Source organism: Aythya marila, assembly GCF_965140915.1.
Source record: "Aythya marila genome assembly, chromosome: Z".
Classification (NCBI taxonomy): Eukaryota; Metazoa; Chordata; class Aves; order Anseriformes; family Anatidae; genus Aythya; species Aythya marila.
This window is the reverse complement of record NC_139080.1, coordinates 10,609,447-10,730,540: the sequence shown is the minus strand read 5'-3', so window position 1 is coordinate 10,730,540 and position 121,094 is coordinate 10,609,447. Positions and strand designations below refer to the sequence as shown.

The following is a 121,094-nucleotide window of genomic DNA, read 5'->3' as shown; positions in this document are numbered from 1 at the left end:
CCCCTGCCTGCAGGCAGGACCCCGCAGCAGTTTCCCTGCATGGAGGCAGGATGAGCCATGGTGCAGCGAGCTCCCTGTGGCCGGAGAAGTGCTTTAGTGTGCTCTGTGTGTCCTTCAGAGAGCCCCCCTAACCTGCCTCCCTCATTTTGCAGGAGGGTTTTGTCTCCCATTATTTCCCCCAGTGCTTTACATCTGGATGGTCTTGGCTGCAAACATTTCGGCTCATCAGCCCTAGGCTAACATCTGTCTTGGCCTGGCCAAACTGGGGCTCTGGCATCTCTTTGAGGCTTTTGGCCAGCAACTTACCAACAGGATATAGCTGAAACAGATGCTTTTCTCTCCTTCCATTCTCAGCCCTTCTTGCTCCCTCTTTCCCAGCTCTGCCCTCTCCTCACCTCTCACTGGTCTGGCCGCTGACTTTGAGGTAGCTCTGAGGTTTAGGAACGTGAACCTCTGACTCAAGAACCAGTACAGCTCGTAATCTGTTTTCACAAAACTGGCAGCCTTGGTGGTGTTTGCTTTCTTCCTGGGAAATGTTATGGTGTATGTTGACATGTGTCCTTTCTCAGATGTGTTTTAAAGACCCATTTGGCCCTCGGCCCAGAAAAGGCTCTCCACGGTGCCCTTAGTCTCATGCTAGGTTATGTCAAGTGCCTGTGGAGTGTTGTAACAGCACTGCTGAGATATGTATGGTCTTCCCCACCTTCTAGTCAATGCTGCTGTGCAGACCAGGTGCTTGTGAGGTGTGCCATTGCTTGGCAGCAACATTTAGGTCAGGCTAATTGGCCAGAGCATTGCTTCTCATGCATCACAAGGGCACAGAAACCACTGTCTGGGGCACAGGGGTCAAACCTGACATCGATCTGGGCTGCAGCAGTGGCCACTGGGGTATGCCTGGAGCAGACTGAAGGGCAGTGGAGCCTATAAAGCAATGCTTCCTCTGGTATGCAGTATCCACATTAGTCATACTCTGAAAAAAGTACCCTTATCTCTACTCTTACCTCTTACCTCTCCTCTAGGGACCCCCAAGTCCTTTTCTGCAGGGCTGCTCTCCAGCCTCTCACCCCTCAGTCTTTACATACAGCCAGGGTTGTCCTGTCCCAGGTGCAGAATCCAGCACTTGCTTTGTTAAACCTCATATTGCTGGGGACTGCCCAGCTCTCTCATTTGGCAAGATCTCTCTGCAAGACCTCTCTACTCTTGATGGAGTCAACAACACCTCCTAATTTAGTGCCATCCCTAAGTTCCTCATATTTATGACTTACAGTGGAGAAGTACTTAGATCTGTTTGGTTTTTAGCAGTCTGTATCGTTATTTAATCATTATGGCCTGGTTTCTGTGCTATATAACATCACAAATGTTTTCAAAACACCTCCCTCACTGCACATGATCTTACATACATCTGTTTCTCTCCTCTGGTTGTCTTCTCTGTCTGTACAGCCCCTGGTCAGGCAGCACTGGTAATTTTCCTCTGTGTTAAGCACTGACCATTTCCCACTTGCTATCTTCTGCCTGTTACTAACCATGAGAACGAACATGCTGTGGAGAGGCCGGATTAAAGACATCTGGTGGGTGACCTTGCTGAAAGTGTTTTGGGCATCCAGGTACAGTGCATCCATCTGCCCAGCCACAGCCTTGAACAGGATCCCTTACTCCCCCAAGGAGTGAAAAGACTTCTTCCCCAGGGCAGGATTGTTTCTTCCCCCTTCGTCCCACTTCTCCGCATGCCAAGGAGTGCTGTTCCTAATTCCCAGCGCAGAATTCAGAGTTAAAAACACAAATCCCTAGACCTACCTGAAGCTCTTAATAAAATAAATAAATAAATAAAAGCCCAACCCTGGCATCTTGTTTGCCTGCTGTCACTCCTCTGGTTTCAGGCTGAGTTAAGCAATAGGTTGCATGACCCAGAGCAGCTGAGAGATGTGTTTGGGTTCCTCCAGAGCTCTTGGATAAACGCCATCTATGTCACTTGCTGATTGTGTTATTAATTTGTTTTGAAACATATCTGCCAACGCTTTTGCTTGAAGCAAGTTGTCACATTCATCCCCACGAGAAGAGGTCTCAGTTTGGGAATTTCCCTCAGCCCTCTGATAGCGTGGATAACTCGCAGTGTTTCCGCTGTGCCTCTGTCTTCTCTGAATGACTCTTTCATGTCTCTGTTATCTGTTGACTTATTGGCAAGCTTCCAGTGTGATTTTTTTTTGTGTGCTCTTTTGAAGTGTGCTTTTTTAAATTATTATTTTTTTTTCAGCTTTAGTAAGTTATCACTCTAACGGACTGTTGTGGATTTCCATTTAATTTGTTGTGGTTAGTCTCCTTCAGAGAATTGCAGGAGGTTTTGAGATATGACAAAGGGCACATCATCTTCTGAAGTATATCTCATTTACTCTTCTGCGTAGTACTAGCTTGGTTCTTTAGTACTAACCTGGAGCTTGCTGAAAACCCATGAGGAAATCACGTCCTGTTTGCCACCCTCCAGTCTCTTGCAGACAGATTTACGTGGCAGGTTACACAACACCTAACATTTCACCTTGAAATTCAGTTTCACCTTGAGCTCCTTTAGAGGTGCTTTGGAGGAGGCTGGGACATGAAGCATCCAAAGAAGGTGCAGGATTAATGTTTGCAACATGGCCCAGAACCCAGCAACAAGATTATGGCCAGTCCTCAGCCCCTTCTGGGGTGCTTTCACACCTGATTTAGGCTCTGGGCATTTACTGACCTTGCTGTCATTGCATTTTGGGGTGCTGTGACTACAGACCAGCAGCAGGGACCCTGGAGGAAGCATCGTGTTTCTGAGGCTCACAGCTGCTCTGGGCCAGGGCAGGCTGGGCTGGAGGGTTTTCAGCTTGGGTTTTGGTCTGTTCATTGAGCTTGCAGTGTCCAGGACAAGCTCTGAGCATCACAGATCCTGGCAGTGAACAGCCTGGGGAACCCCAGGTGAGCATGGATTTCATCCCCAAAGCCACTTAGCTTCCTGTGAAGCAAAAAACATTTGGAAAATCAGGATTCTGGCAAATCAGAAAGAAAGACCACTTCACAGTGTCAGAAGACTTGAGGGAGTGTTTCCAAGGGTTTCTCCTGCAGCTTTTGTGCCTCAGAGGTGTCTGCCAGCAACAGAGCCCTGGCCTTTGTGGTGGGCATCAGCACAGCTGCCAAACCTCTACCAAAGGCATCGTCTCACCCAAATATTGTCCGGCTGGAATGAGAGCAACCACACAGCAAGGCCTGGCCGGGCTGAGGGTGGGCCAGCCTCACCCAGCAGCGTGACTGTGCTAAAAGGAGGAGGATGAGAGCAGGGGAGATAAACTCCCTAATGCTGAAGTTGCACAGGGCAGGTGTGAGTGTGGGCGCTGACCCAGCTCCGAGCCGGCTCTGCCTCACTGCTCCCATCAGCTGGGAGCAAGGGGCAGCACGTGGCCTCCGTGCAGAGGGCATCTTGGTGCACAATCCCCCTGCTGATGGGGATTTGAGATGGAATTGCACGGAATTGCTTCAGCTTGCAGGTTTGCTCAAGTAGGTTCTTAGCTTACTTAACTTGCTCAAGTAGGCTCTTGTGAAAAAAAAAAAAGCAGCTGGGCTTCTTCTGTCCTGGAAACTATAAAGATGTTTATGTGTCTTGGGTGTGGGTAGAGTCACCTCTGCATCTTTGCATCCGCCACACGCTTAATCTACAAGCCATCCTCACACAAGACAGAGCTGAAGGTTTGGAGGGGGCTTTGCAATTGAGACTGTTCTTCAAAATGCGACCCCACATAGTGGCCAACAACATTCGCTAACATGCGCCTTTAGCTTTCAATTGCATTTCTGTCCAAATTAAGGTGCTTCCGTTCTGGTTCCCAGTAATGAAGCACAGCACTTCAAGCTCAAGGCCCACTTCTCCATAACCAAATTTTCCATTCCTCTGTAACCTATTTTAGAGGAAGAAAAGAGGAAGCCTCTCCGGGAGCACCAAGGCTGGTGCAGTCAGCCCATCTCACACACACATCCTCCAGCTCTGCAGCTCCTGGGACGTGCTGCGAGCGCCGGCCGTCCCTCCGCTGCTTGGGCAGAGGAAATTTGGCCGCCTCTCAGCCAGATGGCTAGCGGCTGGGACGGCAGCACTCACACTGCATCAAAGGCTTAGTGAATTCCAAAATCATGTGCTCCACGTGACAGTGCTAATGCCCCCCTTCGGCAGCTCACTTGGGATTCTGTTAAAAGCACGGATGTCTGACGAGTTCCCAGAGCTCGCTACTGCTCTTTTGATCCTGTTGTTCCCTCGTGGTTCTGCTCTAGCAAAGAGAGAGGCTCTGTGTGGGGCTCAGCGGGACCCCGGCTCTCCCCTGCCATCAGCAGGACAAGGATGCAGTGCCACCAGGGATGCCCCACCAACAGGCAGCTCCTGTGGGACCCAGCAGTCCTGGCTTTGTTGTTTTTGTTTTTCCTCTTTTTTTTTTTTTTTTTTTTTTTTGGCTGATGTTTTTTAACTTCAGGTTTTCTCTGACAGATTTCTATCCTCTCTGGAGGACACAGTTTGGGAAAGAAGCTGTTCTGCAGTTTAATAATGAATGGCCCAGGTTTCTCTGCAGCCCTGCTGAAAAGCAGCAATTAAGGGGCTCTGCAGCTATGCAGGTTTGGCACACAGCACCTGCTGCATTCTGCCCACATTGGCCAGACTCGGCGTGATAAGTTTTGCAGATCTTTCCTATTTGCTCTTCCCGTGTATTTATACGTGTACGTAAAATAATGACGTTGTTCTTTGTTCTTGCTGAGTTTCAAAGATGAACATCTTCGTTCCGTTTTATCTCCTCACTGTGCTCACGCAGGTTGGTATTACTCTGTGCTAGAGCAATTCCCACCTGGATGAGTCCCTCCCCTGCCTCTCCCCAGTACAAACCAGTTGAGCCGCTCTTCCTTTGCTCCCTACATTTGAAACATACCATTTTCTGTAGGAAACTGCTGCCCAAAGTGATGGATGATCTAGTTGGATGTGAGTAGGAGAGGAGCATGTGCTGTGAGCAGAAGGCTTTTCATAGCTATTTGGGGTCTGCCTTTATATTTTGGCTTGCAGCATCCTTCCCCGGAGCCTATCTCTGCCTGCCTGATAGGAGCTGAAAGGTCTGGAGCTCCTTGCAAGGAACAGGGTCAGGTTGGATCAAATACGAAGGGTGTCCATTTCTCTCGAGTGCATACAATGTCCAGCAAGGGTGGCGGCTGCATATAGCACCGAGGAGCTCTTCTGCAGGAAGCACTGGATAAATGAGGTTCTCTGATTGCCTGACTTAATGACACATAATTTGTTATTGCAAAGAAAAGGAGATGTAAGAAAATGGGATCTGATGTGTCAGGCAAATAAAATGCTGGAAAACTGATTGTGGGAGGAGGGAATTACCGTCACCTCGTGTGAGCAAATCCATGTTCTCCGCATTCCTGCCATAATTACACCTAATAGAGAAGAGTCTCTGTGTAACAAGAAGCTCTGAATTGCCAGCAGGAAAGGAGTTATCAGTCCACGGTGTTATCAGCCAGCCCTCAGAAGGCACAGGGGAAGGCTTACATGCAGCCCTCACAACATTGAGCACAGTTTCCTCTGGGGCTGGACTGGGTCTTTGTGGCCAGGCCATGCTTGTTGGCTCTGCTGCTGTCTGGTGGCTTGTGGCATCTCAATCTTCTGGCCTCTCAGATTTGAGGCCACGGGCAGAGCCCTCTGGGGTAGGTAGATGCTGAAGACCTGCTGCTGCCAAGGCTTTGGAGGCTGGTTTGCTTTCAGCATTTAAAATTGTCATTGTAACACAAGTTCTGCAGGGGTTTAACACCAAAGCACCCCGAGGTCAAGGTGTTCAGCTGTAGGGCTGGTGGTCCTGTGCTCCTGCTGCCGATCTCCGTGCAGCACCACCCAGCTCTTTGCCTGGGCTGTTTTGGTGGTGCTGCAGCCCTTTCTCAGGGCCAGCCTCCTGCCTCAGTGTCTCCAGGCTGTCCTGGCATCATTAGAGTGGCAGTAGGACCTCGTTTCTCCTATGAGCACTCTGCAGAGCATCTGCCCTACTTCTGCTGCCCTGGGCAGCCGTGTGCCTACCACCCACATGCGAGCACGTTGCTACAACGCCTGCAGAGATTTTCCAGTCTCGCTCTTTGCGGCTTTTCCACTTGCCTGGCAGGTCAGGGCAGGTGGACGCTGGTGTCTTGTAGAGCTGTGTGCTTCCTCTTGCTGCCCCCGATTGATGCTGCAGTGTGCTCCCAGCCCCGATGCACACCTCGTCCACGTGAGCTGCTCTTGTCCTTGCCCACGTGGGGATGCAGTGACAAAGCATCCCAGAGGAGGCTGGTGCCTGCTGTTGGCTTTCAAAGCAAGGGATGCCTGGTCTGGAGCACGTCTGCAGATAAACTGATGCTAAAAAAAAGTCATCAGAGGTTATGAAAGGTTTTAGGTAAGAAAGTTCTGGGAAAACACTGCACTGAGAGCTGCACTGGGTCACGTCCCCTGGTACTACATCAGCATCCTGAGAGCTCTCCTAGTGCATTCTGCATCAGCTTCCTTGGGCATCACATGTGCTGGGAGTCAACGTGACTGATCCGGGTAGGACTGGGTCAGAGACCTGCAAGGGCCAGCTTGCTTCACTGAGGATTTGGGGAGCTAATAGGGTTGTAGGAGGGTTTTTTAGGGAGTCTCTGATCCTGCAGGAGGGAGAAATACTGCCAGGTCTCTAACACCATAGCGGGGTACAGGTAGGTGTCCCAAGGCTTTGCTCTGTGGCCCTGTGCCTCCAGCTGAGTCCCAGTTGAGCTCTGCAGCCCTGGGGCACCCCGAGGCCTTGCTCTCAGGGGCTGCTTCATGCAGCTCAGGGTCAGCGCTGCCAAAAAACATCCCTTCTGCCTTGCGCTGCTGCTGGCCAAAAGGCATGGATTAGGGTAGCAAAGGAACCCAGTGCATGTGATACCAGAGCCCTGCCAAGACACCTGGGAAACAAAATGATTTTTTCAGAGCTCCTTGGCTGGGCAGCGCTTGTATGCCAGCACTAATTGCAGATCTTAAGCCCAGGAAAAAGCAGGAGGAAGGCAGGAAGGGGCAGAATCAACTCGGGGAAAACAGCACCTTGCAAACAGGTGCTTGGGTGAATTGAGACATCCTTGCTGCCTCGGGAGGAACTCCTCTCCCTCCCAGGAGTCATCAGAGCCATCAGTGTTGCTCGGCTGTGAGTAGGAGGGAGACAAGGAGCAACTGGATCCGAGGCTGCCCTGCACCCCGTGTCCTGCTCCTGTTATCACCCAGGTCCCGTGCCAGCCCCTCCACCCCTTGCTTTCAGGAAGATGCTCTGCAGAAGTTGTGCAAGGGCCTCTCCAGGAACTGCAGCCCTTACTGCTGTCTTTGCTACCAGCAGCACGCTTCCGTAAGGCTTTCCTCCCCCAGCTCCTCACTGTCTCAGCTCACGCTGTGCCTCTGATCACGTCCACCCCAACACCACGCTGGCATGGCTATCTGTGCGTTTTATCGCCCAACAATGCGTGCAATGTTATTGTGCTAAAAAGAAAACAAAGCCTAATCCATTTTAAATTAAAACAGCGCCCCAGTGTCCTGCAACGGATGCAAACACAGTCTGGCCGCTGGCTCCTGCGTGCGACCCGAGGGGCTCACCCCAGAGGGGCCCCCTCTGCTCCCTGCAGACAGCAGGCACAGCCTGCAGACAACAGGGGGCTGGTTGGTGCAGGGCCCCCTGCTCCAAGGCCTCTGGGCTCTCCGAAAGAGCTGCATCGCTTGGGGTGAGGGGTGAAGCATTGCCATGTGCCAGAAATTAGCAGCGGATAGAAAACAGAGAGGATAGAAATGCCTGGGATCCTTCTGTTGTGGCATAAGCCTTGGCCAACCCTTTATAAAGACTCTAATGGTCCGAAGAGGAGGGGAGCAAGGGGACGGCATTTGCAAAGCAGGGTGCTTTTGGCCTAAGAGACCATTTTTTGGTTGTCATGCTTGCGTTGTAAGAAATTTGAGCGATGACGACCGCTCCCAGCGGCATTTGTCCTCCCTGCCAGCCTTTCCCCAGGGCATTTTGGTTCCAGTTGATCTGTGCGTGGGCGTTGGCCACAGGCGTTGTGTGGAGCAGGCCCGTGGTGCCCTCGCTGGGGATGGGTAACGCTTCCTGGCTGTGATAAGCAGCCTCACATCCTCTTCTCTTCTGAAAGCAGCAAAATGAGAAAAACTTAATCCTATTGTGGAGGGGACCGTGCCCTGTCCCAGCCACCTCCCTGTGCTGGGCAGCTGCTTGAGCTGCAATTCTTTTCTCTTTGTGCTATTGTGCAGCCGTCATGGGTCCGGGCTTCACCCAGCAACAGCCGTGTTGCAGCAAGCCTTGCCGGGGGAGCTTTGCCTGCAAATCCCTCCTGACATCCCTGCCCGCCCGCTCTCGCTGCTTGCCACTGCGTGCAGGAGGGCCTGGCCCCCTTGATCTGCAGATCAAGGCCATCACACGCTGATGGGACTTGAGACCTGCTAGTTTGTTATGTTTTTATAAGCAGCTAAGCCAGGTGGCAATGAGTGAAGGCTCTTAAGTTTGAGCACTGCATCCCTGTGCAGCTGGTCCCATCGCTGCGGGGTGGGTGCAGGGTGGGCAGCTGGAGCCGTGCACCCCGGGGGGTGAGCGTGGTGCTGTGCCTGCTCAGCACACAGCACGGCCTCATGACCTCTGTCTCTCCCATGTCAGAGCCCGACACGCGTCATTCATGAATTTGACTTCCTTTTCCCCAGCCCCTTTTGCCAGCTCATCTCCAAAGATGATGATTAAGAACAAAGACGAGGCAGCACCGAATCTCCCCTGACCCTGCTGCAACACTGCCTGGCTACGTGCTAGAGAAGCCTCCTGTTTTCTCTCTGCTGGCTTCCACACAGGCAGCGGCTGAGCCCGGCTCGACCTGTGCTGACTTTTGGTGATGGGAAGGCTGAACATTTACCTCCCCTTGTGAAACCTGCTGGCGGTCAGGAGCTGCTGCTGGCTGTTCTGCGGAGACCGGTTCTGGCTGGGGGCAATCTCCATTTCGGAGGTTAGTAAACGAGGCCTCTGGTGAACCCCCAGCTGTGCTCGAAAGCTGGCTAAGTGATGATTAACTACGAGGCCTGGGTGACCTGGATGTCTTTGAAAGCATGGCCGGTGAAAGCCAAGCGTGAGGGCATGGGGCAGGCTTAGGGAATGAGGGAGTTTTTCCTGGAAATCCATGTGTTGGAAAATAATTTGGGGTTCTGAAAGCAGAATAGCATCAATTACTACCAGGATGTGCCAGGAGCTGATGCTTTTCCAGACAAGGATCCTGCACCAGTAAGTAGGAACAGGGCAGAGATTCTGCCTTGGTGTGCAGTTTTGGTGAGGCTGAGGCTGATGTAAAGGTTCTCTTCTGCTGTCCACATTTGTGAAGTAACTTTAGTGGAAAATTGGAGAGACCACAGGAAAAAAAAAAAATATACAAACTGCTCTACAGCCAGGAAAGTGCCCTCTAGAGAAAAATTTAAAGGGCTTCAGGCAATGAGTTTATTAAGGTGGCTACTGAGAGTTTCCCTGGTTATACGTGAAAATACACCAGGGCTGTTCAGGATCCTGAGCTAACACCAAGGCAGAACAAGAACCAACATCTCGGTGTTACAATTGGATTAACAGACCTACAGCACGTCATTTCAACACCGAGGGAGGCTGCGCATTGGAGGAGATTTCTAAGGAATTCCTAAGCGAGCACCTCCCTGAGATCTTGGAGCTCTGTCATCTGAAGGTTTCCGATGAAACTAGCTACTTCCCACAGGCCATGTCTTAGTCACACACCAAGCTGCTGGGCTCCGTACCAGGGGTGACTGCGTGCGGTGATGCACAGCCAGGCAGAATACTCCAGCGAGTCTCCTTGCAGCTGCAAGCCCAGAGCCGTAAACTCCCCTGCTTGTTCTGCCACAGGAGAACATCCTACCCCTCATCCCAGGTGCTTTGTGCTGTGTTTAAACTGACAGAGGTCAATACGACTCTTTCAGAGGAAATCAAATTTGGTATTTTTAACTTGCTGCCCCACGAATTCCCCTTCATTTTAGATGTCTGGCTTGTGGCCGCATGGTCCGAGGGGAGGTTTTGTTAGTTCATCTCCCTTTTTGGAGAAGCATTTTAGGAAGAACAGTTCATCATGCAGGACAATGCCAACGATCTGAGTAGGTCTAACCATCACCAATCATCCCCCAAGTAGTGAATCATGTTTGGTTTTAGGGTACTTTGCAGATCTGGGGAAATGTTTACCAGGAAGCATTTCGCAACTTTCTGTGAATTACAGGCAAGATCCTGAACTCTGCTCATTTCTTATACACTGAGACATCGTTTCTCTTTCCCCAGTGCCAGTTGCTGGGGCAGCAGAAGTGGGAGAAACATGGTAGCTTCCTGTGACACTCCTCTAAGGCACTGAAGGGTTTGCTAGTGGCTTCAAACAACAACAACAACAAATAATAATAAAATAAAAAAGCTGCTTGCACCAGGCATTGCTCACTCAGTTTAAACATCCAAGACACCAGCCAGAGTCAGTGGTCATTGTTTCTTAGCTGGGTTGTAATGGGAAGTTATTGTATAAAAGGTGCCGACCGAAAATAACCTTACACTGAGTGAAGATGTGCATGGAGAACCTGGGAACCATTCCCAGTTAAGACCCTGCAGAGAAGACTCTAATACACCACAGAAAGGTCTTTGGCAGTATTTGAAGGGGACCGGGGCAAAACAGAGCAGAGATGGATACTGCATAAAAATTAAATGTCAGGTGTGACCCCAAAACAGAAGGAAGTGTTTGCCTCCATGTTGCTAGACAAAGGAATAGAAGCAGAGGACCCATCAAAAATCAAGTATAAGAACAGACCAACCCACCCAGAATAAAGCTCAGATGGGTCAAATGGGCGTTCAAATGGGTCAGAGTTCACAGCCTGGGAGCTGAAAGAACCAGCAATCAATCAGCTTGCAAGTCTGGTGTCCAGCTGGAAGCTGTGCCACGGGAGGAGAGAATAATCTCACTTTCAGCGGGGAAAAGGGATCTGATCTGAGGTGTCCAGGTGAAGGGAAGTTATAGAATAAGCAGGAAGAAAGATAAAATGCAATACAGATTTGCTAAAATGATTTTGTACCAAACTAGCATTATTTTTATTTTTATTTTTTCTGGCTGAGGAAAGCTTTCTGCGTTACTTTACCAGAATTTCAACAAGTTATTTGATATAATTTCAGGTGTGAGCATTAATGAAAGTGAAGAGGATAATCTTTACTGCAAGCATTAAATAAAACAGGAAAATCATGGGTTATTTCAAGAAAAGAGGCATCGATCAGTAAAAAACATTTTACTGAAGTTCCTTTTGGACCCACTTTTATAAATAACATCATTAAGGACCTTCACAAAGTGCAAGAATAAAGCTGGGAAATGCTGCCACTGCCGCTGAAAATCAAACTATTGCAGCAGGGTTGTGAAGGCTGCAAGAGCATGAAACCTCATACTTCTGAGAGCTGATAAGCTGCTAATGAGGACTCCTGGTATAAACTAGTGTAAGAAAATGAGAAAGAGGAGCAGGCAAACCACTTGTTCACGTGCTTATTACGAGCAGTTCCACATTTGGCAGGATAAGCATTATCCATATAAAGTACATGTGCAATTTGGGATGTGTGTGTGTGTGTGTGTGTGTGCGTGTGTGTGTGTGTGTGTGTGTGTTCAGAGAAGGTCAATTAAAACCTGAAGAGGTGCAAAGGGTTAATGTGATTGGGAGAAGAAGAGGCATCTGTTTTCTGATAAGCTAAGCTTGTTTGGACTTCAGTTTAACCTTTCAAAACGGGGTTTGAGGAGGGATAGAATTGCTGTCTATAAATACATCAGAGAATAAATGTTACCAAAAGGGCAGCCCTACACAGGAACAAATAAGTACAGTTTAATGGAAAAATCAAAGAAACACAAACACTGAGGCTATACAATAAACTCAGAGAAGTACAGGCAGGAGGCGGACCACGTACGCCGTGGGGGAGGCTACAGAGCTGCTTTTTCACAAAGAGAGATAGGACGCAGCACCCGGGCAAGTGCTGTCTGTCCTGATTTGCACACAGCTATAGGTAAAATCTTGCTCTGATTGCTGTAATTAAAGAGATTGGCTTCGTCATTGCTTGAGAGAGATCGTGGTGCAGCTCATTCATTGCTGTTGGAAGCATTTTCCAGCTGGACTCCACATTTTGATCCTGCTGCGGTCGGTGTTTGCCAGCTGCTCCTGGGGTTGCTGGCCAGCCCGGAACAGACGGACACGGGGGGGCTGAGGTTCCTGCGTGCACCTTGCCTGAAGCCAGGCTTTCTAGTTGCTAAAAGTTTTGCTATTTTGAAGTTCAGATTTGGGAGAATATCTCTTAAAATCAAAGCCAAATTGAGTTTCTTATCACTCCAGATTTTTTAGGTTTTACTGGTAGGTAACAACGGAGATATAAATATTATAATTGTATTTAGAAACAAAAGTGTATATTTTTAACCAATCCCTAGTAGAGCCACAGGAATTCACAGCTCCAAAACAGCTGCCACACCAGAGGGGTGGCCCTGGCCCAGGAAATCCCAGGGCAAGCAGTTCCTCTGGCTACCTGCTTCCTACAGTCCGGTGGCAGTGACCAGCAGAGCACTCCAGGGACTGCCTCCAGACTGGGTCCAGCATAATCTGGAGTCTCCCCATGTAGACCAGCTGCTGTCAGTCCTCATTTCAACAACATACACAACGAGAGGGGTCACCAGGCTTTTCCTGTTAGGAAGGTGGGTCTGCGTGTTCCCGTTTTCATTTTTTTTTGAGCTCAGTTTCCCAAAAGGGATTTTTGCATAAAAGCGAGCAGCTTGTAAAGTCTGAGCAGTCTTTTGGGCCTGCTTGTCTTTCGGATGCCAACAAAAGGCAAGGTATAGAGATGGAAGTGAAACTATTGGAAGGAAACGTTTTGTGCAACTTTTGCAATTGCAAAGCAGAGTTTAATATCACATTGAATGAAAGGTTATTTTTTCAACTATTTTAACCAAAAGTCAGTAACAGAATGCAGACTGCAGGTGCCAGTGTCCAGGACTCACCCCAGTGAGTGGCATAGATCAGCTGGTTTTCATTTGGAAGTCATCCAGTGAACCCCTAAATCGTGAAGAGGCACAACAGCACTGACGAACCGGTGCCTGCTGCTGTTTCATTAAAAGGAACAATCAGCCTGCACAACAGCTCAGGAATTCATTTATATGTCCCGTGGGAAAGGATTACTGCTACAAATTTGAATCAGGCACAGAGTCACAAAGCTCTCCTAGGGATCCAAGTCTTTCCTTAGCATGAGTTAATTTTCCTAGGAGTGACGTCTTTTTCCTAAGAATTAATCCTTTTACAAGCATTTAGAGGTTATCCCTCCCTATGGCACTGTGGCTAAAACAAGACCAGGCAGCATTTCCAAAAGCACATCCAGTCTAGCACAGCCCCATCCATCTTATGCAGCTGAGGATCGGGGAAGCTCCCATATCAGTGCTTTGTGCCTCAGACTAGATCCACACTGAGCAGAGGACTGATGCTGTGCATTTCAGGAGGCCTCACGGCAAGGAAGGGCACAGAGCTGGGGCCTGGATCCAGCTGACCGGGTTGCCTCTGAGAGGAGTCTGACGGAGTCTGACAGTCCTTTTGGTGAGGACCTTGTGAAGGAGGACAAAGACGATGCTCTTCTGCAAGGCTGGTGGGGTGGGGCCGTGATCTTCAGCCCCCAGTGCTCCCTGTAGACACATCCAGACACAGTGCCCTGATCACGGAGTCACCTTTCACGCTAACGGCGTCTCCTGCTGCCGAGTATCATTGTCTCAACAACAAGCTGACAAAGTACGAGAGATCATAGGTGGAAAGGAGACACATGCAATTACGGCTTCTGTGATATGATACACGCGGCCTTGAAGAGTAACAAAGAAGGAAAACGGTGAAACTAAAGACAGGGCAGCAGAGGTGATGGATCCATGGCTTTGCCACCTGCACAGAGTGTGAGCAGGGAATGCAGGGAGAGCTGTCTGGGGGAGCGAACTGAAGGGCTGTGCCCGGGTGTGAGGTGGGAACTGCATGGGGCTTGGCCTGAAAAGGGGTAGCCTGATCCTCTCCTTGCCTAACCAGACTCCTTCCTCCTCATTCAGGCTAACACACATTACAAGGACCATTAATAAGACAGACTACAGGAATGTGAGAAGGAAAGGGTGTTGGAACTGCATTTTATGGTTTGTTTCCCCCCCGCAGCCCTGTTTACTTGAGCTTTGACAAATGAATGTCTTCCTATCTGATGGTTCAGCTTATCTGGTGCTGGGAGGAACAAGGTGGATCAGGATAAAATCTGCAGGTTGGGAGTGCATTCATCCCACCTGCAGGTCATCGCCGGTGGCAGGGCTCACCAGAGCCCCCAGGTGCAAGGTGAGGAGGCACCTGGCAAAGTGGAGAGCAGGAGCCCACGGTGACAGTTTGCAAGGGATCGGCACAGCAGCTTGCTTTCCTAGCTGTCAGCTTTTTGGGAGAGCTTTCTCCTGCTCAGCACAAAACCCAGGCCCTGCAGGAGCTCCTCTACCCCATGGCAGGTCTCGTGCCCCGTCACAGTGACAGCAATGTCTGCGCTCAGCAGATGCCGAGCATGTTCACGTAGAAAGGTGACGGGATGACCGAGGATTTGGGCTGGGAAACAGCTGGGCAAACTGGTTTAGCAGAGGCGTGGGGCCCATGGGGACATGGCACAGAGCTGGGACGCTGGCAACACGGAGCAGAAATGAACCCATTAACTTGTATCTTCTTGCATGGGCACAATGCTCCCCATACATTTGAGGAAAGGAGTTCCCCCATTCCCTTCTGCGGTACATGTAAACCAGATATTTTTCTGGTTGGCCTCAAACTTCCTGCTATTTGATTTGGGTTGATTGTGCCGTAAATCCGCTACCCCAGGAGTAAATACAGGTTCCCCGCTCCCTGTTCCTGTACAAGCTGGGAGGACAAAGCCACAGACTTCACCTCTCCAGGCTGGGGAGCTGTGCTTGCTTTGCTCCTTCCTTGTGCGGAAGCCACTCCTGCCCCCAAACAGCCCTGGGGCCCTGTGCGTGCTGTTTCTACTTCTGTCCCCTTTGTGATGGGAGAAACAAAACCGTGGGTAATAACCGAGAGAAGGTTTCACCAAAGATTTATACAACAGCAATATGTGTTTTTCTGCTGTTTTGTTCTTTGTTTCCTTCTTAATAATCCCTGATGTTTACTTCACTTTGTCTTGGCAAGCAGTCAGCTGTCATCTCCATGACTCTCTGATCTCTTTCAGGCAACATCTGATTTAAATCCACCCTCGTGCAGTGTGCCCTTGCTTACACCGCCGGGGTGTTCCTTGGCGGCTACCATGGCAGACTGCAACCTGCTGCAGCACCTGGCACTGCCGTGGCCTCCTTGAACGCTTTGGTCTTTTCCTGCCCTAAATTAGCATCGCAGCTAATTCCGTCCTGTCACTGCCCGGGTGCTTTTTTGGAAAGTTGATGAAAACACGGAAAGCATGGGTTGTAGTGCAGTGGCCAGGGAGCCATCACTGGCACCTCTCTGAGAGCTGGCTTGCCCTCCTGCTCCTCACCCATGGGGAGATGGAGACCAGCGTGGGGCTGGTCGAGGATATTCGGTGTAGGACCTTGGTCAGAGGGCTGGGGCGTGGGGCACACTGCAGGCATGGCCTCGGTCAGAGCCGAAAGCTTCCCACCTGCACCAAACATCAGCAGTGGGGCATGGCTTCCTCCAGGAGCAGGGCTGAGAGCTTCCCTGGGCATGACACAGAGAAATACCCTCCTTAATTCTGCCCATCTCCACAGGCTTACAGACCTGCAGCCCCCTATAGCCCCTGCTGAAGGGGGACACCTTGAGCTCAAGAATTCCCTCACCCCATTGCTGAGGGGTCTCTCACCCCATAGATTAAGACGTCCCTCTCTGACAATGGGGGATGAGGGCGTCCCTCAGCCCAGCTCTGGGGGAAGACACCCAGCATTGAGGATGTCCCTCACCCCATTGCTGAGGGGGTCCCTCACCCCACAGATTAAGACGTCCCTCGCCGAGCACATCCCTCATCACTTTATTGAGGGAATCCCTGATATGGAAGCTCAAAAACATCCCCCAGGGCCTCTCACCCTGTCAGCGAGGATGTCCCTCACCCCGTTATTGAGGGCGTCCCTCACCCCCTTACTGAGGGAGGGGACAGATGTACTGAGTGTGCCCCTCACCCCATTAGCGAGGGAACCTCTCACCAAGAAGCTAAAAAGCCCCTCACTGAATACACCCCTCGCTGAGGACACCCCCCACCCCCATTTTTGAGGAAATCCCCCTCTTTACAACCAAAAACCCTCCCCCAGCCCCTCACCCCCCCCTCCCCCGCCCCCCAGGGCGGGGGAACACACGGAGCTTCCCCTCCCCACACACACACACACCGCGCAGGGCCCCCCCCCGCAGCTACCGGGGGCGCTGCCCCGGACCCCCCCCGACCCCGCCGCCGGCCTCCCGGGGGTGCCGCGGGTTCGAGTCCCGGTGCGGGGGGCGGCGGCGGCGGCTCACCTGTCGGTGCCGGGCGGCGGCAGACTTTGCCTCCAGCCTCTATAAAAGGTAACGGCGGCGTGAGGCAGGGCCGCCTCTTCCCCCGCCCGCTCTCACGTACGCGCTGCCGCCCGGGCAGACCGCGGAGCCGCCGTCCCCGTCCCCGTCCCCGTCCCCGTCCCGTCCCGTCCCGTCCCGCAGCGCCCCGCACCGCGATCCGACGCCGGAGATGAGGTTGCGGGTCCCGGTCCTGGTCCCGGTCCCGGTGTCGGTCCCGCTGCTGGTCCTGGTCCTGATCCTGGCCGTCGCGGGCCGTGCTGCCGCCGGGCACGGGCACGACGACGACGAGGAGTCCCCGCACGGCAAGGAGAGAGGTGAGACGGGGGTGCGGGGGGACGGGGTGGGGGGTCCCGGCTGCACCGGGCACCCCCCATGAAAGGGTTTAGGGTCCTCGATGCATCAGGGCACCCCTGTGATGAGTTTAGGGTCCCCGATGCACAGGGTCCTCAGGGCATGGAGCACCCCTCTGATGGATTTGGGATCCCCGAATGATGGGCACCCCTTATACGTTATGCTGCATTTAGGGTGCCACGTGCACGGGCACCCCAATACACAGAGCACCCCTCTGCTGGGTTTGGGGTCCTCAGTGCACAGGCACCCCAATACACAGAGCACCCCTTTGCTGGATTTGGGATCCCTGACCCACAGGCACACCAATGCACGGAGCACCCCTATGCCAGATTTAGGGTCCCCAATGCACAGAGCACCCCTCAGCTGGGTTTAGGGTCCCCGACGCACGTGTGCCCCGATGCACAGAGCGTTTCTATGCTGGGTTTAGGGTCCCCAGTGTTCGGAGCGGGTGTCCCCCTTGCTGGCTTGAGGGGCTGCCGTGCCGCCCCCGTTAGGGGCCCCCAGTGGAGCCGTGCCCCTCCGGCATCACGCAGCCCCACAGCCGCACGTCCCTGCCTTTGTCCCCGCTCCCGCCAACTCTGGTGCAGCCACGACCCCTGGCAGGAACAGCCCTGTTCCCCACCAGATCCTGTTCCTACTTTCCTGAGGGGCTCAGGGCTCCCAGCACGGGGTTTCAGCCTCCCGGAGGGGCTGGAGCTATGGGGCAGGTGTGGGGCTGCCCCACAGCTGTGGATGGAGCAGGGGGCTGGGGGCTGTGGGGTGCCTCCCCCCACCCTGTCCCGGGTGGCAGAGGGGGCTTCCAAGTTTTGGGATCCTTCTTTTAGCAAGGGGAATGCTCAATCCCTTTGGTCTCAGTCCCTTTTCTGACCCAGAGGCTGTGGCGCTGCCAGCGTTCAGCAGGGATTTTGGGGCAGTGCCATGCCTCCGCTCGCCTGGGGCTGAGCACAGCGCGGGGACGTTCCCGTCCCAGCCTGGCCCGTGGGGTTGTGTTTCCCAGGCTCAGCCTGGTAGCGTGTCCTTGTTTCTTTGCCTCTGGTAAGAGTTGCCCTGACCTGTACGGGGACGGCTGCCATGCGGCACGGATCGGCGATTGTTCGGTGCCGGGAGCTGCTTTTGTTGCTGCGATGAATCACGTTCCTCGCCGGGCTGCGCGTGGGGACGGGGACGCGGATGCTCCTCGCCGCAGAGATGAAGTAACTCCGGCCGCAGGGCAGGAGGGTGCCAGGCTCCAGCTGCCTGGGGATGGGACTGGGAAAAGGGGATGGGGGGCGAACGGGCACCCCGACCACCCTGGGGGTCTGGCTGGAGCCCCGCGGGGGTGTGGGGTTTGGTTGGGACCCAGGAATGCCCCCATGCAGCCACATGTCACGGTGAGGCTGGCTCCTTTCCTCCTCCCAACGCGGGCACCAGGTATGGCCAGCGGCTGCTGGGCACCTGGTACAAGCTGCGGGTTGTCCTCGAGGCTGCCCAGCTCTGCGCCCCCTTCTTCTTCACCCCCTGATGCCTTCTTCCTCTGGTGGAGCCCATTTTTTAGCTTAATCCACTTTCACTTACCTCGTTCCCCAGCCTTAAGGGATTCCCCATTTTTCTCCCTCCTGCTGGCACGGCCCTTTTTGCCCAAGGCCCTCCAGCTGTTTCCTCTTTCCCCAACACTCACCGAGGCCACTTGGGTTCACGGGGAGCAGGAACAAGCCGCGGTGATTCCTGCCCTGTGCCTCCCCCTCCCTGCGGGATGCTGGCTGCATCTCGGGGCCCCACAGCCCCCCAGGAGCACAAAGAACAATCCCTGAGGCAACCTGAGCTGCCGGTGGCAGATTAAAGGCTGATCCCCAAGGCTCGCGGTTGGTCAGGGTTTAGAAACACACAAAAAAAGGAATTGAATGCAGCCGGGCTTGTGTGGGATCAGTGCATGCAGTGGTTGGAAGGGCATGGGTGCTGTGTGGGGCTGCTTGGGGAGTAAAAACAGGGCTGTGCTTGTGGGGCAGGGCTGGGGGCTTGCTGCTGTCCCATCCTGTGGGGTGCAGAGGTTTCCTGTGGGACTTGGCAGGAGGATGCTGCCCAGACACCGTGCCAGCCCCAGACCTCGTGCCAGCTCCTTGCTGGCTGCAGATATGCTCGGGGAGCTGGCTGTGGGCAGCGTGAGCGCGGCGGCACGGCCCGTGTACCTTGATCAGGTTATTGCTTGTGAGGAAAAGGTGCCTGGACCTGTCTGCTAGGCTGGGATCGGTCTGCAGGGGCTGGTCGCTGCTTTGAGGTTTCCCCCCTGTGCATCTCTGCACGTCCTGGTGTCCCCCTGGCTCCCCGAGCATCATCCCACAGCCTTTGTCCAGGGCTGGTTCGGGGCTGGGTGTGAGCAGAGGCTGTGGCAGGATCCCAGGGCAGCCTGTGGCTGAGCACAGGGCATCGTGTGCCCGCCCGATAAGCAAGCAGGATGTCTGGAGCCATAAACTCCTGTCGGAGCCCACGGCGAGGAGGCACCAGGCAGCCCTGCTGCCATCAGATGGCATCGGCACGTGGCTGCCACCCCACGTTTGGGCATCCTCAGGTGCCCTGCGGGCTGTGCATCCCCTAAACTGCAAGCAGATGAGGGCAGAAGGGGCATCCCCCTGTTTTCACCCTATTCCCTGGCTCTGCTGAGGGTGCCTCTTGCTCCATGCAACCAACTGTGGGTCTGTGCCCGCATCCCTGCAGCAATTCCTCGAGCAGCCTGCTGCTTTGGTGCCTGCTAGCAGCAGCCCCTGGCCCTGCTGGCTCCTCACCATGCCCAAAACTGCTCCTGCCCTCACCCCCAGGCTGCAGGACATGCAGAGCAGCACGCCGCTAATGGCAGCGCCTGCCCGGACCCGGCAGGAAAGTGTTTTTGGATGGTGTTGGATATCAAGGAGCGAGCGCCAGGATCCCGAAGTGGGAGGGAGCGAGCAAAGTGCCTGTGTGTGTGGGGAGGGGGGGGAAAGCACCAGAATGGGGAAACTTGGCTGATGTTGTTCCCCCCAGCTCAGGGAAGGGGGTGGGTTTGGTGCTGGGTGGGAGCGGAGGGGCTCCACGTGGCTGAGCACAAAGGCTTTTAGTGCCTGCAGCCGCAGCCAGCTCCTGGTAGAGCCCCGAAATATTTCCCTGCTGGGACCCCACCGAGGAGTCCTCTCCTCGCTCACCCTCTCCCAGTGCGCTCATCAAAGCGCTGGGCACCAGCTGTGCTTCTGCTCCCCCCATCCAACATTTTTGGGAGTGCTTTGCAGCCCCTGTACGTGCTCGGGGTAGGGCAGGGCGTGCAGAGAGCTGCAGCACCTCTGTTGTGGTGTGTGGCAGCGGTTCAGCGGCGAGGGGAGCCGGCCCCGTGCGCTGCTCGGAAGGAGAAGACGTGCTCCGGCGGGGAGCGTGGGAGGGAGGCTGAAATTATGCAAATCAGCGTTTGCGCAGGGCGGTGGGGTAATGCTGGTGACGAAGGGTCTGGTGCCTTGCAGGGCTGCGCCAGGGTGGGTGCCAAAGGCTTGATCCCGTTGCCGGGCTGGGCTGGCATTGGTGCTCCCCTGCATCGCTCAGGGCAGGCACGGAGGGACCCGGTGCTGTGCCCAGCTCCGTGGGTGGGGAAATGCACTCAGGTGGCCTCGGTGCGTGGGTAGGTGCAGGTGGGTGCTCGGGTACCGTGGGACCCCCGGGGGAATCTTGTACCCTGGGTGCAGCTGCAGCCTTCAGGCTGTTGGATCCCCGTTTCCCTATAAAGGACCAAGAAATCTGGGGCTGCGAGCCCCTGTGGAGCCCCACCAGCCGCAGGAGCAAGCACTGGGACCTGGGAAGCCAGGGTGGGTGGCACGGTGCTGACGCAGCAGGGCAGGTGCCAGCACCGAGCTGTTGCTCAAGCTTCAGGTGGAAGGATGAGAAGCCTTCTGTCAAGGCAGAGTTCCTGGAGGTGAGCAGAAAAGCAGGGTGCCGGGGCAGGCTGTGCCGGTTCGGGCATGTGCAGCGCACCCAGGCACCGCGTGCCAGCCCCGTAGCTGCTCCAGACTCGCCACCCTCATGCTGCAAGAGGGGAATCCTACCTGGGAAAGCTGCTGAAGCACCTCTTGGGGGTCCTGTCTGTGCCCACTGCATCCTTGGCACAACTGCATGCTCATTCCTGCCCTGTGCAGGCAGCTGCATCGTGCCCAGCCCTCTGCTGGGCTCTACACCTCCAGGAGCACCCCACACCTTGGGCGAGTGACTCCCGAGCCTCTGAGGTGCTGCAGAGTGATCACCACCACGCTGTTCCCATATCCACGGCCCCGCTGTCCCCAGGCATCTGCGGCCACCAGGGCTGGCTCCTGGCTGGGAGGAGGGCAGGATCCCGCTGGGCTCGGGGCCCCGCATCAGCTGCCTGGGCCTGGGAAAGCGTGCCTCTTCCTTTCTCACCCGTGAGCTGGAATCCACTCCTATTAATAGCAAGCGGCTGTCGGTGGCCGTTGTCAGTGGCAGGGCACTTGTTAGCCCCTGCTGCACCCCGTCCAGGCTAATTGGCACATGCACTAATAAGGGATGGAGATGTCTGGGGACTGGGCTGCGCCCTGGGGAGCTGAGGGAGCGGGGTGGGTGCTGGCCCCAAGCCTCTCCCACCCTTTTTGGGTTGGGATGTGCCAGCTGGGGGTATCAGCGCCGTGCCATTACGAGCACCCCGCTGAGAGCGAGCCCGAGGAGGTGAATTCGCTCTGTCCTGGTGCAGCTGGAAGAGCATGGGCACAGCTGCTCCGCGATGAAAGCCCGTATCTGCGACTTATTTTCCCCCCTTATAACGGTGATAACAAAGTGTTGAGCCCTGGAGTTTCCCCTCGGGGTGATGCACGCAGACCTCCCTGCTGGGAGAAGGCAGCACCCCCTGGCTGTGGGGCAGGAGGAGGAGGAGTGGGGAAGCGAAGGCTGGGAGGGGGCTGGGGGTGCAGTGTGAGCCCCGGGACCTGCTGCTGGGGCTGTGAGCACTGCCTGTTTGCTGCCAACCTTTCCCTTCCATTCATGCTCTTGTGTGTGTGTTTTTTGTTTTTTTTTTTTCTTTTTCCCCCTTTCCTTCTCAAGGTGCTGGTGACAACCACTGGAGCTATGAAGGTAAATACCCTGCAGTTAATCCTGCTTTCCCCCACCACCCAGCGCACGCTGGGCTCGAGCCAGCCGTGGTTAATGATTACAGGGCTCCTGTGCGCACTCAGCGGCTCGCCCTTCCCTCATGCCTGACCCTGCTGGTTCAGTGGTGCCCGAACCCGGGCACGGGTGGGCTGGAGAGCCCGGGGTGCTCCCATTTGGGGACAGCAGCAGCAGCTCTGCAGGGGGATCCCCAAAACCCTCACGTTGGGGTGCCCTTGGGGCCGGGCTTCCCCCCCAGACAGGAGCTGGCCGCATCCTATGCCAGGCTGGGCTCCCCAAGGCTGGACTTGCAGCCTGTGCTGGGACTTTGACCTGCCCAGGGATTAGCTTGTGTCCTCACCCTTGCCCTCTGTCCCCTGTCCCTCTTGTCCCCTAGGCTGGGGCTGGCCTGAAAAGCGCTGGAAGCAGCCCTCTGTGGTGCGAGGGGAGGTTTTGGGGACATCACCCGTCCCTTTGTGGGGCCGGCACCTCGCCACCTGTGGCCATGGGCACGCGTGGCCCTGGTGGCACCGTGCTGGAGGGGCTCACGTGGCAGCAGGAGAGGCAACGAGCAGCCAGCGTGTGACGAGCTACAGGCTCCTCCGCCTGCCAAGTCCACTTGTAAATGATCTTCTCGCGCTCTTCCCAAACACCCCAAAAATAGACTTTTCTGGCAGCTCACCGCGCTCGGAGCCCTTTCGTGGCACAGCTGCGCGCCGTCACGTGGCAGCAGGGAGCTGCTCCCGAGCTAGCTTGGTGGAAACCAAGCCTGTGAGCAAGGTGCACTGCCCAAACTACACCTGCCCCTTCCCTCCCACCCACCCCAGTTCCCCCTGGGGGTCTCCTCGCTTGGCTGGCCTCACCGCTGCTGCCTCCCCGTTGCAGAACCAGAGCGCTGGGGCGAGCACTACCCGGCCTGCTCGGGCAACAAGCAGTCCCCCATCAACATCGAGACGGAGAAGACCATCTTCAGCCCCGAGCTGCAGCCCATCCAGCTCTCCGGGTACAGCCTGCCCGCCAGCAAGAAGTTCAACCTGAAGAACAACGGGCACACAGGTGGGTGCGAAAGGCACCGGCTGCTCCTGGCAGGACCAGGCTTCCCTGAAACCCTCCCCGTGGCTCTGGGAGGGCTTTGTTCAGGTGCTTTCCTGCCTGGAGGGGAGAAACCAGGAGATGGAGAGCTCGCAACTCACTGCCTTTGGGTGGTGGCTCTGGGAATTTGTTATAATCCATGTTTCCTCTAAAAACATGCCCCTAATACTTCTGGTGCAAGTTTGCAGGCATCGTTTCCACTTTCAAAGGACTGGTTGGTCCCTGGTGCGATTTAGCCCTGAAGGTACCAACCCCTCAGTCTTCTAGGACACAGCTTTGGCCAATTTAAAGCCCGTGCTTCAAGACGCTATCTCAGGATCTTAAGGCACTTTCAGAAATTGTTTATTTCCCTTCTCCAGTTTTAGAAGGGCTATAAAGCCCTTCTAAATACTGCATGCAGATACATGCACTACCTGGCATGGCGAGACTGATACTACGTTAACATAAATGGATTCCGTTCCAACTTTTTTGGGGGGTGAAAAAAAAAAAAAGAAAAAAAAAAAAACATTTCCTTCCTGCCCTGCAGCTGGAGATGGCAGCTCCTGGCTGCCACCAGGTCTTTCTAGGAGCACCTCGCTCATCCTGTGCACGCCGGTGGCTGCCGGTCCCCAAGAAAAGCTGCTGGGGACAGCAACCTGCTGAAGGTGTGATAAAACAGCCCCGTGACCCGATGCAGCACACTCGACCAGTCGGACTCGCTGCGTGCCCAGAGCTCTGTTTTACAGCCTCCCACCCCAGCATGCCTGCATAGCTGAACGGGTCGAGCTCAGCGGTTGCTATTTTGGACACCCTGGCATCTGGCGTTGCTTGGTGTTCAGAAAGCGCTCGTAACATTTTCGTCGAGAGGGCTGGGGGGTGAAGAAGTTTCTCATCTGCTTATAAGATGCTTTTTTAAAATTATTATTATTATGGGGACTGCCCGCCTCCTGTGATCATTCTGAAGAGCCGGGATATTTCTGCTGTCGCTCCTCCTTATACAACACGTTCGCTGCACAGACTTTTGCAAGGGCCTGAAAATGACTCAGATAAATACTAGGAATGCCCTGATCTAGATACACAAAAGAAATGTTGAAGCAGGTAAATCCCCGGGGAGGGAGCAGTGTCCCGCTTCCTGTATTTGAGTTCTGTATCTCCGAGCCCAGTGGCAGGCAGCACAGGAGAGGACAAATGACTCATCACAGCCGTGTTGTGTTCCTAATCCCAAACCTGTGCCCTGGCTGGCGATGTGACTGACACTTCACCTACAGAGGCATGAGGAAGGAAAAGATCTGACGTTAAGAATTGGAAGGTGCTTGGAGGGAGTGAACAGCTTTTCTCAGGGTCCAGGGATGCTCCTGGTGGCTTTGGTGCATGTCCCAGTAGCTCAGCCCTGAGGCGTGCCACACCACTGAGTGAGGGCTGGCTTTGCTAGATGGAAATTTTGGACTTGGCCTTGGCCAAAAATTCAAATCCTTGAGTTTTGCCTGCCGATCCTTGAACTTTGCCCACGGTCTCTTTATATTATCCTCGCATAGTGCATCAGTTGTTGGACAGCATCCAGCACGGGACTGCCTCGTGAGTCTCTGCAGAGGGGCAGAGCACTCTGAGCACTTCCAGCCTCAGGAACAGCCACCCTGATTTATTTATCGGGGTGTCCTACAACCCCAAGCTGAAAGCCAAACCCTGCTGCATTTGCACAGCACTATCCACTGCCCCACCTACAGCCTCATTAGAGATCAAAAGCGGGTCTGTTTGCTGTCTCCAGCTTCCACCAGCCCAGGGTGGCTCTTTCCCCCAAGCCACCTCCTCTGCAAACCTGGGGCGGACTGGACTCTGTGTTTTACTGACCGACCTCTCCCTCCTGCCCTGCAGTTGTCCTGGAACTGCCCGAGTCCATGGCCATCACGGGTGGCTATGCCCAGCAGTACCGAGCCAAGCAGCTGCACCTGCACTGGGGCTCCCCGACGACAGCCGGCTCCGAGCACACGGTTAACATGAAGCGTTTTGCTGGGGAGGTGAGGAGCCCTCGTCCCCCTCGACCGTCCTCTCCCAATGCTGGGCTAATGGAGAAGGAGTTTTCCCTGTATACAGCCTGCCCTGCCAGCTCCCAAATGGTTTTACCCCTTTTTTTTCCCCCAGCTGCTGTCCTCCAGCCCCGCTATCCAGGGCTGGTTTGCTGCCTGCAAGCAAGGCAGCTCCCATGGGCAGCTGTTCGTGCTCACTTCTATCCACTGGCACGTGTTGTCTCCATCCCACCTGCACATTTACCCCTAGCAGGGATGCTCAGTGTAGCTGCATGCCTCTCCCAGCCCTTGCAATAGTTGGGGAGCCCCCGTGGGGCTGTGCACCTCTTTGGGGTGCCCAACCTGCAACGAACTGTGTGTTTCCCTCCAGCTCCACGTGGTCCACTACAACACCAAGTACGAAAACTTCAAGGTGGCGTTGGGCTACCCGGATGGGCTGGCCGTGCTGGGAGTCTTCCTGGAGGTGAGAACCAGAGCCCAGACCTGGGCAAGGAGGGGTGGGAGTGAGATCGGGGTGGGCGTCAGGGGTAATTCTGGGGACCCGCAATGGTGCTGGTGCCCCTGGCGAGGAGGGTCCAGCAGGACAGGGTGCCCCTCGCAGGCAGCCAAACCTCCTTTTGCTGCTACATTGCAGGTCGGGCCGAGGGAAAACCCTTACTACGAGGAAATAACCAAGCATCTCCACGAAATCCAAGGAGAAGGTAAGGCTCCCAGCAGAGAAAGCCCTTGCAGTGGACAGGAAGGGAGAATCCCTTGCCCTCCCTGGCACACCGGGTGCATGCAGCAGGGTGGTGCGAGGCTGGGCTGGGGGATGCCCTGGGTCGGGTGTGCTCCGTGAGCCCCGCGCTTGGTCCCGTTCCCCTCCCTGGGGCTGCCCTCACTCCCCTGCCTTCTCCTCCCAGATGAGGAAGTCATGGTGCCCGGGTTCAACATCGCGGGCTTGCTGCCCGACAGCCTGCACCTCTATTACCGCTACAACGGCTCCCTGACCACCCCTCCCTGCTTCCAGTCGGTGATGTGGACGGTCTTCAACCAGACCGTGATGCTCTCCCATGACCAGGTCTGTCGGGGCAGCGCCCGTGCAGGTCCCCGTGGATGCCGTGCGCCGGGGCTTTTTGGCTCCCCAGCACAGCGCGCACCCTGCCCTATTCACCCTGCTCTCTCTTCCCAGATCTCGGTGCTGGTGACGAGCCTGCAGTATGACCACGGCAAACCCCTGCAGAATAATTTTCGGCCGACCCAGGCCCTGCACAAGCGGTGGGTGCTGGCGAGCTTCGAGCCCACCTTGTCCCGGGAGAGGCAGGTGCCCACGGGTAAGGAGCGTGCGAGCACCCTGGGGGTGCACCGGGCTGCCGAGGCACAGGGCAAGAAGTGGGGCGAGGCTTCTCTTAGGGGAATGCATTTTTCTAATGGGTTACCCTGGGTTTTGGAGCAGGGCTGGGGGTGTCAGGCTGGGTACTCACCACCCTGCTTGAGGACAAACAGAGGACGGTTCCCTCGGTGTGTCCTCGAAGCCCTTTCTGTCACCGGTGGTTTCCAGCTATGAGTAGAAGTTCCTGCTAGCCCTCAGGTGCGACTATCACTCTGCATCACTGTGTCGGTGCCCCTTTTCGGTTCTCTGAGCTCGCCTGGGGCTTTTTTTCCCTGTCCAACATCCTGTTCCTCCTCCTTTCCGCTGGCATTTGTCGCCTTGTGTCAAGGTGACTAATAGAAATAGCGCACAGGATGGGTCCCGGGCCCCAGGGGAATGCCTGGCTAACCGCACAGTGGTATACCACCTCTCCTCACCACCACACCTGCAGCCAGCTCGTTAAGGGCTGCAGGATTTAATCACCATGGTCCTCGGCCTCGCTCACAGCTTCCCGGACGGCTCCACGGCAAATGCTTCACTGAAGCCTGGGGAGATAAAATCTACCGCATTTTCTTTGTCTGGAATATCACTTATCAAAGAAGGATATCGGGTTAGGCTGGCATGCTCTATCTTTGGTAAACCTGCTAGAAACATTATCGTGCTCTCCATTTACCTCCGAGCCTTTTCTTTTACCCCTTTCTGCAGAAGCTATTCCTCAGCAGGCGCTGGCAGAGGCGAGGGGGCGGAGGTGCAAATGAGCTCACCTCTTTTCTTCCCCTGTTTGCTATTTCTATCAAACCACCCCAAACAAAGCCTTTGGCCCCGAAGTCGTGTGTCTGAGTGCCGGGCTGGTGTCCCTGTGCTCCCGGATGAGGTTGCTGGTCCCCACAGACCTCACAGGCACCAAGGTGGTGCAGCCTTCCCCGCTCCACACTGCCCCGTGCACCGGTGGGGCTGGGCCCCGTCCCACCTCGCTTTCAGCTCTACCTCCTTCACCCACGCTTGTTGATTTTTCCCAAGCTGGAGGGTCAGGAAAGCTGCTCTGTGAGCTGCTGGATGCTGGCACTGATAGTGCCACCCGGCGCGCGATGCTGGGGCTGTGCAGGTGATAATGCTGCCGGGGCAGAGCAGCGCTGCTGCGCTAGGTAAATATTGCCTGGCACAGGATTTAGGGCATGGGTAGGTGGTGGTGTGGGCTGGCTGTCCCCACGTGGGGAGCAACGAGAGCAGCCCAGGTTTGGCAAAGCCTTGTACTGGCACTTTCCTCCCCCCTGACTGTGCCGTGTCTCCTGGGGGTGGTGGCAGCAGGCACAGGAGGTGCTGGCCCTGGGAAGGGTGCTGGGGGACACCCAGTGGGGACAGGGGTCCTGGCAGCCTGGTGCTGAGCCTGGGGCATGCAGCCATGGGGAGGCTGTTCTGGCATCCCGACAGCAGGCTCTCACACCCCTCCTTTTTTAATTTTTCCTCAGCGGGACAGACCAGCTCCTCGTTTCACGCAGGTAAGTGTGCTCAGCCGAGGCTGCTGGCTCCGTGTCCCCCCCAGCCCTGTGTCCCCCCCTGCCCCCCTCACCACCACCACCCGCCCCGTGACGTGCCTCTGCTGGGCTTGCAGGGGACGTGCTGGCTGTGGTCTTCGGGGTGCTCTTTGCCATCACAGCATTGGCCTTCATGTACTACGTCTACAAGCAGCGCAGCCAGAACGCACGGTGAGTGGTGGGCAGAGCAGGGTTGGGGGCACCGCTGTCCCCCCCTCCGTACCCCTGCACACTGCTGTATGGGAAACGAGCATTATGCAGATGAGTTATCGGGGCTTCCCTCTCTACCCTAACACCCTGCTCTTTGTCCCACGCCAGGCTGGACTCGCCCACCAAATCCAAGGTCATCTACACGGCGGCCACCACCGAGAACACAGCGTGAGCCCCGCGGCTCAGCCCCGTCCCCTCGCTCCCACCCCGGGCTCGGGGGGCACCAGCCTCCCCCGGCTGCACAGACTGTTCACCTGGGGCAACGCCCAGCCCCAGCAGATATTTTTGTTACAAAAAACGATAAAAACGTTAATAAAAAAGGTCAAAAAGATGTAAGAGCTTCCTGTGCTGCCGGCCACCTCTGCCGTCCCAGGAGCAAGCCGCGGAGCGACGCCGGACCCTTCCCATCGCAGAGCAAGCATCAGCCTCCATCCGTGCCCCAGGCAGAGCTCCAGAGCAAGCAGTGCGGGGCTCCTTGCACAGCCCGGCCCTGCCCTTCAGCGCCCTGGGACTTCTTCCTCCTCTTATTTGTGCAAAGCCTTGGAAAAACAGCTGCCGGGGCTTGGTAGGGCCGGAGCGCTGCAGAGGTGAAGGCAGCAGCCCCTCGGCTTCCTCGCCGGCCCCCACCCTGCTCCTCTCGAGCTGCTGGCCTCCGAGGCTCGCGTGCAGCCAGAGCCAAGCCCTGGGGAGCATCTGGGCCCTGCTGCAGCCAAAAGCAACGGGCTCGGGCAGGGGTGAGGGGAGGAAGACACGGGAGGAAGCCTCCGCCCTGGTGGCAACCGAGGAGCGGCCGAAGCACCCACCCCCCCAGGGCTGGCACACACCCCACTCAGCTATGGTGCTTATTATTTTTTTTTTTATTGGTATAAAAGCCCACTGTGGACAAAGCCGCCTTCTCAGCACTGAGCCCCTGGGCTGTTTCAATATCCCCATCTTGTAAGCACAGCATCAGGGCCGGTGCCTGCCTGAAAATCCCCCTCCGGCCCCTGGAGAGGGCGATGATCCCCGGGGGGGCAGCCCCCAGCACCCCTCCCCAGGCCGTGCTGGCACCAGCTGCAGGCTCGCTGGTCCACGGCCACCCACCAGAGCTGCTGGGATCTGTCTCCCCACATCCCTTCCCACCACCTTCCACCCCCAGCAGCTGCCCCCCACCCCACACCAGCCCCCCGACACCACCCCCCAGGATGCCAGCTCACTGCAGTCCAGCGCTGGGGCCACGTCTTGCCGTGAACAGGGGGTGAAGAGGTGGAGAAAGAAGCACCACAGGGCTCAGCCCCGGCCCAGACAGCGCCTTGCAAAGCTGCTTCCTCCACCCCAGCGGCACAGGGGACAAGGGGGGCATCTTCAGCGCCGGGGGGAGAAGTGAGGGGGGTCCTTGGGATCAGTCTGAGGAAGGATCCTTCCCAGGCAGGGTAGCTCAGGGCCAGCAAAGCCAAGTCCTGCAGGCTGGGCTGTCCCTGGAGGGGCAGAGGAGCAGGCCAGCCCCGGTGCCACTTGTCCGCTGGGTGGTGGTCCCTGCCCCGCCAGGGCTGGCCGGGGTCCCCCCTTCCAGGAGAAAAACGTATTGCAGAGGAGGCGAGTGCCGATGGTGTCGCCGAGATGGAGGGGAGGGCAGGGGCAGCTGGGGACAGGAGCGTCCTGCGGGGCCTCAGGATGCCAGCTGGGGGCTGGCTCCGCTCTGCGAACCTGCGGAAACCAAGCCGGGGTGGTGGGGTGGAGATTTTCACCAAATTTCATACCCAAACCACCTCCCCCTAAGAGTCAGTCAGCCCCACGGTCTCCTCCTGTCCCGTAGGAGAGGCAGCCAGCTCCTCGCCTCGTTCCCCAAGAGAACCTTTCCCCACCCCAGGACCCAGCACCCAGAGGGTCCCCAGCACCCAGAGGGGTCCCTGTCCCCCTTTACCAAGCACTTACAGAGCAGGAAGCGGCGCAGGTTCTGTGCAGAGCCCCCCGAGAGCAGGTAAGCCCAGACAGCAGCAGCGGCCATCAGCAGGTAGGAGGGCACCAGGCTGCCCACGTACAGCGGGTTCCAAAACGTCTGGGGGGGAGGAAAAGCAGAAAAGGGAAAGGGTGAGAGGGGTCTCCCACAGCCCGGCTGCTCCACGCAGCCACCGTGTCCCCCTCCTGATGGTTCCAGTGGTGTGGAAAGCCTGGTGAGGGTCTGGGATGGGACGGGGACGTGTGGCAGCATCCCTGGAGGCAGCACGGGGCTCTGCTCCCAGCACTCACCGACCCCGAAACCGCGAGGTGCATGAGGACGACAGCGGCGATCTCCCACCAGCGCCGGTTCTCGCAGCCGTGGAAGAAGAGGATGCCCCAGAAGGTGTGCAGGAAGATCAACACCATGGTCATGAAGGCTGCGGGGAGCAGCAGCGGGAGGTCAACAGGGAGCCACGGGCCCTGCGGGGGGCTCCGATGGCTACGGGGAGCAGGGATGTGGGTTATGGCCACGTTCCTCACCTGAGGTCAGGAAGTAGAGCTGCGAGTCCCCGTGGATGCCCACGGTGCCCGGCCCCAGCGCATCCGCCAGGAGGTTGATCATGGAGAAGGCGCCGCTCATCAGCCCAAAGCCCACGCCAGCCACTACCAGGACAGAGAGGCCGTGACACCCCAAAACCACGATCCCCCCCCACCCCAGGGACCTCCCAAACCCCATCAGTACCCCGGGTACCCACGCGGCACTCACCGTATGCCATTTGCTGGATGGAGATGGGGGAGCAGCCGTCCTCGCTGAGGGCCACCAGCCCCTCGATGGCCTTCCTGCAGGGAAAAGCGTGTTGCCAGCAGGCACCTGGCTCCTTGCTCAATAATCCTGCCCTTGATTAATGGACCTGCGGGCACTCTGCGCACCGCTACGCCATGGCAGGAGCACTGCTGCCACCGCGGGGACCTCCCTGAGCCACCGCCACGGGGCGGAGGCCACGTCGGGTACTTGTTCAGCTTTGGGACCCTCAGTACAAGGACATCGAGGGCCTGGAGCCTGTCCAGAGAAGGGCTACGGGGCTGGTGAAGGGCCTGGAGCACAAGTGCTGTGGGGAGAGGCTGAGGGAGCTGGGGGGGTTTGGTCTGGGGAAGAGGAGGCTCAGGGGAGACCTCATTGCTCTCTGCAACTGCCTAAAAGGAAGGGGTGGGGAGCTGGGGGTCGGCCTCTGCTCACAGGTAGCTAGCTTGAGGACTAGAGGGAATGGCCTCGAGTTGTTCCAGGGGAGGTTCAGGCTGAAAATGAGGAGACATTTCTGCTCAGAAAGAGCAGTCAGGCACTGGGACGGGTTGCCCAGGGAGGTGGTGGCGTCACCGTCCCTGGGGGTGTTCAGGGAAAGGCTGGACGTGGTGCCTGGGGACAGGGTTTAGTGGGTGACAGTGGGGGTAGGGGCATGGCTGGACCAGATCTCGGAGGTCTTTTCCAAACCTAATGACTCTGTGATCCCAATCCAACCCCACAGACCAGGTGTGGGGGCTGCCGGGGTGCCACAGCCCCAGCAGCAGCACCGCAAGCTGCAGAGCGCACCCCTAGGGCATGCACACAGCTGGGAGAGCAAACCATTTTATTTTATTTTTTTTTTTTAGAAAACACACCAAAAAAAGTGAAAAAAAAAAAAAAAAACACAGAGGGTGCAGAAAGAAGCCCCAAAAAAAAATATAGGAAAAGAGATTGCAGGGAGGAGAGGCTGTGGCTCTGCAGGACGGAGCTCTGCCACCCTCTGCCTGCGTGCCGCAGTGCTGCCGCCCTCCCCGCCACCGCCGCCACCGGGTCTGGGTCCAGACTTTGCCCCGGTGTCCCCGTGCCCCGTCCCCGTGCCCCCATGTACCTGAGCAGCTTGTAGTAGAGGAAGCGGAAGGCCTCCTGCAGCAGCACCGAGAACATCACCCCGAAGATCAGCAGCCCCCGCTGCAGCGCCTCGTCGCGCGGGTCGCTGGCCTTCACCGCGATGAACCAGATGAGGGAGGAGAGCAGCAGCGACACCAGCCAGAAGAACGCCCTGCAAGGACCGGGAGCCCGTCACCGGCACGGTACCGGGGACGGTAACGGGGCCTGGACCCCGCCGTGCACTGGTGGTGCCCGTACTGGTACCGGTGCCGCGGTACTGGTGGTGCTGTGAGCACTGGTGGTGCCTGTACTGGTACCAGTGCCATGGTACTGGTGGTGCCCATGATGGTACCGGTGCCCCAGTACCGGTGGTCGTGTGGTGCCCGTGACAGCCCCGGTGCCCATACCAGTGCCCGGTACCGGTACCAGTATGGGTGCTGGTGGTCCTGCAGCACTCATAGCAGTGCGGGTACCGGTGGCTGTGGCCGTGCCCACACCGGTGCGGGTGCTGTAGCCCAGCCGTGCACACCCGTACCGGCACCACCACCCCTCCTGGTACCGGTACCAGTGCCGGTGCCCACCCCAGCCCCGTACCCACACCGGTACCAGCCGCAGCACCGTGCCCCAGGCTGTGTGCCGGTCCCGGTGCCGGTCCCGGTGCGGGTCCCGGTGCCGGTCCCGGTGCCCACCACCCCCCGGTACCGGCACGGACCCGGCGATGAGGATGATGATGCGCAGCGGGTCGCGGGCGATGGTGAAGAGGAAGAGGCTGAGCGCGGGCCCGAAGGCGATGAAGGTGCACCCGAAGAAGACGGCGAGCGTCATGGCGGCGGCTCCGGTACCGGCACCGGCACCGGCACCGGCTCCGGTCCCGGGGATCCCGGAGGGGGGGGTCCCGGGGGGGTCCCGGGCTGGGCTCGGCACCGCGGGGTCCCGCCTGCTCCCGGCCCGCGCCCCCCGCCCTTCCGGGGCCGCCTGACGTCACCCGCCGCCTGCGCGCGCCGCAGCCGGGCCCGGAAGAGCGGCGCGGGGCGGGGCCCGCACCGGGGAGCGGGGGCGGGAAACCGGGAGGGGGCGTGGCTTTGGTGGAGGGGGGCGTGGTCTGTTTGGATGGGCGTGGTTTGATAGGAGGGGGCGTGGTCTGGCCGGAGGGGCGGTGTCTGCTCGGGTGGGGCGTTGTCGGACTGGAGGGGGCGGGGTCTAAGCGCAGGGGGCGTGGTCTAAAAGCAGGGGGCGTGGCCCGCACAGGGCCGCCTGGTCTACCCGGAGCCCACGGTGGCCATGCCCCCGCCGGGGGGGGGTCCCCCGAGGGGGCGGTCGGGGGTGGCCTGGGCAAGGCGCTGCGGCTGGGGGTGGTGCATAAAGGGGGCTGCAGGAGAGCTGGAGGGGAATCTGCGTCCAGGGGTGGTGATAGGACAAAGGGGAATGGCGTTAAAATAAAAGAGGGGAGATTTGGGTTAGGTATTTGGAAGAAAATCTTTATTTTAAGGGTGGTGAGGACCTGGCACAGAGCAGCCGTGGATGCCCCATCCCTGGCAGTGCTCAAGGCCAGGCTGCATGGGGCTGGGGGCAGCCTGGGCTGGGGGGAGGTGTCCCTGCCCATGGCAGGGGGGCAGAATTGGGTGGGTTTTAGGGTCCCTCCCAACCCAGCCTGTGCTGGGACCCCACGGTTTGCAGTTGTACCCCTGGAGCCCTATCATCCTTACGGTTCCCCTCCCTGTAGAGCAAGGGGCAGCGGAGGGGCGGCAGCGCAGTGCTGGGCCCCGGGGGGTCGGCTGGCGGCCTTGGTGCTGCCATCACCGGGAACAGCCACAGCGCCTGGCAGAAATGAGTTCAGAGGTGAAGGAGGAGCTGTGGGAGGGGTGTAAATGGTTGAACGGGCCGGCACGGTGCAGGAGGCTGGAATGGGGAAAAGTGCTGGGTGTGAAAGGGCTCTTTGTGCCGGAGGGACGCCCGGGAGCTGGGCGCTGGGGACACACCCTGATAGGGAGGCCTGTTTGCAGGGCAGGGTGCCGTGGTGGCTTTGCCCTCTTGTGCCTCTTACAGACAGACAAATCCCCTCCAGGGGGCTGCTTTGACCAAACACCAGCTCCACGCAGCGACCTGCTGCGGGGAAAGACCTGAGGAGAAACCCCAACCCTCGTGCACGTCCTGGGATGTGACAGCCCAGAGGGAGAATGAGCAGCGAGGGCAGCCCTTTGAAGCTCAGCTTCAGTCTGCAGAGCTCCAAATCGTGATTTGGGGGCCAGGAGGAGGGCAGGAGGCCAGAAGCACCTGGGCAGGAAAGAGCTGCCAGCTCTCCATCCTCTCCCGAGCCGAGGAGCGCAGCAAATAAAGGGAAGCGGTCAGGGAAAGCTCGCCCTGTCACTCGATGGGGTGACGGCCTGGCCCAGCGAGGGGTCAGCACAAATTAATGTTTCCTGGCTGCCTGAGGCTGTGCTGCCAGGGGGATATCCGCAGGGCTCCATGCAAGCCGTGGAGGGGCCCGGAGCAGAGGGCAGGGCTAGATCGCAGCTCCGGGCATCCCCAGGGAGCCCATCCCTGCTTGGTGAGAGCGGCGAGGCACATCCTGCCACCCTCCTCTTTGTGCTGGAGAAAACACAGCAGAGCAGGAGGGAACTTCCCGAGCGTGCTGGGAGTTGGTGGCCTGCCATGATAGCGTCTGCGGGTTTGTACAGCTGTCCCTCGGGCGGCTGGTAGGAGAGAACGCAGCGAGGGCATAGGGTGAGCAGCTCCAGGCCTGGAGAAGATCCCGGTAAGTGTGCACGTGCTCATTTTGGGCTGAGCTTGGGACTTTGAGGTTCCCTGTGCATCCTAAGGAATCACTCTCAGTCCCATCCCAAGGCCAAGGACGTCCTTGTGACTGCTCTACCTGCCCCACAGCAATGCTCCTACAGAGCAGCCCCCCCATCTCCCAGTGCCCGTGCCCCCCCATCCACAAGGACCAAGCGCACCCGTCCTTCTTGTCAAACTGCTTTAATATTTGGACATGAAGACAGGACAGAGCCGTTCGGGCTGTGCACAGACAAGACGCCCCCCGAGCCACGGTGTAAGGCTGCAGGGCTTCCCTTCTCAACGGATGTGTGGATTTGGCCAAGGCGCAGTTCAGCTGATGACATCCTGAGCGTGCCAGTGGGGTGCACGTGTGGGGTATAGGGAAGAGGGGCGGGGGCTCCCCAGGCAGCTCAGAGGTTGTTCAGCTCCAGCAAGGTCTGGTCCAGGACCTGGTGGATGCCCACGTTCTCCTCTTTGGCACTGGCCAGACTCTCTGTGAACACAAGGGACACCCAGCCACGCACACAGCCGGACCCACGCACACCACGCCAGGCACAGACACACGCACACGGGACACGGCTCAGTATGAGCAGCCCCAGCAGCGGCAGGGATGAGCCCACGACCCCCGGGTGGGGGTCAGGCAGCCCCCCCATCTCTTCAGCTTCTCCATCCTCCCGCTGCACCCTGTAGCCCTCGGCCAGCCCCTCCGTGGTGCGGGTACCACCACCACCACCACCGCGGCCCCATCTCTCCCCGTCCTGCCGTCCCCACCGGCACGTGCACGAACCCTTGAGAGAGGAGAAGCTGGTGCCAGCGGCACGAGCCGGGTGCTCCGTGAAGAAGAGGAGTGAGACAGCAGCCCGGGAGGGCGGGCAGAGAGGACAGCAGAGAAGGAGCAGAGATATCGAGGCTGCAGGGACGAGCTCCGACGGGCAGCCCGCTGCCGGGGCGGCCTCCTCCGGTGCTGGCTTGCGGTCGGCATCCCCCTCCCCACTAAGAGATGGGGATGGGGGCACCCTGCGGGGACCCCACTCTGAGGGCACCCTCCCTGCGTGGTTTTGGGGTGACGGGAGGGAGGGGGAAGCAGCCACACAAATCTCCAAATCCCTCCCCAGCAGGGCCATGCTGGTGCCAGGGGACAGCCACCACCGTGTGGGCATCCCAGGACACGACAAAACCCCTGATCCCTCTCTCCAAAAAAAAAAAAAAAAAAAAAAAACCAACATTGGCTCCCCAAAGGCTCCCTGTCCCCCCCAGCAGGGTGGTTATCCCCATGGGGAGCGGGCAGGGGTTCCCAGCCCCAAACCAGCCTGGCCAAAAGGGGGCAGGGGGGCAGCCGGGGCTGGGTGTGAGGCTGTGCTGGGGCTGGAGCTGCCTTAGCTCAGTTGTTAAGCTCGGTAAGGATGACCCGCAGCTCGTTAGTGAGAATGCGGTTTTTCTCGGCTTCCTGCCGGGAGCGCTCTAGAGAAAACGGAGACGTCAGCGCAGCAAAGGGGAGAGAGAGAGAAAAGAGAGTTAGTGAAAAAGAGACAGTGCTGCCTGCGAGAGCCTTCACTGGGCACCCCGCTGTGGTGCCACTGGTGGGCACTGGGGACCAGTGGGGACGGCGGGAGGAGGCAGTCGGCCCCGGGTCCACCAATTCTGGGTTTTGGGGCAGGGTAGGATGGTGAGGGATGAGGACTGGGGACCCATTTAGGGCCAGAAACTGCTGACGAACAGTAGGGCCAGCCCTGTTGTCACGAGAAGGGGATGGAGGAGACGTCAGGGCTGTCGTGGTGTCCGGGGGTGTGGATGGGAAGCAGACAGGACCGGGTCTAACCCTACTAATTCAGGCCGAAAGAGCGATGGAGAAACGTCTTGAAAGGTGGCAGAAGATGAGGAAAGCTGTGTCCGGGAGCCGGGGGTGGTGGGGGACGTCCCCAGGCTGAGGCACAAAGGGGCTCAGCAGTGGGGGTCCCCACAGCCACCTCCCACCCCCGGCTGCCGGCGAGAGGGAGCAGGCAATGAAGGGGTGAGCGTGGGGAGCCAGAGCAGCATGAAGAAAACGAGGGAGAAACCAAGGAGAGAAAACGCTTTATTGAGACCAACTCGGTGACCCGGAGGGACAGAACAGAAAAGAAAAAGTCATGAAATGCAAACTGAAGAGCGATGTGCGGAGGAAGGAGGGGAGCGGGGAGAGGGGAGCAGGGGGAGAAAGGGAGGGAACGGGGGGCTGCCTGCCTGGGGACGGACACCCCTCATCCCCATGGGGCTGGAGCCCACCTCTCCTCGGAGGTGCTGCTTCTCCGGGACGTGTCCCCCCACCCTGGGCATGGCTTTGCTGGGGGGGCGCAGGGTCCCCGGTGCTCGTGCTGCTGGGATCTGGGGGCTGCTCCCCTTTCCCCCAAACACCCCGTAGCGCCTTACGCCTTGCTTTCCCCAAAAAGAGGGACACTGCGGGGACCCCCATGGGCCGGGAAGGACAGAGAGGGGATGGGAAGGGCAGGGGGAGCGGTGGGGGGGCCGGGCAGGCAAGCGGCCGAGCTGGGGAGGGGGAGGATGAAGGTGAGGATGAAGGGGATGGGGGGGGGAGTGCGGTGCTGGTGCCGGCCGGAGGGGCTCAGAGGGAGGTGATGTCGTTAAGCGCATTGTCCAGCTCCTCGCTGATGGCTTTGTACTTCATCTTCTGCGCATACACTTCGTCTGCAGGCAGTGGGGAGGGGGCAGCAGGGGGGTGGCGGGCGGTGGAGCGGGGAGGGGGCGAGTGGCAGAGAGAGAGAGAGCGGGTGAGCGGGGCACGGGGCGTGCGGGTACGGCATCGGGCACAGGCAGAGTGGATGCGGCCCTATTCCCCTCCCACAGACCCCAAAAAACCCCCACGGCACTCCAGCCTCCCCCCCTACCCACCTCCCTGCACGGGGACCCGGCTCGCCCATGGGGTGCTTTGGCCTCAGCCCGGCCGAGCCCCCCCTAATCAGGGACACGTCCTGTCCCGTTGTCCCCATGACAAAGGGGTCGGGAGGCGGTGGGGGTGTTTTTACCTTCCAAATCATCGATGGTTTTCTCCAGCTTCGCCACAGACCGCTCAGCAAACTCTGCCCGGGTCTCCGCCTGCGGGAGAGGACGAGTGTGATGGGGGCACCCCTAAACCTGCCCCCTAAGCCCACCCCGCACCCCAAAACCGCCCCAAAATCATCTCCTGCGCCTGGGCTGCTTGCAGGTGCCGAGCACATTAATTAACCTCCAAGCCTGGGAGGTGAGGGATTATTTTTCCTGCTGCCCTGGGAGCACCCGCGGGGACCCAAAATGAGCCTTACCTCCTTCAGCTTCTCCCCTAGGAGCTTGATTTCCTCCTCATACTTGTCCTCCTTGGTGGAATACTGCAGGGACACAGAGATACGTCCGTGAGCCCCGTGGGACACAATCTGTCACCCTTGTCCCCCCCCACACCCAAGGGACCCCGTCCCCCCCAGCCCCAAGCTCTGCGCCCAGCCCCCGCAGCCCCTACCTTGTCGGCCTGGGCCTCCAGGGACTTCAGGTTGTTGGTGACAATTTTCAGCTCCTCCTCTAGGTCACCACATTTACTACATCCCAAGCAAGGCGTGGGGAGAGGCGGGGAAGCAGGGCCGGGGATGGTGGTTGGGGAGGAGAGGAGCGGGGAGCAGGAAGAGCGGGCGCAGGGCAGGAGGAAAGAAAAAGAGAGAAAATAAGATGAGAGAGGAGAAACCTCGGGCAGCAAGGGTGGGAGAGGAGCAGAGCCACCGGGCATGGGTCCCTTCCTCGTGCCAGCCTGTGTCAGCGCTGCCACCACGCTCCTGCAGCCCTCCGAGGAGGAGGAGGAGGAGGAGGGTGAGGAGGAAGAGGAGGAGAGCGGGCACGGAGGATTGTGCCCAGCCCGCGGTGATGTAGGGGAAGGCGAGGTGAGGGCTGGCGGCCGAGGCAGAGTGGAAAAGAGGTGGCTGGAGAGCGACAGAGAGAGGGGGGGCTGCCGCACGTCGCCCCGCGCCCCTGCCCCGGTACCTCTTCCTCTGAGGCAATGAGGGATTTGAGGGTCTGGTCCATGGTCCGCAGCTCCTCCTCCAGCTGTCTCACTCGGCTGGGGTGGGAAAGGGGCCAGCAGAGAGCAGGGTCATGGATGTGCTGGGGGGTGCGATCCCTCTGCCTCCCCTCCCACCCCACACACACCTCCCCGTCCTCACGGGGACGCTCGGCCACCCCTGTCCCCACACGGACACGGCACGGGGGTGGTGTGGGACCCCCCTGGGAGCCCCCCGCTCACCTCTCCGCAACCTCTGCCCTCTCCTCCGAGCGCTCCAGCTCTCCCTCAAGGACGACCAGCTTGCGGGCGACCTGTTGGTGGCATCAGAAAGAAGGTGTCAGCCCCAGAAAGGGGGTGTAAGGCCACAGGGGGTGGCCCCGGGGGGACACCAGGGGACGGGGCACGCACCTCCTCGTATTTGCGGTCGGCCTCCTCTGCTATGTGCTTGGCCTCCTTCAGCTGCATCTCCTGGAGCTCCATCTTCTCCTCGTCCTTCATGGCCCTGTTCTCGATGACCTTCATGCCTCTGAGGGAAGCCAAAGCAAGGAGATTAGGAGATCTCTTCAAGGAGAGATGTTATGGCTGTGGGTCGAGGTGGCTCCTACACCTCCTGCCTGCCCCTGCCGTCCTCCAGCCCCAGCACCACGGGGCACTGCCCGGGGACAGCGGCACCCCCTCAGCCACCCCGTGCCGGTGGCACCCCGGGGATGCTTCCGAGCACAATTAAAGCAGCAGAGATGCCCCAAGGCCCTTCTGGGGACACATCCTGGAGCAAAGAGCTGTGGGCATGGTGCCTCTCAACCAGGCTGGTCCCAAACTCATCCCTCATCCCTCAGGAGCTGCTCTTTGCACCGTGCAGGAATCCCCTCTGCGGAGAGCAGGGGGCTGCTGGTGATGGAGGGTGACCCGATACGACCCCGGCGGTGCCCCCCCCCGTCACACCTCTCGCTCTCATCCGCCGCCTTCTCGGCCTCCTCCAGCTTCTGCAGGGCGGTGGCCAGGCGCTCCTGGGCCCGGTCCAGCTCCTCCTCCACCAGCTGGATGCGGCGGTTCAGAGAGGCCACCTCAGCTTCGGCCTGGGGAGCACAAAAACCCGGGGTCACCGCCCGTCCCCAGTGCGTTTTCAGCAGGAAAATGTGCGTTTGCGTGGAGCACCCCTTTGTGCCGTGCTCGCCCAGCTGGGACACGCGTCCCATTTGCCCACCCCGAGCACCTCGCTCGGTGCCACACGGCCCCGGAGGTGGAAGGGGTGCGCTCCATGGGGCAGCACGGGGTTTGGGGTTTGCAGAGCCGTGAGTAAAGGAGGAGGAATGCCCCGTGCAGATTCGCTCCCGAAAAGGAGATGGGAGCCACTTGTGGATTTCCTGTTTACGGAGGCGGCGGCGGAGCCAAGCGGCCGGGACGCCCTCCCCGGCCCCACACCACCGAGCCCCACTGCGCCGTGGGGCCATTTGGGGCCCCCGTGCTGCCCCCCCTACTAATTTACAGCTCGGCACCGGGGGGCAATGGAGCGAATCGCCCTCGTCGGGCTGGCTCCTGGCCAAGCCTCCTATGGGGCTGGTGGGACCGGGTCCCATTATTTCCCTTCCCCAACCTCCTCCCCGTTCGTTCCCAGGCTCCCCGCGCGCGGGGCCGTCCGGGAGAGGTGGCCCTGGCCCCCCGCCAGCCCCTCGCCGCCTGGCCCCCGCGCTCTTTCCATTTGCTAAGGCCCTCCTGCTCCGTCACCGCCGGGAAACGCTGCCTCAGCAGCTCCCGGCCCCGCAGGGAGGGGGCTGCTGGAAGGAGAGGGGAGCAGGGATTAAAAAAAAATAAATAAAAAATAAAAAAAATGGGGTGCAAAGGGATGGGCAGTGCTGAGAGCATCGTGCCTCCTGCTTGTTCATGGGCTGGAGCAGGCCTGGCACTGTGCTCCAGCAGCACCCTGGGGACACGGAGCAGGGAGCCAGGCGGGGATGTCCCCATACCCGCCACCACCATCCCCTATAGGTAAGGGATGGCAGCACCTCCGCTGACGCTCCACATCGCCCCGCAGGGGGCTTTTTTTCCCCGGGGATGACCCCCCCCGAAGTGGGTCAGAGCTGCCCGGATGGGCAGTGGGGAACATGAGCTCGCCGTCAGCGCCTGGCGAGCGGGGAACCCGATCTGCGGCGGCAGGAAGGGGCCGTTTCCTCCGCACGCAGCCCCGGGTGACAACAGCCCGGGTACCGCGCCCAGCTCTGCCGCCCCTGATAGCGCTGGGGATGTTACGGGAGCAAAGGGGGGGGGGGAACAGAGGAAAAAGGAAAAAAAAAAAAAAAAAGCACGAAAATACCGCCCAACAACAACAAGAGAAAGCAAAAAAAAAATAAATAAAGCCGCAGCAGGAGCGAGCTGCCGCCTGGAAACGCTGTCCCGCTGCCACGGGGTGGGAATTGCAGCCCAAATTGGTAAATGGGGGGGGGTTCTCCCCAACAAGGGACACGATGGGGAGCAGGGGGGCTCTGCTGAGGAGCCGGACACAGAGCCTGCGTGGGGGGCTCTCTGCTGAGCCCCCGAGGGGGGCACCTTTCCCGGGGTCTGCCAGCCCCAGCCCAGCCGAGGCGCTGAGCTGGACGCTCACCGGGGAAGCTGCAGCGAGCCCCACACGGGAGCATCCCTACCAAAGCCCACCTCTGGTGCTGGGGACCCTGCCCAGAGCCCCCCACCCCATACCCACACCCAGGGGGCTCCCACACACCAGGATGACCACCCCGTGCCCCCCAGCCCCCTCTCCCCAGCGCAGTGAGGATGCCGGTGCCGGGTCCCCCCAGGGCGTGCCATGGGGCACCCGGGGAGCGGCCACTCGTGCCCGTAGCGGGGTGGCCAGCACCCACGGGACCGTGCAGCTCTGCTCCCTGGCATCCAGCCCTATGGGGCCAGCGGCGCTGCCCCAGCAGCGGGGGGTCCCTGGGGGGTCCCCAGCCCCAGGAGCCTTACCCGCTCCCGGGCCTGCCGCTCGGCATCGGCCTCCCGCTGCAGGTGCTCGGCGCGCTCCTCCGCCTCGTCGGCCACCTGCTGCAGGCTCTGGATCTTCTTCTTGACGGCGTCGATGGAGCTGATGCCGGCCATGGCCGTGCGGCCGGCGGGGAGCACAGGGAGGCCGCAGCACCAAGCCCTTTGTGGGATCTGCCTGGCTCGGGCAGGAAGCGCTCAGGCGGCGGCCGCTCCCGCCGCCCGCCCTGCCTCCATCCCTTCCTGCTCCTCCTCCTCCTCCTCCTCCTCCTCCTCCTCCTGCTCCTGCTCCTGCTGCTGCTGCCATGGGCAGACCCAGGCCCGCTGCGCTCCCTGGACAGAGCGCACGGTGCCCCCCGGGTAGGGCGCATGGGTCCCCATCAGGCTGGGTGCCAGCCCCCTCCCCAAAAAAGCAGATACGTGCCCCCCCCCAGGCACAGCAAGTGTCCCCCCAGGCTGGGCAAGATGCACGGTGCCTTCAGAGCAAGGCACGTTGCCCCCCACCCTGGGCAGGGTGTCCCCCAGCAGGGCACATTGACCCCCCTGGGCAGGGTGCACGGCTCCCCACCCAGCTAGGGCACTGGGGGGTGCCCCCCGGCATAGGGGACGCAGCCCCCTCCTAAAGCAGGGCACACAGTGCCCCCCATGGCTCCAGCAGAGAGGCAGAGAGGAGCTTGGAGACAATTTTTTGAGGGGGACAGGCGTCTGGGGGTGCCCTGTGGGCCCCCACAGGCAGGGGAGCAGCGCACACACGGGTGCTCCCCAGCTGCAGAGCCAGGGGAAGGATTTCTGCCCCACAGGCAAGAGGGATGGGGCAGGAGGGCAAAGCCCACTCTGGGGCATCCCCTGGGGTCCCTTGGCACAGGGTGCCCCCGCTGTCTCACCCCTTTGGCATCTGCTCCCCAAGCTGGGACCTGGCCAGCAGCCCCACGGAGACCCCTGGGGCCAGTGCCCCAGGGGAGAGGTCAGTCCCTGGCTCCGTGCCCCCCAGCTCTGTGCCCCCCAGCTCCGTGTTCCCACCTCAGCAGATGCCTTGGTGCGTCAGGAGGGCACGGCACGGTGGTTCTCAATCTGCCTAAAGGAGCTCTGGCAGCTCACACCTGCCTCCAGGGATGGATCCAAGCCATTCCCAGGATGACCCCACTGGCTGCCATGGGGTCTGGGACCACCCTAGGGGGGCCAGCACCCGGCCATGCCACTCGGGGGGGGTCCTGCAGCCCAATGTCCCCAGCCAGGTGGCATGGGGGCACGTGGCATCGGGCTTGGCCCCTCTCCCAGCCCAGCACTTGGGCACAGAGAGGTGCACGGGGCACAAATGGGGGGTCCCAGTGGCCAAAGGGCAGTGGGATCAGTGGGATCTGGCAGCGGGGGACAGGCTGTGGGGGCAGGCACCCCGTTCCAGGCTGGGTGCCTCCTGCCCTGGCCCCACCCAGGGATGCAGTCACTTCCCAGCAGCGCCCGTTCCCTCCCACCGGCTCGGGGAATCGCCAAATAAGAGCAAAGTCTCGGCTTGGGAGAGCACCGGGGCGGGAACTTGGGTGAAGCCTCCGGGATCGTGGCCTGGGAACGGCTCAGCCTGCCTTTCCCTGCGCCCGGCGGGTGGCTGGGGACGGGCTGGCCACCGGGGACAAGTGGGGACGGAGGGGCTGCGGGGCATAAACCCTGCTCCGGGCTCGCGTGCTGTCCCTCGTGGGGGACACGGAGGGGACGGGGCCACGGTGGCCTCGTCCAGCTGCTGGGAAGGATCTGGAGCTGCCAACCCCGCGGCTCGGTCCTGCTGCTCCTCGCCGAGTGGGAGCACTTAGCGCTGTCAGCACGTCCCCGTCGGGGACACCTGGGGACTTCCAGGTCTCGCACGTGGCACAGCCTGTCCCCGCGCATGGCACAGCCTCCTGCCCCTTCCCGACGCTGCAGCAGGGCTCCTTCACCACGACCCCGCTCCAGACCCTTCCCCCGAGGGGCCAGGGGCTCCCCGTCCCCGAATCTGCCAGGACAGGGCTCTCCTTGCCAAAATCCACAACCTTTCCCTGCTGCTTTGGAGTGCTCTTGGTGCCACCAAGCACCCCTGTGTCCCCTCCGTGCCCCACACCAAGCTCGCCTCATCCCACACCGATCCCACCAGTACAGACCAGTACAGAGCCCAGCACAGCCCCCAGCACAGCCCCCCGGGCCAGCCCGGCGTGCCTGCCTCTTGCCAAGACCAACCAGCCCTTCCAGAGGGTTTCCAACGTTTTAACAACTTTGTGTCTGACTTCGGGCAGGCCCAAGGGGTCAGCAAACAGCCCCAGAGCCTTCCTCAGGACAAACTTCCCAAAACTCCTACAGGAGGCAGCCGGGCACAGGGGGACACTGGCACCTCGCTGCCCAGAGCTGGGGGGGGCGCACAGGCTGGGGACACCCCCTCCTCACCCCAGGAGCCTCTCTGGGGACAGCCACCCCTCTGTCCCTTTTGGAAGCACCAGGGATGATGCAAGGCAGGCACTGGTGGGACTGGGGACACTGGGGTGGGTTTCAGGCTCTGTCTCCTCTTTCCCCTGTCCCCATTTCTCCGCTGCCACCACCTCATGTGCCCATGGAGGTTGGGGGTCCCTGCGGGGTGGCACTGGGAGGGGGGGGTCCGGTCACTCCTGGGGGCTCTGGGCCACCCTGGGGCCTTTGCTGCCGCTGCTTGTCCCTGCCTGCTGTCCCCTGTCCTTGGCGGCCACCTTGGGGATTTGACGCATCCCCCCCCGTTTGGCTCCACGAACCAGCTGGGATTGAATTTTTGGTTCTCAATCCTGAAAAGCCTGGCCGTGCCCCTGCTGGCTGCGCTCCCGACGGCTCCCTTTTAGCTTCTCCTCCAGTTTCCAGGGTTGGCTTTCATCAGAGAAGGACTGGCCATCAAAAGGAGGGTTTATTTATAGGGTGTCAAATGCCCGGTGTGGCACCGCGGGTCGTTATACCCCGCTCCCGGGCGGCTCTGGGGCCGTGCACAGCTGTTCCGCCCTTCATCCCCGCCGGGCACAAGCCAATTTCAACACCTTCCTAACATCTCCCCGGCGGGATCCATTTCCCAGGAGAAACATCAGTCATGGCCCTAAATAAAACTCTTCCTGGCCTTTCCCTTCCCAGGGTACAGGGCGGCACGTTGGGGGTCCCCCCCACACGCACCCCAAGCATCCTATGCAACCAGTGCCCGCAACGGGCGAGAACTTTTCCCATTTCTCCACTCTTTTCCCCTTTTCTACCTCATTTGAGCAACGATGTTCAAGTTTTCCCTACACATACATGGCTGATGCTCACCGGGGATGCTTGTCCCGGTGCGTTTTGGGGCGCTGGGGCTGAGCGGTGCCCCCACACCTGTGGGTACCCCCATGGGACGTGCCCAGCACCCGCTGCCCGTCCCGGTGCCGGCGTGGCGGGGCCGGATCCTGCCACCCTCCCCACCAATATTTCCCATATAAGGCTCCCCTCTTCCTTCGCCCCCCCTCCCCGGGGTCCGGCGCCCGCGCAGGGGAGGGGTTGCCTACGTACGTCCGTGGCTTTCTTCTCCGCCTGCTCCAGCTTCTCCTGGGCCTCCTTGACGGACTCGGAGTACTTCTCCACCTCATCCTCCGTGCCCTTCAGCTTCTTCTGCAGGCCCTGCTGTTCCTCCTCCAGCTGTGGAAGGGACGGGTTATGGGGTGTCAGGGGGGGGGCTGGCACAAGGATGGCAACCCCAGGGCACCTACCCATCAGGGGACGGTCACCCTCATCCCATTGGCATTGTCCTGTCGATTTTGGGGCCACACATCCTCGGGGAGCCACAGGTCCTTGGGGTCGGAGGACCCCTGAGTCCGGAGAGGGCAATGGGGTCCCAATGTGGGGACACCAGCAAGGTCCCCACCTCTTGTGGCTGAGGTGGGAGCACGCTGTCCCCAGGGGCGTCCCTGGCAGAGGGACAAGGGGGTGGCACTAGGGTGTCCCACCAAGACCCAAGGAGTTTTGGGGGCGCTGAGGGGCAACAGGGACAACAGGCTGGGACACTGATCCCCAGGGCTGGCCACCCAGCGGGGTGAGGTCCCCAGGGTGGCTGTCCTTAGGGTGGGGGTCCCCAGGGCTGGGTATCCCCAAGGTGGGGGTCCCCAAGGTCGGACACCCAGCGGGGCAAATCCCAAGGGCTGGGGACCCTTAGGGCTGGGATCCACGAGCTGAACACCCATGAGGGCGAGATCCCTGGGGCCAAACCCTTTTAGGGTCAGGCTCCCCATCAACTTTTTATTTATTTTTTTGGGGGGGAAGGGGGGGTTCAATGCGACACCCACCTGCTTGCAGCGGTCCTCCGCCTGCTTCTTGTCCGCCTCCGCCTGCTCGGCTCGGTCGATGGCGTTCTCCTTGTCCAGTTTGAGCATCTGCATCTTCTTCTTGATGGCCTCCATGGTGGCGGTGGCGGTGGCGGTGGCGGTGGCGGGGCACGGAGCACGGGGGGCGGCGGGGCTCGGAGCACCGGGGGCGGCGGCAGCACCGGCACTGAGCCCCCCGCCCCGCCGCGCCGCCTAAGAGCCGGGGAGGGGCCGCGCCGGGAGGGGGCCGCCCCGGTACCTCCCCCGCCGCCCGCCAGCACCTTTTAGGGACAGGCTTCGACACCGGCACCGAAAGGGACGGGAGAACGAGAAACGGGGGGGGGGGGGTACCGGGGGGAGGCACCGGCAAGGCACCGGGAAGCCGGGGGGAGAACCTGGAGAGGGGCGCGCCCGTGGGGATGGGTGGGGGGCACCGGCAAGGGACGGCGCTGGGGACAGCGCAGGGCTCTGTGTTAGGGTTACCCTGGTGGCACTGAACTGGGGACACCCCCAGGGGACAGCGCTGGGGACACCCCCGGGGGACAGCGCTGGGGACACTCTAGGGGGACAGCAGCGGGGGTACCCTGTGGGCACTGCGCTGGGGACACCGCGGGGCTCTGGGGACACCCTGGGTGGCACACAGGGACGCCCACGCGCTGTAAAACCCCGCAGGCACAGTTTTCTGGGGCCGCAGGGACCTTCCTCGTGCTGCGAATGATCTGGGGGCACCCGAGGACTGTGGTGATGCTGCTGGACCCCGGTGTCCCCTGGGCTGTTTGTGGCCCCCATCACCCCCGCAGGGCACCGCGCTCCTGGCACCACAGCCCCCTGCTGCAGTCCCGTGCCCCCCGGAGCTGGTGGCACCCCTAAACTCACAGCGTTTTGCTCAGCCCTACGCAGGTCCCCGCTGAAATAACGCTCCTGTTTCCCAGCACCAGTCCCATCTCCTCCCTGTCCTCCTGCCACCCCCTCAGGGTGGCCGCGGTGAGATCCCCAGTGTCCCCCCCCTTGCACCAGGCAGGCTCTTCCCAGCACAGCCCTCCCAGGACACCCCTCGGTGCCGCCCCGGCGTCCTCTGCGCAAGGCCTGGCAGAAAAACACAGAGGGAAAATCCTTTGGGAGCGAAGGGAGCCGAGCACTGACCTCCCTCCCCATCCCGCTGCTGCGTCACGGCGAGGCAGGGGCCCCGCTTCCACGGGGGAGCCCCGGTGCCACCCCGATGCCACCACCACCACCTCGTGCCCAGGTGCCACCGACCCCAGTGTGCCGGCACCTACACGTCCCCTAGGATGGCGTTTCAGGGGGACAGGGGGCGTGCGGGCTGCCCTGCTGCTTCTGCCCTAAATAAACTGTATTCCGCAGGCAAAAAAAATGCAAACCCTTCAGATCCCGGCTCCTCCAAAAATACCCCGTGCTTTAGCCCTGCTCGTAAATGCTTCTGGCACATTCCCAGCTGCAGGGTGGGCTCGGGGACGGGGGCGGGGGGGCTGGGATGGGGCAGGGTGAGGGGGACGTGTGGGATCCCCAAGCTCATCACCCCCGGGCTGCATCCAGCCCGGCACGGGGCTCCCCAAAATGGGGTGAGTGAAATCTGCCCTGGGTTTTTGGCAGAGGGGCGCAGAGAGCTGGAGGGAACAGCTTTCTGGGGGCGACCCTGAGAGTGCAATGCATATTTTGGGGGGTCACTGGGAGGGTGTGAGGGGTGTCTTCCAAGGACCAAGGGGCTGCCGGAGCCATGCAAAGTGGCGGAGCTGTGGCTGGAGGCTGGCGAGCGGTATTAGTGCTGACGAATTAGGCACATATTTGGAGAAAGAGAGCCAGGAACCGCCAGCACGCTGCTCTCGGGGGGGAGGATCCATCTCCCGTCGTTCCCAGATGAGGATGGATGGCCTTTGGGGGAAAATTCATCAGCTGGGGGCAAAGCTGGTGATGTGCACGGTGCGAGCAGCCAGGAAGGAAGGGGCTGGGGCTTCCCAAGCCCGGATGAATTTGGGATATGGGCACCTTGTGACTGAGGTGCCCCAGGTCCTAGCACCGCGCGGAAAATAACCCCCCATAACACAGCCGGGGAGATTTACGGGGTCGGGGCTCCGGCCAGGCTGAACCCTGCCCCGTGTCCCTCCCCTGGGGATTTACTGCTGCCATCTGCGTCCCCTCCCTCGCCCAGAGGACATCGCTGGGGGTCCCCACTGCTGGCAGCCCCCTGCCCAGGGGCACGAGGGGTAGGGGGTGGGCTGTGCCCTCTCGCCCCTCCTCACAGGGCCCCGTGTCCGTCCGTACCTGGTCGGGAGCCTGGTGCCGGGTCAGGCCAGCGCAGATTGTCAGGGGACAGCTGGGAGGGCTGGGATTCCTGCGGGACGCACAAATCCCCCCTGGAGCCAGGCCACCGCCGCGGGAGAGCGGCCCCAAAGCAGGGGGGACGGCACCTCCGCACCCCGGGATCAGCTGGGATGTTGTGGGGGGGACCCCAGAACAGCTCCAAGCCCCCTGGCGTGGCCACCACCACCCCTGCAAGCTGAGACCTTGCAGATTCATGACATAAAAAAACCATCCTCCTGGGTGTTTGCTGGTGCCAGGATTGTGTTTTGGGGACAGGAGGGACGCAGGGCACGGGTCTCAGGGACAGAGGTGTCCCCGCTCCACCCCGCAGCATCCCTACCACCACTCGGGTCCCCCCAAAAATGAGTGATGGGGTGGGAGCAGGTGAGGCAGGGGCCGTGCTGGGGCAGCTGCCACCCACACAGGTCGGCCCCCGGGGGGGATATTTTGGGGCCTGAGCTCAACGCCGGCAGCCGGGGGGGCTCCGGCTGCATTCCCAGCCCCACGGCACGCCGAGGGACACAGCCCCAAGCGGGGAGGCTCGGGGGGGGTGAGCGTAGCAGGGGGGTCCCCACCTGCACCCCCTCCTTGCTGCCCTGCCCGGGGATATTTTCGTCTGTCCGTCCGCAGGAATGGGGCCAGGAGCGCAGAGCCCCGGGGGCAGGTGCTGCGCTGGAGCCCGGCCGGCCCCCAAATCCCCCAGCAACAAAATCCCCCCCTGGCCCCCCGGCGGCACCTGCGAGGGCCGCACATGGCTGGCAGCGGGGGTCCGGGCGGCTGGGTGCCGCTGCTGGACGTGCCTCGAATATTTTCCGTGCTGGAGAAGCGCCTGCGCCGCGCTCCCCCCCCTCCCCAAACCCAGGAGGGCTGGCGGCCCCAGGCAGCGGGGTCTGCGCCCCTGCCCACCACGTCCCGCCGTCCCAAATCCACCCAGCAGCCCCCGATTTTGAGATGCTGGCACCCCCTGGGGTTGCAACCCACCCTTCTCCTTGCGCCTTCCCCACGGACACGTGCACGGAGAAAGCAGGAAATCCATTTTTATTGATGAAGGCATCTTGTCAAAGAGCCATCCAAATCCCCATACATCAACCCCCGAGCTTCGGGGGAAAGCTGGATTCCTTTCATGTGTAACAGGCGATGCTTAAAGTATCAAAATAGTGAGAGAAGCCTCAGCAAGTGCAAGGGATAAGGGATAAAGGGGGGGGGGGTCCCGGAGCCACGGAGGGGTGAGGAGCTGGTCTCTGGGCCCCTGGGCAGGCGCTGGGCTGCGGGGGGTTAGTGGGGACGACGTGAGCGAGGGGGATAAATGAACTCTGAAAAGCTGCAGGCTCGATACTAAAGAAATTTAAAAGTTATAAAAAATACTGAGAGTCTCAGAAAACAACGCAGGCACTTGGGAAGGAGGAGGAGGAGGAGGAAGGCAGAGCTGGCTGGGAGGGCGGGGAGGAAGGGCCCCAGGGAGAGGTGACGAGGTTGGGGGAGAGCAGCTCTGGGGCAAAGCCATCTCGTGCCCGCCCCGAGCAGAGGCACTGCGGTGGTGCGAGGATGCTCTGGGGAGGCTCGGTGCCTCCCGGGGATGCTGAGGAGGAAGAGGGGCGGGTGGTTCAGCCAGCAGTAAGGCAACAGAGGTGAAAGGCGGCTCCGTGCAAGAGCGTTAGCAAGAGGAAGGTGCAGAGCTGCTCCTTGCAGCCCACGGCACAGGACAGGGCGAGACACCAGCCTCCCCCCCGTCCCGCCTGGAGGAAGGAGAAGAAGAAGAAAGGAGCGAGAGGGAGGGCGACAAAGGCACGAGAAGAAAAAAAATAAAAAATAAAAAAAATCCTGAAAGGGTTTAGAGGGCTGGACCCACCGCAGGAGGAAGCCCCCCGGCCCTTTTCAATGAGGCTTAGCAGCGGGGTCACCCCGGGCTGGTCCAGGACAGGCTCCCACTCCCGGCAGCCCCCCGAGGTGCGCGGGGAGGCGGGCTGGGCGGCGAAGCGGAGGTGCTGGTGCGGCGCCTGCTTGGGGCGGTGCTGCGCGGTGTCTGGGTTAGTCCCGGCGCGCCGGTGGTGGTGCAGGCAGGGCTGTGGGGTACCCGAGGGCAGCCCGGCGTTGCTCGAGGTGGGGGTGTCTTAAATAGGAGCCGGCGGCAGCAGTCTGTGCAGTGAGTGGCGGCAGGGCTCTGCCCGGGCGCAGAGCGGCGGGGCGCGCGGGGCTCAGTTCTGCTCCTCGTCCCGCAGCTCGGAGGGCAGGAACTTGTACTGCTGCTGCCGGATCATGGCCAGCTTCTTGCGCGCCTCCTCCAGCTCACGCTCCTTGCGCAGCATCTCCTCCTGGGCGGCGATGATCTGCCGGGGGAACGGGGTGAGATGGGTGCCTCGTGCGCACCCGCGGCTCTCGCTCCGTGCCCTGCCACCATCCCCTCCCACCTCGCCGTCCCAGAGCAGCCCACACCACGCTCCTTGGGAGGCACAGGAGAGCGCGTGGAGCTCCCCCTGCCCTGCTGGAGCTCCCCCTGCCCCACCGCAGCAGCCCCGCTCCTCACCTGTGCGATCCCCCCCACCATCTTCTCCTTCACCACCACCGTCTCGTCGTGGTCCTGGAAGGCGGCCGCCTTCTGCGCTGCCTTCACCAGGTTGTCCGATGCTCTCTTCACCGCGTTCCCGGCCGCCTGGAGCAGGAGAAGAGGTGAGGGAACAGCATCCTAAGCCCGGGGCACAATTTCCAACTTGGTGGGGGCGCCCCAGTCCCGACCAGGCAGGGGAGGAGGCCGGGCGAGCCGGGAGCTGCCGGCAGAGCTCCCCGAGGATGGCTCGCTGCCACCAGCGCTGCTCATGACCATTTCAGGCACTGCTGCTCCCAGCCGGGTGCCCGTGGCGGTTCCCTCGCTCTGCTCCCATCTGAGCAACAGGGCAAGGATTTTGGGGCAGCCTGGCTGACCTCTCCCAGCTTTCACCCCGCCGGGATCCTCATGCTGACCCCCAGCGTGTGGGCATTAACCTCCATGCCGCGGCCACGGAGGGTTAATCTCCGGTGTCAAAACACGTCCCCAGACATTAATGCCAGGGATTGGGTGCACACATTTCAGGCATTCCCAAGCCAGACCATCAGCCCTGAATGCCCCCGGGGCTCAGCAACCCCCAGCCTGGTGGACAGGAGCCCAGGATTACGCACGCAGGCAGCCAAACGAGGCCCAAAACACACGGAGCCTGCGCCCCAGCGAAGCACCCAACGAGTGGACGGGGACTGCAGCCTGGGACTCACCTGGAGCCTCTTCATGGCCTCCGAGTCGTGGTCGGCCTTCACCTTGCAGGCCACCAGGAGCTGCGCCGTGGAGGCAGCCACCTGCTTGGCGGACGAGATGAGCTTCTCCTCGCTGGCGTGGCCCTGCACCGCCGCGTTGGCGGCCTCGCAAAGGTTGTTGGTGGCCGCAGCCACCATGCGTGCCTGCAGCAGGAGAAGGGTGTCAGGGGGGGACGGGGAGCCTGCAGGAGAGGGTCCCCCCAGGAGGACAAGGGGATGAGACATCGGCTTCCACGCCACGACCCAGCTGGTGGGAGAGGGAGCAAGCAGGGGGCTGCCTCCTGCACGGAGGAGAGCACGAGGGCAGCGCATCCCCTGCCCCACAGGCAACACGTGTCCCTGATACTCACGGCTGAAATCAGTCCCTGGGACCACTGCCCGTCATCCACCGCGTTGGCTGGGATGGCTCCCACCTGTGGGGCAGGAGAGGAGCACTGAGGGCTGCTGGAGAAGGCAGGGAGCCCAGCACAGCACCACGCAGTGCTTCAGCTCCAATTCTTGTGCTGCTCCTGCCCTTCCTCCCTCCCAGCCCTACCTTTCCTTGGGCCACCAACTCCCGCTGGGCGGCCGAGGCTGCCTTCACCAGGGCGCTGGTAGCTGCCGCGATGGATTTGGCAGCCTCCAGGATCTGCTCCTCGAAGTCCAGGCTCTCATCTGCTTGCTGCGGACAAGAAGAGGAGCGTGAGCCCTAGGTGGGACTGCCAGGAAGGTGGCAGGGGGCTCGTGGGGGGCTCAGCACCCCGTCCTACCTTGGGCTTGGCCCTCGGCTTCAGCTGCTCCAGCTTCTTGGCCGCAGCCTCGATGGCAGCCGCTGCCCCCAGCAGCTCGTTCTCAGCGATGACTGTGGGGTCTTCTGGGTCAACCCACTCCGTCCCTAGAGGGGACAGGAACCCAGACAGGTTAAAGCCACGCACGGCCTCCTTTCTGACCCAACCTACCTCCTCCCACCAGCACGAAGGCCCCAGGCTCTAATCCAGCCCTAGATGCTGTCCCGGAGGAGGACGGAGCCGTGGTGCTCACCTTTCATGGCCTCGGCTGCCTGGATGAGCTCGGTGACAGAGCTGGCCACACGCTTGGAGTACCCGGCCAGCTGCTGCTTCAGCTCGTGGGTCGGCTTCTGCAGGATCTGGGGGAAAGGAGCAGGACTGAGCACGCGAGGGAGACCACGAAGCAGGGGCAGGACCCCACCTGGCAGCCCCTTCTGGCCACGTTTTGCCCCTCGCCCCCAGAATCTGGCTGCCTGAGAAGGTGCCACCACCAAAACCCAGCCACTCTCGTTTCAGGGGACCCCGAGGGTCCATTGGAGGCGATCCCCCAAGAGAAGGGGAGCAGAGCCCCCCAGCCCCCTGAGTACGTATTGGTCACCAATTGCCATCCTGTCTCAAGCCAGCTCATCTTTTCCTTTTCCTTGGCCCTGTTCAGTCCACACCTTCTGGGACACCTCGCAGCACCGAGGTCCTCATTTAAGTCAGGGTCCTTCCAGCACTCAGTGGCTGCCCCCCACGGTTCCCTTTTTCCCCCCCAGGATCCCCTTTCCCCCCCAAGGACCTCCTCCTCCCCACTCAAAGCACTTCAAGCCCCAGAACCCCCTTTCTGAGACTCATCTGCAAACACAACAGGACCCCAGAGCCAGTTCCCAGCCCCTGTGGGGCCACACGTCCCCTTCCCAGAGGGCCCCCCCGGCATGCACACACCACGGCACGCCCGAGGCCACACGTCAGCTCGAGCAGGGTGAGTAGAGGCACAGACGGCGGGGTCCTGCCCCAAAACCACACGGCAGCAGCCGTGCCACCCCAGCACCAGGCTGGGCACGCCACCAGCAAGGCTCATGCTGAGGTTAGGCACCGGCAGGCACACCGAGTGTCGCCGTACTCACCGGCTGACGGGGAGCACCGAGGGGAGAGAGAAGAAGGCAGTGAATGCCCTGGCAGGCAACAGGGACACGCGCGGGGTGGGGTGGAGGTGAGGAGGAGAGGGGGGAGGAAGGTGAGGAGGTCCCAGGCCCTGCTGCCATCACCACTGCAAACTTCAGCCCTGCCTGATGCCTGGTGGACGGGCTCCTGAGGCTCGCTTGGCACCTCGCTGCTCCCCACCCTGAGCTCTCTGCCTGCACTTTTCAGCCTGCAATCCCCTGCTTTCGGTGATGGAGACCTATTGTTACCAAATACCACGTCCCCACGGAGGTTCGCATTCCTTCCCCTCCCCAGTGAAATATGCTGCTGGCTGGCTCTTTCCCCGGGAGCCGCGTTTCCCATCCCCAGCCAAATAACTCTCCTGCACTCTGACCGCTCCTGCTCGCACACCGCGGGGTTGGTTCCCAAAAGGACTGATCCAGCACACGCACTGCAAGCCTCCACTGCTGCTGGGGGCAAGGCAGTGCCCTGTCCACAACCTTCCCAACCACATCCCTCTGTTTGGGGCAGGGCTCACAAAGAGCTGCTGACTGCCCCCACCAGCACCTCCACGTTGCCCTCCTGAGCACGCCTGGGCGAAAAGCCGTGTTATTAACTCTGTCATCTGCCCCGACAAGATTTTTAAAGTTGCTAAGCGGTTCTCTTTCTGGAGGCCAGAAGCTTGCTAAGATGCACCTCCGGTGAATAGTTCACGGGATGGGCTGCACGTATGATCCTCAGGAGACATCGCACGGCAGCTGGAAGGCGACACCCAAAATGCAGGGGAACAGCACGCTTCTGCAAGCAGTCTGACCTTGGGCACTGCCACAGTATGTCATTAGCCCAATCATCTGTTAACAACAGGTCAGCCAGAGAATTTCACCTAGCACTTCAGTCTTGGCTGCGATGACTTAACGAGTGGCTGAAGCATCTTCCAGAAAGACATTTGATCTAGATGCAGAGCACGGAAAACTCACTGCCCCCCTTGGAACTGCATCCTGATGTCCTTCAGATAAAACCATCCTTTGGTTTCCCCCATGTCTGGCTTCAGTGTCTAGCCCTCGGGTCCTGCCTGCCTCCTTCTTTGTTCTCAGTCCCTTTTTAACCACCCTAGTGAAACCATGCTGCTAACAGACCCCACGCTCGCTCTTTTTCCTTGCTCCAGGTCCAGGCTATCGTCAGCTCTGCAGGCACGCGCTCTGTGCATCCATCCCTGCAGCAAGATCAGCTCTCACCATCTTGCCAAGAATGCAAACCGCTGGAAGCACCTCACTGAACCCTTTCTTCCCATCTCCTGCTTAATCCAGCCTTAATTTGCTTCATTCGAGCCACACCGATCTTGCAGGGCAGCTAATTAAAGCGGCCAGCTGAAGGGCTCGGGAGGACTGAGCTGGAGGAGGGCTGGATCAGGAGGGTGCAGCTGGCCTCTGCAGTCAACACCTCCGCCACCGCAGGCACTGCCTGTCTCGCACACCCTTGACCGAGCTTAACGAGCTCTGTTTTCACACTGGCTAAGTTTCTCACTCCCACCACTCATAATGGAAGCTGCTTCAGGATTCTGTTCCTGTGTTGTCGAATTTCCAGCCTCCATCTGTTTATGGCCGGTTAATCTCCATCTGTTGTTAGCCAAATACTTTTCTTTAGAGCTTGCTGATCACTCCGACATCTGCTTCCGTAAGTAATTGCAGGCGGCCCTCCCATCCCTCCTCACCTTGCCTGCCTAAGCAATCAGGGAGCACAGGAGGTGCTCCTTTCCTCTGCAGGACCTTCACGGGGATTGAGGTGGGCCACACAGTGGGTACAGGGGCGAGGAACGGGAAAGGGACCTGTCACCAGCTTTTTCAGGTTGATTTTGCCATCGACTGTCTAGCTCAGGTCAAAGCAACCTTAGCCCGGAGCACTGCAGCAATGAAGAGCTGTGCAGTCTCAAGGCAGCCAGCAGGTCTCTCCTTCAAGGCAGGACCTGAAGGACAGGCCTGTGTGCCAGCGGTGACCGTATGCCACCTCCTCCCCTGCCCTCAGCCCCGTGCAGGGCTCACCTCGGGCACTCAGGGGGAGCGCACTAAAAAGACCCCAGAGGGAAGATCTACAGAACCCAAAGGAAGACGGGGATCTGGGGAGCACCCCGTTGTTCAAGGGAAGCCTCAGCAAACCACGGGAAAGGGGTCTGGGGACACTCACCACCAGCACGTGCTCCAGCAGCTCCAGGTATCCATCGGCACACTCCCTGCCGAAGCGCAGCGCCCGCTGCCGCACGTCGGCGCTCACCTCGGGGTGGTAGGCGGCCTCCTGGAACCCAGGGACAGAAATTCGTATCAGGACACCTCCCCTGCCACTCTGGGGCTCAAACAGGGCACCCCCAGCCCCATGCCAGCCCCACAGCCCCTGCCCATCCCCGCGGCACCTTGCAGGCGCGCAGCATGTCCGCGATGGCGCGGCGGCTCAGGTTGGCCGTGGCGATGACGTCCTCCTGCCGACACGAGTTGCCGGCGGCCACAGCTTTGGCCGTGGCCATGGTGATGCCTTTCGTCATTCGGATGAAGTCCTCCGGGGTGGAGACCTGGGCAGGAGGCACCGGGGAGGAGAAGACCTGACAAGAGAGAGGCACAGGGGTGAGGTTTTGGGGAGGCAGGAGGGCGGGGGGGGGGCCCCGCGGTGCTGCACTCACCGCCAGCTCCTGGCGGATGTGCTCTATCGTGGCCTCCAGTGCCCGCGTCCCCTTGGTGGCCTCGTCCTCCACAGCCTTCACTGTCTTCAGCAAGGAAGTGACGTTGGTCACCATCACCTGTGGGAGGGAGAACAGAACTGGGAAAAAGCCCCCCGGAAAGCTCCGGGATGCTGCCGGCGCCTGTCCCTCCCTCGTGGTTTGGTCTGGATCTGCCCCTTCTCCATACTCCACTCACACCTCCTCATTTTGATCTCTGTGCCCCCTTGCCCTGACTGCCTCCCAGTTGTCCTCCCGTCCCCAGACAGGCACAGAAGCCCCTTCCTCCTCTTCTTCCAGCCCTCCTGCCCCATCCCCTTCTCCCCGTTGTGCCCCAGTGCAGACCTTGGCGGAGTTCTTCAGCTGGTAGACAGCGGGGTCATCCCCAGCTTTGCCAGCAGCTGCTTTGGTGGCACCAATCAGATCCCCAAGTGCCTTGGCCACGTCCTTCACAGCATTGATCAGAACCACCTGGGGAGAGCAAGACCAGGGTCACGGCTTTGCTGTGGACACACCCAGGCTGTGGGTGGGGTGGCCCAGCAGCAGAAAATTCGGGCACCCCAGAACATGCCATCTACACGGCGTTCAAATCAGCCAGCTCTGCTAGCACCAGGCAAAAAGCTCAACCACACACCCCACCCTACCTGAGTCTCTGGGTCTTCAGAGCCCAGGCTGGCAGCACCCAGCTTCACCACCTCCGCCAGGCGGGTGATGGTGGTCACGGAGGACTGGGCAGCCTGGGCCAGCTTCTCCTGGCTGGCCGTGGCGTTCTGCACCAGCACCTTGGTGTCCTCCACCAGTGCCTTGGCTGTCTTCAAGATGCCCTCCCTGGGGAGAAGAAGGGAGTCAGAGAGGGGTGTTTAAGGAAAAGCAGAGAAGCATCTGCATGCACACGTGCTCCTTGCTCCCTGCCTTCCATCTGTATGAGCTGGAGGGGAAAAACTGCCAGCACAACCCGAACTCGCAGGTCTCCTTGGGGCTGGTCCACAGCTTACAGAGGTGTGAGATGGCACGGCAGAGCCTGCCCCCTGTCCCCAGCTGAGCAGGGGCTGGCCAAGGTGTTGTACCCCCCATCCTGGTACCTGTGGTCAGCGAAGGTCTCCGAGTTCTCCCGATTGAGGGTCCCTGCCGTGGCAAACATGATGGTGGTGTCGAGGTCAGCGATGATGCCAGCGACGGCGCTGGCAGCGGTGATGCAGGCTTGAGTCCCGCGGTTCCCAGCCTGCAGGGCTGCCAGCACGTGGGACACCTGCGTGGTACGAGCAGGGTGACTGAGAGAGGCAGAGCAGGCTCAGGACATCCCCACCACACACCTCTGACACCTCCCCAGGACGGACACCCTTCAATCCAAGGAGGATCCTTCATCCCCTTCTTAGCTCCCATTTATTTTTATCTCGTACCTATCGTGCTTGCGGGTACAGGAGACACTGCACTCTGCTGCTTTCCAAACAAACAGGGCTAGCACCTTATCAGAACATTACAGCTCCTTCCTTCTGTAAGTCCTACGCTCAATTTCTGTGCTTTGGCAAGAGCTCATAAGATAGTAAGTTTCCTGACGGAAAGTAAAAGCTTGGAAAGGAAGAACCAGGAGGAGGCCCCGGGCACACAGACGTGCCAGGTGGTATGAAGCAGTGTTTGCTTTGCCTTTGTAATCTTGCTTGCAAGCATTGCCATTCTACCCTTATCAGTTGTATTTTTTAAACCTTTTTTTTTGTCTGTTACTAATCACTGTGCTTTTTCAGACTGGCTGATGGGCAGGATGCTTTCCACCACGCTAGCAAAAGGCGCAGGGGATACTGATCACCTAGCATGAGCCGCAGGCTTACTGGAGGCACAGCAAATGCTACACACACCTCTGCAAAGGCTGATTTAGAGAGCCCTGGGCTGCCAGCAGGGTGTGGATCAGTCTTCCTTGGAAGGCTGTTACCAGCACATCAGCAGGCAGCACCTGGCTGCCACAATTGCCCATCACAGTGCAAGTTGTTATGGTGCCAGGAGGGGAACCCATCCTCTGCCCCACCAGCTGAATTGTGCCAGGGACGAAGAGCAGACAGAGCCCAGCAGGGTGACAAGAAAACCCCTGGTGGAGGCTCAAAGGGCACGTGGCTCAATCCAGAGTTGTTCTCACATCCTTCCTCCCCTCCAGGTACCCGCCCCGGGACCCTCGGGGCCGCTCACCTTCTCGGAGACCTTGCGTGCGCTCTCGATCAGCTCCTTCTTGGTGTAGGCATCGCTGGGGCTGCACTGCAGGGCTCCAGCCTTGGTCACCAGGGCAGCACAGCCATGACCCAGCTCCTGCACCCGGCGCTTGATGTGGGAGCCGATCTGGAGGAAAATACAGGCGTGAGACAGCCCGAAGGGACACCCTGCCCGGGTTCCCCCTCACGATGCTCTCACCTCTTCATTCTCGGCGGTGAGCGCGGCCGGCTTGGCCTCCTGTGCCAGCTGCCCGTATTCGTTGGTCAGCTGGTTGGCCAGTATGCCCAGTTCGTCTGGGTTGGTGGTGGACTTGGTGACCTGCAGGTGGGAGAAGAGCAGGGCTCAGACGGGCTTTACGGTGGGACAGGGGAGCAAGGAGGGCAGCTGCCCTGCTGGGCGAGGCGGCAGCACCACTGCTTCTGCACCCACCATCTCCTGCACGGTCACTGCGATAGCCTTGGCCGTCTTCACCATCGTGGTCTGGTAGTCCACAAAGGTCCCCTCTGGTTCGCCCATTGGCCCCTCGTCAAGCTGAAAGAGAACATCAGGAGAGTTTGGCCCTGCCCAGCGCCCCTCCTTGGCTACAGCACAGCAGGAGACTCACGCTGCCCTGCCTGGGGTTTTGCCCACTATGGCCCCGAGTACGCCCTCCCCAGCCTGTACCCCAGAATTTCGATATGGGAAGATCTGAACATCTCCTGCATCTCTCCCTGCCTCTGACTCTGTCTCCTCCTTTCCCCCAGCCCTCTCTGCGTTCCCCTCACCTGGTTGATGGCCTGGGTGATGGAGTCCACCATGCCCCCGACAACACCCGCGGCGCTGGCTGCCTCGTTCAGGGTGGTGGTCAGGTCCTCCACAGCCTCCTTCATCATCTGCACGGCCTCCTCCAGAGCCTCCTGCGTGTGGGCAGCTTGCTGCAAGGAGGAGACGGAGTGAGAGAAGGAAGAGACAACAGGGACACCAGCTCTGGGTTTTGGTGCCCAGCAACACGTGTAGGACACGTGGCACGTGTCCGAGGCTCACCACGTGCACCTCCTGCTCACCTTGGGGTTCCCACCGGCCTCCTTGGCGGTGTACAACATCTGCAGGGCGGACTCGGCCAGCGTTTTGGTCTGGTCCAGGAGGTTCATCTGCTGCTGGTGGTTGGGTGTCTTGGAGGCAGCGCCAATAGCCGCCAAGATGAGCGGCTCAAAGTACTGAGCCATCTGGGACACCTAGGGAAGAGCAGCGTCAGTGCCAGCAGCTCCTGGAGGCTGGTCACAACCCCTCCTCCTGATGTGGGGTGCTCCACACGCCTGCTGCCTGAACGCCCCTTCCCCATCCATCCCCTCCCGTTACCTTGTGTCCCAGCTGCGAGGCCTCAGCCCGCGCGGCGCTGGCCACGGGCTCGATCAGGTGGTTGATCTCCTGCACGGCCGTGATCATCTGGTTGTGCAAAGCCTGTTGTGAAAAAGAGCGCACGGCATGAGGCCGTGGCAAGGCTGGCCTCGCTGAGCTCTGCTGGGGCAGAGTTAGCCTGCCCCCGTTAAGCAGGGCTCCGAGGTGATGTTTGATCACTGAACAACAAGCTCTGGCTCCAAGGGCTGTGTGACAGGGTGCTGCACAGCCCTGCTCTGCCCAACCAAGAGAGACACACAGCAGGGACACAAAGCCTGGAAGAAGGCTGCTCTACCCAGCACCCGGCTGGGTGGATGCTGAAGACACAAGAAGGGCTCCCAAAGCCCTGTGTGGAAGCAGAGGAGGCCAGCAGGGGCTCCAGAAAAGGACTTTGCCCCCTGCTCACCTCCTGGGAGATGCCTTCTCGAGGGGCCAGCTGCTGGCTGATGGCTGCCAGGGAGGCCTGGTCTACCTCCCGCATGCACCTGTTGAGGACGTCGATGGCCTCGTCGCACTCCCGCTGCCCTGGAGCTTTGTCCCTGCGTGACAGAGAGACCAGATGAGCCAAAACGTCATCGTGGAGTGAGCCCAGCCAGGGGAAACCATCAGCAGGGGCTCCAGCCAAGCACTTCGGCCAGGCAGGCTGAGAGGGCCGCAGACCCGTCTCGGCCCTCACCTCATGTTGGTGATCAGCTTCTTGATGGAGTCCGAGACGGTGCGAGAGTGTCCGGCCAGCACCGACCACTGCGGCGGGTCCTTGGGGTTGACGGCCAGCGAGCGTGCGGTCTGGATGAGGCCGGCAGAGCTCTCCAGCATGGTCTTGGCGGACGAGACGATGGGCTCCATGGCTCTGCGTCCCTGCGCAGGGAGATGAAGGCCCAGTGACACAGACGGATGGGCACATCACCCCTTCTCCTCACCCAGGAGCAGCCCCTCAGTGCCCAACGCTCAATGCTGCCTCCTCATTGCACCCTCCAGACACCATTCCTGCTCTGGGTCCCATTTCAAGCTCCTCCCCACCCTGCCGCAGCGCCCACCACAGCCAGGCCACCCCTCCCTGCCCCGGCGGCACCCCACCTCGGGGCTGATCTGTGCAGGAACGGTGGCAAACTCGGGGTTGGAGGCGAAGGCTGTCAGGTTGTCCACAGCCTCTATCAGAGGAGCCGTGGCCGCGCGGCACCGCTCCCGGTTCTCCTCGTTGAAGGCTCCGTCCAGGGCCTGGCATGGAGGAGAGAGCGAGCAGTTAGCTACCCATCCCTCAGCACACCCCGCGTCCCAGCTCTGCGGGGCTGCCCATTGCCACCCCAACACACCTTGATGGTCTTCACCAGGTTGGCCGTGCTGTTGGCCACCTCCTTGGCCGACTGCACGAACTGCCGCTTGGCCACGGGGTTGGCGGTGCGGGAGGAGGCCAGGCGGCACGTGTTGCACAGGGCCGAGGTGTGCTTGGCCACAATGGTGGCTGCTGACAGCACCTGGGGAGGAGAGCAGAGTGAGGCAGGACCCGCAGCACCTCCCTGCTCTCCAGCACCCCCTTTTAGGCAGGAAAACGCCCGTGGTGGTGCCCCAGCTCACACCAACCTGTGACTGCGTGCAGGCAGGGTCCACCAGGTTCTGGCAGGCCATCTGGATGGCTTGGTTAGCTCTGGCAAACTGAGTGGGGTCTACCAGGCCCTGCTGACCCGCCTGGCTGTTGGGATCTGAAACTCCCACCAGGTAGGCAGCCTGAAGATAAAAGAGAGGCAGTGAGGGCTTGCACCGGGGCAGGAGAAGACTCCCAGCACTGGGTGAGATGGATGGGGCTGGGACCAAGCGCATCTCACCTGGGCTGCTGCCTCGGTGAGCCCGCAGAGAGCTTTGGAGGCGGCGCTGATGGACTCCCCGAACTCGGGCAGCTTGCTGTTCTTGGCGTTCTGGGAGATGCCGGCCATGGACTCGCCCAGCACCTGCGGGACACACGTCCACCAGCTGGAGACCACCGCCCGCCCGCTGCCACAGCCTCAGAGCTCACTGCTCTGCCAGCCCGGCGTCTGTAACCCGCAGGAAGACACCCACCTTGGAGTTCTCCATGACGCTGTCCAGGCAGTTGAAGTAGGACATGTCATTGACAGTCTGCGTGGGGTTCTCCAACAGCTCCTTCACCGTCTAGAGAGACACATGGGTGGCACGTCAAGGGGAAGGGTCCGAGCTCTCCACATCACTGTGCACTCACAGCTCCTTTTTTGCTCTCTCCTGCCTCATATGGCACAGAGAAGCTGCTCCTCTCCCCGCCCCAGACATCCCAGCACCCAGCCAAGCAGAATTCTCCAGTTCTCACCTCCAGCTCCCTCAGGGCATTGTCGCACTCCTTCTGTCCTGGCGCCTGCTGGGTGCACATGGTGATCAGCTGGTTAATGCTGTCGGTCACAGCCCTGCCGGGAGAGACAACGCCTGGATCAGTGCCACCGTCACCGCCCAGAGCCACCACTACTGCAAACATCCTTAACCTGGCTGTGGGGCATGTCCTGGTGCAGGAAACGGGCAGAGGTTCGGGCTGGAGGACACTCCTACCAGCCCGAGGGCTTGTCTCTTTAGGCAGCCAGGTCAGGATGATATTAGATAAATGTTCTCAGGACAGCCCCAGAGCAAGCTGAGCCCCATGGAGGCAAACACCAGGACTCCTGAAGCTGCTGGCCCAGCACACACTTTGGCACTTGCCCACCTCCCTCCACGCAGCCCAAGCAGTTCCTCCTACCGTGCAGCCGCTGCCAGCTGATTCTTGAGGTTGGGGGACGCAGGGTCAGCAGAAAGTGCCTTTGCTGCCAGCAGCAGCTTGCTGGAGGACATGGAGATGCTCTTCAGGTTTGACACCACCTGCGCCTGGTCTTCCTTGTTCTGCAGGGAGCCAAAAAGTCACCAACAGCAGGTTCCCGAGCTCCGTGCCCACCCCCTGAGTTTCTCTGCTGGTTTCTGTGCTGCGCCAGCTCCCCTCACCCAACTCACCCGCTGGCCACCAGCAGCAAGCGTTTGGTGACTACGCTCACTGCACGCAAGCCACTTCCTCCCCTGCTCTTGCTATTTATCCCACCTCCAGGCTCCATCTCGAGGGTGTTAGCCACAGCTGCTCACAGCAGTCCCCAAACCACTGCTCGTGGCTGCATGCCTCCCCCAGCGCTCAGCAGCCTCCCACCATAGCCAGGACTGCCAAACGGGTGTTTGCTCTCACTGGGGACAGGCTGGCCATCTCCACGCCCGCCTGCAGGAACTCGTTGAAGTCCTGTCCGAATTTGCCCGAGGACTTGGCCAGGTCCTGGGGGGTGCCCCGCGATGCCTGCACCAGCTCGTTGGCAGACTGGTTGAGTCCCGCTGCCGCCCGGTTCAGCTGGCTCTGCGCCTCCTGGAAGGTCTTGTTGCTGGGAGGGAACTGGAGGCAGGGAGAGGGTCAGGAGCAGCACGGGGAGCCCAGCACCCTCACACACCTGGGGACGTGCCGGAGAGCATCCAGCACGGCCGGTGAGCACCACAACACCTCCCCGTCCCCCTCAGCCCTGTGCTGAGCTCACCGAATCCGACAGCAGCCTCTTGCTGGCCTCTCCCACCATGCGGATGGCAGCATCCACGTCCCGCTGCCCGGGCAGGCAGTTCACGCAGCGGTTCAGCGCCTGCGACACCGCCTTGGCCACCTGCAGAGGACGAGAGCGGTGGCTGTGCCTCGGCCACCCCCATCACCCTGCCTCCACCCCGCTGCCTCCCCCGGGGACCCAATCCCACCTGCACCAGGCGCTGCTGGCTGTCGGGGTCTCCGGGCTTGGCCACTGCCTTCCTGGCCTCCTCGATGAGGTTGTTGGCCTTATCCATCACATCGCTGGCGCACTCCAGCATGGCACCCTGCGCCTGCGGGTCCGACGTGTTGGCCGCCACGCCGCGGGCAGCCTGGCTGAGCGAGCGCAGCGCCTGGGCCACCTCCCGGGCAGCGATGCCTGTCATGGGGGAGAGAGATCAGTCAGAGAGAGCACAGCCCCTCCACGGGGCACGGCTGGGGCATGAGGGCTGGTACCTGTGTAGTTCTCGTTGCCCTGGGCCACCTCGCCCAGCAGGTGGGCGATGGCGGAGGTGACGGCCTTGGTGCTGTTCCCCAGGTCCTGGGCGCACTTCTCCATCTGCAGGGCGAGCAGGGGTTACACCCCACCCAGACAGCCCCCAACCCCTGTGCACAGCACCCCGTGTGCCCCCTCACCGTCTCTCCAGGCAGAGGTTTGAGCTTGCCATCCCTGGCAGCCGCCTTGGCCTCCTGCAGGTCCCTCTCCAGGCTCTGCACCAAGCCCAGTGCCGAGTCGATCTCCAGGGGCCCGCAGGCCTCCTGCGCCTGTGGTGGGGAGAAGGAAGAGCGGTTTTGTAGGAGCTTGGCCACAACAAGAGCTGTCCCAGCCTCCTCCACCAGCCTCTCACCTTCTGTGCAGCCGTGCGGAGCTCGGCCAGGGCCGCAGCCAGGTTTTTGGCACACTGGCTGAGCTGCATGGCGGATGCCTGGTCGGTGATGGTGGGCACGGTGGCCTTGGCCGCGGCTACCATCTTCCCACCGGGCTGCCAAGAGAAGGAAGAGTGAGACGGGGTGGCACGCAGCTGGCTGTCCCCTCACTGCCCGCGGCCAGCAGCAGGTTTGGGGGTACCTGCAGGAAGTTCTGGCTGGCGGCGATGAGAGCCAGCTGGGCGCTGGGGCTGTCTGGCTGAGACTGGCTTCCCCGCACGCCCTGCACCAGCATGGGGATCTGGTCGGCCACCACCTGCGAGGAGAGAAGATAAAAGTCACCGCAGGGGACACGGAAAGTGCAGGTCCCTCCGGTGGCTCCAGCCAAACCTGCCCTCCCTGCCCCCTGCGGCTCGGCCACCTGCAGGTCTGACCGATGGTGGCTGTGGAGAGGGGCTCTGTCAGGGAGTGTAGCAATAGGACAAGGGGGAATGGCTTTAAAAAAAAAGAGGGTAAATTTAGTTTAGATATAAGGAAGGAGTTCTTCACTCAGAGGGTGGTGAGGCCCTGTCCCAGGCTGCCCAGAGCAGCTGTGGCTGCCCCATCCCTGGCAGTGCTCAAGGCCAGGCTGCATGGGGCTGGGGGCAGCCTGGGCTGGGGGGAGGTGTCCCTGCCCATGGCAGGGGGTTGGAGTTAAATGATCCTAAAGGTCCTTCCCAACCCAAACCATTCTATGAGCTCGTGATCATTGATCAGAATCAGATGTGATCAGAGTCAGACATGAACCTAGCCCCTCAAGAGCCTCCTTGCAGGCATCCCCCCAGAACCCAGTGCTCTACAACAACACCCAGAGCCATCCCCGACCCCTTTACAGATGCCAAACCCCGCTAACATTTTGCTGAAGATGCTGCGTGACACCAAGTCAAGTTCAAAAAACCTTTTAAACCCCCTCACGCTGTATTTGCCGGAATCACTGTTCTCACAATAAGGCTGCTCGGCACAAACACAATAAAAGCTGGACACGTAACTACAATTCTCTCCCAGCATCTTTTCCCACCAGCTTGGTCCATTTTCCCCCGTGCCCCTCACCTTGCAGCTCTGCACCAGCTGCTGCTGGGCGGCAGGGTTCTTGTTGGAGGCGGCGGCGTGCTGCGCGGCGGCGATGGTCTGGGTGGCGGAGGCGGCCGCTTGCTTGGCTGCGTGCTGCAGGGGGAAATCCGGGGTCAGCCGTGGGGGCAAGGTGGTTTGGAAGCCCCCCCCACCATGAACTAGGGTCCCGCTCCCCTCTAAGGCTCTCCTGCTGTGGCTCTGCCTGCCACAGCATCACCAGCAGCTCTGGTGCTGGAGATCAAGTTCAGCAGCGCAAGGCAACGTGGTGTGGACATGGAAAATGGGACGACAGTGAAGTCTCTACAGGATTCAGCACGAACATATGAACTGCCCAAAAGGGATGTCGTCTCTCCAGAAAGCTCTGGGATCCAGGCTCCTGGCCAGGACCAGCTCCCACACCAACCCTGCTCCCTCTCTGCCCGGTGCTCACCTCCAGCTTGTGCACCAGCTTCTTCTTGATGGCGTTCTGCGCCGCGGCGTTGGTGGCCATGCGCAGCCCCTCTGCTGCCTCCCGCAGCCGCTGCTGCTGCTCCTCGCTGTCCGGGTGGGCTGCGGCTCCCTGGGCAAAGCAGGAGAGCCGTCACTCCTTTACAGCCCACACTTTACGGGGAGCAGCCCCGCTGCTCCAGCAGCTCCTCCCGTGCACCACGAACCTTTGCGGCCTCGACCATCTTGGCGGTGGCGTCGGCCAGGATCTTGGCTGCACTCAGCAGCTTGCGCGAGTTCTCCAGGTCTGTCTCTCCCTCTGCGTCGGCTTTGATGGCATTGACGAGGTCGGAGGTGGCCTGGGCCAGGATACGAGCCTGCCTCACCATTTCCCCTGGGACGGAAAGGAAGGGTGGCTGTCAGTGAGTCCCGGGGGCTCCCTGACACCTCCCCGCTCCACCACACCAGCCTCCAGGCACCAGACCACAGCAAAGGCACAGCAAACAGGCACGGAAACATGGCCCCGGAGAGGCTGCTCCATCTACCCGTGCTCCCTCCAGCCCCCCACCCACTCTGCTCCCCCCCCCCAGGCACCACCAGCCACTCGCTCTCACCCGCGTCGCCCATGGAGCTGAAAATGTTCTCGGTGACGTTGAGGATGGTGTCGGTGGCCTGGTCGTAGCGCCCGATGGGCTGCCCGCCCGTGGCGTGCTGCTTGATGTGCTGCAGCAGGTCATTCAGGGCCTGGGTGACGGCGGTGGCCGCCACCCCCACCTGCTTCAGCAGCTGGTCGTCGCTGGTGGCCGCCTTGGAGGCCTCCACGCAGCCCTCTGCAGACTTGGCCACCAACTTGCCGGCCTCGATCAGCTGCTCCTGGCACACCGGGGAGCTGATGGTGGGAGCCACCACCTGCAGGGGAGGAGAAAGCTCTGTCACCACGCGGTGCCTGCTCTCCAGGAGCTGCCCCCGACCTCCAAGGAGGAGAGGAACCAGGACTTGCTGCCCCAAACCCCGCGGGGTGGTGGTCGGTGCCGCTTACCTTGGTGCAGGCCACCAGCTGGGAGGTGGAGAGGGCGCACTGCGTGGCGGCCGCGATCACCTGCGTCTGCAGCGCCGAGTCCTCCGTTTTCTGAGCCACGTTCTTGGCTTTCAGCACCAGGGCGGCGGCGGCACTGGCCACGGCCTTGGCCAGCTGCATCAGCATGTCCTGCGGGGATGGAGGAGGTCAGCGCCGGAGTCACCGCGGAGCCTGGCACGGCACGGCACGGCCGCCCGCGCGGCTCTCTCGTGAAATATTCAGCAGGGAAACATGAGCTCAGGGGGCCTTTCCGCCACCTCGGCCTCGCAGCGAACTCCTGGAGCGGCTGGCGTGGCTGGCAACTCCTCGAGCGCATCCCTACGGTGTGCCACAGCCGGCACCAGGACGCTGCCCTGGATGGAAACACCTCCAGGAGCAGCCTGGACAACCTCCAGCATCACCCGTGATGCCGCCGCAGGAACAAACAACCCGTGCCACATCCTCAGTGGTACCGCAGCGAGAACCACAATGCCAGGATGCCCTGCCAGCAGGCAGCTTCCCTCGCAAAACGCCCGACCCCACAGCACGCTGCAGCCCTCAGGACCTGCAGGGAGCTCGGACGAGGTGCTGTGCCCAGGGCACGGCTCCCTGGCGGCTGCACGGGCACCCTCCTGCTGCAGACAGCAGCTACGGCGCTGCCAAGCCCCGGCCCTCCTTCCGAGGGCGTGCTTGCAGAGCGTAAACCAGGCAAAACCACCACCAGGATCTTGAGCAAGCCCTGAAGCTGCACCCTGCTACGACAGCAAAGCCTCTGGCCACCAAGCAGAAAGGTCGCACCGTCCCCACGTCTCCTGCGAGCAAAGGCTGCTCCTGCTGCCATCCATCAGCCTTCCAGGCAGGACAGCAGCCCGAGAGCACATGCAGCGAGCTCAGGAGCCACCAGTTCCCCGAAGCACAGCAGCTGCCCGAGGCAGAGAAGCAGCCCCCCGGCAGAGGAGCCCAGAGGAAGGAAGCAGATACACTTGGGTCTGGTGGCGGAGGGGCAGGCTGCCCTGCACATCGCCCTCCGGTTCCTAAATCTGCCCCTCGGCCCCGCTGCCCTCCACTGGTTACGTGAGCTGGGATTGCCAGCTCTGCAGCAGGGGCCCTGCAGGATGGAGCTGCCTTTCCTGGCGCTCCCTCCAGGGTTTTCTGCTCATATTGCGGCCACAGTGAACCAAAACGTCTCCATTCGGGAGCCTGTTTTGGTCCATGTGAGGGCTGGCTCCCTCTCCCAGCACAGTCTGCTGCCTCCCTTGTGCTGGGAACAGCAGTCATGGAAAAACAGCGTGGCTCAGCAGAAAAAAAAAAAAAAAAAAAACAACCACGAGGCTTCAGCTGCCTCGGTTCCCTGCTCTGGGCAGCCTCACAGACCTGGGCACAGCTCGCCCGGGCAGTGACCCGAGTGCATGGACTTCGGAGAGCTGATTAGGAGAAAAGCAGATTTTCCACCAGAGCCCTTCTCCCAAGAGTTCAGCTGATCGTCCCCAGAGGAGCAGCCCTCACATCGAAGAGGGGCAGACACCACCGAGCCATGCCTACAGCTCCCTTTTACCGTCTTTGGGTCAGAGGCAGACAGGATCCAAGCGCTCCGGCTTTCTGGTATCTACATGAGAATCCACAAGACAAGAGGCGTTACGGGACCGCGGCTCCAAGGACGGGGATGGGAATCGGCCCGTCCCCTCCCTGGGCAAAGTCACCCTGCGCGGGCCAAGCTTCAGCACGGACCTCTCCTGCCGGCAGAAGGTCCCCGCGGGGCGCTCCTGTGCAAGGCAGAAGGTTTTTCCGAGCGCGCGTCCCCATGCGCGGCCAGGCGCACCCACCTGGAACCGAGGGTCGGTGTCGCTCTCCCCGATCTGCTGCAGCAGCTCCCCGCTGGTCTGGCCCACGAGGCCGGCAGCCTGCAGGAGGTTCTGGCGGGGCTGCAAGGAAGGAGGGAAAAATGAAAAAAAAATAAAAATAAAAAACAACGGTGGGTTTTGAGCAAGCCCCAAACCGAGGTGTTCCCGTGCCGCCCCCTGGCCCCCTCGCACCTCGGCGCTGGCAGGCTGCGCCGTTTTCAGCAGGTCGGAGACGGCGCTGGCCAGGTTCTTGGCTGCCTGCAGGAGCTGCCGCCCGTTCCCTCCCTCATCCTCCATCAGCGCGGCCAGCAGCTTCACGCCCTTGGACATCTCGGTCAGGTTGGAGGATATGGTGGTGACGGCGCAGCCCACGGCCGTGTAGTCGGTATCTGCCGGGTCCCCTGCGCGGGAAGGAGAGGAGATGTGGGGGTGGGATACATCCAGTGACGCCCCCAAAAGCCCCGAGTCCAAAAAATGGGCACGTTATTTGGGAAGGACGGCACGGGAAAGGAGAGCTGGACCACGCCGCGGCCGTGGTTTAGGGGAGGAGAGGTCAGGCACAGCAGGGGAAGGATGGGGAGCAGCCTGTGCACCGACAGGGACGTTGTGGGGTGGAAAGGCAGGGAGTGCTACTGATTCTCCAGGCACATCAGAAGAGGTCTGGGCTCTGTTAGCTCTGCTTGAGCCAGGCTGCCTCCCTCCAGTCTCCAAGGGAGGGCAGGAACATTGATCCTCATCCAAAGGCTGGAGAAGGGAGACCAAGCCTTCCCCAGAGGTGGAGGATGGCTACTGTCCTCACCTGCCGTGAGGTTGACCACCGAGGCTGTGCCGGCGGTGATAGCATCCACCTGGGAGTGGATCTCATGCTTGGACTCATCCATCTTGTTCTTGCGCCACGCTTTGGAAGCCTAAAATGAGGAGAACAGGGTCAGGAGGTGGAGGTGGCGGTGGGGAGCCCCAGGCAGGTGCAAGAACGGGGAGACAAGGAGAAGGGAAGGAAGAGAAGGGACCTCCCCAAATTCAGCTCATCCTAAAGCTGCAAGTGTTTTAAAACAAGTCCCCCACGACCAAGCACCCCTTGCACTCCTGTGCCTGGACACAACCCCACCTCTGCGGGGAGCAGATCATCCCGGGAGCTGCCGACACTTCTCCTGGGACACAGCCTCATCCACCCCACCACGAACCCAAAGCCCCCCCAGCAGGGCTCCCCCAGCCCGGACCCCTTTTCCCCCAGGCACTCACAGCATCCTGCCCGAGGGGCGGCAAGGTCTCGAAGTCGTCCAGGGTGGCCTGGGCTGCGTTCACAGCCTGCATGCTGGAGTTGATGGTGCCCGTCAGCGCCTGCTGGGCTGAAGTCTGCAAGGCAAGGGCAGGGTGAGGGGAAGTGCTCTGGGAAGGAGCTGACATAAAAAAAGGTGGGCAGACAGCAAAAAGGGGGGGGTCTCCACTCCGTGCCCCCAATGCAAAGTGGATGCCCAGTGGGGAACCCAGCCTGTAACCACCTCTCTGGGGGCAGAAGCAAAGACTGTGGGGACACAAAACTTTTACTGGGGGCAGGCTGGGGACCACCGAAGGTGACAGACTCTGTGTGGCCCTGCTCAAACATTTCCTTGGCTGCAGAGGAGGATGAAGAGGAGGGCAGCCCCCCCAGCAGCAGCAGGGCTGCGCCATGAACCACAGCAGCAGGAACAGCCCCGCAGGTGCCTGCATCCTGCAGCGGTGGGCACGGGGGAGTGCTTACCAAGGGGGGCATGTGCCCACGGTGCATCTGGCCGCTGGTGATCTGCAGCTGGGCCTGGGGCATGGTGCCCACCTGGAAATTCTCGGGGCCCCCAGCCCCCGTGCGCATGATGGCCGGCAGGGCCACCGAGCCCAGCTCCGCCTTGCCAACACGGTTGAACTGCTGCTGCAGCACTGTCGACCTGCAAAGGGGGGAAAAAAAGCAGCAGGTAGATCCAGGAACGCTTGGACAAACCTCCCTGAACCAGCACCACCGCCGTGTATGAACACCCTGAGGGTGAAGGGTGCCCGCAGGGTGCCGGGGGCTGCAGCCATCCCGCAGCACAGCACACTTACTTCTTGGGAGACACCGAGTCCTCCAGCATGGTGGACTCCTCATCGCCCTCCAGGCCGAAGTGGTCCTTGCTCTTTTTCTGTGGAGGTGAAGATAAAAAAACGTCAGCCTGCGTGCACCTCCCCAGCCTCCCCACCGCTGCCCAGGCTGGGGCACCCCCAAAACCCCACGGCACATCCCCAGCCCCCCCAGCAGCACTGCGTGCCCAAGGGGCACCTTGCAGCACCCCGAGGAGAGGAGCCAGCTGTAGGCAGGCTCCCCGCACACCCAGGCACTCGCCTTTTTCAGGATGATGTCGATGTAGCCGGCGATCAGCTGGGCGATCTGCTCCCCCTCCGTTGTCTGCACAGAGTAGTAGCCATCCTGGTAATCTCCGAAATCCTGCAACAGCATGGCACGGGGTTGCACCAGGGCAGGGCGCTTGCGCCCGTCCTGAGCCCCTCTGGTATGTGCTAAGCAGCCGTGGCCAGCTGCTGTGCCAGAAGCATGGCTCAGCACCTCCATCCACCCATCTCGGGGCCAGCAGAGGCAGGGGGAGCAGGGCAAGGCAGCCCCACAGAGGGGGACAACTCGGGGGGCGAGCAGGAGGGCTGGGGCTGGCTCCTACCAGGGTGAAGCTCTTGGGGGAGGCTGCCCAGCGCTTGATGTTGGTCAGGCTCCACTCCTGAATCACTTCCTTGGTTTTCTCGTCCACGCGCATCACGCACTCCTTGGTGATCCCCAGCAGCCGCGGCACCAGCTTGTTCTTCCCCTTCATCTTCTCCTGCGGGATGGGACAAAAGGGTGAGGGGCTGCCCCAAAGCTGGCTCGGGAAAGAGTCAGCAAAGACCCCCAAGGCCACGCTTCCAGGTGGGTCTTGGAAAGGACACGGGGAAAAGCAAGAGCCAGGGAGCAAGAAGGCAGCACGGATGGAAAGCCAAAACGAGGGGCAGGGAGACGAGGAAAGCTGGAGCAATGTGGGGTGAGGAGCGGATGGGGACAGGAGTGATGCAGGGATGCTGGAAAAAAAGGGAATTTTGGCCAGCTAGCACAAGGGGTGGGGCTGGGGAGCCGCTGCTCTACCTTGACCAGGAAGAAGGAGACGCCGTAGGTCTTGAGGGAACGGGCCAGTTTCACGTAGCGAACTTTGGCCTCGATCTCACTCATGTTCCCGCAGCCCTTGTGAGCCTGCAGCAACAATGAGGGGACGTCAGGACAGCTCCACGGACCCCTGGCTGTGACACCGTGCTGTCCCCCCCCCCCATCACAGCCTTCCCAGGCTCTCCCCGCTCCGCCCTGCATGTACCATGAAGATCTTGCGCTCCCCTTTCTGCTTGATGTACTCCTTGGGCAGGAAGTCCTTCAGCCTGCCAAAAGACAGCAAAATCAGCTGTTAGGGCACGGTTTTTGGGAACAGGAAGGATGTGGGAGAGGTCGCTGCGCTAACGACAACTCCAGGACCCGCAGGGCCTCTCCTCCTCGGAGCCACCCCTTGGGGATGACGGAGCCCCAGGGGCTGCGGCTCGGCGCAGGCGCTAAGGGGAGGGCGCTGGCAGGGGCAGCGGCACCCCCGGGACACTCACTCCAGAAAGCCTGGCTTGTGCTTCTGCTCGTTGTGTGGCCCAAACTGGATCTGGCACTGGTAGCCAGCAAACTCGCACGCTTTGTCAAAGGAGACGGGGTGGGAGCCGTTGAGGATGTCATCCCGAGCCTGCGCGGGGAGAGAAAGCGCCGGGGTCTGAGCACCCTGAAACGCCCCCACGGCTGCCCCTGGCCAAAAAGCTTAATTACGAGCCCCGAGGGGCACAGGGCAGCGCCGTACCTGCACGTAGAGCAGGTTGAGCTGCACGGGGTCTCGCGAGTCCACGTTCTGGTCAGAGTAGAAGAACTTGCGCCGCAGCAGCAGCGTCTCGTTGTCGTCGATGCCCTGCTCGCGCAGGGTCCGGCCGTGGTCCAGCCAGTTCACTGCAGACGAGGGCAGAGCATCAGCAGGGACGGACAGACAGCCGGGCAGGGACAGACAGCGGGGCAGGAGGCCCTGCTCCCACCCCTGCTGCCCCCTGCAAGGGCTGGATCCATCCCAAGCACTCCCCGGCACGTACACTCATCGTCCGTGTGCAGCTTCTGCTTGAGCTTCTCCATCTTCTTCTCATCCCGCAGCAGGGTCTTGTCCTTCTTCAGCGTGCCAGTGACCTCCTCCTTCTTCTCTTCCATGATCTCACGAACGAGGGAGTACTCATCGTAGTTGGTGATGCCTGCAGGAGGTGCACGGGGCTGAGCTGGCGCCGCTGCCCTCCTCCCCTGAGACCCTCCCGCCCCTCACCAAACCCGTCCTCTCACCGATCCGGGCACATATCGTCATCAGCATGTCTGTGACGGTTTTGGAGTCGTCGACCATGACTGTTTTCACCGTCCCGTCCAGCATGCGGATCTTCAGGGGCCGCTGCTTCTTCTTGTACTCCATGGTGTCCTGCAGGCACAGCGAGCACAGCTCCCAGCACCGGCACCGGGCACCCGCAGCTCCCCCTGACCATGGGGGGACGCGGGGTGCACGATGCGGGCTGAGTGCTTACCCCATTGCGGAGCATGTAGTAGTCCAGAGCCTTCCCAGCCTCCAGCCAGATCCCTTTCTTTGGGTCTTCATCCGAGAGGAACAGCCCGAAATCGTTGGCTGGAAAACAGAGAGCCTGTGTCAGCACAGCCCCAGGCCAGGAAAGAGCGCTGCGGCGAGCAGCCACCGCTGCCACGAGCAGGGGGAAAGCCTGAGTGGGCACAAAGCTGGCAAAGGAGCGCCGGGGTAGGTGTTTGACATCCACTTATCTACAGGGAAATTCATCGAAAGCACGCCTACGCAATGGTGACAGCCACAGCTGAGGAGAGAGCTTGGAGCTGTGCTTGACAGCTGAAAACTTTGGTGCGAAACATAACAAGGCACGATGACAAGATGCTGCAAAACCTAACAGGCAAAGCACGGTGAAAAAACGCTGAGTTTTACCAGGAAGGGTGCTGGGAACGAGGCAGAGGGCATCTCCTCCCCGGTCTGTACAACCTCAGCAAACCTTGGGGCGTTGCTGCCCCTTGAAAATACACCGAGGTGGACACGCTCGGTACGGGGCACTAAAGAAGCTGGCACTCCTTGCTTTGGGGAGGAGCAGGCTGGAGGAGGACGTGCTGGAGGTTTACAAGGTCTCGGACACGGTGAATTGGTGCAGAAGCCATGTTCTATAAATCCTGCCAGCTTGTGCCAGGGGACTGGGTGGGTCGGCTGCTGCCAGAGCCCAGGGACAGCCCCGCTGCTCTTGTTGCGAGAAGCGGGACGGGGTCTGGCCCCGGGAAAAGCCCTTCTCCTCCCCTCCAAAAGCCCTTCTCCTCCCCTCCAAAAGCCCTTCTCCTCCCCTCCAAAAGCCCTTCTCCTCCCCTCCAAAAGCCCTTCTCCTCCCTTCCAAAAGCCCTTCTCCTCCCCTCCAGCAGCTGCTGGGCCGGCCATTGGTTTTGTAAGCGGGCGTTGCTGGCGGGGAAGGGGAAATTCCTGAGCTGCCCTGCGCCTGCCCGGCTCACGCTGTGCTGAGGATCCTGCTAAAGGGAACAGGAGAAGCAGGGAGGCTGGCCTTTGCTTCTCTTTTCTTTCTTTCTTTCCTTTTTTTTTTTTTTAATAAAAGAAAACAACTATTTTCGAAGCCAATTTTAAGAGGATAATTCTAAAGCTCTGAAAACCGAGCAGCTTGTCTGGATCTTTGGCTCAGGAGGGGAGAGGCGCTTCCTGACACGGGGCAAGAGCAGAGCTGGAGGCTGTGCACAGAGGGTGCGGGGATGCCACATTTCAGCCACAAAACCCAGGCCAAAAGCAGGGGAATTGGGTAATGACTGGCCCAGCAGCTTGAGACCCCTCTCCTGGCGCAGAGAGAGAGAAGCAGGGCAGGAAAGCACGCTCAGGATGGGTCTGCTGGGGGGCAGGGGCTGGGTGTGCCCAGATTTAAGCAGCCCAACCCTGCTGAAGGTGACAAAATAAACGAGCAGCTAGAAAAGGGATCCACCAGGGCCACCGGGTAAGGGCAGCGAGGAGAAACAACAGCTGCAGGGGTCACAGAGGGAAAGAAGAGCTCTGAGCAGAGAAAGGGAAGATCTGTGTGCGAGGTTCCCAAAACTGCAACCCAAACTATTTTGGAGAGCCGGGGGCACGGCGGTGGGGAAGGGGAGGCAGCGAGGAGCAGCAGCGCTGAGCCCAGCCCCGTTTCCAGCAGGGCCGAGCTCCAGCTGTTCTAGGGAAAAGCCGTGAGCAAGGGGGCAGGAACTCGGGCACGAGCAGCTCCCTTTAAGGTTTTTCTCCTCGCCCTTTACGAGCAGCTTGGCCCGGGCCCAGGGGCAGGAAATGCAATGGCTGCGGATCTGTATAAACACCCCGTCCCCCTCCGAAACCGAAAGCTGCGGTCACACAGAGCGAGAAGGCATTTCCTCTGCTCCGCCAGGAATCCGCTGCTCCCAGATGTCGTCGCCTTCCCCTCCTCCTCCTCCTCCTCCTCCTCCTCCTCCTTCTCCTCTTCCTCCCGTGGTCCCCACACCGCGGCCGCTCCCTGCCCGAGGCAGGAATCAATCGCCCGGGCACGGCTCGCATGGTGAGCTCGTTTGTCATCGGCTTAATTCTGAGCCTGACGGCAGCAGGGAGATATTACAGCTGAAAAGAGGCTCGGCGAGGTAGCAGCTCAACAGCACGTCACGGCCTCGCGGAGGGCCGCCGGGGAGGGATGTACATTCCCCAAGAAAGGAAAAGTGAACTTATATGGTGCAGGAGCACCCGCCGGGAGCACTGCGGCTGCTCAAGCCCACCTAGCCTTGGCCAGATTAATGAATGCAGGCAGGGGAGAGGAGACAAGAGGCAGGCGGGGAGCTGGCTCGGAGAGCTGGACCACTATTGCACTTCCCCTGTGTTCCCCTGCCGCCCTGAGCCCCCACATTTCGTCCCAGGCATAAATGAGGGAGCACAGAGAGCCCCGAGGTCTGGCCCTGTGCTCTGAAAGGGAGCTGATGGGGAGCATGGGGGTGCGAGGGGAGCACCGGTCAGGCTGCAGGAAATACTGGTTATTCTCATTTAAATTAAATTCTCATTTAAAGAAAAATACTTTGTAAGTAAAAATAAGTAAATACTTATAAAATAAGTAAATACTAATTTTCAAGTAAGTGACCTTAAAAGCTGACGACCCACACCCTGAGCATGCAGGTCATGTCAGCTCCTCTCGGAGCTTTTTGGGGCAGCAACCCCACACGGCGGGGATACTGCCTTCATTTTTGGGAGCCTGTGCGCCCAGCAAAGGGCCACCAAGCAGCGATATCTGGGCCACCTCTCCCAGCACGCTGGCAGAGCAGGACCTGCAGCGCACCCACACCAGCATCGCTGCACCATGGGGAGCAGACCCCAAAAAACTCCAGACCTCCAAAAGCAGCCACGGTGCTCAGTGAACACGAGAGCATCCTCGTGGATGGGGGCTGTCTCCTACAAAAAAAAACCACTCTGCACAAAAGGTTCTGAGGTTCAGAATCCAGTTTCTTTGCCCCCTAGCAGGGACAGGCTCCCCTCTCCCTTAAACCTTAAACACGCGCCCCACTGCTACTCTCTTCTGGGTGCAGAAACCCAGGCTTGCATGGAATGAAATGGGAAGGGGAGGCTGAGAAATGCCAAATTTTTAATTTTATTTTTTTTAGGGGACTGAACAGCCTTATGCTGAGCAGCAACAGGTCGCAGAGAGCAGCCTGAAATAAATTTGGCTTGTCCAAAGCTGCAGCAGTGGGAGAGGGGCTTGGTGTCCTGACAGCACCGGTGCCAAGCCTGTCCCGGGCAGGTGAGAGGCTGTTTGGGGCATGAAAAGGAAAAAAAGGAGCTGCAGCTGGGAAAACAGAGACTGGGGCAGCAGGAGAGGACGGGGGACGAGCCCAGGAGGAGGAGGGCACTGCAGGGAGAAGACGGGGTGACCGTGGACTTACGCTGTCCCATCTGTGCCTCAGGCACCCGTTCCCGGATCATGCGGCAGGCGTCGTACACCATGGTGGAGGGCTCGAACTGCATCGTCTTCACCACATTGCCGATGCTGATCTTCAGCGAGAGGGCAACCATGGTGGCGGCTGGACCGTCCCCACTCCTGCGTCACCTGCCGGGGGACACAAGGGGGTCAGCTCTCGGTGCCAGGACCCCGGGGACCGGGCGGCGGCCGGGATCTTCTCGGGTGAAGGAGATTTGTGTGCTCGCCCCACCAAATGTGCCTGGGTGCTGTGGAGGGGGAGCAGAGATCAGGGCTCGGCTCCCCAAGCCAGCAAGGGCTGGTGGTGACGGCTACCGAGGTCCTTCATGGACACGAGGGCTTCAGATGAAGCTCCTCGCCCCTCGCCCCGCAGCACCCAAGGGTGGTTTTGAGCTCTGTCCGGGACGGTGCCTTCCCAACCCTTCACCCCAGCATCACAGGGTGGGTTCTGCAGCCCTCGCCCAGCAGCCAGGAGGAAACGCGTGCCAGCAGGGCGGCGAGATAAGCTGGGGCAGCGTGACGGGAAGGGGGTTAATTATAACCGCCCTGACACAGAAGCCACAAGAAGGAAAACCCTGCTTTGACCCGAGGCCACCAGTGTCCGGCCCCGCTATCGGGGCCCAGCAGAGGTCCCACACGGCCACCCCAAGGTGCCGAGCCCGGAAAACCCGTGCGTGCTTCCTGGGGGCGCAGAGCCCTTGGGGAGCAGATAGGGACCCCTGCACCGGGCGGGGGGGAGCACAGGCGATGCAAACCTCAGCCCCACCTCCAAGGGGCAATTTGGGTGCCCCGTGCCCTCTGGAGCCCACTGAACGGAGCGACCCCGCTCCTCCACCGGGGCTGACCCTCTGCAGGCTCCCCGCAGCCTCGGATAGCCGGAGGAGGCAGGAATCCCAGCGGATGCACACCGCATCTGCCCGGGGCCGGGCGGGAGGAGCGCGGTGCCGCCTCCACCAGTGCATGGAGCGGCTCCAGCTGCGCATTCCTGAGCCGTTCGGCAATGCTGCGTGCAGCAGGAGCCCTCGCAGAGGCCCTCGGCCCCCGCCGACGAGGAATGCGAGGCGAGCGGGGGCTCCCCCCCTCCACACACCCCGAGCACGCACCCTGCCCCGCAGCCCCCCGGGCAGGATGAGTCCCCGCGGCAGCCGGTGGTGGAAAAGGTTTTTTTTTTTTTTTTTTTTTTTTTTTTTTGAGTGTTTCGCAGGCAGGGCGGGCTGCTGCGGTCAGTGGGCCGGCGCTCGTCATCTTCCCTACATCTAAAAATATTCCGGAGCTGAGCGCAGGGCTGCCTTCCATCCCTGCCCCCTGAGCCGCCCTGGGGAACGGAGGACGTGCAGCCTCCAGGGCAGGGTCAGGACCACGAGGGGAACAGCATCAGATGATGAAATTAACTCCCTCCCAGCCCAAACCTGGGTAACGCTGAGGAGGGAGCAAAAAAAGGATGGTGAGAGCGGGCAGGAACCCGTCCAGCCGTGCCGACCATCCCAGCAGCCCCACTCTTTAAGAACTTTGACCAAAACAGATCTTCAGGAGGAACCCAAACCGTTTTTGGAGGCGTTTCCATCACCAGAGGGGAAAAGGCAACATTTTGCAGCAGGGCAGGGGCCGCCCCGCGCCACGCACGCCCTCCACGACCACCAGCAGCCGCACGTGGCCAAGGCGAAGGCTGAAAGCAGGGTGCGAAAAGCCAAGCACAGAGAGCTCAGGCTGGGGGGAAAAGGGCACTTGCCGTGGGCGTTGCAGCTCCACACCCGGCGTAACGCTGCAGGCACTCACGTGCAAGGTGCTCAACACCCCCAGCGAGCAGCCCAGGCGCTCTGGCCGGGCTGCAAAGCAGAAGTGGGCTCTGCTGCTCACAGCAGCACGCCCCGAACCCCAGGGCAATCTGGCGGCGCCTCGTCACGTGCAGTGGTTTGCAAATCGCCCCCGGTGCCTCCCATGGGCACCAGACAGCAAGGCGCACGGCGATGGGCGAGCACGGCCACCCCCGTGCCACCCCTCGGGATGAGGGGGGGGGAGAGAAAAGTTAAAAAGGAGAAAAAAAAAAAAAAAATAATAATAATAATAATAAAGGGCTAGGTGAATGCACACCGAATTTCCTGGCCAGGCTCCAGGGAAGGCAAACAAGCCTTGCTGGCAAGCAGGGGCAGACGGGGTGGCCGGGGGCGCTTCTGCGGCGAGCCCCGGTGACGCAGCGGGTGCCAGCCCTGCCGGCACCGGGCCCTGCGCGCCTGGGCAGGGGAAAAAAAATAAAGTTTTACGTTGGTAATGGTAACGGTGATGGAAAAACAGCTGTAAAGTTTTGGGGTTTGCTGTTCGGCAGGGCAGGCGGTGTGGCACGGTGGTGGCACGCTCCCTGGAGCCACAGCCCCGCGCCCAGCGCACCCGTTCCGCAGTTTTCACTATCTTCCGGGTCCGTTTCCCGATTTCCCCTGTTTTTGCCCCAGCGGAGCCGCAGGGTGCCCCCGCTGCAGGAAGCTCCCCCAGCCCTTCCGCCCCGCGGTCACAGCCCGGCGGCGAGGCAGGATCCGGGGAGCTGGGGGATTTAATTTATTACCTCTTTTTTTTTTTTTTTTTTTTTTTTTTTTTTTTTTTTGGTGTCGTTTTAATTCCTTTTAACCAGCCGCGAGCCACAGCCCAGCCCTCGGGGTTAATCTGTAACCGGCGGGCACGGAAATCCCGTAACCGGCTGGCTGCCGAGGGCGGGGGGTGGGGGGTGGGTGCGCGCCTGTCCCCCCCCCCCCTTTTACCCAATTTCGCCCGGTTTCGCCCCATTCTGCCGGTCTGCGAGCTGTCAGCCGGCACGAAGCCTTCCTCCTCCTCCTCCTCCCTGCCCGCGGGGTCACACCGCGGCCGCTCCCGGGACCCCGGGAGGAGGCAGACGAGGAAGAGGAGAAGGGAGGAAGAGAGGAGGAAGGGTGGGTGATGGTGATGGTGGGGGGTAGGGGGGGGGGGGACACCCCCACGGATGCCGCGACCCCCGCAGCGCGCCCGCGCCCTCCCCTCCCTCCCGCACCCCGCCCCTCGGGGGGTCGCCCCCCGCTGCCCCGGGCCCCCTCCCGCTGCCGGGGCGCCCCTCGGGGCTCGGTGCCCGCTCCCCCGGCCCCGTGTACCTGGAGCAGCGCGCCGGGCCCGCCGAGCCTGTGCGGCAGCGGGGCGGCACCGCCCGCTTCCCGCCCCCGCCCTCCGTCCCTCCCGCCACCATTCCCCCGCCGCGCATGCGCCGCCGGGGCGCGCCGGCGCGCCGCGCAGCGGCCGCGGGGCGGGGCCTCGCGGGGCGGGGCGCGCCGGCGCGCCGGCGGAGGGCGGGAAAGGAGTGCGCCCAGGGGGCGGGACGCGATCGGCGCCGGAGCCCCCATGGAGCCGCCGCCGCCGCCGGACCCGCTGCACTCACGGTCCCTCCCCGCCGCCTTCACGCTGCCCCCCGGCCCCGCCAGCCCTCCCTCGGGCCCCGGTGTGCCCCCCGAGCCGCCCTACAGCCCCCCTGCCTACCCCATGCTGCTCGCACGCTGGCCGAGGCCTGCCCCCCCGGTGACCCCCGCTGCTCCTCGGGGCTCCCCGGTGCTCCTCTCTGCTCTTCAATGCTCCCCGGTGACCCCCGGTGCTCCTCGGGGCCCCCCGGTGCTCCCCGCGCCCCCCCAGTGCCCTCCAGTGCCCCCCGGTGCCGCTCCGTGCCCCCCCCCGGTGCTCCCTGCTCCCCCCCAGTGCCCTCCAGTGCCCCCCGGTGCCGCTCCGTGCCCCCCCCCGGTGCTCCCTGCTCCCCCCCAGTGCCCTCCGGTGCCCCCCGGTGCTCCTCGGTGCCCCCCCCCATTGCTCCCCGCTGCCCCTCACCCCCCCCCGCCCCCTCCCGGTGCCCCCCGCTGCCCCCCGGTGCCCGCCGAGCCCGTGCCGAGCCCGCAGCCCCCGGGGGAGCAGAAGCAGAAGCAGAACCCACCCGGGGGGCAGGGGGGTGAGGTGGCCGGGGACAGGCTCCTGCTGGCCCAGGGGAGCATGCCCGACCTCGAGGTGAGCTCTGCCTGGGGGGGTGGCTCCTCCTGGGGGGGTCTGGATTGGCTCTGTGCTCATGAAGGATTGAGGTTTTTTTTGTTTGTTTGTTTGTTTGTTTTTTTATAGCGGCTGAACCGGGAGGTGGACGAGTTGCTGTTGGACATGCTGAGCTCCTTTCTGGACACGGTGGAGTCGCTGTACATCTCCAAGCTGCCTGGCAACAAGAGCGGCGTTTCTGGGGAGCGGAGCCTGCCCCAGAGCCCCGGCAGTGCCCCGGCCAGCAACACGCAGAGCTCGGACGTGGTGCAGGGTGATCACAGCTCTTCCCCCCAGCAAGGCTGGCCGGCACCAGAAAGAAGCGTGAGGGCAGACACAGGAGAAGGAGATGTTTCCATCAACCCTGGTGAGCGATGTGGGGGGCCCTTCGGGCCTGGCTCTGGGTGGTGCTGTGCCTGGAAAAAAAGAAGGAAAGTGTGCAGAAAAGCACCCTGACACAGAGGCCTCCTGTGGGGGCACAAAGCAGTGATGCAGAGGCTGCTATCGTGCCTTTCTGCAGGCATAAAATCACAATTTCACGCTACTCGGATGTGGCTGGTGAGGTTTTTGTGCTGCTTCGCTGAGGCCCACAGCTTGACTCTCCCTTCTTTCCTTCCTTCCCCAGAGCCATGGATGGGTCAGGAAAGCATGGATGTGGCAGTGCAGCCGGGCACCAGTTTCCCAGTTGCTGTTAACGTGGATGCTGGACCCCAGCCCATGCCCGAAGCCACCATGCAGGTACTGACTGCTGTGCCTAAGGCAGCCTGTGCTGCTGGGCCCAGCCTTTTCTTCTCATCACATTCCTCGGAGCAATTTCTCCCTTGCCTGGAGAAAAGGGAAGACATCTTTGGGGAAAGCTTTGGGGGAGCTTCTGCATCCCTTCTCTGCCCCGGGGTGGGCTCCCTCCCTTTGCTTTGGATTTTCAGTAGGTATATTTCTTATTTCTGCTGTTTTTCTAGCCTGCCTTACCGGAGGTGGTGCTGCCTGGGGAGGGGAATCAGCTCCTGGAGAACAAAGGTGCACCACTGCAGACCGGCCAGCAACTGAGCAAAGTGAGTCCTGGCTGCAGCCTGCCAGTCCCAAACAGATTTTGATTCCTCAAAATCCTCAGACTTTGATTCCTTCAGAGCTGAAAATGCAGGATGGTGCCTCGGCAGGGCCACATGCAGCAGGCCTCAGGGTCCTGCTCCTCCCTTTTGGGCCCTGGCTCTTGGTCTCCCCCCCTTGTGAGACTGACCGCAGGAGGCAGTAACACCACGAGTGCTTTCAGCCTTCTCCCCGCTTGCCTGGTGGCTCGTGCGCTGCCTGCTTTTCGTCTTTTTGCCTTCCTTTGGTTTATTTTATTGCTCTGCTACGCCAGGAAGCTGCTGGTCTTATCAGCAGGCCAGAGTTTGCCTTGCAGCTTTTGCGTTTGTGCAGTGGCGTGGGAGGAGTAGGGCGCAGAGGCAGGCAGCTGTCTGCTTTCAAGGCTGAGAGCTGTGCAGCATTTGTCAGGGCTGTGCTATCACCTCGGGGGAGGGCTGCTGATGAGGCATGGCTCTTGCAGGCTGAGGAGTGGCTCCTGAAGAAAACGTGCCGGAAAATGCGGAGCCATCAGTTGGCCCTGGACAGCCGTCGCAAGGATAAGATCTACATGGTGGGCCTGGAGAACAGGTACGGGCACACAACTGCTGTGCTCTGCTGCTGCTGGGGTCTTGTCTCCGTGGGCAGAAAGCGAGCAGACCCTGCTGGGGGGGCTCAGAAGCTCAGGGCATGGCCCTCCTGCTCTGTTAGGCATGGGGGAGGCATGGGGCTTGCTCAACGTGAGCCAAGCATTGACCAGACCCAGCAGTGCCTGTGGCTGTTCCCTGAGGAAACCCCCCTGCTGACTAACGAGTTAAAACCTCTCTGTTTTTTTTTTTTTTTCCCCCCACACCCTGTGCTGTTGGCAGGGTGGCAATCTGCACAGCTCAGAACCACGAGCTGCAGAAGAAGGTGCAGCTCCTGCAGAAGGACAACACGTGAGTCGGTGGCCGGAGGCATGGTGGGGAGGGTCGTTCCCCGTGCTGGGGTGGCAGCCAGTCGCTGAGATGTCGTGCCTGCTCTCCCGCAGGTCCCTGATGGAGCAGCTGCACAAACTGCAGGCCCTGGTGCGAGAGCTGACCGCCACGGACAGCACGGCGAGGCACCTGCACCCGGCGTGGCAGGCGGCGCGTGGCAGGCAGGAGGAGGCTGTGCTGGAGAGGCTGAACACCGAGCCGGAGGACACCTCGCTGCTGGGCAGCCTCAATCCCTCGTGGGGAGAGGCGCAGAGCCTGCCCGTGCCCGATCTGAGGTACGCCTTCAACACCGGCTCCTCCTCTGACCCTGCTGCCACGGCGGGCTCCGAGCTGGGCCCTCCCCAGCCGCAGGGAGCAGCTCCCCTGCAGCCACCCCTCGCCCTCGGGGGTGCTGGTGCCATGGAGAGCCAAGAGGCAGGAGCAGGAGGAGCGCACCAGCAGTGTCTTTATCCAGCAGCAGCACCACACCAGGGAGATGTGACCCTTGCCTCCTGCTTTCCGCCGGCCGGGGTGAGGCCGGGCGCCCCGCAGAGCTGTGTTGGCAGAGGGTCTGTCAGAGCGCAGGCTTTTAAATCATCTCCTGGCGGCTGGTAGCTCAGAGGGGGGGTTACCAGGGAGGGATTGTGCTGCAGATGATCTGTTCCTGCACCCCGGAGGTGTCACAGGAGCCTGCCCGAGGTGGGGTGGGGAGCTCTCTGAGCTTAGCTCCGCTGGCGTGCAGAGGGTGAAGGGGAAGGCTGCGGGGCCTCCTGATCTTCCGAGGGGGTTTCTGTCCGCTGGCTGGGTGCTGAGCACCCCGGCTTTGAAGGCGTGAGAAAGAAAAGTTGTGTTTTTGCAGTAGAGAGCTAGGTTTCTGTGTTCCAAGGTGGTTGTGTAGTCATAACGAGAAATGTTAAGTAGGTTAAGTGGACAGTGGAAGGCCTCGGTATTCCAAAATAAGGTAGAAGCTTGAGAAAAACAGGGTGAGCAGTGTGAGAACAGTAAGACAAAGATCGCGGGTTCTCAAAGTGTAAGAAAGGAGAAATTAAAGGGTTAAAAACTAATAATTTTACAGATATGTTATAGAGGAGTGTTGAGTAGCTTGTGAAGCTGTAGTACTCAGCCAGTGAGAAAACACAGGAGGTGATCAGGTGTCAGGTAATAGGCAATAAGAGGTTAAGGTTTATAGACTGTAATGTGCTCCTGATTGACAGGACGCCCACTGTTACAATCACAAATAAAATAGTTTCACAGGAGATCCTGTCTGGAGAAAATTATTGGAGATTTTCCTCACACAATCAGCTGGCTCTGGGCTGAGCGGCTGGGGCTGGGCACGGGGCTGGGAGCCCTGCAGAAGCACCCCGAGTGCAGGAGCCCCCTGCCCAGCCCAGCAGAGGCCGGGGATGCGTGGCACCCTGCAAATAATTTGGGACGAGCAGGTGCTGCCAGCACGGAGTGCGCCAGGCTGCGGTGCTGTTAGCTGTGGCAGAACCCGGCAGCTTCCCCTGGAGGAAGTGCAAGGAGCCCGCCGTCTGCCCCCACCTCTGCTTTCGTAAGGAGAAGCTGCACAATTGCAGGAAGTGGAGCAAAGCTGGAGTGGTGCAACAGCCCCGTCCCCGCAGGGGGGCAGGGGGGCGATGGCTGCTGCACCGGGGCTGCGTGCTGAGCTCTGCCGGGGTCACCAAGGTGGCTCCTGAGCCCAACGCGGGGCTTGGGGTGCAGGAACCTCGGGGAAGGAGGCGTGTTTGTGGCAGAAAAGCACTGGGAGAGGTGCTGTGTGGGTGGACAAGAAGTAAAACTGCTTGCTTCGTCTCTCTTCGCAAGAAGAAGAAGCGGAAGAGTGGGGCTGTGCCTCGGGACAGGTGGCAGCGCGCTTCTGCTTCTAGGGCGAGGTGACCCCGGGAAGGCGGCTGCCGCTCCTTCCCCAGCCACCTCCTGCGGTCTAGGAGCCCAGAATTGCATTTGTTTCGTTTTTATGCAGTTTGAGGGCGGGGTGTGTAATGCTACCAGTGCCAGCTGGAGTCCCAGACGTTGGCCTGGGGCTAACCAATATCCCTGCGAGTCGTCCAAGACGAGACGTGGCAGTGTTGGCAGCAGTGCCGGGCACTGCACCCCGTACCTGCCACCCAGCCGAGCAGCAGGAGGGGAGAGCTGGGGTGTCTCAGAGCCTGCGTCAGGTCCAGGTGCTGCCCTGGAGACATTTCGGGGTCGGTGCAATGTCCTCAGCCCCTTCCACCGCAGTAATGCTGTTTTTTCACCATTTTCCATGCTGCTGTGCCTGCCTTGCAGCAAGCAGCTGTGAGCCAGCAAGGGGAAGGCAGCGTGGCATGGCTTCACGCCGTGGCACAAGCGGCAGTGATGAGAAAAATGCCAGGAATGAGCCCTTCAGACGCGTGGTGCTCCCATCGGGCAGAGGAACAGCAGCAGCCTGCTATTTCTGTGACCCCCCCACTCCTCATCCTCGCCAAGGACTGTCCCTGACGGCTCTCCCTGCACGCTGCGGGTGGCACGGGGCATGCTGCTGGCACTGCCACAATGCTGTCCCCAGCTTGTGTGGGGCTGAGCAGGGTCCTGAATCCCCTGGAGGTGGTGGGGACCTCAGGATTGATCATGGGACAGGGCTCACAGGTGATGGGAGAGGCACTGGGACACCACAGGAGGATGTCCTGGCAGACGAGAGATGAGAAGACAAGAGCCAGAGGACATTTTGCAGCAAAGCTTTATTGTGAGCAAAGGAAGCAGAAGGAGCTGGGTCTGGAGCCCAGCACTGACACTGGCCTGGGACCCCACGGGGCCACCCTCACTCCCAGCGCTTGCGCAGGCGGGTGAAGGTGTTGATGCCAACCCTGCAGGGACAGAGCAGGAGACGTCAGGCAGGAGGCACGGGGCCACCACATCGCTGCCAGGCCCCGTGCCTCTGCCCCGGGCTCACCTGGTGGCTTTCCAGTCGTCACCAATGCTGTCTTCGTGTGACCGCAGGAGCCACATGGTCTTCAGGACCTCCTTGCCGTGCTCATCCACGAAGCACTGGCCCGTGAAGACGGTGATGGAGTCTGCGGGGAAGGGCAGGTGAGGGGAGCGTGGCTGGGTCTGGGCTCCCTGGCCCTGGGGACAGCTCGCTTGGGGATGGTGGTGTTGGGGCAGGGAGGGACGGGGGGACGGGGACTGCATGGAGATGGGCAGACAGCAAGGGGGTTCAGCCCCAGCCCCTCCTTTGTGTCCTGGGACCAGGAGGTGACTCTGGGGGCAGGGATGGGGACCCACTGCGGGCACAGCAGGGGATGGGGGAGACATCGGGGAGTCCTAAGGCAGGGATCATCAGGGATGCAGCAGGGAAGGGCAGGAGAGCATCTGTGGTGGGGTTGGGGGCAGCACAAGGAGGGATGGGAAGCACCAGGGACACCGCAGGGAGGCTGGGCAAGGAGAATAACCTGAAAAGCTCCACTTGACGGTGAAGCCGAAGGTGGGCTGGCTCTTCTGGTTGATGCTGTGCTGGTTTCCCCTGAGTGGTGATACTTTGATCTCTTTTGTCGTGGCCGTCACAGCTGTGTAGTAGGTGCCGGCGAACTCACCATTGCTGTTCACAGCCCCGATGGTCATGTTGGAGCCCAGGTCGTTGATCCAGCGCCCGGTCAGCACGCACTGGGGCAGAGAGGGCTCAGCACCGGGCAGGAGGCAGTCAAGGAGGCCCCCAGGGGCACAGTCCCACTACCCATCCCCAAACCCATCCCCATCCCCTTACCTGGTCAGCAGAGAGGCCGGGGGCCAGCAGGGCCAGGCCGAGCAGCAGCAGGAGGGAGGTCGTCGGCACCATCTCTGCAGCAGGTGGACAGGCGGCTGTGCTCCTCGCAGGGCTCCCTCGCCTTTTTATTGCCGCAGGGGTGCCAGCTCTGCCCAGGGTTGGGTTGTGCAATCAGGGCGGTTCCACCTCGGCAGTTCCCAGCTGCAGGCACGGATTCCCAAAACCCGGTGTTGAAACTGTCCCTCCTTGCTGGCTTTTACAAAGAGCCCCGCGGGGAGGCTGGCTGCACGGAGGCTTAGCCGGGGAAAACCCCTTCCAGGGAGGATGCTCCATTTGGCTGACCCTCAGCCACCTCAGGGCTGTGGCCAGGCAGCACATGGTGTGCCCAGCAGCATTTACACCAACCCCCACAGGGATGACAGCATCACAGCTCCAGCCCGCTCCTCCTCACCCAGCTCCATCATCCAAAACAAATTTGGACCAGAGCTGCTGCGAGGTTTTCAGGTGTGCAGCTCACTCCCGGCTGTGGCAGCCGGGTGCAGCCCCAGGGGCTCACGCTCTCCCAAACCCCTTTTTAATAAAGTCTTTATTCATTTCTTGATAAGGAAAACCCCCCAGCCCTGAAAAAGCCATTAAGGAGCATAAAACCATCACGCCCTGGGTGTGCCAGCGTACAGGTTTGCTGCTGTGTTGGCAGGTTAGAGGAAAAAGGCTGATTCTGAGAAGGAAGCGTTCCTCGAATATCTTGGATGTCATGTTTTAGTGCTGACAAATATTTTTATGGCGGGGTGTTCAAGTCGTTTTATTTGTGTGTTTACGTACTTTCACTTTTGTTGCCGGCCGAGGAGGCTGACGTGACTCATTTCATGCCAGATTTTCTCATATGTTCCTTAAAAACATCCAAGGTGACCTCTTGAAAAACAAGTATTACTTCCCCAGTCATCACCCACAGGCACAGAGGAAAAAAAAAAAAATCCATTTCTTGTAAGGAACAGCTCAGAAATACAGCTCTGTTCTCCTTTTCTTTTAGCCTCACTTCTGAGCCCTGGTTTCTCTCAGCAGCAGGACTGATCCCTGCCCGTGCTGCTGGGCACCTCGCTGCCACCTCTCCGCAGAAGCCTGCGGGCCCCTCGCCGCTCCCCCAGCATTGCACTTCCCGGCAGGACCAGTCTGGGGATTTAGGATCTCGTGGCTCGTTTCCCAATGATTTTCCAGCCCTTGGTCTCCCTGCTGCACACACACACAAGCCCCTGCTGTGACAGCAGCCGTGCCTTTCTGGGAAAAATTCTCGCTGCTGTGTTGACTTTGTTTTTATCTAGGAATCGGCTGCACCTCGAGGTAGGATTTCCTATTAAGCTGCTGGGTTTACTTTGGCTGCCTGGGCACAGCTCATTTACACCTGGATAGGTTTCGATCAGCAGAATAGAAACTCCAGCATCAGCACTATTTACCATTACTTTTCCTATATTTAATAAACCTTAGCCTGGTCGCGTGCAGGAGCTGGTGCACAGGGTCTGTGCGCCGAGCATCCTCCGACGTCCCCCAAACCGGGCAGCACGTGGCGAGCCCTGCAATTGAGTCAGCCTTGGGAAATATTTCTCCACAAACGGTGGAGAAAATGACTCCTCTCTGGAACCAAAGATCACAAGCCCAGCCTAGAGAGCTGTCTGTGCGGACCTTTCTGAAAGCTGGCCCTCTAAGATGCAATTGTAACTGGTGTGCTAAAAAGAAAATAGTAGGATTAGCCATTTATATGGTCACATCGAACCCCCCGGTCTTTGAAAGAAAGCCTGTAGGCAGCCCATCCCGCGGGGTTAATAAGCAACTCCAGCAGGTCTCAGCAATTCAGCCAAGCCTTGAAGAAAACCTGACAGCTTTGGCAGCCGTTTTTGTTCTTTGCCTGCCAGCCCAGGATGTCACCGCGCATGGGGATGGCCAATGGGGGCGAGTGGTTTGTTTTTCGGGGACCATGCACCGTGCTGAGCCCCCCGTGCTCACCCCTGGGGGTGTCCCCATGTCACCAGCCTCACTCCCCAGCTGACAGCCAAAGCCCTGGTGCAAGGCAAAGAGGGGCTGGCTTCCAGGGGGCAGCAGGGGAGTTTCACTTCCCCAAAACCAGGTGGGTGCAGCCACCGGGCAGGACGTGAATGAGGAAAAGGATGCGAGGAGCCCAGCCGTGGTGACAGGCTGGTCACGGGGCCAGCCTCCCGTGCAGCCTGGTGGCATTTTGGTACCCGTGCCAGTTTCAGTGCCTTCCTGGGGCAGGGAGTGCGAGGACTTCTTGCTCCCACCACCAGCCCGTGGGCAGGATCTCACGGAAGCCAGCCTGTCTGCAAGGCGTGCCCCCAGGTTCCCGCAGAAGGGGGACAGACAGCCGGACAATAGTTTGCTAGGCACTAGAAGTGATTAATCAGCTGAAACCTGCTCCCCCAGCTCGCAGCACAGTGCCAAGCCAGGGCCGTGCCGCTCCGCCGAGCTTCAGCTGCCGTGCCCGTGGGGCTGGGCTGGGGATGCTGGCAGTGCCATCCTGCTGACGGGGAGCTCGTGGCAAAGCCTGCGGGGTGACGCAGAGACAAATCCTGCAGTTGGACGCGGGGGGCTGTGGGTACCAGGATGCCCATAAGGGTACGTGCTGGGAATTGTACTGCCAGCAGGCCAGAAAGGTGGGCAAGAGGCAAGGGAAGGGGTAAACGCTCTGCCCAGCCCTCAGTCAGCCCCACACTGGTGCAGCAGAGTGAAGCCCCTCTCTGTTTTGCTCTGTGCAACACTGCTGCACGCCCGCAGTATGAACTTTTCCTGGTCTGGGGAGAGCCCCAGCTGGCAGCAGAAGTATTGCAGCCCTTCCTCGGGGAAACCCTGCGCGAGCACCGGCCGTATTTTTATCCACTAGCACCAGCTGATGGATGTTGGTGGAAATGGAACAACTCGCGGAAACCTGGCAAGCCCGCTCGGAAGAGAGGCAGCTGTCGAGGCAGAGGGAGCCTGGAAGAATAAATCAGATTGCTTTGGAGACGCAACGCGCGTGGCCCGGTTTTGATGGGGTTGCGCAAAGAGCAGAGGACAGGACCCAAAATATGGGCTGTAACCAGAGCTGTGCTGGGCGGCTGGGGCGAGCGGGGAGAGGTCAGGGTGACCGGGGAACCTGCACGGCCGCGGGGAGAGGCGTGGGAGTTTGTCTGCTGAGGGTGATGGAAACTGTTGCCTGATAAAGCATGGAAACGCTTCGTGCTTTGCAGGTCCTGCTGCCTGGCGGGGAGCAAGGATGATTTAAAAAAAAAAAAAAAAGTGCAGCCTTGGCTGATATGGATTCTTTTCTTTCTTTTTTTTTTTAATGCTTGAGGCTGGGTTAGGTTGTGGCATGCAGAACCTGTGGGGTGCAAGCTTTGCCGTGGCCATGGGGCAGAGGGGATCACCCCAAGAGCCCCTGCTTAGCTGGCACACCTTCACGGGGTGGGTGAAGCCACATCCTCGCAGGACGAGGACAAGCTGTGCAGGATCTTCCCTCCTGGGGCACGTTTGCGCGTGAAGATGTTTCTGCCCACCCTGCAGGGAAGCAGAGAGGTCCCGTGGGACGACCCACATACGCAGCCTGCTCAGCACCGCATGTGATGGGGGTGTCCCCAAATATTCCCCAGCTTGTCCCATGCAGCTGCTGGACACCCCGTGCCCATTCCCCACAGCCCCACCAGCTCTCCCCCTCCTGGTTGCAAACCCCACACCGGGGGGCTCCCTTGGGGCAGCCCCCACGCCCTGCTCACCCCACCAAGGGATGCTCTGAGGGGTGCTGGGGAGGACCCATCCCCGGTGCCTCTGCCCACCACGTCCCCCCGCTACCTGGTGGCTTTCCAGTCCTCCTCCAGGGACCCGACGGCTTCGCGCAGCAGCCACATGGTGCTCAGCACCTCCCTCCCGCTCGCCTCCACGAAGCACTGCCCAGCGAAGGTGGTGGTGGCATCTGCGGGGAAGGGGTGAGGTGGGAGGGGGACGGCACCCGATCACTGCCCCCCTGTGCTGGGGTGCCCCAAAGCCCCCCCTTTTCCCCAGGCAGACTTCCCAGAGGAGGACAAGTCCAGCCGGCTGCTGGAGCAACTCATGGTGCTGGCCCTGGTGCCCCAGCACTTACTGGAGAAGACGTCCCACCGCACGGTGAAGGCGAAAGTGGGCGATGCCACCTCACTGGGCTGCTGCTGGGCTCCCTTCAGCGGGGAGACGCGGGGACAGCCGCCGGCGAGGGTCACCCGGGTGAGGTACTCGCCCTGGAAGCCCCCGTCATCGGTCAGTGCCGAAATCTCCATCAGCGAGTCCTGCTCGTTCCTCCACAGCCCGCTCAGCTGGCACTGCAGGGACAGGGACACGGGCCATGCACCGTCCCCATGTGCAGAGCCCTCACCCCATCCCTTAGCCCCCTACCTTCCTCTCCGCGGGGCTGATGCACACCACCAGGGCCAGGAACAGGGCCAGGGTGAAGGCACTGCTCCCCATGGCCACGGGGCTGCCCAGCGCCTGGCACGGCTCTCCCTGGCCCCTTTATAGGGCTGTAACTGGAGCCAGGGCCAGAGTGGGCCAGGCGAGGTCAGGGTGACCCAGGAAGGGCTGCGGGGGGGCTGCACACCCCGTGCCGGGGGCTCGCGCCGCCCACCGCCGTCCCGTGCCACTGCCAGCTGTGTGGTGTCAGCTCCTGCTGCCGGTCCTGAGCCGCCTCTGCTGGAGCATGTGGCTTTTCTGGGAGATGGTGCTGCGGCCACAACCCCAAATTAATCCCTCCGGTACATGCAGAAGGGAACTTCAGAAGACAGCAAGGTGTTAAAGTCTGTGGACCCCAGCCTGGTGACATAGAAGCTCCCTGGCTTCATCTGCTTGGGAGAACTAACGGCTGGGTGGAGACATTGGGCACAGAGCCATTGGGTGCTGAGATGCTGGACACTGAGAAACTGCGTGCTGAGATGCTGGGTGCTGAGCCGCTGGATGCCGAGGATTTGGGTGCTGAGGTATTGGATATTCATGTCCTGAGGTGCTGAGATGTCGGGTACTGAGATGCTGGGCATTGGGATGTTGCATTTTGAGAATCTGTGTGTTGCAATGTTGTGTACTGAGACATCAGGCACTGAGATGTGTGCTGGGCTGTTGGGCATTGAGATACCGGGTACTGGGATATTGGATGTTAAGATGCTGGGTGTTGAGATGTTGGGTGCTGAGATATTTAGCAATAAGGCTTTGGGTGCTGAGAACCTGGGTGCTCAGATATTGGGCATTAGGTGTGCCTCTAGGGCTAGGAAGCAGGCTGGGGAATCAGGAGGTACGTGCTCATTTTGGGTTTCATGTGCATATTTCGGTCAGGAAGGATGCATAGTTGTGTGCAGTGCCACATGAAAGGGCTGGCCCTGGGGTGCTGTAGCCAGACATGGAGCCCCGCTGGCATCCAAAGTGTTGGGCACTGAGGAGTTGGGTGCTGAGGAGTTGGGCACTGATAAGCTGGTTACTGAGGTGTTGGGTGCTAAGGAGTCGAGTGCTGAGGAGTTGGGTGCTGAGATGTTTGGGTTCTGAGGTGTTGGGTGCTGAAGTGTTGGGTATTGAAGACTTGAGTGCTGTATAGTGGGTTTACATGTCAAGGTATTGGTAGAAGGGAGACATAGGGATGGCTTCAGTGAGAAGAATCCAGAAGCTGCCCCATGTCACGTAAGGGCCCCGCTGCTGACCAGAGCCGAGCCAATAAGCGCTGTTGGTTGCACCTCTGTGAGAGCAGATGTAAGACAGGGAAAAATAAAAAATAGAAAAAGAAGCTGCACCTCAGAGCAGCTGAGACAGTGAGAGGAGTGAGGAACAGCCTTGCAGGCACCAAGGTCAGTGGAGGAGGAGGGGGAGAGGCGCTCCAGGAGCCGGAGCAGAAGTCCCCTGTGGCCTGTGGTGAGGCCCATGGTGAAGCAGGATGTCCCCCTGCAGCCCATGGAGTACCACGGAGGAGCACGGCTCCACGCTGCAGACTATGGAGGAGACAACGGTGGAGCCGGTGGACCTGCACTGACAGAGGCTGCGGCCTGTGGAGGACTCCCACTGGAGCAGGCCCTGGGCTGGACCAGAGCCCGTGGAGAGGAGCCCACGCAGGAGCAGGGGGACAGGAGGGAGCTGCCACCCACCCATGGGGGACCCATGCTGGAGCAGTTTGCTCCTGAGGGATGGACCCCGTGGGACAGAGCTGTGCGGGAGCAGTTCTGGAAGAGCTGCTGCCTGTGGGCAGCCGCCGCCAGATCAGTTCAGCAAGGACTGCATCCCGTGGGAGGGACCCCACAGCACAGGGGATGAGAGTGACCGAGAAGGAGCGGTGGAGAAGAAGCGCTGTAGACTGACCATAAGCCCCGTTCCTTCATTCCCCTGCGCCGCTCTGGGGAATGAGGTGGAAGAGGGTGGTTGGGGGGGAGGTGCTTTTGGTTTCTTTCCTTTGTTTCTCACTTCTCTAACTTGTTACTAATAGGCAATAAATCTTACTGTCTCCCTATGCAGAATCTGGTTTTAAAGGAGTCCTGATGCTGTGCCTGCAGTGTGCAGCAGCACACACAACACGGGAGAGATACCAGTGCTGTTCCAGCTCTGAGTGCAGGGCACAGCACTGTGTGGGCTGCTGCAGAGAAAGGTGACTCCATCCCAGACAGACCCAACACCCACGGGAGCCAGGGCTCAAATATAGCCTGAACGGACAAGAGGTGACAGGAGCCAGAGGTGTTTGCAGTAAAGCTTTATTGTGAGGAGAGGCAGGGGCATTGGCCATGCCCAGGTGTTGTCACGCAATCACAGAGTCACAGAGTGTTCTGGGTTGGAAGGGACCTTACACACCACCTAACTCCAACCCCCTGCCATGGGCAGGGACACCTCCCACCAGCCCAGGCTGCCCCCAGCCCCATGCAGCCTGGCCTTGAGCACTGCCAGGGATGGGGCAGCCACAGCTGCTCTGGGCAGCCTGGGACAGGGCCTCACCACCCTCTGGGTGAAGAATTTCTTACGAATACATGTATCTAATCTAAATCCCCCTTCTTACACTTTAAAGCCATTCCCTATCACCCCCCAGCACAGAGTCCCACCCCAGCTCTCCTGTAGCCCCCTTCAGGTGCCACAAGGCCTCTAGAAGCCAGTGGCCAGCCTTGGGACCCCCACGGGGCCAGCCTCGCTCCATCTCTTATGGCAGGCGGGTGAAGTTGTCGGTGCCGGTCCTGCAGGGACAGAGCAGGAGACGTCAGGCAGGAGGCACGGGGCCACCACGTCTCTCCCTAGGCCCTGTGCCTCTGCTCCGGGCTCACCTGGTGGCATTCCAGTCATCAGCGATGCTTCTGACGTGTGACCGCAGGAGCCACATGGTCTTCAGGACCTCCTTGCCCTCCGTGTCCACGAAGCACTGGCCCGTGAAGACGGCGGTGGTGTCTGCGGGGAAGGGCAGGTGAGGGGAGCGTGGCTGGGTCTGGGCTCCTTGGCCCTGGGGACAGCTCGCTCGGGCTGTCCCTGCCCTCTGGCACACTCAGGAACTTCGGGAACACCACAGACACACGCTGGGTGGGGAATGCACTGAGAGCAGCCCCGGGGAGAAGGGCCTGGGGCTGTTGGTTGATGAGAAGCGGGACATGGGCCAGCAACGTGTGCTTGCTGCCCCGTGTCCTGGGCTGCACCAACACAGCGTGGGCAGCAGGGCGAGGGAGGGGATTGTCCCCCTCTGCTCTGCTATCGTGGGACCCCTTTGTCAGGGGGTGGAGGGATAGGACAAGGGGAACGGCTTGAAGCTAAGAGAGGAGAGATTTGGATAGGTGGTAGGAGGAGATTCCTCACCCAGAGGTGGCGAGGCTCTGGGGGCAGGCATGGGGGACCAGTGGGGACATGGGAGGGGATGGGGGAGCTCTGGGGACACCAAAGGTGGGGAGCCCTAGGGCATGCTGCATGAAGGGCAGGAGAGCCTCAAGGCTGGCACACGGCAGGGCTGCCGAGCATCAGGGCACCACAGGGGAGGGTAGAGCGGAAGGAGAAAGCACAGGGAGTGGATGGGAGCACCGGGGACAGCACAAGGAGAGGAGACGAACCTGTAAAATTCCAGTTGACAGTGAAGCCAAAAGTGGGCTGTGTCTTGATGTGCTGGATTCCCACCAGAGGTGATGCTTTGATATCTTTTGTCGTCGTCATCACAGGCGTGTGGTAGGTGCCGGTGAACTCGCCGTTGCTGTTCACAGCCCCGATGGTCATGTCGGAGCCCTGGTCGTTGATCCAGCGCCCGGTCAGCACGCACTGGGGCAGAGAGGGCTCAGCACCGGGCAGGAGGCAGTCAAGGAGGCCCCCAGGGGCACAGTCCCACTACCCATCCCCAAACCCATCCCCATCCCCTTACCTGGTCAGCAGAGAGGCCGGGGGCCAGCAGGGCCAGGCCGAGCAGCAGCAGGAGGGAGGTCGTCGGCACCATCTCTGCAGAAGGCGGACGGGCGGCTGTGCTCCTCGCAGGGCTCCCTCGCCTTTTTATTGCCACGGGGCTGCAGGTGGCAGCTCTGCCCAGGCTTGGGTTGTGCAATCGGGGCGGTTCCACCATGAAGGGGCCATTCCCACCCCTACAAGATTTGGGATTGGAATTCTGAAAATCTGATGTTGAAACTGTGCTTCCTTGCTGGTGTTTACCAAGAGCCTTGCGGGGGAGCTGGCATCATGGAGGCTCAAACAAGGAAAATACTTTCTGGGGAAGACACTCCCTCCCTCCTGCTGCCCCTTGTTTGCACCATGGCCATTCCCAGGTTACACAGGGACTACCCGGTGATATCAATGCCATATTCTGAGCTGCCTGGTGGAAAAGGACCTGGGAGTGATGGTGGATAGTTGGCTGAATATGAGCCAGCAGTGTGCTCAGGTGGCCAAGAAGGTCAAGAGCATCCTGGCTTGCATAAGAAACAGTGTGACCAGCAGGGCTAGGGAGGTGATTGTCCCCCTGTACTCGGCTCTGGTGAGGCCGCACCTCGAGTACTGTGTTCAGTTTTGGGCCCCTCGCTACAAGAAGGACATCGAGGTACTTGAGTGGGTCCAGAGAAGGGCAACGAAGCTGGTGAGGGGCCTGGAGAACAAGTCCTCCGAGGAGCGGCTGAGGGAGCTGGGCTTGTTCAGCCTGGAGAAAAGGAGGCTCAGGGGTGACCTTATTGCTCTCTACAGATACCTTAAAGGAGGCTGTAGCGAGGTGGGGGTTGGTCTATTCTCCCACGTGCCTGGTGACAGGACGAGGGGGAATGGGCTTAAGTTGCGCCAGGGGAGTTTTAGGTTGGATCTTAGGAAGAACTTCTTTACTGAAAGGGTTGTTAAGACACTGGAACAGGCTGCCCAGGGAAGTGGTGGAGTCACCATCCCTGGAAGTCTTCAAAAGATGTTTAGATGTAGAGCTTAGGGATATGGTTTAGTGGGGACTGTTAGCGTTAGGTCAGAGGTTGGACTCGATGATCTTGAGGTCTCTTCCAACCTAGAAATCCTGTGATTCTGTGATTCTGTGATTCATGTGCGTATTTCGGTCAGGAAGGATGCGTAGTTTTGTGCAGTGAGGGTGGTCCTGGCTCAATATCACTCCCGTGTGCTGCTCCAGCACGGAGGATGTGGCCAGAAGGTGAGGGAGCATGCCCTTGCTGGCTCACCCACACGGCACAGCCCACAGCCACGCTGTGGTTGGTGACGTCCTGATGGCGTTGAGGACACGGGCCCCCACCCTGAGGACAAGGGTGGCCCTTCTGGAAAGCGTGGTTCTGGTGTGCAGCTGATAGGGAGCCACGTGAAAGGGCCGGCCCTGGGGTGCTGCAGCCAGCCACGGAGCCCTGCTGGCATCCAAAGTGTTGGGCGCTGAGGAGTTGGGTGCTGAGGAGTTGGGTGCTGAGGAGTTTGGTGCTAAGTTGTGTGTTTATATGTCAAGGTTTTGGTCGAGAACTTGGGTGCTGAGGTGTTGGGAGCTGAGGTGTTGAGTACTGAGGAGTTGGCACTGATAAGTTGGTTACTGAGGTGTTGGGTGCTGAGGACTTGGGTGCTGAGTAGTGGGTTTATATGTCAAGGTTTTGGTTGAGAACTTGGGCGCTGAGGAGTTGGGTGCTGAGGAGTAGGGTGCTGAGGAGTTTGGTGCTGAGGAGTTGGGTGCTAAGTTGTGTGTTTGTTTATATGTCAAGGTTTTGGTTGAGAACTTGGTTACTGAGGTGTTGGGTGCTGAAGAGTTGGGTGCTGAGTAGTGGGTTTATATGTCAAGGTTTTGGTTGAGAACTTGGGTGCTGAGGAGTTGGGAGCTGAATTGTTGGGCACTGAAATGTTGGGTACTGAGGAGTTGGGGGCTGAGGAGCTGGGTGCTCTGATGTTAGGTGCTGAGATTCTTGGGTACTGAGGTGTTGGGTGCTGAGGTGGTCGGCACTGAAGTGTTGGGTACTGAGAACTTGGGTGCTGAGGGTGCTGAGGTGTTGGGTGCTGTGAAGTTGGGTTTACGTGTCAAGGTTTTGGTAGCAGGGGGCCATACGTGTGGCTTCTGTGAGAAGAATCCAGAAGCTGCCCCATGTCACGTAAGGGCCCCGCTGCTGACCAGAGCCGAGCCAATAAGCGCTGTTGGTTGCACCTCTGTGAGAGCAGATGTAAGACAGGGAAAAATAAAAAATAGAAAAAGAAGCTGCACCTCAGAGCAGCTGGGACAGTGAGAGGAGTGAGGAACAGCCTTGCAGGCACTAAGGTCAGTGGAGGAGGAGGGGGAGAGGCGCTCCAGGAGCTGGAGCAGAAGTCCCCTGTGGCCTGTGGTGAGGACTATGGTGAAGCAGGACCTGTAGCCCGTGGAGAGGAGCCCGCGCAGGAGCAGGTGACCTGGCAGGAGCTGCTGCCCGTGGGGGAGCCAGGTTGGAGCAGTTTTCTCCTGAGGGATGGACCCCGTGGTACGTACTGATATCAGGAGCAGTTCTGGAAGAGCTGCTGCCTGTGGGCAGCTGCCGCCAGATCAGTTCAGCAAGGACTGCATCCCGTGGGAGGGACCCCACAGCACAGGGGACGAGAGTGACCGAGAAGGAGCGGCGGAGAAGAAGCGCTGTAGACTGACCATAAGCCCCGTTCCTTCATTCCCCTGCGCCGCTCTGGGGAATGAGGTGGAAGAGGGTGGTTGGGGGGGAGGTGCTTTTGGTTTCTTTCCTTTGTTTCTCACTTCTCTAGCTTGTTACTACTAGGCAATAAATCTTACTGTCTCCCTATGCTGAGTCTGGTTTGCCCATCACGACAACTTTTGAGTGATCTCCCGGTCCTTATCTTTACCCTTGAGCCCTTTTCATCGTGTTTTCTCCCCCTTTGCCTTTGAGGAGGGGGAGTGAGAGAGGCGTTGTGGTGGAGCTCAGCTGCCCACCCGAGTGAAACCATCCCAGGAGTTGGTGCTGAGGAGTTGGATGCTGAGGTGTTGGGCATTTGAAGAGTTGGGTGCTGAGGCACTGGTGATCAGTTTGGTAGTATCAAGTGAAAGGCAGAGTGAAAGCACTCAACCCCAGAACCACAGAAGCCCGTAGCCAGATGTGCTGCACGCCCATGACGGCATGGCTCGGCACAGCTCAGCTCGGCACAGCTCAGCTCAGCACAGCTCAGCACAGGCCCCCAGCAGCCCTCACCTTCCCGGCGGCAGCGGGGTGGAGGCCAAGCAGGGCCAGGGCGAGCAGGAGGCAGCAGCGGAGGCTCCCCATGATCGCACTGCCGCGGCCAGGCTCTGCCTGCACAGCTGCGGCCCCGCTCAGCCCCGTTTATAGTGGCGGGGGCTGTGCGGTGCCTCTGGGCCTCCTGCCAAGGGGCACCCGGTGGTGACGGGCCACTGCCTGTGGTGGCACAGGGCACGCCGTGACATGGGTGCCACTGCTGGTGCCACCGTGCCACGGGGTGGGCGTCAGGGCCCGGGGACGGGTGATGGGAGAGGCAGTGGGACACCACGCGGGGGGGACACGGGAGCCAGGGCTCACACATAGCCCAAAGGGACAGGAGGTGACAGGAGCCAGAGGTGTTTGCAGTAAAGCTTTATTGTGAGGAGAGGCAGGGGCATTGGCCATGCCCAGGTGTTGTCACGCAATCACAGAGTCACAGAGTGTTCTGGGTTGGAAGGGACCTTACACACCACCTAACTCCAACCCCCTGCCATGGGCAGGGACACCTCCCACCAGCCCAGGCTGCCCCCAGCCCCATGCAGCCTGGCCTTGAGCACTGCCAGGGATGGGGCAGCCACAGCTGCTCTGGGCAGCCTGGGACAGGGCCTCACCACCCTCTGGGTGAAGAATTTCTTACGAATACATGTATCTAATCTAAATCCCCCTTCTTACACTTTAAAGCCATTCCCTATCACCCCCCAGCACAGAGTCCCACCCCAGCTCTCCTGTAGCCCCCTTCAGGTGCCACAAGGCCTCTAGAAGCCAGTGGCCAGCCTTGGGACCCCCACGGGGCCAGCCTCGCTCCATCTCTTATGGCAGGCGGGTGAAGTTGTCGGTGCCGGTCCTGCAGGGACAGAGCAGGAGACGTCAGGCAGGAGGCACGGGGCCACCACGTCTCTCCCTAGGCCCTGTGCCTCTGCTCCGGGCTCACCTGGTGGCATTCCAGTCGTCAGCGATGCTGTTGACGTGTGACCGCAGGAGCCACATGGTCTTCAGGACCTCCTTGCCCTCCGTGTCCACGAAGCACTGGCCCGTGAAGACGGCGGTGGTGTCTGCGGGGAAGGGCAGGTGAGGGGAGCGTGGCTGGGTCTGGGCTCCTTGGCCCTGGGGACAGCTCGCTCGGGCTGTCCCTGCCCTCTGGCACACTCAGGAACTTCGGGAACACCACAGACACACGCTGGGTGGGGAATGCACTGAGAGCAGCCCCGAGGAGAAGGGCCTGGGGCTGTTGGTTGATGAGAAGCGGGACATGGGCCAGCAACGTGTGCTTGCTGCCCCGTGTCCTGGGCTGTACCAACACAGCGTGGGCAGCAGGGCGAGGGAGGGGATTGTCCCCCTCTGCTCTGCTATCGTGGGACCCCTTTGTCAGGGGGTGGAGGGATAGGACAAGGGGAACGGCTTGAAGCTAAGAGAGGAGAGATTTGGATAGGTGGTAGGAGGAGATTCCTCACCCAGAGGTGGCGAGGCTCTGGGGGCAGGCATGGGGGACCAGTGGGGACATGGGAGGGGATGGGGGAGCTCTGGGGACACCAAAGGTGGGGAGCCCTAGGGCATGCTGCATGAAGGGCAGGAGAGCCTCAAGGCTGGCACACGGCAGGGCTGCCGAGCATCAGGGCACCACAGGGGAGGGTAGAGCGGAAGGAGAAAGCACAGGGAGTGGATGGGAGCACCAGGGACAGCACAAGGAGAGGAGACGAACCTGTAAAATTCCAGTTGACAGTGAAGCCAAAAGTGGGCTGTGTCTTGATGTGCTGGATTCCCACCAGAGGTGATGCTTTGATATCTTTTGTCGTCGTCATCACAGGCGTGTGGTAGGTGCCGGTGAACTCGCCGTTGCTGTTCACAGCCCCGATGGTCATGTCGGAGCCCTGGTCGTTGATCCAGCGCCCGGTCAGCACGCACTGGGGCAGAGAGGGCTCAGCACCGGGCAGGAGGCAGTCAAGGAGGCCCCCAGGGGCACAGTCCCACTACCCATCCCCAAACCCATCCCCATCCCCTTACCTGGTCAGCAGAGAGGCCGGGGGCCAGCAGGGCCAGGCCGAGCAGCAGCAGGAGGGAGGTCGTCGGCACCATCTCTGCAGAAGGCGGACGGGCGGCTGTGCTCCTCGCAGGGCTCCCTCGCCTTTTTATTGCCACGGGGCTGCAGGTGGCAGCTCTGCCCAGGCTTGGGTTGTGCAATCGGGGCGGTTCCACCATGAAGGGGCCATTCCCACCCCTACAAGATTTGGGATTGGAATTCTGAAAATCTGATGTTGAAACTGTGCTTCCTTGCTGGTGTTTACCAAGAGCCTTGCGGGGGAGCTGGCATCATGGAGGCTCAAACAAGGAAAATACTTTCTGGGGAAGACACTCCCTCCCTCCTGCTGCCCCTTGTTTGCACCATGGCCATTCCCAGGTTACACAGGGACTACCCGGTGATATCAATGCCATATTCTGAGCTGCCTGGTGGAAAAGGACCTGGGAGTGATGGTGGATAGTTGGCTGAATATGAGCCAGCAGTGTGCTCAGGTGGCCAAGAAGGTCAAGAGCATCCTGGCTTGCATAAGAAACAGTGTGACCAGCAGGGCTAGGGAGGTGATTGTCCCCCTGTACTCGGCTCTGGTGAGGCCGCACCTCGAGTACTGTGTTCAGTTTTGGGCCCCTCGCTACAAGAAGGACATCGAGGTACTTGAGTGGGTCCAGAGAAGGGCAACGAAGCTGGTGAGGGGCCTGGAGAACAAGTCCTCCGAGGAGCGGCTGAGGGAGCTGGGCTTGTTCAGCCTGGAGAAAAGGAGGCTCAGGGGTGACCTTATTGCTCTCTACAGATACCTTAAAGGAGGCTGTAGCGAGGTGGGGGTTGGTCTATTCTCCCACGTGCCTGGTGACAGGACGAGGGGGAATGGGCTTAAGTTGCGCCAGGGGAGTTTTAGGTTGGATCTTAGGAAGAACTTCTTTACTGAAAGGGTTGTTAAGACACTGGAACAGGCTGCCCAGGGAAGTGGTGGAGTCACCATCCCTGGAAGTCTTCAAAAGATGTTTAGATGTAGAGCTTAGGGATATGGTTTAGTGGGGACTGTTAGCGTTAGGTCAGAGGTTGGACTCGATGATCTTGAGGTCTCTTCCAACCTAGAAATCCTGTGATTCTGTGATTCTGTGATTCATGTGCGTATTTCGGTCAGGAAGGATGCGTAGTTTTGTGCAGTGAGGGTGGTCCTGGCTCAATATCACTCCCGTGTGCTGCTCCAGCACGGAGGATGTGGCCAGAAGGTGAGGGAGCATGCCCTTGCTGGCTCACCCACACGGCACAGCCCACAGCCACGCTGTGGTTGGTGACGTCCTGATGGCGTTGAGGACACGGGCCCCCACCCTGAGGACAAGGGTGGCCCTTCTGGAAAGCGTGGTTCTGATGTGCAGCTGATAGGGAGCCACGTGAAAGGGCCGGCCCTGGGGTGCTGCAGCCAGCCACGGAGCCCTGCTGGCATCCAAAGTGTTGGGCGCTGAGGAGTTGCGTGCTGAGGAGTTGGGTGCTGAGGAGTTGGGTGCTGAGGAGTTTGGTGCTAAGTTGTGTGTTTATATGTCAAGGTTTTGGTCGAGAACTTGGGTGCTGAGGTGTTGGGAGCTGAGGTGTTGAGTACTGAGGAGTTGGCACTGATAAGTTGGTTACTGAGGTGTTGGGTGCTGAGGACTTGGGTGCTGAGTAGTGGGTTTATATGTCAAGGTTTTGGTTGAGAACTTGGGTGCTGAGGAGTTGGGAGCTGAATTGTTGGGCACTGAAATGTTGGGTACTGAGAACTTGGGTGCTGAGGGTGCTGAGGTGTTGGGTGCTGTGAAGTTGGGTTTACATGTCAAGATTTTGGTAGCAGGGGGCCATACGTGTGGCTTCTGTGAGAAGAATCCAGAAGCTGCCCCATGTCACGTAAGGGCCCCGCTGCTGACCAGAGCTGAGCCAATAAGCGCTGTTGGTTGCACCTCTGTGAGAGCAGATGTAGGACAGGGGAAAAAAAAAATAAATAATAAAATAAAATAAAATAAAATAAAATAAAATAAAATAAAATAAAATAAAATAAAATAAAATAAAATAAAATAAAATAAAATAAAATAAAATAAAATAAAATAAAATAAAATAAAATAAAATATTTCTGCACCTCAGAGCAGCTGGGACAGTGAGAGGAGGGCACGCTGTGGTTGGTGACATCCTGATGGCGTTGAGGACACGGGCCCCCACCCTGGGGACAAGGCTGGCCCTTCTGGACAGCTTGGTTCTGATGTGCAGCTGATAGGGAGCCACGTGAAAGGGCCGGCCCTGGGGTGCTGCAGCCAGCCACGGAGCCCTGCTGGCATCCAAAGTGTTGGGCGCTGAGGAGTTGGGTGCTGAGGAGTTGGGTGCTGAGGAGTTTGGTGCTAAGTTGTGTGTTTATATGTCAAGGTTTTGGTCGAGAACTTGGGTGCTGAGGTGTTGGGAGCTGAGGTGTTGAGTACTGAGGAGTTGGCACTGATAAGTTGGTTACTGAGGTGTTGGGTGCTGAGGACTTGGGTGCTGAGTAGTGGGTTTATATGTCAAGGTTTTGGTTGAGAACTTGGGCGCTGAGGAGTTGGGTGCTGAGGAGTAGGGTGCTGAGGAGTTTGGTGCTGAGGAGTTGGGTGCTAAGTTGTGTGTTTGTTTATATGTCAAGGTTTTGGTTGAGAACTTGGTTACTGAGGTGTTGGGTGCTGAAGAGTTGGGTGCTGAGTAGTGGGTTTATATGTCAAGGTTTTGGTTGAGAACTTGGGTGCTGAGGAGTTGGGAGCTGAATTGTTGGGCACTGAAATGTTGGGTACTGAGGAGTTGGGGGCTGAGGAGCTGGGTGCTCTGATGTTGGGTGCTGAGATTCTTGGGTACTGAGGTGTTGGGTGCTGAGGTGGTCGGCACTGAAGTGTTGGGTACTGAGAACTTGGGTGCTGAGGGTGCTGAGGTGTTGGGTGCTGTGAAGTTGGGTTTACGTGTCAAGGTTTTGGTAGCAGGGGGCCATACGTGTGGCTTCTGTGAGAAGAATCCAGAAGCTGCCCCATGTCACGTAAGGGCCCCGCTGCTGACCAGAGCCGAGCCAATAAGCGCTGTTGGTTGCACCTCTGTGAGAGCAGATGTAAGACAGGGAAAAATAAAAAATAGAAAAAGAAGCTGCACCTCAGAGCAGCTGGGACAGTGAGAGGAGTGAGGAACAGCCTTGCAGGCACTAAGGTCAGTGGAGGAGGAGGGGGAGAGGCGCTCCAGGAGCTGGAGCAGAAGTCCCCTGTGGCCTGTGGTGAGGACTATGGTGAAGCAGGACCTGTAGCCCGTGGAGAGGAGCCCGCGCAGGAGCAGGTGACCTGGCAGGAGCTGCTGCCCGTGGGGGAGCCAGGTTGGAGCAGTTTTCTCCTGAGGGATGGACCCCGTGGTACGTACTGATATCAGGAGCAGTTCTGGAAGAGCTGCTGCCTGTGGGCAGCTGCCGCCAGATCAGTTCAGCAAGGACTGCATCCCGTGGGAGGGACCCCACAGCACAGGGGACGAGAGTGACCGAGAAGGAGCGGCGGAGAAGAAGCGCTGTAGACTGACCATAAGCCCCGTTCCTTCATTCCCCTGCGCCGCTCTGGGGAATGAGGTGGAAGAGGGTGGTTGGGGGGGAGGTGCTTTTGGTTTCTTTCCTTTGTTTCTCACTTCTCTAGCTTGTTACTACTAGGCAATAAATCTTACTGTCTCCCTATGCTGAGTCTGGTTTGCCCATCACGACAACTTTTGAGTGATCTCCCGGTCCTTATCTTTACCCTTGAGCCCTTTTCATCGTGTTTTCTCCCCCTTTGCCTTTGAGGAGGGGGAGTGAGAGAGGCGTTGTGGTGGAGCTCAGCTGCCCACCCGAGTGAAACCATCCCAGGAGTTGGTGCTGAGGAGTTGGATGCTGAGGTGTTGGGCATTTGAAGAGTTGGGTGCTGAGGCACTGGTGATCAGTTTGGTAGTATCAAGTGAAAGGCAGAGTGAAAGCACTCAACCCCAGAACCACAGAAGCCCGTAGCCAGATGTGCTGCACGCCCATGACGGCATGGCTCGGCACAGCTCAGCTCGGCACAGCTCAGCTCAGCACAGCTCAGCACAGGCCCCCAGCAGCCCTCACCTTCCCGGCGGCAGCGGGGTGGAGGCCAAGCAGGGCCAGGGCGAGCAGGAGGCAGCAGCGGAGGCTCCCCATGATCGCACTGCCGCGGCCAGGCTCTGCCTGCACAGCTGCGGCCCCGCTCGGCCCCGTTTATAGTGGCGGGGGCTGTGCGGTGCCTCTGGGCCTCCTGCCAAGGGGCACCCGGTGGTGACGGGCCACTGCCTGTGGTGGCACAGGGCACGCCGTGACATGGGTGCCACTGCTGGTGCCACCGTGCCACGGGGTGGGCGTCAGGGCCCGGGGACGGGTGATGGGAGAGGCAGTGGGACACCACGCGGGGGGGACACGGGAGCCAGGGCTCACACATAGCCCAAAGGGACAGGAGGTGACAGGAGCCAGAGGTGTTTGCAGTAAAGCTTTATTGTGAGGAGAGGCAGGGGCATTGGCCATGCCCAGGTGTTGTCACGCAATCACAGAGTCACAGAGTGTTCTGGGTTGGAAGGGACCTTACACACCACCTAACTCCAACCCCCTGCCATGGGCAGGGACACCTCCCACCAGCCCAGGCTGCCCCCAGCCCCATGCAGCCTGGCCTTGAGCACTGCCAGGGATGGGGCAGCCACAGCTGCTCTGGGCAGCCTGGGACAGGGCCTCACCACCCTCTGAGTGAAGAATTTCTTACGAATACATGTATCTAATCTAAATCCCCCTTCTTACACTTTAAAGCCATTCCCTATCACCCCCCGGCACAGAGTCCCACCCCAGCTCTCCTGTAGCCCCCTTCAGGTGCCACAAGGCCTCTAGAAGCCAGTGGCCAGCCTTGGGACCCCCACGGGGCCAGCCTCGCTCCATCTCTTATGGCAGGCGGGTGAAGGTGACGGTGCCGGTCCTGCAGGGACAGAGCAGGAGACGTCAGGCAGGAGGCACGGGGCCACCACGTCTCTCCCTAGGCCCTGTGCCTCTGCTCCGGGCTCACCTGGTGGCATTCCAGTCGTCAGCGATGCTTCTGACGTGTGACCGCAGGAGCCACATGGTCTTCAGGACCTCCTTGCCCTCCGTGTCCACGAAGCACTGGCCCGTGAAGACGGCGGTGGTGTCTGCGGGGAAGGGCAGGTGAGGGGAGCGTGGCTGGGTCTGGGCTCCTTGGCCCTGGGGACAGCTCGCTCGGGCTGTCCCTGCCCTCTGGCACACTCAGGAACTTCGGGAACACCACAGACACACGCTGGGTGGGGAATGCACTGAGAGCAGCCCCGAGGAGAAGGGCCTGGGGCTGTTGGTTGATGAGAAGCGGGACATGGGCCAGCAACGTGTGCTTGCTGCCCCGTGTCCTGGGCTGCACCAACACAGCGTGGGCAGCAGGGCGAGGGAGGGGATTGTCCCCCTCTGCTCTGCTATCGTGGGACCCCTTTGTCAGGGGGTGGAGGGATAGGACAAGGGGAACGGCTTGAAGCTAAGAGAGGAGAGATTTGGATAGGTGGTAGGAGGAGATTCCTCACCCAGAGGTGGCGAGGCTCTGGGGGCAGGCATGGGGGACCAGTGGGGACATGGGAGGGGATGGGGGAGCTCTGGGGACACCAAAGGTGGGGAGCCCTAGGGCATGCTGCATGAAGGGCAGGAGAGCCTCAAGGCTGGCACACGGCAGGGCTGCCGAGCATCAGGGCACCACAGGGGAGGGTAGAGCGGAAGGAGAAAGCACAGGGAGTGGATGGGAGCACCAGGGACAGCACAAGGAGAGGAGACGAACCTGTAAAATTCCAGTTGACAGTGAAGCCAAAAGTGGGCTGTGTCTTGATGTGCTGGATTCCCACCAGAGGTGATGCTTTGATATCTTTTGTCGTCGTCATCACAGGCGTGTGGTAGGTGCCGGTGAACTCGCCGTTGCTGTTCACAGCCCCGATGGTCATGTCGGAGCCCTGGTCGTTGATCCAGCGCCCGGTCAGCACGCACTGGGGCAGAGAGGGCTCAGCACCGGGCAGGAGGCAGTCAAGGAGGCCCCCAGGGGCACAGTCCCACTACCCATCCCCAAACCCATCCCCATCCCCTTACCTGGTCAGCAGAGAGGCCGGGGGCCAGCAGGGCCAGGCCGAGCAGCAGCAGGAGGGAGGTCGTCGGCACCATCTCTGCAGAAGGCGGACGGGCGGCTGTGCTCCTCGCAGGGCTCCCTCGCCTTTTTATTGCCACGGGGCTGCAGGTGGCAGCTCTGCCCAGGCTTGGGTTGTGCAATCGGGGCGGTTCCACCATGAAGGGGCCATTCCCACCCCTACAAGATTTGGGATTGGAATTCTGAAAATCTGATGTTGAAACTGTGCTTCCTTGCTGGTGTTTACCAAGAGCCTTGCGGGGGAGCTGGCATCATGGAGGCTCAAACAAGGAAAATACTTTCTGGGAAAGAAGACACTCCCTCCCTCCTGCTGCCCCTTGTTTGCACCATGGCCATTCCCAGGTTACACAGGGACTACCCGGTGATATCAATGCCATATTCTGAGCTGCCTGGCGGAAAAGGACCTGGGAGTGATGGTGGATAGTTGGCTGAATATGAGCCAGCAGTGTGCTCAGGTGGCCAAGAAGGCCAAGAGCATCCTGGCTTGCATAAGAAACAGTGTGACCAGCAGGGCTAGGGAGGTGATGTCCCCTGTTGAGGGATTTCTTGAAACAGCAAAAATCCCATGGCTTGCTGTAGCTGAGCAAACCAAGCTACCAGGGCAACTATGAGAAGTTCCCATGACAGTGTTCCCACATCGCCCAACTGAGGAATTTAGAAAAATATTGTTACCAGTAGCTGGCCTCAAGGACAAGGTCTATGTGACTGCTAATCACAAGGGGGTTGTTTTCTTGCAGGTGGGGTTGTTTTCTTGTAGCTGTTTGTCTGAGTGCTTTTGACCAATAATCTTGTGTGAAACACTGTCCACCCCTGTTAAGTTCTCTATAAAAGTCAGGCTATTCGGGCAATAAAATGGAGCATGACCTGACTCTACTGGTGTCTGTCGTGCTTTCGGCCGTGCTTCCTGCAACATATGGCGCCCGAACAGGGACCCCTGAACAGGACCCGAACAGGACATCGCAGCGGCGCCGGGACAAACATCGCAGCGCAGCGGGACACTAGCGGCGCCGGCACATCGGAATGCGGAGGGACGCGGAATCGCGGAGGGACGTGGGAAACGGAATCGCGGAGGGACGCAGGAAACGGAATCGCTGAGGGACGCAGAATCGCGGAGGGACGCGGAAAAAGGAATCGCGGAGAGACGCGGGAAATTTGAAGTAATCGCATGAAATTGAAGTAATCGCGGTGCGATACGGGACATCCGAGATCGAGTTGCTACGGGAGACCAGAGGCGTCAGTGGACAACGGCAGCCGACCCTCACCGTGAGGCGAGTCGGCACAGAGCAGAGGGACGGACATCAGGACCCTGCAGCCTGTCTGACGTAACCATGGAGGCAGCGGCAGCAGCGGCTGTGCTGCTTCTCTCTGGCATTCTTTTTATAAGAGGGTTATCTTGCAATGCAAAAAAGACTATTCGTCCCCAGATCGGTGTTATAACTATGTTTCTGGATAAGATTCCGTGGGGTTGCCACATTCTACAGATTACTAGTGACAATTTAGCTCTATTGCGGGGCAGGAGTGCAGAGACGCAGATTACACTGCCAAATGACCACCGGCAGGCTCGTTCACAAACAGCTTCTAGGGTTGCAGCTGGCACGGCCTGCAGCCGTAAAACAGACGTTACACTCTCTTTCCTAACTAGTAATCATGTGTCTCATCCATTTGTGGTGAATGGTCAGTGGCAAAAAGAAAAGGGGAAGAGTAAGGGGCGGCAAAGACAGAAACGGTACCAGGAGGATGCCACTGACACTGACGGCACGGGTAATAGGAGTAGTATAAGTGACACAGGTGCGGAGCGGTGGCAGGCGCTGCTGCTCTGTGGGGCGCTCTGCCTGCTGCTCGCCCTCGCCTGCCTGTGCACTGCCGCTGACAGTGCTAGAGTAAAATGTGAAGACTGCTCAGATGGCAGTGATGAGAGTGCTTGTGTGAAGAAGACGTGTGCTGAACCTGACTTTGCAACAGTGGTCAGTGTGTGCCAAATAGGTGGCCGTGTGATGGGGATCCGGACTGTGAAAATGGGTCTGATGAGAGTGCTGATCTGTGTCATATGAGAACATGTCGGGTAAATGAAATCAGCTGTGGTCCTCAGTCAGTCCAGCGTATCCCGGTGTCCTGGAAATGTGGTGGTGAAAAGGACTGTGACAGTGGAGAAGATGAAGAGAATTGTGGCATTGTGACTTGTAGTGCAGCAGAATTCACATGCAGTAGTGGGCAATGTATTTCCAAAAGCTTTGTCTGCAATGTTCAAGATGACTGCAGTGATGGTAGCGATGAGCTGGAGTGTGCACCTCCTACCTGTGGTGTTCATGAGTTTCAGTGCAAGAGTTCTACCTGCATCCCTATCAGCTGGGTGTGTGATGATGATGCTGACTGCTCCGACCACTCGGATGAATCTTTGGAGCAGTGTGGCCGCCAGCCTGCACCTCCAGTGAAGTGTTCTATGAGTGAGGTGCAGTGCGGCTCAGGTGAATGTATCCACGAGAAGTGGCGATGTGATGGAGATCCTGATTGCAAGGATGGAAGTGATGAAATTAACTGCCCTTCTCGGACCGGCAGGCCAGACCAGTTCAGATGTGAAGATGGGAACTGTGTCCATGGGAGTAGGCAGTGCAGTGGTGTGAGAGACTGTCTGGATGGCACTGATGAAGCAAACTCTAACAATGTTATTCAGTGCTCTGGACCTGGCAAATTCAAGTGCAGAAGTGGAGAATGCATAGATATCAATAAAGTGTGTAACCAGCAGAGAGACTGCAAGGACTGGGGTGATGAGCTGTACTGGGTCTGGCTGGAATGTTAACTTTCCCGGCAGCAGCCCATACAGTGCCGTACTCTGTACTTGTAGCTGGAACAGCAGTGGTATCACACCAGTGTTGTGTCTACTGCTGAGCAGCAGTGGAACAGCATTGGGCCTTTCTCTAACCCTCCTAGGGGGTGGGCAAAAAAGTGAGGAGAGAAACATCACTAGGGCAGCTGACCTAAACCAATCAAAGGGATATTCCATACCATGTGGTGTCACACTCAGCAATAAAAGGTGGAAACAGGAAGAAGAGGGGAGGGGTGGGCTCTCGTTGAGAAGACGTCGGTCCTCCTCTCGAACACCGGCTGCGTGCGTTGAGGCCTTGCTTCAAGGACGTGGTCAATCATCGCTCATTTGTGGGAAGTAGAGAGTAATTTCTTTCCTCTGCACTTCCATATAGCTTTCATTTATTTTGTTTGTTTGTTTTCCTCCCTTTTTCCCCTTTCCCTTTTATTTCCCCTTAGTTAAATTGTTTAGTTCATGGTAGTCTTTATTTAATTATTATAATTATTTCCCTTTAATTAAATTATCCTTATCTCAACCCGTGAGTTGTTCTTTGCTTTACTTCTCCCCCTCCTTATCTAAAGGACGGGGAGTGAGAGAGCGGTTGTGGGGTTTAGCTGCCCAGCACGGTAAAACCACCACAGTCCTTTTTGGTGCCCAACGTGGGGCTCGAAGGGTTGAGATAACAATAGAATTGATTAAACACATACAACTAACACACTTGCTTGCTAGTAACCATGTTCCTTGCCCTGTTAATAATAATGGCTTTGTTCATATGTCATGCAATTCGTGTCATATTCTCCTTTCTCCTATATATCCGATCCGACAAAGTGCTACAATCTGTGTTCACTTTTTTTAATTCGTTGTGCTGCCAAGCACTGACCTTGGTTTTACTCTGGAATTCAGGCTCTGCGCTGTTATCATTTGGGTCCCATGGAAACTATCTTTCAGAGAATATTCAGAACTACACTGCCTTCCTTTTCTCATCTGGACACCAGTTTATTAATAATATCAGGAATGGTACCTTTCCCTTCTTTCACAGTGGGCTAATTACAACAGTTTGGGAGTATTTTGAAGATCCATCTGTAACCCATGTATTGCTATTTCTAATTCTGAATAACATGTTTCATTTTCTCTCTAAGATTAGTCGATTGTTTAGAAAACTTATTTGGGAATCTGTCCCGAAACAGTCTCGTGGTGAGTGGCACAGTGTGTGGGATGATGTTAGCAGATACCTGTCACGAGTGTCTCCTCCAATAGTTTTGAACTTCACCCCTGAGCAAGTGCTAAATCCTAAAAACTTAGTAGAATGTTTGAGAGTTGTATGTCCTGATCCTTATAATGCCGGAGAACAACAGCTTGCAGCATTGTGCTGGGTCCTGGTTTATTCCTATCAAACACTGTTTAACATCATCCAGCAACTTGAAGAGAGGGAGGAAGTCTCTGAATCTGATGACCAAGTAACACATGCTGTGGCTGACCCAGAGGACCAACCAACTATGGTATCAGTCGCCCCCATAGTCAAGTCAAAACAATGGAAACGGAGGTCAGCTCATTTAGTAAGGGAAGAAGGCTCTCCTAAGAAGGAGGGAGAAGGGGAATTGGCAGGCACCTCTAAAGCAGAGCCATCACAAAAACAGCAGGAAGATGAGACGGAAATCATAAAGGAATCAGAAATCACTCGATCCATATCCCTGAGTGAGATGCGAGAAATACGAAAGGATTATGGTCGACGCCCAGGTGAACACATCCTCACTTGGTTGCTCCGATGCTGGGATGCTGGGGCCAATAGCATACAATTAGAAGGCAATGAAGCCAAGCAGCTGGGATCCCTCTCTAGAGAAAGGGTAATCGACAAAGTAATTGGGAGAGGAGCACAGGCCCTCAGCCTCTGGAGACGACTCCTGGCAGCTATCAAAGAAAGATATCCCCATAAGGAAGATATTGTATATCACATAGGCAAGTGGACCACTGTGGATAAAGGTCTCCAGCATCTATGGGAATTAGCTGTGTGGGAGATGATTTATAGTGATTTGGACAATGCCCAGACACCTCAAGACCCCGATGAAGTCCAGTGCACAACATCCATGTGGCGTAAATTTGTGCGGAGTGCACCATCAGCACATGCCAGTACCCTGGCAGCAATTCGCTGGGACGAGGGGATGGGACCAACAATGTATGATGTGTCCTGCCAGCTTCAACAATATGAAGACAATCTCTCTGCTCCGCTACAGTCCTGTGTCTCAGCTGTGGAGAAACTGTCTAAAGGACTTGACAAGCTTGTGGAGAAAGTATATTCCCCCTCATCTAGACAGAGTGATACTTCAGCCACTAAGAATCAGCATTCGCCTGCTCAAGAGAGAGAGTACCCAAGACGTACACCACGTGGCACCTTGTGGTTTTATCTGCGTGACCATGGGGAAGATATGAGGAAATGGGATGGTGTACCTACTTCAACCCTAGCTGCTCGGGTACGTGAACTGAAAGGAAATACAGCAGCAAGAAGAGGGGCTCCTAAGAGAAATGCTGCTCCAGTTTCTATTGGGCAGTACCCCAGAGGCAGTAGAAGAGCTGATGTTATTCTTGACCACGATGAAGGGACCTCTACCTCTCATTTGCCAGAATTTGTGCATTTGCAAGAATTAAGTGGCAGACGCTCCAGCCAGGACTAGAGGGGCCCTGCCTCTGGCCAGGTAGAGGAGAGGGATAACCGGATTTATTGGACTGTGTGGATCCGATGGCCTGGAACATCAGAACCACAGGAATACAAAGCTTTAGTGGACACTGGTGCACAATGTACCTTAATGCCATCAGGCTACCAAGGGACAGAACTCACCTGTATCTCTGGAGTGACAGGGGGATCCCAACAACTATCTGTACTGGAAGCTGAAGTGAGTCTAACTGGGAATGAGTGGCAAAAGCATCCCATTGTGACTGGCCCAGAGGCTCCGTGTATCCTTGGTATAGACTATCTCAAGAGAGGGTACTTCAAGGATCCAAAAGGATACTGGTGGGCTTTTGGCATAGCTGCTTTGAGCACAGAGAAGATTAGGCAGCTGTCTACCCTGCCTGGCCTTTCAGAAGACCCTTCTGTTGTAGGATTGCTGAAGGTTGAAGAACAACAGGTACCAATTGCTACTACAACAGTGCACCGATGGCAATATCGCACCAACCGAGACTCCCTGATTCCCATCCATGAGTTGGTTCACCGACTGGAGAGTCAGGGAGTAATCAGCAAGACTCGCTCACCCTTTAATAGTCCTATATGGCCAGTACGAAAGTCTAATGGCGAGTGGAGGCTAACAGTGGACTATCGAGGCCTGAATGAAGTCACGCCACCACTGAGTGCTGCAGTGCCGGACATGCTAGAACTTCAGTACGAACTAGAGTCAAAGGCAGCCAAGTGGTACGCCACAATTGATATTGCTAACGCATTTTTCTCCATCCCTTTGGCAGCAGCATGCAGGCCGCAGTTTGCCTTCACTTGGAGGGGCATCCAATACACCTGGAATCGGCTGCCCCAGGGGTGGAAACACAGCCCTACCATTTGCCATGGACTGATCCAGTCTGCACTGGAGCAAGGGGGAGCTCCTGAGCACCTTCAGTACATTGACGACATCCTCGTGTGGGGCAACACAGCAGAAGAAGTTTTTGAGAAAGGGAAGAAAATAATCCAAATTCTCCTGAAAGCTGGTTTTGCCATTAAAAAAAGCAAGGTCAAGGGGCCTACACAGGAAATCCAGTTCCTGGGGGTAAAATGGCAGGATGGACGTCGCCATATTCCAATGGATGTGATCAATAAAATAACAGCAATGTCTCCGCCAACTAGCAAAAAGGAAACGCAAGCTTTCCTAGGCCTCGTGGGATTCTGGAGAATGCATGTGCCAGGCTATAGTCAGCTTGTGAGTCCTCTATATCGAGTGACTCGAAAGAGAAACTATTTTGAGTGGGGCCCTGAGCAACAACAGGCATTTGAACAAATCAAACAAGAAATAGCTCGTGCAGTAGCCCTTGGGCCTGTCCGTACTGGACCAGCTGTGCAAAATATACTGTACACTGCAGCTGGGGAGCATGGGCTCACCTGGAGCCTTTGGCAGAAAACCCCAGAAGAAACTCGAGGTCGACCTCTGGGCTTCTGGAGTCGGGGCTATCGAGGATCAGAAGCCAATTACACCCCAACTGAAAAAGAAATACTCACAGCATATGAGGGTGTTCGAGCTGCTTCAGAAGTTGTGGGTACAGAGGCACAGCTCCTCTTGGCACCGCGGCTACCTGTGTTACACTGGATGTTCAAAGAGAAAATTCCCACTACACACCATGCAACTGATGCTACATGGAGTAAGTGGATAGCGTTAATTACACAGCGGGCTCGAATGGGAAAACCCAATCGCCCAGGAATCCTGGAAGAGATTATGGACTGGCCGGAAGGCAGAGATTTCGGAGTGCCAACAGAAGAGGTAACCCGTGCTGAAGAGGCACCACCATACAATGAGTTGCCAGAAGACAGAAAGCAGTATGCGTTGTTTACTGACGGATCCTGCCGTGTGATAGGGAGCCATCGGAAATGGAAAGCTGCTGTGTGGAATCCCATACGACGAGTTGTGGAAGCCATGGAAGGGGAAGGTGAGTCGAGTCAGTATGCAGAAGTAAAAGCCATACAACTAGCCCTAGATATCGCCGAAAGAGAAAATTGGCCAGTATTGTATCTTTATACTGACTCATGGATGGTGGCAAATGCTCTGTGGGGGTGGCTGCAGCAATGGAAAGAGAGCAACTGGCAGCGCAGAGGTAAGCCTATCTGGGCTGCTACCCTGTGGCAAGATATTGCTGCCCGGGTAGAAAACCTTGATGTTAAAGTACGTCATGTAGATGCCCACATGCCCAAGAGTCGCACTACTGAAGAACATCAGAACAACAAAGAAGTGGATCGAGCTTCGAAAATTGAAGTGGCTCAGGTGGACCTAGACTGGGAACGTAAGGGTGAGCTGTTTGTAGCTCGATGGGCCCATGAAACATCAGGACATCTGGGGAGAGATGCCACTTACAGATGGGCTCGTGATCGAGGGGTGGACTTGACCATTGAGGCCATCACACAGGTTACCCATGAGTGTGAGACCTGTGCTGCAATCAAGAAAGCCATGAAGGTAAAATCTCCCTGGAACAGGGGGAGATGGTTAGGGTTTCAATATGGTGAGGCCTGGCAAATTGACTATATCGGACCACTCCCAAAAACTCGCCAAGGCAAACGGAACATACTCACCATGGTAGAAGCAACTACTGGGTGGCTGGAAACATACCCTGTAAACCATGCCACAGCCCGAAACACTATCTTGGGCCTGGAAAGACAAGTATTGTGGCGTCATGGTACACCAGAGAGAATTGAGTCTGACAATGGGAGTAATTTCCGAAACAATCTTGTTACCTCCTGGGCAAAGAGGCATGGTATTGAGTGGGTGTACCACATCCCTTACCACCCACAAGCCTCTGGGAAGGTTGAGAGGTACAATGGACTGTTAAAGACTATGTTACGAGCATTAGGTGCTGGGACGTGGAAACAATGGGACACAAATCTACCAGAAGCCACTTGGCTAGTTAACAATAGGGGGTCTGATAGCCGTGCTGGTCCTGCCGAAACAAAACCCCTACACACTGTGAAAGGAGCTAAGGTTCCCGTAGTGCATATAGGAAGGTGGATGGGGAAGGCAGTGTGGGTTGCTCCTGCCTCGGGAAAAGGCAAACCCACTCGTGGGATTGTCTTCGCCCAAGGACCAGGGTATACCTGGTGGGTCATGCAAAAGAATGGGGATATCAAGTGTGTGCCTCAAGGAGATTTGACATTGAGAGAAAACTAATCTATAATCTAAGTTATATGTTGTAGGAAGATGCTGTAGGATCAACGACAGGTCAACTTTGCAAGGAGCCGGGCAGTGCAACAAGGACTTGAGCTAAGCTGGTGCTGGTGTCCAGACATCCAACTCCGCCTGCCTTGAGTAGCCACTTTGGCAGATGAAGACCTAATCATCAACAGTTCTTATGAACATTTTCCAAGAAAGACCTATGGAATGAAAAGATACACCTGCCTATTAATCCTGTCCTGTTAAATCCTTGTCCTGTTAAAGGACAAGGGATAATGGTGAGAATGCTTGTATGCTAAAGTATGGGGATCTGAGTGTGACACAAATGTTATGGAATAAGGGGTGGAGGTTGTACTGGGTCTGGCTGGAATGTTAACTTTCCCGGCAGCAGCCCATACAGTGCCGTACTCTGTACTTGTAGCTGGAACAGCAGTGGTATCACACCAGTGTTGTGTCTACTGCTGAGCAGCAGTGGCACAGCATTGGGCCTTTCTCTAACCCTCCTAGGGGGTGGGCAAAAAAGTGAGGAGAGAAACATCACTAGGGCAGCTGACCTAAACCAATCAAAGGGATATTCCATACCATGTGGTGTCACACTCAGCAATAAAAGGTGGAAACAGGAAGAAGAGGGGAGGGGTGGGCTCTCGTTGAGAAGACGTCGGTCCTCCTCTCGAACACCGGCTGCGTGCGTTGAGGCCTTGCTTCAAGGACGTGGTCAATCATCGCTCATTTGTGGGAAGTAGAGAGTAATTTCTTTCCTCTGCACTTCCATATAGCTTTCATTTATTTTGTTTGTTTGTTTTCCTCCCTTTTCCCCCTTTCCCTTTTATTTCCCCTTAGTTAAATTGTTTAGTTCATGGTAGTCTTTATTTAATTATTATAATTATTTCCCTTTAATTAAATTATCCTTATCTCAACCCGTGAGTTGTTCTTTGCTTTACTTCTCCCCCTCCTTATCTAAAGGAGGGGGAGTGAGAGAGCGGTTGTGGGGTTTAGCTGCCCAGCACGGTAAAACCACCACATGAGCCCCTGGAGGAATGCATCGTAAAGGAATGTGACTGTCCAGCTGGGTTTGAGTTTATAGACAAGAGAAACTGTGGAGACATTGATGAATGTCAAAACCCTGGTAGCTGTAGTCAAATCTGTATCAACCGGAAAGGTGGCTACAAAAGTGAACGTAGCCGTGGATATCAGATGATTCCTGCTACAGGAACCTGGAAAAGGCCATACCGGTACAAAACCACAAATAACACCTGTGATTACAATGACGCTGCTAAGCAGGGTTTAGGGGTTTATAGCATGGAGACAAGGGGTAACAACTACAGTGTTTGGAACAATTGTACAGCTTTGGCCTTACCTCCTGATGTGCTTCTGATTTGTGGGGATGGGGCCTGGCAAGGTATCCCTGCAAATGCTATCAGATGTCCATGTTACTTAGATAAACTCATTGTATTTGCTCCTAGCTTGTTACAGTTGCGTGAGATCACCAGACATAAATGGGCATTGCTTGCACCGGATTGCAATGATGATGTTGAATTGTGTGGGGTTGCAGCTAGAGAGGCATTAGCAATTTCAGTGCCTGGAGTGGCATCTGCGGCCGCACGTAACAACTTAGAAAAATCGGTATGCTGGGCCGAGAGGCAAGCCTATGCCACGACAGAGATACTTGAGGAGATGTTACCAGATCAAAATAGTCTGCGACATCTGCTTTTACAGGATCAAGCTGCTATTGACATCTTGCTTTTGGCTCAAAGGAATGGGTGTGAGGACTTTAAGGGAATGTACTGTTTAAACCTTTCTGATCATAATGAGTCAATTCACAAATCCATTACGTTCCTGAAAGAGCACATGAGAAAGATTCAATATGGTATCAATCCTTTCAATCAATGGTTCACTGACTTGTTTGAAACAAAGTGTAGATGGTTGCTGGGTTTAATCACAAGGGGATTAAGGATTTGGTTTATGGTGGCGGTAATCATCGTTGTGTGTTGTAAGTATAGCTAAAGAGTTACTTGTAAAACTGCTGTGTCGGGCTTGGTTTGCTCAAAAGAAGAAGGGGGAATTGTTGAGGGATTTCTTGAAACAGCAAAAATCCCATGGCTTGCTGTAGCTGAGCAAACCAAGCTACCAGGGCAACTATGAGAAGTTCCCATGACAGTGTTCCCACATCGTCCAACTGAGGAATTTAGAAAAATATTGTTACCAGTAGCTGGCCTCAAGGACAAGGTCTATGTGACTGCTAATCACAAGGGGGTTGTTTTCTTGCAGGTGGGGTTGTTTTCTTGTAGCTGTTTGTCTGAGTGCTTTTGACCAATAATCTTGTGTGAAACACTGTCCACCCCTGTTAAGTTCTCTATAAAAGTCAGGCTATTCGGGCAATAAAATGGAGCATGATCTGACTCTACTGGTGTCTGTTGTGCTTTCGGCTGTGCTTCCTGCAACAGTCCCCCTGTACTCAGCTCTGGTGAGGCCGCACCTCGAGTACTGTGTTCAGTTTTGGGCCCCTCGCTACAAGAAGGACATCGAGGTGCTTGAGCGGGTCCAGAGAAGGGCAACGAAGCTGGTGAGGGGCCTGGAGAACAAGTCCTCTGAGGAGCGGCTGAGGGAGCTGGGCTTGTTCAGCCTGGAGAAGAGGAGGCTCAGGGGCGACCTTATCGCTCTCTATAGGTACCTCAAGGGAGGCTGTAGCGAGGTGGGGGTTGGTCTGTTCTCCCACGTGCCTGGTGACAGGACGAGGGGGAATGGGCTTAAGTTGCGCCAGGGGAGTTTTAGGTTGGATCTTAGGAAGAACTTCTTTACCGAAAGGGTTGTTAAGACACTGGAACAGGCTGCCCAGGGAAGTGGTGGAGTCACCATCCCTGGAAGTCTTTACAAGACGTTTAGATGTAGAGCTTAGGGATATGGTTTAGTGGGGACTGTTAGCGTTAGGTCAGAGGTTGGACTCGATGATCTTGAGGTCTCTTCCAACCTAGAAATTCTGTGATTCTGTGATTCATGTGCATATTTCACAGAATCACGCTCCCTCAGCCGCTCCTCGTAGGACTTGTTCTCCAGGCCCCTCACCAGCTTCGTTGCCCTTCTCTGGACCCGCTCAAGCACCTCGATGTCCTTCTTGTAGCGAGGGGCCCAAAACTGAACACAGTACTCGAGGTGCGGCCTCACCAGAGCTGAGTACAGGGGGACGATCACCTCCCTAGCCCTGCTGGCCACACTGTTTCTGATACAAGCCAGGATGCCGTTGGCCTTCTTGGCCACCTGAGCACACTGCTGGCTCATATTCAGCCGACTATCCACCATCACTCCCAGGTCCTTCTCTGCCTGGCAGCTCTCCAACCACTCATCTCCCAGCCTGTAGCTCTGCTTGGGGTTATTGCACCCCAGGTGCAGGACCCGGCACTTGGCCTTGTTGTACTTCATGCAGTTGACCTCAGCCCATCGGTGCAGCCTATCCAGATCCTCCTGCAGAGCTTTCCTACCCTCAAGCAGGTCGACACACGCACCTAACTTGGTGTCATCTGCAAACTTACTGAGGGTGCACTCGATGCCCTCGTCCAGATCATCGATGAAGATATTAAAGAGGACCGGCCCCAGCACCGAGCCCTGGGGAGCGCCACTAGTGACTGGCCTCCAACTGGACTTGGCTCCATTCACCACGACTCTTTGGGCCCGGCTATCCAGCCAGTTTCTAACCCAACGAAGCGTGCGCCAGTCCAAGTCAAGAGCAGCCAGTTTCTTGAGGAGAATGCTGCGGGAGACGGTGTCAAAAGCCTTGCTGAAGTCAAGGTAGACCACATCCACAGCCTTTCCCTCATCCACCCAGCTCGTCACTTTGTCATAGAAGGAGATCAGGTTCGTCAAGCAGGATCTGCCTTTCATAAACCCATGCTGACTGGGCCTGATCACCTGCTTGCCCTGCAAGTGCTGCGTGATGACTCTCAGGAGGATCTGCTCCATGAGCTTCCCTGGCACTGAGGTCAAACTGACAGACCTGTAATTTCCCGGGTCTGCCCTCCGGCCCTTCTTGTAGATGGGCGTCACATTTGCTAGCCGCCAGTCAACTGGGACCTCCCCCGATAGCCAGGACTGCTGATAAATGATGGATAGTGGCTTGGCCAGCTCCTCTGCCAGTTCTCTCAGTACCCTTGGGTGGATCCCATCCGGCCCCATCGACTTGTGTACATCTAAGTGCCGTAGCAGGTCACCAACCAGTTCTTCATGGATAGTGAGGGCCACATCCTGCTCCCCATCCCCTTCCACCAGCTCAGGGTACTGAGTATCCAGAGAACAACCGGTATTGCCGCTAAAGACTGAGGCAAAGAAGGCATTGAGCACCTCTGCCTTTTCCTCATCTCTTGTAACTAAGTTTCCCCCCACATCCAGTAAAGGATGGAGATTCTCCTTAGTCCTCCTTTTTGTGTTGATGTATTTATAGAAACGTTTTTTGTTATCTTTAACGGCAGTAGCCAGATTGAGCTCCAGATGAGCTTTGGCCTTCCTAATTTTGTCCCTGCACAGCCTCGCTACATCCTTAAAGTCCTCCCTAGTGGCCTGCCCACTTTTCCAAAGCTTATAATCCCTCTTTTTTCTCCTAAGATCAAGCCACAATTCTCTGTTGAGCCAGGCTGGTCTTCTTCCCCGCCAGCTCGTCTTTGGGCACGTGGGGACAGACCGTTCCTGCGCCATTAAGATTTCCCTCTTGAAGAGCGCCCAGCCTTCCTGGACCCCTCTGCCCTTCAGAACTGCCTCCCAAGGGACTCCACCAACCAGTGTCCTGAGCAGCTCAAAGTCAGCCCTCCGAAAGTCCAATACAGCGGTTTTACTGGTCCCCTTCCTGGCTTCGCCAAGAATAGTGAACTCCACCATTTCGTGGTCACTTTGCCCAAGACAGCTCCCGACAATCACATCCTCCACCAGTCCTTCTCTGTTTGTGAAGAGAAGGTCTAGAGGGGCACCACCCCTGGAAGGTTCACTAACCAGCTGCGTCAGGAAGCTATCTTCCACGCTCTCCAGAAACCTCCTAGACTGCTTTCTCAGGGCTGTGTTGTGCTTCCAGGATATGTCAGGGAAGTTGAAGTCCCCCACGAGTACAAGAGCTGACGATTTTGCAACTTCTGTCAGCTGCCTGTAGAATTCCTCATCCGTCTCCTCATCCTGGTTCGGCGGTCTATAGCAGACCCCGACCAGGACACTAGCCTTGTTGTCCCTGCCGATCCTAACCCAAAGGGACTCAACCTTGTCATTCCCAACCTCGAGTTCTACAACCTCGAAAGACTCTCTAATATAGAGAGCCACACCACCACCCCTTCTGTGCTGCCTGTCCCTTCTATAGAGCTTATAGCCAGGCATTGCAGCACTCCAGTCATGAGACTGGTCCCACCACGTCTCCGTGATGGCAACCAAGTCGTAGCCTGCCTGCCGCACGATGGCTTCCAGCTCCTCCTGTTTGTTACCCATGCTGCGTGCATTGGTGTAGATGCACTTCAGCTGGGCCATTGCCTTATCCTCCGGCCTTGCCATTGTTCCCCCTGGCACAGCCCCAACAATCCTAGCTTCAGCCCCATCCCCCTTCCTACCTAGTTTAAAGCCCTCTCAATGAGCCCTGCCAGCTCCTGGCCCAGGATCCTTTTTCCCCTAAAAGATAGGGACCCGTCTGCGGCCATCAGGCCAGGTGCTGAGTAAAGTGCCCCATGATCAAAAAAAACAAGATTTCTGCGTTGGCACCAGCCCCGGAGCCACGTGTTTAACAGGTGGGCTTTCCGTGTCCTCTCTGAACCCCTCCCTGCCACCGTAGGGATGGATGAAAACACCACCTGCACTCCCGCTCCACCCACTAACCGACCCAGTCCCCTAAAGTCTCTTTTGATAGCCTTCGGGCTTCTCTCTTCGATGTTGTCACTGCCCACCTGGACTACCAGAAGAGGGTAATAGTCAGAGGGGCGTACCAGGTTGGGAAGCTTCCTGGCAACGTCCCTGACCCTGGCCCCAGGGAGACAGCAGACTTCCTTACGGGTAGGGTCAGGCCGACAAATAGGGCCCTCTGTTC

At 59.0% G+C, this 121,094-nt stretch overlaps 10 protein-coding genes across 14 annotated transcripts; 2 read left to right on the top strand and 8 right to left on the bottom strand.

Annotated features, from left to right (window-relative positions):
- Positions 1-16,614: 16,614 nt before the first annotated feature.
- Positions 16,615-28,528, top strand: LOC309890452 (carbonic anhydrase 9-like). The gene is made up of 11 exons (XM_082784314.1): positions 16,615-16,893; positions 21,971-22,000; positions 22,901-23,071; positions 24,959-25,101; positions 25,481-25,573; positions 25,745-25,811; positions 26,013-26,170; positions 26,282-26,423; positions 27,931-27,960; positions 28,074-28,167; positions 28,315-28,528. Exons 1-11 carry the CDS (start codon positions 16,749-16,751, stop codon positions 28,376-28,378), a joined length of 1,137 nt encoding a protein of 378 aa, XP_082640440.1. The 5' UTR covers positions 16,615-16,748; the 3' UTR covers positions 28,379-28,528.
- Positions 28,529-29,375: 847 nt separating this feature from the next.
- LOC309889803 (gamma-secretase subunit Aph-1b-like) lies at positions 29,376-33,027 on the bottom strand. Its single transcript, XM_082782831.1, has 7 exons — positions 32,727-33,027; positions 32,016-32,186; positions 30,893-30,966; positions 30,667-30,789; positions 30,436-30,563; positions 30,121-30,244; positions 29,376-29,892 (listed from the first exon to the last, which is right to left on the bottom strand). Exons 1-7 carry the CDS (start codon positions 32,837-32,839, stop codon positions 29,855-29,857), a joined length of 771 nt encoding a protein of 256 aa, XP_082638957.1. The 5' UTR covers positions 32,840-33,027; the 3' UTR covers positions 29,376-29,854.
- A 1,947-nt stretch (positions 33,028-34,974) lies between these two features.
- LOC309889855 (tropomyosin beta chain) lies at positions 34,975-46,271 on the bottom strand. Of its 4 annotated transcripts, none has more exons than XM_082782975.1 (9): positions 46,061-46,268; positions 45,291-45,416; positions 39,750-39,883; positions 39,216-39,333; positions 39,048-39,118; positions 38,789-38,864; positions 38,086-38,148; positions 37,810-37,879; positions 34,975-35,282 (listed from the first exon to the last, which is right to left on the bottom strand). In XM_082782975.1, exons 1-9 carry the CDS (start codon positions 46,172-46,174, stop codon positions 35,200-35,202), a joined length of 855 nt encoding a protein of 284 aa, XP_082639101.1. In that variant the 5' UTR covers positions 46,175-46,268; the 3' UTR covers positions 34,975-35,199. The 4 variants fall into 4 exon arrangements, with proteins under 4 accessions (XP_082639101.1, XP_082639102.1, XP_082639103.1 ...); XM_082782977.1 differs by lacking the exon at positions 34,975-35,282 and adding an exon at positions 36,851-37,471 and having other exon boundaries at positions 46,061-46,271; XM_082782976.1 differs by lacking the exons at positions 45,291-45,416; positions 46,061-46,268 and adding an exon at positions 41,763-41,982.
- A 3,147-nt stretch (positions 46,272-49,418) lies between these two features.
- TLN1 (talin 1) lies at positions 49,419-79,957 on the bottom strand. Of its 2 annotated transcripts, XM_082783207.1 has the most exons (58): positions 79,910-79,957; positions 76,762-76,925; positions 73,359-73,456; positions 73,126-73,255; positions 72,888-73,040; positions 72,608-72,750; positions 72,369-72,496; positions 72,092-72,152; positions 71,869-71,973; positions 71,414-71,569; positions 71,086-71,187; positions 70,809-70,885; positions 70,474-70,654; positions 69,975-70,088; positions 69,532-69,640; positions 68,925-69,133; positions 68,715-68,813; positions 68,447-68,497; positions 66,874-67,041; positions 66,449-66,743; positions 66,062-66,228; positions 65,839-65,967; positions 65,388-65,501; positions 64,501-64,614; positions 64,280-64,414; positions 64,068-64,196; positions 63,888-63,990; positions 63,602-63,810; positions 63,394-63,513; positions 63,057-63,254; positions 62,586-62,725; positions 62,169-62,262; positions 61,907-61,996; positions 61,675-61,797; positions 61,433-61,576; positions 61,165-61,326; positions 60,929-61,069; positions 60,528-60,709; positions 60,258-60,390; positions 59,813-59,914; positions 59,518-59,688; positions 59,239-59,388; positions 58,904-59,005; positions 58,673-58,792; positions 58,454-58,600; positions 57,358-57,524; positions 56,920-57,103; positions 56,621-56,746; positions 56,240-56,356; positions 55,976-56,161; positions 55,753-55,860; positions 52,700-52,805; positions 52,429-52,553; positions 52,215-52,340; positions 52,030-52,092; positions 51,641-51,823; positions 50,922-51,047; positions 49,419-50,724 (listed from the first exon to the last, which is right to left on the bottom strand). In XM_082783207.1, exons 2-58 carry the CDS (start codon positions 76,889-76,891, stop codon positions 50,593-50,595), a joined length of 7,677 nt encoding a protein of 2,558 aa, XP_082639333.1. In that variant the 5' UTR covers positions 76,892-76,925; positions 79,910-79,957; the 3' UTR covers positions 49,419-50,592. The 2 variants fall into 2 exon arrangements, with proteins under 2 accessions (XP_082639333.1, XP_082639334.1); XM_082783208.1 differs by lacking the exon at positions 68,447-68,497.
- A 177-nt stretch (positions 79,958-80,134) lies between these two features.
- Positions 80,135-83,339, top strand: LOC309889781 (uncharacterized protein; the record flags this gene model as incomplete). The annotated part of the gene is given in 8 exon segments (XM_082782809.1): positions 80,135-80,801; positions 80,910-81,186; positions 81,445-81,557; positions 81,779-81,871; positions 82,366-82,472; positions 82,751-82,819; positions 82,912-83,208; positions 83,210-83,339. Coding segments are annotated over 8 exon segments (1,734 nt in total). The 5' UTR covers positions 80,135-80,153.
- A 2,205-nt stretch (positions 83,340-85,544) lies between these two features.
- LOC309889603 (avidin-like) lies at positions 85,545-87,005 on the bottom strand. The gene is made up of 4 exons (XM_082782479.1): positions 86,580-87,005; positions 86,269-86,479; positions 85,770-85,890; positions 85,545-85,683 (listed from the first exon to the last, which is right to left on the bottom strand). Exons 1-4 carry the CDS (start codon positions 86,649-86,651, stop codon positions 85,638-85,640), a joined length of 450 nt encoding a protein of 149 aa, XP_082638605.1. The 5' UTR covers positions 86,652-87,005; the 3' UTR covers positions 85,545-85,637.
- A 2,919-nt stretch (positions 87,006-89,924) lies between these two features.
- LOC309890342 (avidin-like) lies at positions 89,925-91,069 on the bottom strand. The gene is made up of 4 exons (XM_082784094.1): positions 90,990-91,069; positions 90,703-90,916; positions 90,414-90,534; positions 89,925-90,122 (listed from the first exon to the last, which is right to left on the bottom strand). The coding sequence occupies exons 1-4, from the start codon at positions 91,059-91,061 to the stop codon at positions 90,023-90,025; spliced, it is 507 nt and encodes a 168-aa protein (XP_082640220.1). The 5' UTR covers positions 91,062-91,069; the 3' UTR covers positions 89,925-90,022.
- A 2,231-nt stretch (positions 91,070-93,300) lies between these two features.
- On the bottom strand, positions 93,301-95,049 carry LOC309890324 (avidin-like). The gene is made up of 4 exons (XM_082784052.1): positions 94,939-95,049; positions 94,637-94,838; positions 93,869-93,989; positions 93,301-93,781 (listed from the first exon to the last, which is right to left on the bottom strand). Exons 1-4 carry the CDS (start codon positions 95,008-95,010, stop codon positions 93,748-93,750), a joined length of 429 nt encoding a protein of 142 aa, XP_082640178.1. The 5' UTR covers positions 95,011-95,049; the 3' UTR covers positions 93,301-93,747.
- A 3,523-nt stretch (positions 95,050-98,572) lies between these two features.
- Positions 98,573-100,321, bottom strand: LOC309890127 (avidin-like). The gene is made up of 4 exons (XM_082783700.1): positions 100,211-100,321; positions 99,909-100,110; positions 99,141-99,261; positions 98,573-99,053 (listed from the first exon to the last, which is right to left on the bottom strand). Exons 1-4 carry the CDS (start codon positions 100,280-100,282, stop codon positions 99,020-99,022), a joined length of 429 nt encoding a protein of 142 aa, XP_082639826.1. The 5' UTR covers positions 100,283-100,321; the 3' UTR covers positions 98,573-99,019.
- Positions 100,322-104,703: 4,382 nt separating this feature from the next.
- On the bottom strand, positions 104,704-106,452 carry LOC309889978 (avidin-like). Its single transcript, XM_082783294.1, has 4 exons — positions 106,342-106,452; positions 106,040-106,241; positions 105,272-105,392; positions 104,704-105,184 (listed from the first exon to the last, which is right to left on the bottom strand). Exons 1-4 carry the CDS (start codon positions 106,411-106,413, stop codon positions 105,151-105,153), a joined length of 429 nt encoding a protein of 142 aa, XP_082639420.1. The 5' UTR covers positions 106,414-106,452; the 3' UTR covers positions 104,704-105,150.
- Between the last annotated feature and the right edge of the window lie 14,642 nt (positions 106,453-121,094).

Coding starts and splice junctions, on each gene's coding strand:
- LOC309889978 (XM_082783294.1), bottom strand. CDS start 106,413: ATGGTGCCGACGACCTCCCTCCTGCTGCTGCTCGGCCTGGCCCTGCTG. Junction 106,242..106,341: donor CCGGCCTCTCTGCTGACCAG/GTAAGGGGATGG, acceptor TCTCTGCCCCAG/TGCGTGCTGACCGGGCGCTG. Junction 105,185..105,271: donor GACGACTGGAATGCCACCAG/GTGAGCCCGGAG, acceptor CTGTCCCTGCAG/GACCGGCACCGTCACCTTCA.
- LOC309890452 (XM_082784314.1), top strand. CDS start 16,749: ATGAGGTTGCGGGTCCCGGTCCTGGTCCCGGTCCCGGTGTCGGTCCCG. Junction 23,072..24,958: donor GAAGAACAACGGGCACACAG/GTGGGTGCGAAA, acceptor CCTGCCCTGCAG/TTGTCCTGGAACTGCCCGAG. Junction 27,961..28,073: donor CAGCTCCTCGTTTCACGCAG/GTAAGTGTGCTC, acceptor CTGGGCTTGCAG/GGGACGTGCTGGCTGTGGTC.
- LOC309890127 (XM_082783700.1), bottom strand. CDS start 100,282: ATGGTGCCGACGACCTCCCTCCTGCTGCTGCTCGGCCTGGCCCTGCTG. Junction 100,111..100,210: donor CCGGCCTCTCTGCTGACCAG/GTAAGGGGATGG, acceptor TCTCTGCCCCAG/TGCGTGCTGACCGGGCGCTG. Junction 99,054..99,140: donor GACGACTGGAATGCCACCAG/GTGAGCCCGGAG, acceptor CTGTCCCTGCAG/GACCGGCACCGACAACTTCA.
- LOC309890324 (XM_082784052.1), bottom strand. CDS start 95,010: ATGGTGCCGACGACCTCCCTCCTGCTGCTGCTCGGCCTGGCCCTGCTG. Junction 93,990..94,636: donor TGTCAACTGGAATTTTACAG/GTTCGTCTCCTC, acceptor CCTTCCCCGCAG/ACACCACCGCCGTCTTCACG. Junction 93,782..93,868: donor GATGACTGGAATGCCACCAG/GTGAGCCCGGAG, acceptor CTGTCCCTGCAG/GACCGGCACCGACAACTTCA.
- TLN1 (XM_082783207.1), bottom strand. CDS start 76,891: ATGGTTGCCCTCTCGCTGAAGATCAGCATCGGCAATGTGGTGAAGACG. Junction 73,256..73,358: donor ACTACATGCTCCGCAATGGG/GTAAGCACTCAG, acceptor CTGTGCCTGCAG/GACACCATGGAGTACAAGAA. Junction 69,641..69,974: donor CGCCCCTCGGGCAGGATGCT/GTGAGTGCCTGG, acceptor TCCTCATTTTAG/GCTTCCAAAGCGTGGCGCAA.
- LOC309890342 (XM_082784094.1), bottom strand. CDS start 91,061: ATGGGGAGCAGTGCCTTCACCCTGGCCCTGTTCCTGGCCCTGGTGGTG. Junction 90,535..90,702: donor GCGGTGGGACGTCTTCTCCA/GTAAGTGCTGGG, acceptor CCTTCCCCGCAG/ATGCCACCACCACCTTCGCT. Junction 90,123..90,413: donor GAGGACTGGAAAGCCACCAG/GTAGCGGGGGGA, acceptor GCTTCCCTGCAG/GGTGGGCAGAAACATCTTCA.
- LOC309889855 (XM_082782977.1), bottom strand. CDS start 46,174: ATGGAGGCCATCAAGAAGAAGATGCAGATGCTCAAACTGGACAAGGAG. Junction 38,149..38,788: donor TCATTGCCTCAGAGGAAGAG/GTACCGGGGCAG, acceptor GTGTCCCTGCAG/TATTCCACCAAGGAGGACAA. Junction 37,880..38,085: donor TAGGGGAGAAGCTGAAGGAG/GTAAGGCTCATT, acceptor CCTCTCCCGCAG/GCGGAGACCCGGGCAGAGTT.
- LOC309889803 (XM_082782831.1), bottom strand. CDS start 32,839: ATGACGCTCGCCGTCTTCTTCGGGTGCACCTTCATCGCCTTCGGGCCC. Junction 30,967..32,015: donor CTCTACTACAAGCTGCTCAG/GTACATGGGGGC, acceptor TTTTCCCTGCAG/GAAGGCCATCGAGGGGCTGG. Junction 29,893..30,120: donor CCTGCGCCGCTTCCTGCTCT/GTAAGTGCTTGG, acceptor TGGTTTCCGCAG/GTTCGCAGAGCGGAGCCAGC.
- LOC309889603 (XM_082782479.1), bottom strand. CDS start 86,651: ATGGTGCCGACGACCTCCCTCCTGCTGCTGCTCGGCCTGGCCCTGCTG. Junction 86,480..86,579: donor CCGGCCTCTCTGCTGACCAG/GTAAGGGGATGG, acceptor TCTCTGCCCCAG/TGCGTGCTGACCGGGCGCTG. Junction 85,891..86,268: donor CGTCAAGTGGAGCTTTTCAG/GTTATTCTCCTT, acceptor CCTTCCCCGCAG/ACTCCATCACCGTCTTCACG.